This window comes from Acinonyx jubatus, chromosome C1 (assembly GCF_027475565.1).
Source record: "Acinonyx jubatus isolate Ajub_Pintada_27869175 chromosome C1, VMU_Ajub_asm_v1.0, whole genome shotgun sequence".
NCBI classification, from domain to species: domain Eukaryota; kingdom Metazoa; phylum Chordata; class Mammalia; order Carnivora; family Felidae; genus Acinonyx; species Acinonyx jubatus.
Genome location: NC_069381.1, coordinates 30,787,139 through 30,891,348, shown reverse-complemented (window position 1 = coordinate 30,891,348; position 104,210 = coordinate 30,787,139). Strand labels below are relative to the sequence as shown.

At 44.9% G+C, this 104,210-nt stretch overlaps 3 protein-coding genes, 1 long non-coding RNA gene and 1 pseudogene across 8 annotated transcripts; 1 reads left to right on the top strand and 4 right to left on the bottom strand.

Annotated features, from left to right (window-relative positions):
* Nucleotides 1-22,917: 22,917 nt before the first annotated feature.
* LOC113599410 (uncharacterized) lies at nt 22,918-42,808 on the bottom strand. Its single transcript, XR_003420253.2, has 4 exons — nt 42,383-42,808; nt 42,179-42,283; nt 38,802-38,937; nt 22,918-23,655 (listed from the first exon to the last, which is right to left on the bottom strand). It is a non-coding gene; the product is annotated as an uncharacterized LOC113599410 (long non-coding RNA).
* COL9A2 (collagen type IX alpha 2 chain) lies at nt 30,478-46,014 on the top strand. Its single transcript, XM_027059548.2, has 32 exons — nt 30,478-30,676; nt 31,875-31,949; nt 33,191-33,226; nt 33,313-33,375; nt 34,441-34,494; nt 34,607-34,642; nt 34,745-34,768; nt 35,091-35,144; nt 35,495-35,548; nt 35,655-35,702; nt 35,888-35,944; nt 36,027-36,080; nt 36,384-36,437; nt 36,780-36,833; nt 36,927-36,980; nt 37,100-37,153; nt 38,729-38,782; nt 39,196-39,249; nt 39,483-39,536; nt 40,503-40,547; nt 40,906-40,959; nt 41,574-41,627; nt 41,940-41,993; nt 42,083-42,154; nt 42,410-42,445; nt 42,557-42,601; nt 42,691-42,723; nt 42,939-43,085; nt 43,319-43,373; nt 43,697-43,885; nt 44,688-44,765; nt 45,218-46,014. Exons 1-32 carry the CDS (start codon nt 30,605-30,607, stop codon nt 45,415-45,417), a joined length of 2,067 nt encoding a protein of 688 aa, XP_026915349.2. The 5' UTR covers nt 30,478-30,604; the 3' UTR covers nt 45,418-46,014.
* Nucleotides 46,015-50,198: 4,184 nt separating this feature from the next.
* Nucleotides 50,199-90,840, bottom strand: ZMPSTE24 (zinc metallopeptidase STE24). Of its 5 annotated transcripts, none has more exons than XM_027059551.2 (10): nt 90,510-90,836; nt 87,953-88,099; nt 81,557-81,643; nt 79,799-79,915; nt 78,832-78,984; nt 77,160-77,301; nt 70,940-71,124; nt 59,577-59,681; nt 56,557-56,700; nt 50,199-51,064 (listed from the first exon to the last, which is right to left on the bottom strand). In XM_027059551.2, the coding sequence occupies exons 1-10, from the start codon at nt 90,630-90,632 to the stop codon at nt 51,023-51,025; spliced, it is 1,245 nt and encodes a 414-aa protein (XP_026915352.1). In that variant the 5' UTR covers nt 90,633-90,836; the 3' UTR covers nt 50,199-51,022. The 5 variants fall into 5 exon arrangements, with proteins under 5 accessions (XP_026915352.1, XP_014942347.2, XP_026915351.1 ...); XM_015086861.3 differs by lacking the exon at nt 50,199-51,064 and adding an exon at nt 51,117-52,854 and having other exon boundaries at nt 90,510-90,834; XM_027059550.2 differs by lacking the exons at nt 50,199-51,064; nt 87,953-88,099 and adding an exon at nt 51,117-52,854 and having other exon boundaries at nt 90,510-90,838.
* Nucleotides 75,185-77,153, bottom strand: LOC113599411 (60S ribosomal protein L30-like; annotated as a pseudogene).
* A 6,463-nt stretch (nt 90,841-97,303) lies between the features above and the next one.
* TMCO2 (transmembrane and coiled-coil domains 2) lies at nt 97,304-101,247 on the bottom strand. The gene is made up of 2 exons (XM_015086845.3): nt 100,464-101,247; nt 97,304-97,660 (listed from the first exon to the last, which is right to left on the bottom strand). The coding sequence occupies exons 1-2, from the start codon at nt 100,704-100,706 to the stop codon at nt 97,346-97,348; spliced, it is 558 nt and encodes a 185-aa protein (XP_014942331.1). The 5' UTR covers nt 100,707-101,247; the 3' UTR covers nt 97,304-97,345.
* Between the last annotated feature and the right edge of the window lie 2,963 nt (nt 101,248-104,210).

Sequence of the window (104,210 nt, the reverse complement as noted above, 5' to 3'; positions counted from 1 at the left end):
AAGTGTTTTCATTCATTCATTCACTCAGCAAATTGTTACTGAGAAACTTCTAAGTATCAGGCACTGGACTAAGGGAAAGGGAACAACAAGATCCAATTAGTAGTTTTAAAAGATCACTCTGGCTGCCGTGGGAAGAATGGACTGGAGAAGCTGGTAAGACCAGATTCTCATAGTTCTCTCTAGTGAAACCCTCTCCTCCATCTCTTTACTTTCTCCCAAGCCCAGGCTTCCCTCAAAACTTTCATCTCATCAGTAGAAAACTAACACTTTCTATTTATTGATCAAAACTATTTACTTGTCAGGTGCCTGGATGGCTCAGTTGGTTAAGCATCCAACTTGAGCTCAGGTCATGATCTCACAGTTCATGAGTTCAAGCCCCACATGGGACTCTGCACTGACTGCTCAGGGCCTGGAGCCTGCTTCAGATTCTGGGTCTCCCTCTCTCTCTGCCCCTCCCCTGTTTGTGCTCTTTTTCTCAAAAATAAATGAACATTTAAAAAAAACTCCACAAAAACATTTACTTCTCTGTCTAATCCTCTTCTCTTCTATTTGTGCTTAGGAGACTTGACTTTCATAAACACATACATTTTTCCTAAACAAAATCTCAGTTCTTTCTCTGGAAGGAATTCTGCCTTTCTCCTAAGCTAATTAAGCTAATTTTCTCAACCTGAATGAGCTTGTAATGATTTTTCAACTTATTTAACTTTTCTGACATTAACATGTGGTTTTTTAATGTTATTGATTTTTGAGAGTGAGAGGGAGACAGAGGGCGAGTAGGAGAGGGGCAAAAGAGCGGCGGAGACACAGAATCCAAAATGGGCTCCAGGCTCTGAGCTGTCAGCACAGAGCCTGATGCGGGGTTTGAACTTACCAGAGGTGAGGTCACATCTGAGCAAAGTCAGATGCTTAACTGACTGAGCCACCCAGGCACCCCAACACGTGTTTGTTTTTTTATCTGTGTTTATTGGGGCCCCTAGGTGGCTCAGTCGGTTCAGCATTGGATTTCAGCTCAGATCATGATCTCCTGGTTCATGGGTTAGAGCCCTGCATCAGGCTCTGTGCTGACGTCTCAGAGCCTGAAGCCTACTTTGGATTCTGTGTCTCCCTTGCTCTATCTCCCACCCCGCTCGCACTCTGTCTCTCCAAAGTAAACAAACATTTAAAGAAAAAAATTTTTAAGTTGTATTTATTTATCATGAGTAGGACAGAGAGAGAGAGCATGAGCAGGGGAGGGGTGGAGAGAGGATCCCAAGCAGGCTTCACAGTGTCAGCACAGAGCCCAACACAGGGCTCAGACTCACAAACCACGAGATCAGGACTCCAACCGAAATCAAGAGTAGATGCTTAACCGACTGAGCCACCCAGGTGCCCCTAACATGTGTTTTATAAACGAGCAAACTGAGGCTTAGAATAATGAACTCTCTCATCCAGTGAGTAGTATAGCTGGGATTTTTAATGTAGATCTCTGTAATTCCAGATAGTAGTGCCAGGTTTTGCTTATGTTATTTTTTATAATCCTCAGAAAAACCCATTAAGGTAGGTATTACCGTAATCATGTTCAAGAAATGATGAAACAGAGGCGCAAGTTGATGAAACAGAAGCTCAAGATTATCCCGTTAATTGTTGTAAATGTATCTTAGCTCAATCCCTCCTCATCTCCATCCCTTCACTATGCACATAGCCGTCCTGCCTTAGTCTAACCCTATAGTTTCAATTTCAATGAGAGCTTTCTCAATAGCAAATCTGATTGAGTCACACCCTCTTGCTTAAAAATCCTTTAGTGGCTCTCCATCATCTATGACAGCACTTCTCAAAATTTCCCATCTAGTGAGAGACTACATAGTCTGGTGGTTAAGCTCACAGGCCACAGGACCAGAATGGGTAGGTTTAAATCTTCAGCTTCACCATTTACTGTCTGTGTGACTTTGATCAGGTTACTTAGCCTGTCTGTACCTCAGTTATTTCATCTATTAAATGGGAATGATAATAATATTAATAGGACCTATTTCGCAGAATTGTTATGAGGCTTAACTAACACCTGCAATATATATTTTTTAATGTTTTATTTATTTATTTTTGAGAGAGAGCACAAGCGGGGGAGGGACAGAGAGGGAGAGAGAGAGAGGGACACAGAATCTGAAGCAGGCTCCAGGCCCTGAGCTGTCAGCTCAGAGCCCGATGCGGGGATCAAATCCTGAGATCATGACCTGAGCCAAAGTCCAACGCCTAACTGACTGAGCCACCCAGGCACCCCGTGCCTGCAATATATTTGGAACGGCTCTTGCCACAAAGTGAGTGATAGACAATTAATTCTCTTCACTAAATATTTCTGGCTTTCTGCCTTCTGGGCTCATGGTAGGATTTTCTTTCTTGGCTCTCTTATGGTTGGTTGTGGCCAACGAGTTTGAGCAAAAAGGATATGTGTCACTTCATGTCCAAATCATTTATTTGCTGCTTTGAGACTCCTCTGATTCTCTTTCCCCCTGGCATGGTGACCATCAGCCTTCATGATGGTGGTTGTCTCAGTTCAGAATGCCATAATGGAATATCATAGATCGGGTGGCTTATAAACAACATAAATATATTTCTCACAGTTCTGGAGACTGGGAAGTCCAAGATCAACATACCAACAGATTTCATGTCTGCTGAAAGGCCACTTCCTGATTCATAGACAGTGACTTCTTGTTGTATCCTCATGTGGCAAAAGCTGCGAGTGCTCTCTGGGATCTCTTTTATTTATTTATTTAACAAAATTTTTTCAACATTTTTATTTATTTTCAAGAGACAGAGAGAGCCAGAGCGAGCGTGGGGGATGGACAGAGAGAGAGGGAGACACAGAATCCGAAGCAGGCTCCAGGCTCTGAGCTGTCAGCACAGAGCCTGACGCAGGGCTCAAACTCGTGGACCGCGAGATCATGACCTGCCAGAGTTGGTCGCTTAATCAACTGAGCCACCCAGGCACCCCTCTGGGATCTCTTTTGTAAGGGCACTGATCACATTTATGAGGGCTCCATCCTCGTGACCTAATCACCTCCCAAAAGCCTCACTTCCTAATACCATCACATTGGGATCTCAACGTATGAATCTGAGGAAGTAAACATTCAGTCCTGAATTCCAGAGGGGCTAATAAGCAAGAGCACTCTGTCAACACACAAAGGAAGGTAGGTAGCATGAGCAAGAAATGAGTCTTCTTTCTGTCAAACCACTGAATTTTGTTTGTTTACCATGGCATAACCTACCTATCTTTTTTTTTTTTTTAATCCTTATTTATTTTTGAGAGAGAGACAGAGCATGAGCAGGGGAGGAACAGAGAGAGGAGGAGACAGAATCTGAGGCAGGCTCCAGGCTGCAAGCTGTCAGCACAGAGCCTGACGCGGGGCTCAAACCCACAAACTGTGAGATCGTGACCTGAGCTAAGTCGGACGCTTAACCGACTGAGCCACCCAGGCACCCCATAATCTATCTATCTTAACAGATACATCAAGTATTTGCTATTATTATTATTATTATTATTATTATTATTATTATTATTAATAGAGGAAAGTGAATGCATATCCCAGGGTCTGAGGATATGGCTAAAGCAAATTTCTTCTCTTCCCAAGTACAGATTTTGTTCTTGAAGTCTTGAATTTTACCTTGACAATTCTTACAAAACAGTTCCCTTTATTGCATAATATGATTGTGTTATTTTATCATAAAAGTGATTCACATTAGTTACCGCCAGAGAGAAGAGCCTCCTATCTGTCTCAGTGGCTGCTGAACCAAGTTTGGTCACCTTGTATCTGTGGATTTCAAAAAACTGGGATGAATTGGAGAAACCTAACACCACCTATCATGCTTGACTTCCAGATGGTTTCTCTCCTTGGTCTTTATATCTGAGTATTTTGAAAACCCAACTCTTAGAAATAAGAGGACTAAACAGAAACTTTTTAAAACTGTTATATTACAGTAACCACTGTGACAAAATGCCCAGAATACTACCAAAAAGGTGGTATGGTGAATATTTTGGGACTACTGCTATTGGAAATTTTCATTAGTGTATCATCATCTTGTTAAGAGGTCAAATCTTGAGTCATATATTGAACTAAACCAGCTTCTTTATTTATTTTTTTTTAACGCTTATTTATTTTTGAGACAGAGAGAGATAGAGCATGAACGGGGGAGGGTCAGAGAGAGAGGGAGACACAGAATCAGAAACAGGCTCCAGGCTCTGAGCTGTCAGCACAGAGCCCGACGTGGGGCTCGAACTCACGGACCGTGGGATCATGACCCGAGCTGAAGTCGGCCGCTTAACCGACTGAGCCACCCAGGTGCCTCAGAACTAAACCAGCTTCTAATCGACTGGTCAGTCACTTTACCTGAATAGGGTACTACTCATAAAATGACTTTCATTAAGAAAGTTGGATAATTATGTTCCCCCACTTTACTGCTATCTCTGTTCTATTTGTCACATGTAAATAAATGAACTAAGGGTCTCAAATAAACTCATAGTCCTTCCAATCAACTGTCTTCAACCAACCCTCAAACTTTTTTCTTAGTGTAGAGAATTTGTGACATTTGAAAGCCTCCCCTGCCTTGCAGTGGATTGAGTGTTCAGCCTTGAATACATATGTCTGCTGCACAAGCCAACTCTTTGAGCCCTGGGGTTGAGCTACATGACCCTCCTCTCCTCTTCTAGTTCCTATGTGTCAATTTCCACAGCCTGACACTCTTGGAAGAGCGTCAGTTTTCCACAGCTAATGGAGCCCACTGTGAGAAGGCTGGTGTCCCTGTCAACTTCTTGATACTCACAGCACCAAGACTTCTCCGGATTCTAGGCAATCCCTTGCAAAGACAGAGAGAGTGGCTTCTCCCTACCTCTGGGTCACACATTGTCATTTAGGCCCCAGATTACTTGTGTGCAGTCTCATAGTCTTTGTTAAAGACAGCTTGGCTGGCTTTTGAACCTCTCCCTCTAACCTGGGGGCTCAGGCCCATCACCAGAGACCCGAGGACCCTGGTGGGCCCATTGTTCATGCCATACTAACCTACCACTTTCTTCAAAACAATTTGTGCCCCTTACTTCTACTGAACGTCTCCCTCTTCCCTCCTCGCCCCTAGTTTCACAATATAACTGCCCATTACTATCAACCAGCACAGATTCCAGGAGAGGAGACAGAGCTGTCTGTATTAGCAGTGTCTGAATCCCAGCCTAACTCACCACCATTGCAATCTTGCTTCATTGTCCACAGATGCATAATAATGGCCAAACATCACACATGAGCCGTTGCGCTGCACCTGTGTAATGATGTAGGAGAGTGGGCACCTGTATCCATATTTCTTACATTTTCAGGGCTGAGGAAAGACAGAGCAAGTATACCTGGCCTGGGACTACTTTGGGGCCCTGTTGTATAATGATAGGAACTCACCCCTCACCCCATAGCAGAACACTGGGGGGAAAGACAGGATCTTAAGCTTCCAGGAAGGAAAAACACAAGTCACATAAAAAGCATCAGGAATCAGAATGGCACAGAGTTCTCGACAGCAATTCTGGAAGCCAGGAGACAACGGAACATTGCCTCCAAAATTCTGAGACAAAAGAGTTGCCAACCCAGAATTCCATACCAGCCACAGTGTTACTCTAGAGGCAGTTTTGAACAGAGAGACTCTCAGATACACTAGATTTCAAACTTTTACCTCCAGTGCTGGCTGTGCTCTGTTGGCCCTTCCACGTCCACTTTACTCTTAGCCCTGCTGTGTGCCCCCCAGGTGCAGCGTAAGGCATCAGTGCAACTCGAGGGCAGGCTGGCTTCAGCCAATGGGAGGCATTCTGAGGAAAATCAGAGGGCAGCGGTGGAGGGAGGTTGAATAATTTTCTCTACTCCCTCCCTGCTGGCTGAGCCAACACACCCTAAATGACAGCGAGAGTCTTGTGAGGGTGACCCTCTCCTACAGCTGTGGCCTTTCTGAGAATACCCTCTCCTCTTGCCCTTTTAGGCTTTCTGCTGTTGCTCGCCCCAAGGTACATCATGCTCCTTATTGGTGTTTTTAACCCTGCCCATGCTTCTTTAAACTGTCTTCAATTGCCTCTTTTGCATCAGCCATATGCTTCCTCTTGGAACCCAAACCAGTTCTCCTCCTGTGCACACTTTGTCAAAAATGACAGAGTAAACCTAGGAAAATGGAAAACACCAAATCCTGAAAGCAAAGCATTTAGCACAGGAAAAAGATAAAGGTCATTCCCAGTGTGCTGATGAAGGGAAATTCCAGGGTGACAGTTATGCAGAATGCCTACTCCTGATTAGAGGCGTAAGATGAACTTTAGAACAGAAAGTGCCAAGAAAAATGAAATTTATAGATGAGCTGATGTGTTGGAACTAAGAGGAAGTTCTCTTCTGTCAGAGGATGAGCGGACGAATTAATCACAGATTCACAGGAAATTTTAAAAAAATTTAAATGGGGCAATTATGGACTCCAAGGGAAAAGAAGTTTAACCAGAAAAGAAGTGTAAGCAAGGTTCATCTATCAATACTGTTTAGCCATGCTATCACAGACATCGAGCATTAATTTAACAAAATTTTGTTATTTAACTATATGGGGAAAAGGTGGGAGAGGAAGTTTATGGCATGGAAAGGGGGGCAGAAATACGAAAAGAAATCTAAATTCTTATCTTCCATAGCAGGAAGTGAATAAACAAAGACAAAAAGGTATATAATACTAGCATAAGCATGTCATTTAGGTAAATTTGTAAATTCCGGAAGAAACACTACAAGAGTTGAGAATGTGGAGCACCTGGGTGACTCAATCGGTTGAGCGTCTGACTCTTGTTTTCGGCTCAGGTCATGGTCTCACAGTTTCCTAGGTTCAAGCCCCGTGTCAGACTCTACGCTGACCATTCACGGAGCCTGCTTGGCACTCTCCCTCTCTCTCTCTGTGTGTCTCTCTCCTGCTCGTGCTCTCTCTGTCTCTAAATAAATAAATAAATAAATAAATGGGTTGAAAATGCTTGCTTGGGAGGAGTGGGCATCAGGGTGGGTAAGGGCAGGGCAGGACACTATCATGTGTCATTAAGTTCTACTTTGATTTTAAAATTTTTAATTAACTTAATATTTTAAAACTCCCACAATCTTACTATTGTCAACAGTCATTGACACTAAGAGATGTTTCAAAATATTTCCTGTTTGGGTGCCTGGGTGGCTCAGTCAGTTAAGTGGCCAACTTTTGATTTCGGCTCAGGTCCTGATCTCACAGTTCATGAGATCCAGCCCTGCATCGCAGGCTCGGCACCCATAGTGTGGAGCCTGCTTGAGGTTCTCCCTGCCTCTCCCCTGCTCGTGCTCTCTCTCTCTCAAAATAAAGAAATAAACTTAAAAAAAAATATTTGCTGTTGTGGCCATTTTTACTTCATGCTAAGTTAGCCTTGGATGAGCATCCCTCTGGATTTTTCTCTCTGGCCCGCTCCACAGTGTCCAGCTCTCTAAGTTCAGAATGCTTTTGAATGTAGATCATGAGAAACCCAACTAACCAAAGCTTCAACAAATAGTGGTTTTCCGACAGAACGAGAATTCCAGACACGGGAGTTATTTACATGTATTCAGCTACCTGACAAGACCATCAGCATCCAGACTCTACCATTCTGTTTTGCTATCAGTAGCCTATGGAATTTCTATTCTCATGTTCAGTGGGTCTCAGAGTGTGTTCCCAGCCCAACAGCATCAGCATCACTTGGAAATTTGTTAGAAATGCAAATTCCCAGGCCTACTCCAGACCTGGGAATCAGAAACTCTGGGGGTAAATAACAGCAGTCTATATATTAAGAAGCCTTCTGGGCGATTCTGATGCACATTCAGATTTGAGAACCATGGTGCCTGCGAATCATCTCGTGGTCACAAAATAGTTGTCAAAGCTCCAAACATCACAACATCGTTGAAGGTAGGAAGAGGAGAAAAGGAGTGTCTCCAATCTGACTGTTCCTTTTTTTTTTTTTTTTTAATCAGGAAAGAAAACATTTTCTTGGAAACTCCCAATAGATTTTCCCTCACGACTCCTGGGCCAGAACTAGACTTCATAGCTCAACACCTAACTACAAAGGCAGTCAAAAAAGCGTGTATCTGGCTCTCCAGCCCCTATAGGGGGAGGCAGCAAGAGAGAAAGGGCTGGGAATGGCTGTGGTCAGCTAGAAGACAATGTCTCCCACAGGGTCTATGGTGGTCAGGGCCACAGATAACGTCATTCCTGATTCCGATCTGGAAAAGAAGCAGAAGATCTTAAAACTCATCTGCGAAAGTAGGCTTCTTACTTCCAAATTCCTCAGATGGAAGAATCTGAGACATAGAAATCTTATTCTTATTGATGTTATCTGCCTCTCACGGAACAGTCGTTCTGATCATAATTCATTATGTTAAAATAATCCTTTTCCATCAGAAATGGCTAGGGGAAAGAAGAAGGGGGAAGAGAGACTAGAAACCCTGTCCTGCCACACTGGCCTAAAGGAAACTTTTTATATTTTAACATAGAGATTTGACATTGTGGTTACTTTGACACCATCAACCAAACAGCCCATCAAAATGCCCTATTTAGGTTCACATCACACACAAAAAAGAAGTGCTTAACTCCGCCTTAATAGAATTAATCACAGTTTCCAGGTAATCAAGGAGAACATTCCAGGCAGAAAGATAAGCATGCATTGGTGACAAAGGACAACTGCAAGTTGTTGGACAGGATGCATGTGACCAGCATCAGGAGAAGCCAGAGAAGGAGCAGAGGTCAGATCACAAAGGGTATTGTGGGTTGTGCTGACGAGGTTGGACTTCACACTTTTAATAATATCATTAAAGCATGGAAAGCATCTTTCCTAATATCACTAAAGCATGGAAAGCATGGTACACAAATGGACTTTGGCTCTTTGCAATGCCCTGCAATTATATGACGAATTTCATGGCTGTGTGGGTATGTGTACTTTTCTGAGGAGTGGGTGCTAGATTTGCAAAGACGTGTATAACCTAGATTAATTTAGGAATTACTTCTTTGAGGATTCAAGGAATTAGTCATTAAATCTTTTTATCACTAGAATTAATTCAGACTCTAGATTCTAGATCCAGGTTAACTAGAAAGGGACAGAGCCCAGACTAGAACCAGGATTCCATTTTTCCATCCAGCGCCCTTTCCTGGGCAATTTCCACAGCAGACCATCTCCAACAAGTGCCAAGAGAGGGACAGGTTCTCCTCCAGTATTTGTCAGGTCACAAAGTTCCTCCTCGCTCCAAAACCTCTCAGTCTTGTCTCTGACACCATTCTCAAACAATGAGAAAGGAAGGGATGAGACATCTGCAAAGAGAGATCCACCAGCTTTCCATCAAAGCTGGGGCACTCCAGAATGGCACCCCAGGAAGACACCGGAAAGTGGAACAGGAGGGGATTTTTCCAAGGGAGTGGGATGAGTGTATGGGCATTTGTCTGTGATTTGCCCCTGTGACTCCTGGTAAAGAATAGGGTCATTGGGCTCCGCTCCCAACCTTGAGTCTTCAGAAGCCTCAACTCTGGAAGCTTGCAATCATTAATTGTAACAAGTGGGCAAGCACGGTGGGGCAGAAGATTATCACCTATTTTTCTTAACTCAAAAAGAAATTGCTTTACAAATATCACAAGGAACAACAGAACTTTAAAAACATTTGTTTAAAAATTTTGTAATGTTTATTTTTGAGAGAGACAGAGACAGACAGACAGAGCGCAAGCAGGGGAGGGGCAGAGAGAGAGGAGGAGACAGAATCCGAAGCAGGTTCCAGGCTGTGAGCTGTCAGCACAGGGACCAACGTAGGGCTCAAACTCATGAACCATGAGATCATGACTTGAGCCAAAATCAGGAGTTGGATGCTTAATCAACTGAGCCACCCGGCCCCCTTAAAAACATTTGTTTTAGAAGAAGACACAGAAATGTCCTTCACATGACTAAACCTGCTCACCAATGGTGTTATTTTGGTTCTTTTTGATTAATTCCTGAGTAGAAGGATCCTTTTAGGTTCTTAGCCCTTTATGTACCACACACCAGAAATATTCATCCAAGCAGACTCAACAGGCCTCCAAGTAACTTCCTTAGTGCCCTTGATTAGGGGGGATGTCCCTTGACCCAGCTAGTTGGGGCCCTGCTTATGCAAACATATGATACAACTAGTGCCTGAACAGGAAGTGGCGCAGATTTGCAAACCACCACACAAATTCAGCTTTGCACCAATAATACAGTCTTCCTTTTGGTTTTGTCTCTTACCAGGAAACAAACATGTCACCCATTCTTGCTTGCCCACTTTCCTCTATTCCTGAAGGCCTCATTGATTCCTGGACCTCTTCTGGCCAAGTTCTTACAGTGTCATGGGGTAGGGACCTCAAGTTTGTACACTGCCCTTCGTATCCTTTGCTGATCTCCAACACAGTGTGATGAGTCTGATCTGAGTCTTATGTATTTGGTGCTAATGCACCCCAAGATACAGCTGGTTCTGCTCAGGTACACTGCTGATCCCTGCTGAAGGTCATGACTGGGGAAACCAGTGATTTCTCTGCTGGCTTGCCTGTTCTGGCCTCTGGTACTGATGATGTACACTATTGGCTTCATCATGTGGCTCATTCAGTGAATTCAGAGCACCTAACCAGGCTACCATTCCATGACTTTTTGAGACAGGGATCCCCTGGCCATATACCCACTGATCCTCACTAGAGGGAAATTCACCCCTTAGCTTCTTATAGGGCTGGAGAGTCCACCCCACCAACCTTGTCTCGGTGGAAAGGTTTGAGACAATGCTTCTCTTCTGACTCAACAGCCCTCTGCCATTCCAACAACTGCCTACAAGCTACCATGTTGGGAAAGGTACTCCTGTAAGTAACCTTAGAAAGGAGGGGGAAAGGGTACTTGGACTGCAGAGAAAATAACATGAGGATTAGAAATAATAAAAGAACTGTCCATTTATTTTCTGTGTGACCCCAGGCAAGATACTTAACCTCTATGTGCCTCAGTGTCCTCATCTTTAACATGGGATTAAAAGAATGGCTATGGGGCACCTGAGTGGCTCAGTTGGTTGAACGTCCAACTCTTGATTTCAGCCTAGGGCATGATCCCAGGGTTGTGGGATCAAGCACCACATTGGGTTCTGTGCTGAGCATGAAGCCTCCTTAGGATTCTCTCTCTCCCTCTGCCCCTCTCTTCTGCTCACTCTCTCTCTCTCTCACGTAAAAATTTTTAAAATTTTATTAAAAAAAGAAGGGCTATGGAAGTTAGAAACAATGTATGAGAAGATTCTGGGATATTGTAGGTGTTTAACAAGTGGGGCTTATCCTTATTATTAACTATGAACAGTAGATCTATTTTTGACCTCTACTTTATCACTGAAGTATGTGCATTAAATAACATAGCAACAGCATCAACAGCAAAAAGCAAAAATAGCAATCTCAGAAAAATTCACAGTAATGCAATTGTGAGAGAACTTAATAAATTAAAAGTCCCAGTAGGAAAATACAGTAGGTGATAGGAGCAGGAACTTTGATTAAAGACAAACAAAATGATCAATAAACATGAAAAGATTTCACTCTCACTAGAAACTACAAATTAATGGAATAATAAAATTGGTTTCATCTGTCATGTTGGCAAAGGTTTTAAAATTATAATACCCTCATTTGGCCTGGGAGACAGAAAACCAGTAATCAGACCATATTTTTCCCATTTCATAATCTTTCCTCCTTTGTCAAAGATTAATCGACCATATAATCGTGGGTTTATTTCTGGGCCTTTTATTCTGTTCTATTGATCTATTCATCTATTTTTTGTGCCAGCACCATTCTGTTTTGATTACTACAGCTTTGTAGTATGTCTTGAAATCCAGGACAGTGATATCTCCAGTTTTGTTATTTTTCAAGATCGCTTTGGCTACTTGGAGTCTTCTGTCATTCCATACAAATGTTACAATTATTTGTTCTAGCTCTGTGAAAAATGTTGTTGGTATTCTGATAGGGATTGTGCTACATGTGTAGTTTGCTTTGGATAGTGTGGACATTATAACAATACTCGTTCTCCCGATCCATGAGCATGGGATACCTCTCCATTTGTTTGTGTCATGTTCAATTTCTTTCATCCGTGTTTTATCATTTTCAGAGTCCAGACCTTTCACCTCTTTGATTAAATTTATCCAGAAAGCTGATTTCTAAACCTCCCTCTGCTGCTTGTGGTGCAGCTCTAGGCAACTCATTGGACACTAGATGTGTTGAAGTCATGAGGTCTATAAAGCCTTAGTGTGATTCTGATTAAAACATCTATATTCATAAACACAGGGTGAAAATATCAGCTAGATCAAAACGGTGCGATCAAAATGCCTTGCACAACCTCCCTGATAACGAAAGGAAAAGAAATTCCTTGGCTCTTGCATGTTTTTCCTATCATAGTAGCAAACTCATCAACGATAAATAAAGACTAGTGTTAGTGAGGGTGTAGAGAAATGGCCAGGTTCATAAACTGTAGCAGGAGTAGAAATTGGTTCCAAGCTTTTTGGCAAGTAGTTTGAAACACTTTTGGAGTGGTATTTCAATGCACACACTGCGGGACAAGTGACTCCTCTTGTGGGGATTGATCCTCCAGAAACAATAACAGGGGCGCCAGAATATGCATCTCCAGTGGCATTCGCTGTAGCATTGCTTGTGTAATCCTAACACTTCCTGGGACTCCAGGTAGCCCACTCTCTACACGGAGTCACATTTGAAGATGTTCAGTCATCAAAAGTAAGCGCCAGTAGAGAGGAATTGCAGTCTTGTGTCTCTCAGAGTGATAAGCTTTTTCATAAGCTGCGGCCACTCTTCTCCCTAACTTCCAGGGAGACCAGTCCTCTCCCTGGCCACACCACCAAACGCAAAGCTCTAACTTTCTGTTCCCTTCCTCCTTTCCTCCTGCCTCTCCTGCCCCATCTCTCTACCTGTTCCTGATCCTGAAGCACAAAGCCCGGAAAAGACAGAACTTTGAGTAGGAGGCAAGATAGTGGCAGGGTGAGGGGAGAAGCTAAGCAAAAATGAACTTGAATTTGGTTGCGGAGGGAGTGTTGCTAAGGTTTAGATCAGAGACAGCGCGTTAGTAACTGCAAAAAAAAAAAAAAAAAAAAAAAATGGAAGCAGTATCAGTGTCCTTCATTAGTGGGAGGTGGCTTTACTATGATGTTGTTATACACAATAGATGCAGGTATTTTAAAAGGAGGGAAATTTTTATGTGCTGATTAGGAAAGAAATCCATGATACGTTGATACGTTGAAGAAAAGTAAATTGTGTGTGTGTGCGTGCATGCGTGTGTGTGTGTGCTTGTGTGCTTATAGAAAGCACTTGAGAGGAGGGGGGGCATTTTTAAGAGGTGGGAGTCTGAATGCTATTTACTGTTTTGTTTTTCACAGAGACAATAAAAATTAAAGTGAATAAATGTCAACCTTTCAAGCTGCGGAGTCTCTTTTCCATCAATGGAAAGGAAACTCCTTGACTAGTCTGGAGCGTGACAGTAGTAGCTGGTTGTGTTGCCTCCTGAGCTGGGAAACAGCTGAAACCAGCAGTCGTTAGTGGTCTGGCCCTGTGCTCAGCCCTCTCGCTTCTGCTGCTCCCATTCACAGCTCAGATGGCTCCCTCTAGCATGATGATGGCCTTGGACACCTCTGCCAAAATCCTCAAGCAAGTCTTGCAATGACAGCTCACAGAACAGAAGGCGTGAGCTGGAAGGAACTGTGACCATTACTTCTCAGAGCAAACAGTCATGACGGGCCCATTGCATAGTGGACCCTGGCTGGGCAATGAGGACACAACAAAGAGGCAGACACAGTCCCTGCCCTCGGGCATTTAGAGTCTACCAGAGGAGGCTGAGAAGTCCACGGTCATGCCAGGGCCATACGATACACCCTGATGGGGGAAGCACTGGAGCATGTTGTGGGGAGGAGGGGGAGACACATAACCCAGGAAAGGCTTCTGGAAGGGGATGATGCCTAACCTAGACCCAAGGTACGGTAAGAGTGAGCTAGCTGAACAGTGACCTTGATGTGATCATGGAAGCTGTGAGGCTGCCAGCAGGCAGTGTGGCTGTAATGCAGGGTGCTTGAGGCAGGAGGGAGGGGAAGGTGAGAGGTGGTGTTTAACAGCAAGAACAACCACATCACAAAGCTGTTCTCCACCAGCAGAGGTAGGAATTTGGTCTGTATCCTGAAGTCTGCCAGGAGCCATTTAAGAGTTTTAAGCAGGAGAGGAACATGACTGAGTTTGTTCAGAGAGACCACCCTGGCTAACTTCTGGAGGGTGTGGAGACAGAAGAATCAATCCCCCCTCCAGATGTCCACATCCTGATCCCTGGAACCTGTGATTATGTTACATTACATGACAAAAGGGGTTCTGAAGGTGTGATTAAATTAAGGCTCTTTAGAAGAGGAGACTCTCCTATAATCGCGAGCATCTGTGCAAGTGGAAGAGGGAGGAAGAAGAGAGAAGCAGAGGAGATTTTGTGATGGAAGAATCTCCAGAAAGATACATTATTGCTGGCTTTAGAGACGGAAGAAGGGGGCCACAAGCCAAGGGATGTGGGAAGCCTTTAGAAGGGAGAAGAAGAGGGGCTCCTGGGTAGCTCCGTCAGTTAAGCTTCTGATTTCAGCTCGGGTCATGACACCATTCACAGGTTCGAGCCCCACATTGGGCTCTGTGTTGACAGCCAAGAGCCTGGAGCCTGCTTTGGATTCTGTGTCTCCCTCTCTCTCTCTCTCTCTCTCTCTGCTCCTCCCCCGCTTGTGCACTGTCTCTCAAAAATAAATAAAGGTTAAAAAAAAGAAAAGAAGGTAGAAAAAGAAAGCAAATAGACTCCCGCAGTCTTCAGAAAGGAAAGCAGAGCTGCTCACATTTTTATTTCATCCCAGTGTCCAACTACTGACCTGTAGAACTCTTAGACACCACATCTGTATTGCGTTAAGCCTCTCAGTCCGTGGTTATTTGTTACAGCAGCCGTAGAAAACAAATACAGATTTTGGTGGTGCTGGACCAAGCATCTCAACACGTGGAAGAGGCAGTGGAACTGGACAGTAGGGAGAGGACGGTAGGGAGGAGGGACAGTAGGGAGCATCATAGAAAAAGCTTAGATGACCTTGAACAGACTCGGTGGCAACAAGGGAGCTAACGACGACTCTGCCGCTGAGGACTCAGAAGTGAGGGGCATGGAGGAGAAAACATAAACCAACTTTGAGCAGGCCTACGTCATCGTGCACAGACTTGGTAGAAATATGGCTGTTACAGGTGCTGCCCATAAGAGCTAAGAAGGAAATGAGGAACGCCTTACTGGAAACTCGTTCCTCGGTGGCAAGAGGCCTCGAATCACACGCCCTGCAGTCGTGTGGAAAGCAGAACTTACAAACGATGAACTTGGACGTTTCGCCGAGATTTCCAAGCAAAGCGTTGAAAGGTGTGGCCTCCCGGCTTCTTGCCCCTTGCCATAACCAACTGGGAGGGGACACAGACACACGGAGGAAAGAACTATCAAACAAAAACAAACCGGGGCTTGATGACCTGGGGGAATTCTCAGCTTATCTAGATTGCAAATGATATTAAAATGGAGAGATTCACTGTCAGGGAAAGTGCACTTGAGAAAAAGCCGATGGTGCGCCTGGACAACCTTTTGTTAACATCCCTGAAAGATCCAAAGGTCCAAGTATTTGGTCACGTGAAGGGATTTTTGAAGAGAGTGTGTGACTCATAGATCACATCAGCTGTCTCAACAAAGCCAAAACCAGAAATGGAATTATCCAGGGAACATCTGTGAAGGAGCCTCTGGTGTAATGGAGTGAATCTCTGAGACATACATGAGAGGCCCACAAGGTTCTTGAGTCTTATATCTCAGGAGAAACAGTGGAACCTGGACTGGAAGGGACAGAGAGGGTCAGAAATGAAAGAAGGCTACAAGCAGGAAGCAGGCTGATACAATGGCCCAGCTGGAAACAGGTGCTGTCTCTCATGAAAAAGAACAAACAACTCAGAGGGCTAAGCCTTGAGCTACGGAGGATTATCCTTAGGCCTTGAAGCCTAATAAAGCTTGTCCAACTTAATTTTGAAATTACCTGGGACCTGTGGCTCCTTTATTTCTTCCATCTTCTCTCTGTTTGCACAGGAATGCCTTTAACTGTTAGCATATGCCAGTCCTGGCATTCTATTCTGGGAGCAGAGAACTTGTTTTCTAGATTTCCAGGACCACAGATGGGGAGGAGCTCCACCCCAGGAGAGATGACACGGAGTCTCATCTGATACCTAATAGAGATGATATTGATGATGAGATTTAGATTTTGGACTTTGAATTGATACTTCAATGGGCTGAGACTTTGGGGCACTTTGGGGAATCATTTGGAACGAGGTAAATGTATTTTGCATGTAGGACAGACATGAATATTTTGGGATCAGAGAGAGGACTGTGGCGGGCAGAATAAGAGCCCTCCAAAGATGTCCGTGTCTTAATCCCCAGAACCCGTGAATCTGTTATACTATATGGCAAGAGGGTCTTTGCAGATATAATAAAGGATCTTGCAATAGAGATTATCCTAGATTATCTGAGTGGGTTCGATGCAACCACGAGGGTCCTTAAAAATGGAAGAGGAAAACGGAAGAAAGAAGAAAGAACCCTTCCATCTGACTATGGAAGAACAGTCCAGATGTCCGAGAGGTGTGATGTTTCTGCCTTTGAAGACGGAGGGAGGGTGTCCAAAATCAAGGAATGTGGGAAGCCTCTAGAAGGTAGAAAATGTTAGGAAATGGACTTTCCCCTACAGCCTCCAGAAGGGAACACTAGAAGCAAAGATGGGTAAAACTGAGGCAAAGAGTCCAATTCAGAGGCGGTTGTAATAATCCAAGCAAAAGAGGATGGTGTCCAGGGTGAGGCAGTTGCACTAGGAATAGAGAGAGGTGGAAGGACTAGATAAACATATATGAGCTATAGCAGCTGGAACGTGGTGATAAAACTGGGGGAGGGGTGAGGGGAGAGTCAAGGCTGACACTCATATCTTTGGCTTAAGCAATAGGGCAGAGGGTGAAACTCTTGGCTGACTGCATAAGCCACACAGGAAGAGAGCAGGTTTGGGGGGTCTGCAGATACTTTCATTTTGGACTTATCAACTGCCTGTGGAACATCCAAGAGGCAGTTGGATAAGCAGGTCTGAGGCTCTGTGGAAAACATTCAGGTGATAGTTAAAGTCAGAGGAGGGGGTAAGATGGTCCAGGAAGAACACGGGGAGTAAGAAGAGAAGGACAGGACAGAACCCTGTGGAGTGGTAAGTAAAGGCGTGCAGAGAAAAGAAACCCACAAGAAGCCTCAGAAGGAACTGCTAGAGAGGTAGGAGGGAAACCAGGAGAAAACAGCTCAATGAAAGCCAGCACCATAGTTGCAATGTTATCAGTGTTGCACCAGCACTGGGAAAGAATCAGCTGGAAGAAATAGGGGGTCAGATGAAAGCAGGAGCAGGACTGGGCAGCTCAGAGGAGAAGGAAGTGCAGTGGTTGGCATTTTCTGCCCAGGCATTTGAGGGCAGCCAGAGTCCAGGTAAGCAAACCTGCTTGGGACTGGAGCTCAGCCTGGAACAGGCAGCTGGTTCTCTTCCAGGAAGGGGTTCTAGCAGAGAAGGGGATCATGTCGCCTCTTCTGTGTTCCGAGAAACTAGCCCTGTGCCCTGCCTTTGCTGACAAAGTTCCTTCTGCCTAAAATAAATATCCAAAGCTTGCTTAGCACTGTGATAAGCACTTCCTGGACACCAAGAGGCACTGGTGTTTTCCCCATGTTACAAATGAAGGAACCAAAGCTCTAAGAGGTGAAGTGACTTGCCCGTCATCACACAACTAATATGCAGTAGAATCTGGACCCAAGTCTAGCTGAATACAGGCGCTAAGCTCAAACTCCCCCCAAAGCCATGATCTCTCTCTCATTGGGTTCCCACCATCTTTTATCTTCTTCTCTCCGCATTTCATCTCCAGAAGGATTTTCCTCCCCGAGAAAAGGGCTTTTATTCAACTTGTCAAGTTGTAGGCATTCTGCGCTGCGGCAGAGAACCACTAGGTGGCGCCAAAGCCCCAGACAGCCTGATTTCCTGCGGACCAGGAGTTGGACCCCCTGAAGAACAGAACAGATGGGTGAGGGCGGGGGGAGGGGGGAGGGGGGGGACAAGGGAGGCTGGACTTTTCTTCCTACCTTCCACGCCCACCCCTCCTCCCCATCAGAGCTGAGGAGAAAAGAGCAGGAGATTGGAAGGTTAGAGATTAGAGGTCTGAGGATTGTAAACTGCAGTGCCCCAGACCTCCAGTCAAACAAAAGATTCTAAGTCTCTAAGAAGGGCAAAGACCAGCAAAATAAAAGCTTGTGGCAAGCTGGTGGCTGAGAGGCTGGATTTCAGCCCCAATCTCCTCGCTATCATCCTTGTTTGTGCAGAATCCCAGCTGCACAACCATATGCTGTGATCTTTGTGGAAAAGGGAGGAAATGCACGTTATTGGTACTTACCATGAGCCGGAAACGGTGGGAATACTGCTGCGTGCCCTTGGGAAAACCACTTACTCCTCTAAGCCTCAGTCTTTACCGAGGCTTACATAAAATGGGGATAATCACAGGACCTACTTCACTGAGAGGTTGTGAGGACTTAACCACAAAATGCACAGAACAGACCAGTTCAGTGTCTGTCATATAGCCAGTGCTCAAGAAGTATGATTATAAGTAAATGATAATTATAATAATATAAATATGTAAATGATAAATTTAAATATTAATATTTCGTAGTCCCTAGGGGCACCTGGCTGGCTCAGTTAGTGGAGCGTGTGACTCTTAATCTCTGTTCAGGCCATGAACTCACGCTCAGGTCATGATCTCACAGTTCCGTGAGATTGAGCCCCGCGGGCTGTGCACTAATAGCATGGAGGCCGCTTGGGATTCTCTCTCTCTCATTCTCTCTCTCTCTGCCCCTCCCCTACACGCTCCCTCTCTCTCTCAAAATGAGCAAATAAATATTTTTCTAAATAAAATAAAATCTTTACAATAATTAGTAATTCCTAGCTACCCTTTCTCTGATGATGTCAATTATTTAATTCTTTCCTCACACTACAGTCCTGATAAATAGCCGGTCCTGGGGAAATATTAGTGGGATAAATCATTGAAAAAATGAATTTCAGCCATGTTCTGTGGGTTGATCCAGCTTATAGAGTCTGGAAAGACCTTCTGGAGGTGGAGTCTTTAAGGACCAAATAAGGATAACCACACCCTCTTGGGTTACAGTGCCTGGGGACAGAGAAAATGCTCACTAAATACTTCAGAAAGAAGAGAGGGAATGAGGAAGGAAGGAAGGAAGGAAGGAAGGAAGGAAGGAAGGAAGGAAATGGGGGAGGAAGAGAGAAAGGAAGGAAAGGAAGGAAAGAAAAGTTGAAGGAGGTGTTTTAGTTGAGCTAAGGATCTCTGAGAAGGGACCGCAAACAGGATCCCCAGCAAAACGCTTAGTAGAGAGTTGATAGCAATATATGCTGGGTCCCCACAGTCCCCCAAATTTCCCCTAATACAGCCCTCAGCACACGTCTTTCCTATTTGAGCCCCTATCCCCCCAGTGTGAGCTCTGTGAAGACAGGAACTGTGTCTGTATTATTCAGAGGTACACAGCAGATGTTCACTAAACAGTTGTTTCATTGCTACATTGGGCTGAGTTCCAGTTCTGGGAATGGTGCAGCAAATTGCCAAAATAAGTCACAAAATTGAATTATGGCACGGTAAAGTAACCAAAAGCAGGCACAAACTGGAGGAGGATTCAGCATTTAAATGAAGAGAACCACACGAGACATGGTCCACATTTATATGGATTTTCTACCAAGGGGACCCCTTAGTCTCCATAGCAAAGATAAGCTAAAATTCAAGTAAAAATCCAGAATCCTCTGGGTTTGGTGAATCAGAAGACGGAGTTCAGGGCTGCCGCTGGCTAAAAATTTGAGGGAAAACCACAAAAACAAAAGAGCCGCAAGGAGGGATGGCCAAAAATCTGTATGTCAACTCCCTTCAAATTCGTGGCTAACCTCCTAACTGCACGTGCACAAACAAGACTCCAAATAACCCATGTGAAAATTAGTGGCTGTAAGGATGAAATTGAGCAAAGATTTCAGCTGCTGCCCACTGCAAGAAGACAGTGTGGAGCTTAAATTATGCCAAGTTAGAAGTGCTTGGTTAACACCTGGGACATTCTATTAAAGTCCCAGAAGGGTCTCACCTTAGGAGAAATTCTTATATCATGTAACTAAGAGGTATACCCTAGGATTAGGAGCAAAGCCAGAAGTAGAATTACCCTAACAATGAATAAAACTAAGCATACACAAGTTCAAGATCCAAATGGCTGAAAAAACAGTTGACACTCTCCAAAGGAATATAACACAATTCAGAGTCTTTATAACACATCATTCATGCCCCATATACAATAAAAACTAATAGACATGCAAAACAACAACAACAACAACAAACAACAAACAAAAAAAACAGGAAAATGTGATCCATATTCAAATAGAAAAGTAAGTCAATAGAAACAGAGCCACAGACAACCCAGATATTGGAATTCGCAGCCAGGGACTTAAAAATAACTGTGAAAAATATGTTTCAGAATCTCTCAGATAGCTCCCACCATAGAATGTAGAAGGAGAGTAAAATCCAAAGCAAGAAGAATGAAGTAATTAACAAAGATAACAAGAGAAATAAAATTGAAACAGAAAACAATAGAGAAAATCAATAAAATAAAGAACTCGTTCTTCGAAAAGACCAATAATATTGACAAACGAGGTTTGTGAGTTCAAGGCCTGCCACGGACTGTGCTGACAGCTCGGAGCCTGGAGCCTGCTTCGGATTCTGTGTCTCCCTCTCTCTCTCTTCCCCTTGCTTGTTCACACTCTGTCTGTCTCTCTCTCTCTAAAATAAATAAACATTAAAAAAAAATTTTTTTTAAGATTTTATTTCTAAGTAATCTCTACACCCAATGTGGGGCTCCCGCTTATAACCTTGAGATGAAGAGTTGCATGTTCTCACCAACTGAGCCAGCCAGGCACCCCTCCAGGCTCAGATGGTTTCATTGGAGAATTCTATCAAATCTTTAAATAGGAGTTAACACCAATTTTATATGATCTGTTCCAGAAAATAGAAGAGGAGAGAATACATTTCAATTCATTTTATGAGGCTAGAATTATTCTGATATCAAAACTAAAGACGACACAAAAATTAAAAAACTATAGACCAATTTCCTCATGACTACAGATGCAAAATCTTTAACAAAATGTTCGCAAATAAAATACACCAATATATTTACAAATTCTATGTCATGACCAAGTGGGATTTATTCCAAGGATGCAAGGGTGGTTCAATATTCAAAAATCAGTCAATGTAGGGGTGCTTGGGGGGCTCAGTTGGTTAGCCATCCAACTTCAGCTCAGGCCATGATCTTATGGTTTGTGGGTTTGAGCCCCCACGTTGGGCTCTCTGCTGTCAGAGCAGAGCCTGCTTCGGATCCTTTGTCCTGCTTTCTCTCTGCCCCTCCCCTGCTCTCTCTCTCTCTCTCTCTCTCTCTCTGCAACAGAGGCCAAATTTCTTCCTCTTCAGGGAGCCCTCAGTTCTGCCTTTCAAATGATTGAAGCAGGCCCATCCAGATTACCTAGGATAATCTCCTTTACTTAAAACCAACTAATAATGGACTTGAATCATATCTACAAATTATTCTCACAGGGGCACCTGGCTGGCTCAGTCGGTAGAGCATGAGACTCTTGATCTTAGGGCTGGACGTTCGAGCCCCACATTAGATGTAGAGATTACTTAGAAATAAAATCTAAAAAAAAAAATTTTTTTTTTTCACAGCAACAGCTAGATTAGTGTTTCAATAACAGAGGACTATAGCCTGGCCAAGTTGACACAAAACTGTCTATCACACCTCTTAAGACCAGAAACAAGGCAAATATGTCTACCTACCTCCACGACTCTCTTTTTTTTTTTTTTTTTGAAATTTTTATTTATTTATGAGAGACAGAGCACAAGCAGGGGAGGGACAGAGAGAAAGGGAGACACAGAATCCAAAGCAGGCTCCAGGCTCTGAGCTGTTAGCACAGAGTGCTGTGCGGGGCTCAAACTCACAAACTGTGAGATCATGACCTGAGCCGAAGCTGGGTGCCTAACCGACTGAGCCACCCAGGCACCCCAATCACCTCCACCACTCTTGTTCAACATAGTATTGCAAGTTCTGACGAGTGCAATAAGGTAAGAAATGAGAATGAAAGACATATGGATAGGAAAGAAAATATAAAACTGTCTCTATTTGCAGATGGCTGTTCACATGGAAAAATGTTTAAATCTACCCCCAAACAAAACCTGCTAGAATTGAGTTCAACAAGGTATTGGGATATAAATATACAAAGATCAATTGTATTTACATATGATAGCAGTGAACACGTGGAGGAGAAATTTAAAATACAATAAGAGGGTGCCTGGGTGGCTCAGTTGGTTAGGCATCAGACTTCATCTCAGGTCATAGTCCCGCAGTTTGTGGGTTCAAGCCCTGCATCAGGCTCCCCACTGATGGTGGGGAGCCTCCTTGGGATTCTCTCTCTCTCTCTGCTCCACCCCCACTTGCATGTGTGCTCTCTCTCTCTCTCTCTCACTCAAAATAAATAATAAACTTTAAAAATAAAATACCATTCACAATCACTTAGAAATTATATATTTATAACATATAACTAACAAAACTACTACCAAAACCCATCCAGTACATGTTTGCTGAAAATTACAATGTGCTTGAATTATACTGCAAATTTCCTGGTTTTGTTATTGTTCTATAGCTATGTAAGACACTATGATTGAGATAAATTGGATACAGGGAACATGGGACTTTTCTATACTATTTTTGAAGCTCCTTGTGAATTTATGATTATTTCAAAATTAAAAAAAGATTTTAAAATCTTTTTTAAAAAACTCACAGCTGTAATTGAGGCTTAGCTGGGCAATTCTTCTGTTCCATGTGGAGTTTCCTCAGGCCCTCAGTGGCATTTAGCAGGTGATCAGGCAGGTCTGGAAGGTTCAAAATGCCTGGTGCTTTGGTGTGGACAGCTGGAAGGCTGGGCTCAGCTGGGCATCTCTCTCCGTGTAGTCTCCCCAGCAGGATGGTCAGACTTCCTGCACGGTGGCTCAGGGATCCCAGGGTTGATTGGTTTTAATATTTCAGAGCTGAGGCACTCTGAATGAAGCCAACGCCCCAGGTATGGCCTTGAGAATATGGCTGAAGTGGAGTTGAGGAGATGATCACTAGAAATGAGGTGGTTAAGGCAATGGGATCTGGGATGTTGAAAGGGTCATCCAAGAAGATGGTGAGGCGCCCCAGATGGCAGGACCCTGAGAGGAGGGGAAGATGTGACCCAGGTACCCAAATCATTAGTGAGTGAGGGAAAGGACCCAGAGAAAAGAGGAGGGGGTGATAGAACCAGTTGGCACCTGAGGGAGTAGAGTCTTCTACAAGCACATTTCTGGAGAAGCACTCAAAGAAATAATGTGGATGCTGATCCCACATTCTGACCCTGAGGGATGTGATGCCTCCATCTGTGAGAGCTGCAGGACAGCAGGTTGTCAGGGAGCATCATGTGGAGGTCCAGGCTTGGAGGTGGACAATGTGCCCTGAGAAATTGAGAACAGTCAGATAATTTGCTAATCATTGAACCAATGTTCCAGAAGACGCAGTGGTTGGGATGGGAGATTGGCTGAGAACTTGATGTGGGGTTGGGGGAGGGGAAACGGAGAACCAAGGAGGTAAGTATTTCGGAAAATGACTGAAGAAACAAAGTGGGTTTGGTCAGATGTAAGAGAATTTAGTCATTTACTCCAAATTGAGTCCTGAGAACCTGCCCCTGAGAGAGAAGGGCATGGTTAGGGAAGGTTCTGAGGAAAACTTCAGTCCATGGATCCAACTTGGGGGTGATTCAGTGATCAGTCACTTTCTCCAAAAATCTGTGGACACCTGCAGCTTGATAACAGAGGATGAATCAGACTCAGTCTCTGATCAAATATAAAATATCTCTATGATTAAAACAAAATTTTATTGAAAAAAGGAAAAGAAATCTTGAGCTCCTTCAGATGAAAAGGCACTCTTTGGGAGAGATGAGGTTGATGTGGGGGCTGGGGTGTCAATGCTCCCTCTGGTCCAGGACCTGGGATTCTTGGGCTCCTATTTTCAGGTTTGTTCATGCAGAGTAAATTACTATGGTAGGTGGGAAGACAAAAACAGAGTTTCTTTTTTTTTTTTCCCCTCATCTTTGAGATGATCTTAAACTTTTCTTCTTTAATCTAATAATGTGGTAAATTAGATTAGTAGAGTTTCTATTTAAAAACAATTTTTGAGAGCAAGAAAGAGCATGAGCGGGGGAGGGGCAGAAACAGAGGGAGACACAGAATCGGAAACAGGTTTGTGGCTCCAAGTTGTCAGCACACAACCCAATGCCAGGCTCGAACCCACAGACCAGGAGATCACGACCTGAGCCGAAGTCGGATACCCAAACGACTGAGCCACCCAGGTGCCCTGAGATTTTCTTTTCTTTTCTTTTTTTTAAATTACACTTATTTATTTTTGAGAGACAAAGTGAGACAGAGCACGACCGGGAGGGGCAGAGAGAGAGGGAGACACAGAATCTGAAGCAGGCTCCAGGTTCCGAGCTGTCAGCACAGAGCCCGACACGGGGCTCGAACCCACGAACTGTGAGATCATGACCTGAGCCGAAGTTGGACACTTAACTGACTGAGCCACCCAGGCGCCCCATAAATTTTCTATTTTTTAAAAAAAAGTTTATATATTTTGAGAGAGAGAGTGTGTGTGAGTGAGCAAGGGGGGGAGGGGCAGAGAGAGAGGGAGAGAGAGACCCCCGAGTGGGCTCCATGCTGACTTTGTGGACAGCATCTACTACATTAGTCACCCTGTTTCCACTTTTTTCTTAATTTTCTTTTTTTATATATATTTATTTTTAGAGAGAGACAGAGCACAAGCAGGGGAGAGGCAGAGAGAGAGAGAGGGAGACACAGAATCCAAAGCAGGCTCCAGGCTCCGAGCTGTCAGCACACATCCCAATGCAGGACTCAAACTCACAAACTGTGAGATCATGACCCGAGCTGAAATCAAGAGTTGGATGCTTAGCTGACTGAGCCACCCAGGCACCTCAAGATTTTCTAACTTTAAATAATCCTTATTTTCCTGCTATGAAACCAACTTGGTCATGATGTATCATTCAATAGTTCACTATATTCAATCTGCTAATACTTTAAACAGGATTTTTCCATCTGTGTTCATAAGACAGATCGGCTGCTAATATTCCTTTCTCGTACTGCCCATCACTGGTTTGAAACTCAAAGTTATTATTAACCCCACAAAATGAGTTTCAGTGTTCTTTGTTTTTCTATCCTCTAAAAGCTTGTAGGAGATTCAAATGAGATATTCCATTAAATGTTTGATAGAGCTTGACTTATTGATCTGTAAGACCTCTTTGTGTGTTATCCATATTAGTTCTTTGTCTGTTAATATATATTATAAATATTTTTCTGTCTTTCAACTTTCTCCATACGTTTTTATTGTAAAGACATGTTAAAGTGTTATGAAGTCAAACTTGGGCATCTTTCCATGGTTTTGTGTATTGCTCAGAAAAGTTTTCCCCACCACAAAATTATTTTTATGTAAAAAAAATTTTTTTATCACAAAATTATTTTTAAAAGAAACACTTTCCAGGGGCAACTGGGTGGCTCAGTCTGTTAAGCATCTGGCTCTTGGTTTCAGCTCAGGTCATGATCTCGTAGTTTGTGGGTTCAAGCCCCGCATCGGGCTCCGTGCTGACAGTGAGGAGCCTGCTTGGGATTCTCTCTCTCTCTCTCTCTCTCTCTCTCTCTCTCTCTCTCTCCTTCCCTCTCTCTCTGCCCCTTCCTTGCTTTCTTGCTCTCTCTCTCTCAAAATAAATAAACTAAAAAATTTTTTTTGTAGGGACACCTGGGTGGCTCAGTCCGTTAAGCGCCTGACTCTTGATTTTGGCTCAGGACATGGTCTCACGGTCGTGAGTGCGAGCCCTGAATCAGGCTTTGCGCTCACAGCATGGACCCTGCTTCTGATCCTCTGTCTCTCTCTTTCTGCCCCTACCCCACTCACGCTCTCTCTTTCCCTCTCTTTCAAAAATAAATAAATGTTAAAAAAGGTTTTTTTTTAATTTTTTTAAAGAAACATTTTCCATTTTCCTTTAGGTTTTAATAGTTTGTTGTTATTATTATATTTAGGTCCTTAATTAATTAATCCAGGAAAATATTTTTGTATACTAATATAGAAATCTAACTTGAATTTTTCTCTAAATTTGTATCCAGTTGCCTCAATATGTATTGACTAGGCTACTCTTTCCTCAATGACTTTAAATTTAACTTTTATCATAAACTAAATATAAAGACCTTTCCCATAAATTAAACAGATGTGATAAATGTGTGTGTGTGTGTGTGTGTGTGTGTGTGTGTGTGTGTCTTTTGTCTTTCTCTTTTCATAAAAATCTATTCTTGGGCTAATAGAACACTATTTGAACAACTCCCTTACAGTATGTTTTGATCTGTGGTGGGGAAAGACCTTTCTCATTTGCTTTTTCAAATTTTCTTGGCTATTTTCATGTAATTTCTCTAGTAGAATATCTTTAGAATCAGTTTGTCAACTTTCATGAAACCTACATTCCGATTTTGCCTGAGATTGCATGGAATTCATAAATCAATTTTTAAGATTTATTTTATTTTATTTTTAGAAGTTAGTACTTTTTCTAAAAGTTTATTTATTGGGGCGCCTGGGTGGCTCAGTCGGTTAAGCGGCCGACTTTGGCTCAGGTCACGATCTCGCGGTCCGTGAGCTCGAGCCCCGCGTCGGGCTCTGTGCTGACAGTTCAGAGCCTGGAGCCTGTTTCAGATTCTGTGTCTCCCTCTCTCTGACCCTCCCCTGTTCATGCTCTGTCTCTCTCTGTCTCAAAAATAAATAAACGTTAAAAAAATTTTTTTAACGTTTATTTATTTATTTATCTTGAGAAAGAGAGAGAGAGAGAACCAGTAGGGGCAAGGCAGAGAGAGAGGTAGTCAGAGGATCTGAAGCAGGCTCTGTGCTGACAGCAGAAAGCCCAATGTGGGGCTCGAACTCACAAACTGTGAGATCATGACCTGAGCCAAAGTCGGACACTTAACTGACTGAGCCACCCAGGTGCCCCTAAGATTTTATTTTTAAAATAAAAATTTTTAAATCTCTACACCCAACATGGGGCTTGAACTCACAACCCCAAGATCAAGAGTCATGTGCTCCACTGACTGAGTCAGCCAGGTACCCCTAAATTAATTTGACATCTCTGCAACAATGAGTCTTCCTATCCAGGAATGTGGATATACAACTCTCCACTTATTCAGAGTTTCCCTGCTCCTTAAGATTTGTATGTGACTGGCCTGAACCTCTAGTCCATGTCTTGTGGGACAATTTCTCTTGCTCAGCGCCTGCTTTGAGCTTCAGTTTCCACTGAATTGGTTCAGGTTATAAGCCCAAGTATGGTAGGTTGCATTTTCCAAAGATGGCCACACCCATATAGGTTCCACACCCCCCACACACATACGCTCCATGCTCTTCTTAAAATGTTCGTTCATCAGGAGGTGGAGTCTCTGTTCCCTCCCCTGAAACTGGGAAAACCTTTGAAATTGCCTGGACCAAGAGACTGCAGTGACATTGATGCTGTATGACTTCTGAGGCTAGATCCTGAGAGGCAATTCTGCTTCGGTCTGGTGTTTTCCCTCTCTCTTTGAGCTGCTATGTTTGAAGTTCGGCTACCTTGAAGCTGCTGTGCTGGAGAGACCCTGTGGAAAGCCCACAAATAGATCAAGGAGAGAGCTTCCTGAGAAATTCCAGCTTGTTCCCGCCCCAGCTCTCGGAGGCTTCCTAGTACAGACACCAGATGCATTGAGTAAAGAAGCGTTCTAGATGAGCCGAGCCCAGGCACATCTGACTGTAACCTCATGACAGACCCGGAGTCAGAGCCAACCAACAGAGCCACTCCTGATCCAAGAAATTGTTGCTTTAAACCATCACATTTTTAGGTGACTTGCTATACAGCAAAAGACAACTAATACACTAGTATGTGCTATCCAGATGTGAAGCACATCCCCTTTCTGTAATTTCTACCCACAAAAGAAAACTTACACGAGGCCCATGTGTATTTAGCTCACAAAGAGATGAAGAAATGAGCAACGTAAAAACCAACAGCTTTGGGGGCGCCTGGCTGGCTCAGTCAGAAGAACATGTGACTCTCGATCTCAGGGTCATGAGTTCGAGCCTCACGTTGGGTGGAGAGATTACTTAAATAGCAAAAAACCATGGTGGCTCATCGGTTGAGCATCTGACTCTTGATTTCATCTCAAGTTATGATCTCACAGTTCGTGGGATCTACCATGACAGTGTGGAGCCTTCCTGGGATTCTCTCTCTCCCCCTCTCTCTCTCTCTGCCCCTCCCCTTCTTGCTTTCTTTCAAAAATAAATAAACAAATATTAAGAATATCAACAACAGGGGCACCTGGGTGGCTTAGTCGGTTAAGCATCCGACTTCGGCTCAGGTCATGATCTTGCGGTCTGTGGGTTCGAGCCCCGCGTCCGGCTCTGTACTCTCGGCTCAGAGCCTGGAGCCTGTTTCAGATTCTGTCTCCCTCTCTCTCTGCCCCTCCCCTGTTCACACTCTGTCTCTGTCTCAAAAATAAATAAACATTTTAAAAAATTTAAAAAAATATATCCACAACAGGGGCAACTGGGTGGCTCAGTCACTTGAGGGTCCTACTTCAGCTCAGGTCATGATCTTGAGGTTTGTGAGTTCCAAAGAGCCTTGCATGGGGCTTGCATCCTGTGTCCCCCACCCCTGCCCCCACCCCACCCCTCCCTCACTCGTCTTCTCTTCAAAAAAAAATTTTTTTTTTTTTTAATTAAACAACAACAACTTTGGCCATCCCATTTCTGAGATGTCTGTTACAAATATTACCCTCCTACCCTGGGCAATGCCATCATCCTTCCCTCACTTCCTCCTCCTCTCTTCTTACCTCCTCTAAACTCCAAATTCCTTCCCACTCTGTTAGGCAGATCAGTTAAATTCTCTCAAGCCTGCTCTCCCAAACTAAGCTCCAGGAACACGTCTCAAAGCTCAGGGCCCATTGCCCACGTGCCCCATGGGGTTGGACTTTCCTAAGTTCCAGAGAGTTGACTATTTTAGCTTATCTTGTGGTCCTCTCCCTCATACTGGGTACAGGATGGTAAAGAAAGTGTCCTCCATAAATCACAATAAAAGCGAAAACGTATCAAGCACCTAGTATGCGTGTCTGCTAGGTTAAGTACCTCATATACATCATCTCATCCAATCTTCACAAAAACCCTGTAAGGCAGGGACTATCATCATCCCCTTTTACAGATGAGGCAACTAAGACATCATATAGTGTCAGGTGCCTGTGGTCATGGTTAGTGACAGTCTGATTCCAAATCACCCTACCAATATTACTTAAATGAATGGAAAGGAAGCTGAGACTGGAAGAGAGGTGATGCTGGGTAAGTAGGCTTTGGAAACTGGTAAATAAGGTGGTGGCTGTTTCCATGAAGGTGGAGGAGATCACCCCGAATGAGAAAGAAGGCCCAGAGCTAGAGACTGTGGTGCTTAAAGATAAAGCTGCAGTGAAGAAAAGGCAATAGAAGAAGGCAATAGAAGAAGGAGGGCTGGACGGTGGAAGCTTCAAGGAGAGAATGGCCAAGGGCAGCTCTGGGAGCCAACAGCCTCCTGGGCGGTGGGGGGTGGGGGGGAGCAGAGAGAGGGTTACTAAAGAGGGGCTGGGCCCCACTGGTGACCTCCAAGAGACGTATCTCCCTGCTGGGGTGGAAGCAGGGAGATGAGAGAGAAATGAAGGAGTTTGGAGGTGATGCACAGTCAACTCCATTATAGAGTTGGGGGAGGGGGGAGGGAAGCAAGAAGGAAAAGGTGGACAGGGGTATTCACGGGATGGCTGATCCAGGAAGGGCTTCAGTAGGTTCTCATAGAGAAGAGGCCTGACTGTGTGTGAAGTTGAACAAAGTGGTGCCTATGTTACAGACAGGGTCTGCAGAACCTAAAACTCACTCTGGGCCCGGGCCCTGGAGGAGAGAGGAAGGACCCAGGCCAGGGCTCGCAGGCAGAAGTGGCTGACCACCCGGCCAGCGATGGGGCGCGGGCTGCGGGTCCGGGGGAAGGTGCTGGGCCTTGAAGGTCAGGCTGGAGGGGGACCTCGGACGGCCTCCCGGAGAAATGGGACGACGGTCTCAGTCCTGCACCCCGGCCGCTCCTCGGAGGGCAGAGCGTGGGCACTGGCTGCCGGACGGAGCGGGGCGGAGCTGGGCGCAGGGCGCCGGCCTCCCTCCCCCGGCCCTCTCAGGTGACAGACCCCGCGGGTCCCCGCCCCGCCCCGCCGCATATCCAGGCGGCCCGGCCCGGCCCGTCCGAGAGCAGCCAGCGCCGCCGCGCCCGGAGCCTCTGCGGGCCGGTGCGAGCGTGGACCCGGACACCCGTCCTCCGCGACCCCGCCGCCCGCCATGGCCGCCGCGGCCGCCCCCCGCAGCCTCCTGGTGCTCCTCCAGGTGCTCGTGCTCGCCCTGGCGCAGATCGTAAGTCCCGCGGCCGCCGCCACGCCGGGGCCAGGGTGCGGGGTGGGGGGGTCCGGGGTGCGGGACCCAGGAGGCTGGTGAAGGGCCCGGCCTGTCTGCCCGCTACCCTGGCGCCCCCCTGACGCCCCCCCTCGGGTTCGTACGGCCCCGTGGCGCGCATCCCCTCGGTGGGTGCGCACGGGGGCGCGTCCAGACGCCGCGAAGGGAGGCGGACGAGCCGGGGAGCCAGAGGGACCCTGTCGGGGGACGCTCGGCCCAGCCTGGGACCGGCAGCGTGGCCAGGAGCTGGCGCCCGGTCCTGGCAGCCCCGAGAGCCCAGGTGGCGGGGGAGACAATGGTGCCCATTCACAGGGCTCCGGAGCCTCCGCCCCGCCTCCTCCCCGGGGGCCCCGGCTCCAGCCAGACGCCGCTCGGGCCGGCCGCTGCCCCTCGGCCCGGCTCCCACTCCCGCGCCCCCGTCGCGCTGCGGAGGGCCGCCGGGGGTGGGGGTGCTGGGGGCCTAACGGGACAGGGGCGCGATGGGGCCGGGCCCGGGCACCAGCCTGGCACTTCTCGGCCAGGGGAGGGCGCGGGCACCAGGCAGGCGCGCGACCCCTGCCTGGGTCGGGGCTTGCCCCCAAACGAGGGCAACCCGAGGGAGGAACGGCGCTGGGAGAGGGTTGCTCTGAGGGGAAGGGAGAACGGGCCTCCCTTCCCTACGCCCCCTCTCCTTGCGCCTCCCCCACTTTCCTTTCGAGCGAGAGGGAGGGGTACCTACTCACCATGTATACCTGTTGTTCATCTAAAAAGAATAATACGAGCAACCGTTCACTGGAGCCAGCAGTCTGCTGGGCACCGCCTCGCCTACCATCTGTGATTCACTTGCGCCGTCGGCATCTCCATCTCTTCCCTACCGCGACAGCCCAAGGGCAGCGCGGTCCGGTGGAAGGAGACCGGCGGCCCCAGCTCCACCACTTACTCTCTGTGATCATTCATAATCCTTCTGAGCCTGCTTCCTCAACTGCAAACTGGGGCTCGTAATAGTATCCGCCTGACAGTTCTGAGCGTTCCAAAAGACGGTACATGTAGTGGTACACAGTGCGGTGCACACTAGGTTCTCAATAAACGCAAGGGCGCTTGCGTTTCCCGGGGAGGCTCGCCGCTGGGACGCCCGGCTCCCTGCACAGTCTGAGGGCTGCACGCCTCTGTGTGTTTTCAGAGAGGTCCGCCCGGAGAACCTGGGCCCCCGGGCCCCCCAGGGCCGCCGGGAGTGCCTGGATCTGACGGCATCGACGTAAGTCTCCAACCTGGGCGGCGGGGGGGGGGGGGCGCGGAGTGGGGGGGAGGCCGCGGACAAAGGCGAACTTTGTGAGCGGCGGCGGCGGCGGTGGGGTGGGTGCCTGGAGATGCAGCGCCCCCTGTTGTCAGTAAGCGGCGCCGGCCTGCGCCACAAGGAGCCCGTTTGTCCTGGGAAACCTCAAAACTAGCGCTGAGATGCAAAGCCCGTTATAGCCGCCGGCGGACAAGGAGCTGCTGTTCCGTCTGCCGGCCGCAGCTCAAAGCGATTCCTTATCCCCCACCCCTACTCTCCCTTTTTTTTTGGGGGGGGGTGGGAGACGCCTTGCCCTGCCCCCTGGCACGTCTGCATTCTTCTTCAGGGTGGCTTGGGAGCCTTGGTCAGACCGCTGACCAGCTGAACCAGACTCCTGTCTCTTCCTTTGCATTTTCCTCCCCGATTTAGAACCAGCAGGGCTTGTTCCCTGCTCTCCCTAGCATGGTGAGGGTTAAATGCCTCATTCAGGAGGCTCCCCCAGGAGGTCAGCTCCATGTTTACCCATCTGGACAGACTTCTATTCAACCTGGCGCCCCCACCCTCCAAACACTGGGCGCTGGGTCCCTGCCAGACTCTCTGGCAGCTGCAGGCCCTGAACTGCCTGAAGTCCTCTCGGCCTGCATATAACTCCACAGGCCCTGGCTGTCCTCCACCATGGGTCCTTTGTCACCGGGGAAGGAGATCCTTTCTGCCTTAGGAACAGATTGAATCGACCCTCTTCATAGGCCGTCTTGGTCCTTGCTCTTGCCCCAGTCTCTTCTTTTCCTGACCCCAATCCAGAAAAGAGCTGCTCCCCACCCAGTTCACCTCCCTTTCATGTTTTTCTGAAAGTCCCAGTTTCTCCCACACTTGCCCAAATCCAAGAGACACCCACTCTCTGAGGTAACTTGGAGCCCACAACCTTATCTGTGGGTCTTCTAACTGGCACCTTACCAACATCTATGTGTCCATAACCCGCTTGCACGTTAACAGCACCTCTCCAACCTGGCTGGGGTTGGTCTCAATCCATCTATGTTTTTTTTTTTTTTTTTTGAGGGAAAGGGAGCTATTTTCAAAAAGAAAAAAAAAAAAAGCAAGGCTGAGGGGATGCAGGACAGAAGAGAAGAAAGTGAGGAGAGGGGCTGTGGGGCCAGCCAGCCAGGGCTGCCCATTTGGGGTAGCATGAGCCACAGGGTGCTGTCTAACCAACTCCTATCTTACAGGGTGACAAGGGGCCCCCTGGGAAAGCTGGGCCTCCGGTGAGTGCTTTTTTTCCTCTTTGACCTTTGACCTTTCTAGTTCTTGCCCTCCTCTGGCTAATATTTGCCCCGCCTCTGTTGTTAAGGGACCTAAGGGAGAACCTGGCAAAGCGGGGCCAGATGGGCCGGACGGGAAGCCTGGGATTGATGTGAGTACCTGAGTGTCTGGTAAAGCCAGTTGGGGCTCCACTCACTGACTTCCAGAGTCCAATTCTGGCATCTTCTCTCTCTTCTGTTCAGAGCATGGCAGCAAGGTGGAGACTATAGCTATGAGTTCCCTTCACCTCCATATGACTTGTGACCCCACAGCCACCCCAGGAGCATGAATCACAGGCACATGGGGGTCCAAACAGGGGTTCTGTTCATCTGTAGCAGCCAGGATTTAGTCTCACATTTCCAGCCTCCAAGTAGCAGATTGAACACTGTGCATGGAGCTGTCCTTTCCTTCCCTATTCCTTCCCTACTACCCCCTCGCGGCCCCAGGAGCAATGCAGGAGAGGAACATTATTCGTCGATACCACAGAATTCCCAGGAGCCCCAAGGTCACAGGCTCCTGGACACAGCTAGAACCACTGAGACAGTCATCTGATTGAGGAATATACCTGGGTCAGTCACTAAAAGATGGGAGGAGAAAGAGGTCCCATGAGTTGCCTTTGCCCTGTTGGCTCAAGAGGGTCATCATGGCTATGAACAGCCACCAGGACCCCTCCAAATTTTCCACAACCTGCAAAGATTAAGAAGCACACTGCCTTCCACTGGCATATTGGTTCTCACATCCATCCAGAGAGGTAAACATGATTAACCCATTTTGGAGATGTGAACACTAAGGCTTGGAAAAAGTTGCCAAGGGCAGACAGACATCAAGAAAATGGCCGTGCAGACCAAATCTTGGGGCCTTGGTTTCTCATCTTTCATAAAAGAGTAATCCTTCTGCCTTCCTGTCCCCCAGGGTTGGGGCCTTGGTTTCTGTGCAGACAAATCTTGGGGCCTTGGTTTCTCATCTTTCATAAAAGAGTAATCCTTCTGCCTTCCTGTCTCCCAGGGTTGCTGTGAGCACTGGGGGAGGGGAAAGCAGTGTTGCAGTCACTTGACCTTCATGGAGTGGGGTGGGAAGCAGCTGGGTCCTGCCCAAGAGAGACTTCAGGCCCTGCCCTCTCCTGTGGTTCAGGGAACAAGTTTGCCCTTCACTGATCTACCTTCTGTTTCTTCCCCAGGGTCTAACTGGAGCCAAGGGGGAGCCTGGCCCCATGGGGATCCCTGGAGTCAAGGTAAGTGGCCTGCTGGGGACTCAGCTTGGGCCATCCAAGGAAGGGGCTATGGTAGAGAGGAGCAGGGACCTAGGAGACCCCAGCCTCTGAACCTCTCCCATTGCTCTTGCAGGGCCAGCCCGGCCTCCCAGGTCCCCCTGGCCTGCCAGTGAGTATAATAACCTGCAAGGGCTTCAAGGGACCCTTTGTGGGTAGAGGGGGGGACTTGCAGAAGGAGCCATGAACCCAATTTCCTTTCCTTCTGTTCCAGGGCCCTGGCTTTGCTGGACCTCCTGTAAGTCCTTCTGGATGGGACAGGGTCCCTGGGACTCTTGGGGAAGGAGGATACAGAAGGACGGGCCATCAAGGGGAGGGGCCAGCATCCTGTGATGGTGTCCAGAACAGGCAGACTTCCCGGAGAACTCTGGGCCAGCTCACTCTGGGCCTACCTGCTGCCTCTGGGATTCTATGGCCCTTAAAGCCCTAAGTTGTCAGTCTCTCTGGGCTTGGTTCCAAAGTAAAAGTGGAGAAGGGGCTTCTAGGTGCCTATCCCTACCTTGGTATCAGGGTGGGCTAAACCTCCAAGGCATCCTAGCCAGTGACAGCTTTCCTCCTAGGGACCACCTGGACCTGTTGGCCTCCCTGGTGAGATTGGAATCACAGGCCCCAAGGTGAGCCCCAACCACCCCTCTGCTCACTCTGCCTCCTGCCCTCTAACCTCCAAGCTGGCAAGCTGGAGTCTCTCCAGCAGCTCTTGGGCCTGCTTCTGGCCAGCAGGGAGCTCCTTCAGGTCTGGGGCAGAAGCCTCTCCCACTGAGCCCACCTTGCTGTAGGTGGTTCAGGAAAGCCAAGGGCTGGGGCCACTCCCTGCAATTAGGCCTCTTATCTCCCCAAGATCTCAGATCTCAGAAGGTTACCTGGAGGACAGGGTGGACAGGACAGTATCGGGGACTGGAGGAGGGGGCAGAGTGACCCTGGAAGAGCTGGACAGGAGTATGATCTTGGCCCATCTTGTTTCCAGGGGGATCCTGGACCAGAGGGGCCACCAGGGCCCCCGGGGCCACCTGGCAAACCGGTAAGTGTCCCCAGACTTCCCGCATGGGGAAGGATGAGGGTCTTTGGCACAAGCCTGAGGTGGGAAAGGCTGAGGTCAGGCTTCATCTCCATATATCTGCTCTCAGGGCCGCCCAGGAACCATCCAGGGTCTGGAAGGCAGTGCGGATTTCTTGGTGAGAGGAGGCCCTGGGGCGGGTCTAATATGGGGAAGGGGTGGGTCGGCTTTGGAGGTAGAGTCAGTGGGATGGCGAGGGGCTGCCCCATGGAGGTTCAGCCAAGTGGGGTGAGAGGAGGGTCTGGGAGTTGGCAAGACAGGGCAGGCCGGTGACCACAGAACCTGGCGGGATTTTCTTTCCAGTGTCCAACCAACTGTCCGGCGGGTGTGAAAGGCCCCCCAGGGCTGCAGGGAGTGAAGGTGAGCTACTGGCCCAAGTCCTTGGAGGGCAGAGCAGGTGGTTGGGAGGCGACCTCACACTGAGTTCCCTCCTTCCCTTCAGGGGCATCCTGGCAAACGCGGGGTTCTGGGAGATTCTGGCCGCCAGGGGAGGCCCGTGAGTATGAGGAACAGAGGGCTACAGAGGTGTGTGTGAAGAGGGTCTTACAGGGACCGCCCCTTCTTCATCCCTTCTCCTTCCCCTGTGGGTCTCTGGGCACTGAGCTGAGAAGCAAGAGGCCTATATTCCAGGTCAGCGTGTCTCTGGACAAGTACCTTCTCTTTGCTGGGCCTCCCTTTTCCCACGGGTTCTAGGGTCCTTCCTGTCTGCTTTTTCTGGGAAAGGGACGGTATCTTTGGATGTCTGTATGTTTTTCTCTCGATCTGCCTGCCTGTCTGATCACTCATTCCTGCCCCACAGGGTCCCAAGGGAGACGTGGGTGCCTCTGGAGAGCAAGGCATCCCTGGACCACCGGTAAGGAATGCTCCTCCCGGGACCCCCCTCTCCTCATCCTAAGGGATCTTAGTGGTGCCATTCCCTTGCTCTGGCCTTTAACCTGTAAAAGAAACACCTGTGTCCAGTTGGCACATCTCTGGGTGGAGAGAGGGAGGCTGTCAGAAATTGAGGGACAGGAACCATAGCTGTCAGCCAGAAGACTCAGCTGAGGCCCAAGTTTTGCCTCTGTCCCCTTGAGTGACCCTGGTGAGTCCCTCCCCATCTCTGAGCTTCAGTGTCCCCTCTCTGAGATAGGGACTATGCTGCCCGCCTCAGAGGAGCCTTGAAATCGCCATTGCTGTCATTCTTGTGTCTTGACAGGGTCCCCAGGGCATCAGGGGCTACCCAGGCATGGAGGGACCCAAAGGAGAGACGGTAAGTCGGGGGTGTCCTGCAATAGCTGTCATGAACAGCCCCCTGGCCTCTGGGGTCCAGCCAGAACTGACTGTACCTCTTTTCTCTCCCCAGGGTCCTCGTGGGTACAAAGGCATGGTGGGCTCCATTGGTGCTGCTGGGTCACCAGTAAGTGTCCTCTTGCTCCTGCACACATACCTCCTCCAGGCTGGAGCTCCTGGAGCTGCAAAGGGAGTGGGGCCCCCTGAGCCCATGTGATCTGGATGCCTGTTTGTCCTTCTTGCCAGGGTGAGGAAGGTCCACGGGGGCCGCCAGGCCGAGCCGGGGAGAAGGGCGATGTGGTGAGTCCTCAGCCACCCTTTGTCCAGCCAGGGTCCCTGGAGAGTACTGGGGGGGCCACCCAAGGCTCGTGTGCAAGTGTGTGTGTGTGTGTGTGTGTGTGTGTGTGTGTGCATTACTCTGGAGTCTATACGAGTGTGTGTGTGTTACTCTTTCCATGCGGATGCATGGTTGTGTGTGCGTGCGTCACTCTGTGTTTGTATGGGTGCACACGAATGTGTTGCTTTGTGTGTGTCTTTGCAGGTGCGCGTGTGTGTGTTACTCTGAGTGTCTATGCGAATGCATGGGGGTGTGTGCGTGAGTTACTCTGCGTCTGTACTTTGTGTGTCTGCAAGTGCGTGCATGTGTGTGTGCGTTACCCTGTGTGTCTGTGCAGGTGAGTGATCCGTGCGGGGCAGGAGCCTCTGTGCTGGGAGCCCAGGCACCCCACCAGCCCCCACTCCTGCAAGCCCAGCCTGTGCTGATCACATTCAATTTGGGAGAAGGCATAGGATCCAGTCCCACGCTCGCTGTGGCCAGACAATGAAATTCCAGCAAATCAGCCATGGGGCTAATGGGATTTGGTCTATATCCCAGTTCTCTTAACTTTTTAAAAAAATTAATAGACTTTCTTTTGAGCAGTTCTGAGTTTATAGAAAAACTGAGCAGTAACTAAACTTTCTTAAAAGGTTTTTATGTTAAGTTTTTAAACACATATAAAAGTAGAGAGAATTATATGCTGAATTTCTATATACCTGTCTCCCCAAATTGACACTTTGCCCTATTCAATCCACCACTTTGTTGCTGATATTTTATATTCTTCCTTTTTTAAAAAAAAATATTATTTACTTTGAGGGGGGGGAGAGAGATAGCTCTAGTGGGGGAGGGGCAGAGAGAGGCGGAGAGAGAGAGAATCCCAAGCAGGCTTCATGCTCAGAGCAGAGCCTGACACGGGGCTCGATCCCATGAACTGTGAGATCATGACCTGAGCCAAAACCAAGAACCGGGCACCCAACTGACTGAGCCACCCAGGTGCCCCTGTTGTTGATATTTTCAAGCAAATCTTTGCCTCAACATCATGTCATTTCACTCCTAAATACTTCTGTCTGTATATCTTGAAAATAAGGGCTTTTTCTCACATATCATTCACTTTCATACCAACAAGATTATCAATTATTCCTTAATATCAGCAAATATCAGTTATTCCTTAATATCAGTCTATGTTCAGTGTCTCCCAATTGTCTCAAAAATGTCTCTTCAGGGTTCTTGTTCAAATCAAGACCCAAAGTCCACACATTGTATTTGGTTGTGTTCCTTCATATAAGTGGAGCTCAGAGCCCAGGTGAGGTCTCAGTGAGTGCTGGTTCCTATCCCTGCACTTGCCCAGCCCAGCCCAGCCCAGTCCCATCAGCTTGGCACTGACCTCTACTCCCTCCCCTCTGGGCCTCAGGCCCCTCTTCTCCAGCCCCTGCACAATGTGGCCTGTGGCAAGAGGGACCCTGAGAGCTGGAGGTCCCTGTTCTCAGTGCTCCCCTCTCTGATCAGCCCGGCAGGGGTTCAGCATCTCGAAGGTGACCTCATTTCTATCTACTTTGCAGGGCAGCCAAGGTGTTCGAGGACCCCAGGGAATAACAGGCCCGAAGGGAGCAACCGTAAGTGGCCCAGGCTTACCCAGACAGAGAGCGGGGTCAACTCTGTCCAAGCTTCAGAGGACGAGGAGCCTGAGATTCTGGATTGAGCTCTGTTGCTGGCGGGTTGGCTCTGCGACCTTGGGAGAGGCCCTCTTTCTGTGCCTTAGTTCTTTCACCTGTAAATGGGGTGGTGATGTAGCAGAGGTTTGGGGAAGCTTGCAGCAATCTGGGACACTTGTCATCCACTGAGGAAGGACTGTGGCCCATCACCCCAAATCCTCTTCCCATTTCTGCCCCCCCCCCACTCAGTTGGCTGGTGGGGGTTCCTGAGATAACCAGACCCACTTCCTACCTACACACTGACTGCAGCTGTCACAGAGGGACATGGGTGGGTGGCCTGACCCCAGGCATCTCCCCACTTTCCTTCTGAGCAGGGCCCCCCAGGCATCGACGGCAAGGATGGGACCCCAGGCACACCTGGCATGAAGGTATGAGTGGGGATTGCCGGTAGAGTTGGGGAGTGGTCAGGGTTCCTCCCAGCTCAGGCCCTGAGTCTCATCACACTGATCCTGGAGGCGTAGGAGCCTGGGATCCTCAAGTGCGCCACTGATGCATCCCTGCTTGCCTCTGGGCCTCAGTTTCCTTACTTGCACGGGGGCAGAAGCCATGGACCCTCTAGCTGGAGCTTTCACTTGTGCCTCTGGTTCTCTGTCTCTCCCAGGGCAGTGCAGGACAGGCGGGGCGGCCAGGAAACCAAGGCCACCAGGGCCTAGCGGTGAGTACGGGGTGGAGTCCCAGGGGCAAATTGCTTCTCCTGCTCAGTGTTGCCCACTTCCCCATGGTGGCATGAGTGGTTGATGAGGTGGAAATCCACACACCCAGGGATCTTGCTCTAGTCCTTGTCCCCACCCAGCCCAGACCTCATCACCACCTCTGGGGCTCCTGGCCTGGCTTAGGCCTCATCATTTGGACAGTTGCTCTAGCCTTCTCTTTGATCATTCCAATTCTCCATGTTGGTTATTTCCCACTAAGGCACTTTTCATGGCCCTCACTGCCTCCAGGAAAGTCATTCCATCCAGTCATTCAAGACATGGTTACTGAGTCCCCAGGGTGCACTGAGAGGCAGAGAAAATTGTGAACAGGACAGCTGCAAGGCTTGTCCTCACAGCTCATTTTAGCATTCAAGGCCACCATAATCTGACCCCACCATACCCTTCCATCCTCACCAGCCACGGCCCCTCCGTGTCCTCTCCTTTCTCAGGGAACCCTGCCTTGCCTCTTCTACCCCTACACCTTCAGGCCTTTGCAGGTGCTTCTGCTTGGAATGCCCTTCCCTACCTCTCTGTGCCTTCTCACCATTCAGGGCCACCTCCATCGCACACCTTCTGGAAGCCCAGTCCATGGGACGCCCCCTGCCTCCCTGCTGGAGGTGCTGAGGCCAAAGCCTGATAACATGCCTGTGTGCAGATTGTGTTCCTGTAGTCATTTACATGTGCCTGTGAACACAGGGTGCTTCTCTTCTCCCCATAGACTATAGGCCCCTCTGTACCCCCGTCCTCTCCCACCAGGGCTCAGGGTACAGTCAACTCTGTGATGCCATGGCTGGGCCTTCTGTTGTTCAGCTCCCACAAGCCAGGGCTGAGGAAGGGAGGGGATCTGAAATGGGGATAGGAGGTAAAGCAGGAGGTGCCTGGGGCTCCCCAGTGCCAGGATAGAAACTGATGTCATCTTCTTTCTCCAGGGTGTGCCGGGCCAGCCTGGGACAAAAGGAGGCCCTGGAGACAAGGTAAGGTGACCTCAAGCTGAGGACAGGATTGGCTTCATCTGAGCAAGGGAGCCTGGGGGGCAGGGTCCAGGGGCATGGCTAAAAGACCCTAAGGCCCAGGCCTCAACCCCGGCTCAACAACAGTGCCTAAGCACCTCCTTCCTGCCGCTCCCCTCAGCCCTCTGTGGACACAGGATGGCATGGCTCCCAACCAGAGGAGAAACAAACAGGAAAATAAATGGACTCCAAAAGACCTGACCAAGAACACCTTTTCCCCAACTCATTTGGTTCTAGATTCTGTTTAGGGTTCATCAGGCTTCTGCAAGATCAAGAGCTTGACTAGACCCCCCAGACTGACCTGAAAACTGTTTTCCTGCAGGGGGAGCCAGGCCAGCAGGGCCTCCCTGGATACTCTGGTCCTCCTGGGAAGGAGGTAAGTGTCCCTTCCCTGACACAGGGCTCTTGCATTAGTCCCCCTCCCAGGTCTGAAGACCCTGCACTCAGCATATGCAGCCTGGGTGAGAGTGTGGGGTGAAGCCCTAGTTTAGGGGGGCCTGAATGGCAGTCTGGGCTATGCCACTGACTCACTGACCCAGGGAGACACCCCTTTTCCACTCTGGGTCCTTGTTTCTCTATGTACAGTGTGGTGATGGTGGGATTGGTTCTGTTCTATATGGGTATGACATCCTCAGATGGCCAAGTTGACTGGGGCTAAGAATCCAGCAGAGTCATTCATTCATTCATTCATTCATTCATTCATTCATTCCATAAACATTCACCAAATACCTGCAACTGTGTTAGATGCTGAGATAGTCTCATACTCGGAGTTTACAGTTTAGTGGGAAAGGCAGATATTAAATAAATGATCACATGATGACTGACTACAACTATGTGGGGTCCTACTGAAGGAAAAGGACAGGGACCCAAAGAACAGGGGATAAATGATGAAGTGAATTAGCTGAGACCCAGGGAGGGTAGGGGTTAGCCAGCCGTGGAAGGGAGGGATGCACCAGGCCCATTGCCTCACTCCCAGTTTCTGTCCCCCAGGGAGAGCCAGGACCTCAAGGAGAAATCGGACCCCGAGGCATCATGGGGCAGAAGGTAAGTGCCTGGCACAGTGGTCCCTCCCTGGGGGCCTTTGCAGCAGCTGGCACCACTGGACCCAGGATCTGGGTCCTATCCACGGCTCCAGCACCTGCCTAGTCCTGCCCAGCCTTGTGAGGCCTTCCCGGCAAGGGCCCCAGTTTGCTGGTCTGTAAAGTGGAGCAAAGGACTCAGTGCTGGTGTGGAGGAATGGAGGGCATCCTGACCAGCAGGGCCTGGGGTCTGGAGGGGGTGACCGAGGAGGGGGTGTGTGTCATCCTCTAGCCTGTGTGTCATTGGCCTGTGTGTCATCCTCTCTTTCCATTTCAGGGTGACCAGGGTGAGAGGGGGCCGGTGGGGCAGCCAGGCCCTCAAGGACGTCAGGTTAGTGGAGGCGGCCAGCTGTGATGGGCAGTGGGGAGCATGTCTGGACACCTCATTTGATACACTACTCTGGGTTCTTTTCTCCTCAGGGACCCAAGGGGGAACAGGGGCCTCCCGGAATTCCAGGGCCCCAAGGCTTGCCAGGCATCAAGGGAGACAAGGTACCAAATGGGGCTGGAAAATACCTGGGCAAGAGGCTTCAGGACCTGGGGGGGCTGGAGCTCAGTTAGGTCCTTCCTCAGCCCTCCAGATCTTCGCGGAAAAATATGTCCGGCGGGTCCCAGGCGGCCCTGGGGGACAGGGAGGAGCTGCAGAGGGGTGTGGCCAGGACCGGGGGTTGCGGGGGCGGGGGGGGGGGCACCCAGACGTCCCGGGAGAGGGGAACTCACCAAGTCCTGACTGCCCGCTTGCTGCAGGGCTCCCCAGGGAAGACCGGACCCCGCGGCGGCGTGGTGAGTACCAGCGTCTCCCCTCCCCCCGCGTTCCGGGCGGCGGCGGCGGCGGCGGCGGCGGCGGCGGGTGGGGGTCCGTCGCCGCTCTGACTCGCTGTGCTCAATTTGCAGGGCGACCGGGGGGTGGCCGGTCTCCCGGGAGAGAAAGGCGAGAAGGTGAGCTGGCCGCGCGGGGGCGGCCGGGGCGGGTGGGGGGCGGGCTCTGGGGCTTCAGCGCCCGTGACCCGGCTTCCCTGTGCCTGCAGGGCGAGTCTGGCGAGCCGGGGCCCAAGGGACAGGTGAGTCCAGCCCCCGCGATGCCGCGCCCCGCTGCCCGGCGACGGCTGCAGTCCCGGCCTCCTCCCTCTCCTCCCGCACCTTCCCCTCCCCTTCTCCTCCCTGTCCACCCCCTCCTCCTCCCACCCCCCACTCTCCCCTCCCCTCCCCCTCTCCCTCCCCGGCGCGTGCGAACTCTCACCGCCGCTCCGCACCACCCCCACCCCCGCCCCGGCAGCAAGGAGTCCGCGGAGAACCCGGCTACCCGGGCCCCAGCGGGAATGCGGGCGCCCCGGGGGTGCAGGGCTACCCCGGGCCCCCCGGCCCTCGAGGACTAGCTGGAGACCGAGGCGTGCCGGGACTGCCGGGGAGACAGGGCGTGGCGGTGAGTCGGCCCCCAGGAGCGGGGAGTCTCCCGGTAGGAAATCCCTTTGCGGGCGCGGCTGACCCCTCAAAGGCTGGGAGTCCCCGGAGCCAGCTGGCTTCCTTGAGGCCCCACCTCGGACGGCTTGGGGGTGGGTGCGGCGGGGGGGATTTCTGTCCGATGCCGCACAGACTTCCGTGGGAGAATGGGAGCCGGCCAGGGGCTTCTTCCTGGAAGGCCTTCTCTGCTCGCAGGGCCGAGATGCCAGTGACCAGCACATCGTGGCGGTGATGATGAAGATGATGCAAGGTGAGGGCGGGGGCAGCACCCCCTCCTCCTCCCAGTCCAAGCCGGCACGGCGCCACCCCTCAGGAGCTGCTCCACTTGGCCCTGCCCGAGGGTCTGCAGGCCTGGGTGCTCTTTCCAGCTCTGCTTCCAAGAGGCCGGGGACCTATGTACATCTGTCCACGCTGGATCTCTGACTTCCGCAAACCGGGGGGAATGGGACATTAAACACGGGGCTTTCTCCTCTGCACACCTAGGGGCCCGGCTCGTGGGGGACGCTCTGCCTTCCCATTTCACCGAGCCCACCCCCATCTCACAGACCTCTCCTCTCCCTCCCTCCCTTCCAGAGCAACTGGCAGAGGTCGCTGTGAGTGCCAAGAGGGAGGCCCTGGGTGCGGTCGGGATGATGGGTCCCCCAGGACCCCCTGGGCCTCCTGGGTACCCAGGCAAGCAGGGACCCCACGGGCACCCTGGCCCTCGGGGTGTCCCTGGCATCGTGGGAGCCGTGGGTCAGATTGGCAATACAGGGCCCAAGGGTGAGTGCTGTTCTATGGTGGGGGTGGGGACTGGGCAGGTATGGACTTGGCCAAGGCCAGACCCCAATTGGGTTATGGGTTGTGTGGTCTGATGGCTCAGCCTCCTGTTTTCTCTTTCATCATTCCCCCTCTCCGGATGAGGTACACTTTCCCCCACTCCCTCAGCAAAGTTTTCCAGAAGTCATATGTGACTCCTGGGCTTGCTTTCTCAGTAGAAAATTGATGGAGATGAATGTACTATTTTATAACTTGGGTATTTGGGGAGGGGGGTGTTGTTATAAATTTGCTTAGTGGTACTCCATAAACATACTTCCATGTCTCTAGAAGCGGGGAGGTAAGTTAGCAAAGTAGTAAAGCATGGAAGCTTGAGAGTCACAAGACAGGTGTCTGTCCAGACTCTGCCACTTTCTCCTTATAGACCTTGGACAAGTTACCTGATAATCTCCCTGGGCCTTAGATTTATCATCTGTAAAATGGGAGATGTTAATAACAACCACCTCATAGCATTGTCCTGAGGATTACATGTGGAGGTAATTTACGTAGAGTTGGCACATAGTAAATATTAGCTATCATTATTATTATTAGATGCTTTCCTGTAATGAACTTGATTGGCTGTAGCCTTCCATCCTGTCTGGACCTTCCCTTACTTAACCAGTTCTGCAGACATTTCCAACTTTCCCCTATTATAAACTAGCATAAAACAGGAATAATTGCTGTGTGTGAAATAGAAATGAAATAGCAACCAAAGTAGAAAAAACATCCTCCAATTGTGAAAAGTGAAGGCTTCTTTCTTTCTCCGCAGGAAAACGCGGCGAGAAGGGTGACCAGGGAGAGATGGGACGTGGGCATCCTGGGATGCCTGGGCCCCCGGGGATCCCAGGTAAGACCTTGGCCCTGCCGAGCGGCAGTTCTGTCCCTCAGCTCTGGGATTCAGGACCTGCAGACACTTGGGTCTCTGCCCTGGCGGCCTCTTGCTCAGCCAGCTCATTCTCCTACATCCAGCTTTTGCATCCCTTTGGAGCACCCGGGAGCTGCTGGGTGGGGTCTGGCTGGGAACCAGACAGCTGAGATTCTGAGGACATCCTGGCTTGTACCAAAATCTGCTTCATGTAGGAAAATGAAAAGGCATTTGCTCCCAAGATTCACTAATTGGGAGGTGGGAGTAATGGATAATGCGACTCTCTCAGAACCCGTCTGGGGCAGTCCCTTTTTCCTGGCCTCATCCTTGACCTCATCCCACCCCCACCACTTCCCTGAAAAACGGGACTGAGAATCCTACAGCCAGCCGAGACAGGAGGCGGCCCTGATGTCCCGGTCTTCTCCCTTTCACAGGACTCCCTGGCCGGCCCGGCCAAGCAATCAACGGCAAAGATGGAGCTCGGGGATCCCCAGGGGCCCCGGGAGAAGCAGGCCGACCAGGCCTGCCAGGCCCCATGGGGCTGCCAGGCTTCTGTGAGCCTGCGGCCTGCCTTGGAGCCTCGGCCTATGCCTCTGCACGCCTCACAGAACCTGGATCCATCAAAGGGCCATGAGCATGAGGCTGGGACAGAGCCCGGTGGGCACCCTGGGGGGAAAGGACTGGGTTCCCTCTGGATGGACACATACCCCATCCCTCAGCCCAGGAAGCCAGTTTTCCCAGGACCTTCCATCTGGGACCCAGGAGTCCTGAGAAAAAGGAAATTCTAAAATATGGGGGAAGGAAAGGGAGGGCATTGGAATGAAAAGTTGAGACCGACAGGGCGAGTGTCACCCAAAAGTCCCAGCTCCAAAGCAGATGGGTGGCTTTCCTTCCTGGAGCATGACTCGGAAGTTGCCAAAACAAATGTCTCCTTAATCTGTGCCATCTTCCAGGGGCCATCTTCTTTGGGGCAGGTGGACTGAGGTCTCTGCCCGTCCCTGATCCCATCTTCCTCCCCTGTACTTGCTGGGTGATGGCTGGTGGGTGACTCCCCAGAGGTGGCCATCCTTAAGCCAGCCCCACTATTTCCTCCCTGCCTCCCTCCCATCTGAGTATTTAAACACCCATCTCCCCTCTCTTCCTGGCATTATCCCCTCCCATCCTCACCCCTTCCCGGAGATCCATCCAGGCCTTCCTGTAAATAAAAGCCCCCGACTTGGATACGAACTAGGATGGGAGTTTCCCTGCTGCCACTGTCGGGGCAGGGTGGGCAGGGGCTCCTGAAGGGGAGGCACATTTGAGGAACATCTGTGGGAAGACCTGGATGGTGGCCTGCTGTGTAACTTTGGGCAGATCCCTTCAGCCATGTCCCAGCTGGGGACACCCAGCGTCTTGCCAAGGCCCAGAGCACAGAAGGTCCTCTGTGAGACCTGCTACCCACGGTGGGCTGGCCTGGGACAGGAACTGATAATGAAAGATTGAAAGACTTGGTTCTTGCCTTCAGGGGTTCCCAGGTCTGTGGGACCTGGATCACTAGAGCAGAAGTGACATTCACTCATGCCACTTTCACTCGGGATGTCTAGGGGAGACTGGCTCAGATCTGATCTGATCTGAGTACCCCTGGGCACTCCCAGCCTCACAGCTTTGTAGGCCAGCAAGGCCACCCAAGAAGCAGGAAGGGGCATGGCTGGTACCTCGGACCCGTGCAAGGATGGGAGCCTTTGATTTTCAGGGAGTGACCGATCCCAGTGCTCCATTATTGATTTGGGTATTTGTTCCCCCAAATGAAGCATTCTACTGGCCTCAGCCCCTCCTGAAGGTACAGGACTCCAGCCTGAGGTCCAAGCATTTGCTGAAGCCTGGACCCTCCTACACCTCACTCTAAACTTGGCACTAGGTCCCCACACAAGCTGGGGCACCCTTTTCCTCCGAAGAGCAGGGCAGAGAACTCCTCTCACTAGTCCACCCCCGGTCCTCCCTCCCCTGCCTCAACACACACACACACACACACACACACACACACACACACACACACACACCAGTGACATCTCAGCCCCCTTATCCCAAATGACAAACAGGACAGACAAGGTGAGGTAGCCCCAAGGACCACAGGGGTGACCTCGCCCTCAATACTTTAGCAAATCCTGTATCCCAGCCTCCCAGCTCCCCTGTCCCTCCCCCAGGAGCCCCCACTGCTGCTGTGGCTGCTGGAACAGGCTCAGGGGGTGAGGGGAAGAGAGTGGGAGTAGGAGGGGGTGCCCCCTTCCCTAAGCCAAGTCACTGTACTTGTCCTAGTGCCTGAAGCCTTGGGCTTAGCCAGTGTATGCCTCCTGGAGGTTTCCTCATGAGCCGGCTGGGGCTCCTTCCATGTCCCTCTCTGCAACTTTCCAGAGACCGGGTCCACTGGAGGATTTCAAATCTTATGCAAGTGTTACACCTCCTTCCTTAGGACTCAGGCATCTGAAGGGGCTGAAAGGGGGGCTGATTCCTAGGCACCAGCCTGGAGGGTGAATTTCACTAAGGAAAAACCCATGTTCTTATGATCCATATGACTCTCCTAAGCCTCTCTGACCTCACGTTGACGCTGGGACCCCAGTATATTCCACTCCAGTCATGCCAGCCCCCACGCTGCTCCTTGAACATGCTGTGTCACACAAGTGTTGTGCCCCCTGCTCTTCCCCAAAAGATTGCGTTTTCCCAAAATACCATCACAACCAGTGCCCTTGTTTCTAGTCTTTACTCAAAATGACCCTCTCACCGCCCCATCAATATTCCAGATACCCCTTTATTATCTCTCCTTTGCATTTATTGCTATTCAACAACATCATATAAGCTCCATAGGGCAGCAGCTTTGGTCTCTCACTTGCTGCTCCATTCCCCAGCGCATAAAACAGTGCCGGGTGTGAGCATCTAGTAACATGGTGACTACAGCTGATAACACTGCCCTATATAATTAAAACTAAGAATAGAACTTAAATGTTCTCTCTCTCTCTCTCTCTCTCTCTCACACACACACACACACACACACCCCATTTGAAAAGAAAAAAGTTTGAAAAACAAAACCAAAAACCAAACAAGAAACATTCCTGGCACATGGTAAGTACTCGATAAATAGTTATTAAATAAATGACTAGTATGTTCAGGATGCTGAAAGGAAGGCGCCACCAATCATCAAGCCAGGAAGGACTTGGTCTCAGCTTGTGTGTGATTGAGGCACGTTCCCAGATGGCCCAGAGCATCCAGGTTCCTCCCTTCCCGTCAAGAATGAACCTCCAGGTACGCCTGGGTGGCTCAGCCCGTTGAACATCTGACTCTTGTTTTCAGCTCAGGTCACGATCTCGATCTCACCATTTTCTGAGTTTGAGCCTCACATTGGGCTCCGCACTGATGGCAGGGAGCCTGCTTGGGATTCCCTGTCTCCTCTCTCTCTGCCCCTCCTCCACTCGTGCTGTCTCTCTCAAAACAAATAAACTTTAAAAAACAAAAAAAAGAATGAATAGCCACTACTGGACCTTGAGAGACAAAAGTCTAGTGCAACAAAAACGCAGTAGGAACTCAACCTCCACCCCTCCCCGTTTGCAGTCAGGAAAAGGGGGATTCAGGAAGCCCGAACTGCATCAAGCCAGTATTGCATCAAGAGAGCCCAGCTCCTTGTCAGAGGCCGAGCAGTCTCTCCTCCATAGCCTGCGAAGACTCAGGTCCCAAACCTGCCCCTGGCAGAACTCCAGGAGTCTGGATGATGGGATTTTTGTTTCAAGTAATTTAGTAAGTCACTAATCTTTCAACCCAGATGGCCAGTGTCCAACCCACACTGCTAAAATCAACAGTGACAAGGGCTTTCAGCCAGAGCTCTGGTGTTTTACCGACAAACAGGGTCTCCAGTTGTCTGCTGGCTACTCTGGCACTTTCCAAAGGGGGTGTTGAGACCGGGGCACTGGGCGGGCTTAGAAGCTGATGAGGCCCTCTGCCAGGTAAGCATGCACAGGAACGGTGTAGCAGCAGCCCAGAGGCTGCTCTAAAAGATCGGGTAGGAGCAGAAATATTCCCAGGATAAATGGTGGGCTTGTTTCTTAGCCACAGAACAAGGCTTCTGTTGGTGATAGGACCCACAGCCAGTTGCCTTAGTTACTGGGCCTGCGTCATGCTGCTCACGAGGTCACCTTGAACCAAAGCTAGTGGATCTAGCTCCAGGTGGATGAGGAGAAATGTGTCCTCTGCCCCTTCGCCTACCCTATGTGATAAGCACCTCAAACTCAACCTGTCCAAAACTGAAGTCATTCCCCTCCCCCAAACTGCTTCTTCAGCGTACCCTACCTCAGTGACTAGTTCTACCATCTACCAGGTGCCCAGGCCTGAAACCCACATCATCTTTAACTCCTGCCTTCACCTCCAACGCTAATTCATTTCCAACCCTGTCGATCTCTCCTTTTCACTCATTCAGCAAATATTCATTCATTCCATAAACACCGTTGTCTCCCCAGTTAGAATGTAAGCTCTATGAAGGCAGTTTTTTTTGTTGTTGCTGTTCTCTTCACTGCTGTATTCTCAGCCTCCAACAATATACAGTATTTAACAGGAACTTTATATTAGCTAAATGAGTATTATTTGGGATAATATCCATAAGCTTCATTATGGCACACAAGCCCCTTGGGCCTGGCCCATCTTCCTCTTCAGGCTCATTTCTCACTCCTAACTTCTTGCAGTTCCTAAAATGCCCCAGTTCTCTTGTTTTTATACCTGCTGTTCCCTGGAATACCACCCCCACCCTTCTTCAGCTGATTCCTACTCCTATTTCAAAACTTGCTCAGGTCCTCTAGCAATCCTCTCCTCTCCAACTGCCAACTGCAAGCTTCATCCTGCTTACTGGGTGTGGGCAGTCCTGGTTTCACAGATTTTTAGAAAATATGTATCTTCCTATCTGTCTCTGGTCAAACTGGGAAATCCTCCTCTCTGGAACCCATCCTGGATAAGAAGACCCAGAGGCTTTCCTATCTGTGTTGTCTGAACAGGATGGTACCGTTCCACTACGGGCCGTACCTGCCTTCCCACCAAACTATATATAGCCTGCTACACAAGTTACTTGCTCACATCATTGTGGTCTTGAAATGTACGTTTTGAGATAGAAGTTCCTTGTAATTTTCTTTGTATAGCACCTAGGACAGAACTTAAAAACCCTCATGTAGTACTCATTAAGCTTTCTGCTAATAATGATAAAATACTCAAAACAGTCAAAGCTACATAAAACATATGTGCAGAAGAATCCAAAGGATTGATGAAGACCAAATGGAAGAAGGCTTCCTCAGGGAGGAGAATGCTACCTACAGGATTAAGGATGATGGGGAGAACATAAAGGCCACAGGCAAGCTGCCACCGTCACTGGAACTAACATTATTGAATTAATCCTAGGAATTCTGCTCCCATCCTCAACAGAGGGAAAATTTACTAGTAGCTCTCAGACTTCTGCAAAGGGCCAAGTTTGATACAAAGACAATATATACTTGGGGAGCCTGAGTGGCTCAGTTGGTTAAGCATCTGACTTCAGCTCAGGTCGTGATCTCGTGTCGCAGTTCGTGGGTTTGAGCCCCACATCGGGCTCTGCGCTGAAGCTCGAGCCTGGAGCCTGCTTCAGATTCTGTATATCCCTCACTCTCTCTGCCCCTCTCCCGCTCACACACTCTCTCTCTCAGAAATAAACATTAAAAAATAAAAAAATTAAAAAGACAGTATATATTCTACCTCAGCAGACTCTACCTTATTCAGAGATCAACACTGCCGAGGCCCTGCCATTTTACCTGAGGCCTTAATCTGCTTTATCCTGTCCCCTGTATATTAGGGGGAGAATTAGGGTACAGAGTGCCACCTCCTTCCTTAGCTGGCCTCTCTACTCTTGCCCCTGACAGGTCAGAATCCAGGGAACCCATCAGTACTAGCCAGCCATCCCTATGCCTCTGCCATCCATAAACTGGAGGTGACTAGGTCAAACAATCACATATCAAAAAGCTAGCTATTGCTGTCACAGGTAAGGGAGCCCAAAGAGGCAGCTGGAGCAGACCAGACAGACCGAAGACAACCTGAGCTGATGGAAGTGGAGCAGTGGTTCCGAAGGAAGCTTCTGAGGAAACCTCAAGAAGCGGTGGCCCTCCGGAGGGGAGCAGGAGGAAGGCACAGAGACGGCTGTGCGCATCAGGCACAGGGTGGCAGTGGCGTCACTCAGCAGTAGGGCCGCTTCTTCCCACTCGTCACGACCAGCCCTCGGTCCCTCTGGGATAACAAACATACGTCTAGGTAACAAATGACACACAATTTTGTCAAATTAAGGACAAAGTCCATCAATCCGCATTGGCAATTTTTAATGTTTCACTTGTGCAGAACTGAAATTTGTATTCAAAGGCACAGAAGGAAGGAAAGGCAGTTATCACAGCATGAATTCACAGATAAAGGGTGCTGGATAAAATCATCAGACTGCTCCTCTTTAGCCTTAGGAAAATAAATAATGCAGTACTAAACTAGCTTTATTTTTATTATATTTCCATGTAAAGGCAGTACCCAAATATCAGCTGAGTAAAAGACTTTCTGGCCAGATACCAAAGGTGCACAGCTGATCCGCTTTGGGATGAATGCCCAGAAAGGAAACATTACCAGAGGGTGTGAGCTCCAGGCACAAAGTAAGCTCTCATTCAGAAAATGGACAGAGATTCGAAGCAGTCAAACACACAGCTTTGAAAACTGGAAAAGTAATTTTCGTGACATTTGTTTTGAAAATAAAAATTAGCTGCACATCAAGAACTGTAATTTTCAAAAATGGAATCAGGCCTGATTAGTACTTATGACTTCCCGATAAAAATTACAAAAATAAAAACTGAAACTCTTCTGTTCTTGAAAGAGATATAAAACTATATTTTTTTCCTGAAATACCATAAGAGAACCATCAGTATTTCACCCTATGTCTCTTAAAATGTCCTTTTGTTCTTCTTTCCACATTCTGCCACTTTAAAAATAGCAAAACCTTTTCAATATGGCGATTGCTGCTAAGTGAAAGGATGTACTGTTTATTGAATCAGAGTATAAATGAGGAAAAAGCTGAAATGTTCTGAAAAATACTAGTTTACGCCGTAATGAGATCATATCCACCAGGTAGAAAGAAAGATAAAGACGGAGATTTTCCTAAAAACAAAAACAAAACCCAGTGATTTAAAACCTTCTAAACATAATTTCTAATTTCAAAGCACTATTTAGAAGCTCCTGATCGGTGTGATGCAAGAGAGGGAACAGAGACATTTGGTAGAACAGAACATATTTCTAATTGGTTTCATTTAAATCACATCAGCCTTACTAATTATTACCTTTCTTCCTTATGTAAAACACTGATTCACCAGGTTAGATCACAAGAACATGGAAGTAAAAACAAATCTCAACTCAGGTCCGAGCACAGTGATTTGGGACCACTGTCTCACTCCCTCACAGACAAAACTCTGGGTGGTGTTCCTCTTTTAAACACAGGCCCCCAAACACCTTACATGCAGGTTCCATATAAGTGTGTAAATAAAACAAGTTCTGTATTTTCTCAAATAATTTTAAAAGTTGATGGTAAAATTAGATGCTAGAGATAAAACCATGCTTTTAAAAACATTAAGCCTCAAAATTTCATCCAGTGTTTTAAGAAATGGATTATTAAAATCATTTTTGAAATGAGATATTAAATGTATTTAAATCTGGGTTTTTCTGTACTTAATAATTTTTCTTAAAAAAAAAAAGAAAAAAAAAAGGTTTAAAAACATCAAGAGCTGGAACATGCTGCCAGGACAGAAATAATCAGAAATGTCTTCAGTTGCAGACCCTGGGCACCTCAGTCTTGTTTTGAACTTTCCAAAGCTTGAAGCCTCTCCAGTAGTGGAGGGTGAGAATAATGCCACATTGAAAACAGCCAGTCCGAAACAGGGAATCCCAAGTTATCTTTGTTTAGTTTGATTAAAGCAGAATATAAGTCTTTAGCTTTTCCAAGTTTCTTGGCAAACGCATCGGCTTGAAACTCAAATCTGCGGCTTAGGACTGTTAGGCAGAAAGAAAGAACCTGAAAAAGTAAACAGAAGGGGTTTGAACACTGCCCAACTCTGCGGCCACTGGCGGGCGCATGAGCAAGGCGTGCGGGCAAAGTCCAGCTCAGGATAAGAGAAACAACAGGTCCAAAGGAAGATCACTAGTATTTAGGGAACTAAGGTGGGGAATTGTTATAAATTGAGACTTTTCCCCCAAGCAAACAGACCAGAAACAGATATATACCCAAATCAATGTTCTTCTTACCAAAAAAATACTAATTTTTAAGCATCTGCCAGGTGCCAGCCACTGCTGTAGGCACTTTATGTATTCCCGAACAATCCTACATGGTCATTAGTCTTACTGTTGTTTCACAGATGAGGAAGGTCATGTTCAGAGAGGTGAAATAACTTGGTGAAAGTCACACAGCTAGAAGGTTGTGGCACTGAGATTCTTGGTACCTCCATAGCCCACACACACCACCTTCCTCTGGGTCAGAGTTAAGTCGTGCTGATTTCTATTCAGACCCTTTCTTTCTCTATTAAAATATATTCTTGGAGCACCAGGGTGGCTCAGTCAGTTGAGCGTCCAACTTTGGCTCAGGTCATGATCTCATGGCTCGTGAGTTCGAGCCCCACGTAGGGCTCTGTGCTAACAGCTCGGAGCCTGGAGGCTGCTTCGGATTCTGTGCCTCCCTCTCTCTCTGCCCCAACCCACTCGCATTCTGTCTCTGTCTCTCACAAAAATAAATAAACATTAAAATAAATAAATAAATGAATGAATGAATGAATGAATGAATGTGTGTGTGTGCGTGTGTGTGTGCGTGTGTGTGTGTATTCATTCTTGGGAGGCACCTGGGTGGCTCAGTCGGTTAAAGTGTCCAACTTCAGCTCAGGTCATGATCTCACAGTTTGTGAGTTTGAGCCCCACGTCCAGTTCTGTGCTGACAGCTCAGAGCCTGGAGCCTGCTTCAGATTCTGTGTCTCCTTCTCTCTCTGCCCCTCCTCCACTCGTGCTCTGTCTCTCTCTCTCTCTCTTTCTCTCTCTGTCTCTCTCAAAAATTAAAAAATATATATATATATTCTTGGGGCACCTGGGTGGCTCAGTCGGCTAAGTGTCCAACTTCAGCTCAGGTCATGATCTCACAGTTTGCGAGTTTGAGCCCCACTATCGGGCTGCCCGCTGTCAGCACAGAGCCCGCTTCAGATCCTCTCTCTCTCTCTGTCTCTCTCAAAAGTAAATAAACATTTTAAAAAACTGAAAAAAAATTCTTGCTCACTAATTCCATATAAGAGGCTATAGTCTACAACCTCAAAACAGAATTTTCTAAAATGTTCTGAGCTATGACAACATTGCCAGAATAAATATCCAGTCTCTGAACGGACCATTACAACGGGGACAAACTTCATTTGAAAATACACATTTCTGAGGGAAAAATAATTTATTTGTATACTGGAGTACTTCAGGTTGAATGACATGAGTTCTAGTTCTTACCTTAAAATACTTCAGCATTAAGACAAAAAATAAGTTTAAAAAAGTCTCTCATTTGTACCTCTCACTGCTACTAGCAAATAGAGAGTTTCAAAATGAAGTCTGGGAGTTCCTAATCCCTTCTTAGACATATTCAAAGCTAATATCTGAATTCTGCCTGAAATTTCTCTCCAAATCTTGAATAGACTTTTTGGGACAGAATCATTAAGTGGTCCTCGTCGAGCTATCGATGGATCAATTTTTCTCCTGATTGTAAGTGTCCCAAGCAAAGCATTCTTTACTAACCTGCACCTGCTGGCTCTGCCGTACACTGCCAAACTTTTCTTAATATTAAGGGCAATTTCCCCATCTTTCCCAGGAAAATAGCTCTTTCTTATCATGCCCTCTTTTTAAATTTTATTAAAAAAATTTTTTTAATGTTTATTTATCTTTGAGAGAAAGAGACAGAGCACAAGTGGGGGAGGGGGAGGGGCAGAGAGAGAGAGAGGGAGACACAGAATCTAAAGCAGGCTCCAGGTTGTGAGCTGTCAGCACAGAGCCCGATGTGGGGCTTGAACCCACGAACTGTGAGATCATGACCTGAGCCAAAGTCGGACGCTTAACGACTAAGCCACCCAGGCAGGCGCCCCATCCTATCATGCCCTCTTAAACGCTGACAATTAAACATAAGTCTTTTTGTTCAAATACCTAGTTCTTTTGAAACAAATCTCGTGGGCTCTTCAAGATTTTTTAAACAGTTGCTAATATCTCTGTGGATTAATCACGTTTCAAATTACTCTAATACCCCACATTTATTTGGGTGGTTTTTGACATGAACTCAACCACTCAATATAAGAGAGCAAACAAGCAAAACAAAAATCTCTGAGCAGTCAAATTAGCTGCGGCAAAGAATAACCACTAACACTGTGCATGCCTGTACTTAGAATAGGACCCTTCGAATCAGTCAATCTAGTAACCGCGACCCAATCAGTTTGATGATCTGATTTTCTCGTCTAGGGTAGGTTAAGGATACCAACTAGAAAGGGATAATGACATACAAGAAAGTCACACTGACAGGATCATCAGCCTGACAGTGAAGGAAGAAACAAAAAAATTTGTTAAATAAATAGCACAACTGCTTCAAAAGCAGAGCAGCGGGAGTCACTCAGTATACATAGCTCAGTGTCCTTAAGGCACTCCTGTACTGTGAAGTTCTCTAGAGGTGCCTGGCTGGCTCAGTCAGTGGAGCATGGGACTCTTGATCTCGGAGTTGTTAGTTCAAGCCCCACACTGGGTGTGGAGATTACTTAAAATCTTAAAAAAAAAAAGTCTTCTTTAACCTCTTTAAGCAGTAACAAACTACATAAGGAATTTTATAAATATTCTCAGTTAAAATAAAAAAGAATTTAAAGGTAATATATCTCAGTGTTCTGGAAAACTTTGTTAGTTTATGTGGACAATGCTATGCAAATATGATCTATTCCTATTTCTCTTCCAAACCTCCTCCCCCTTTTTAATGGAGAAATAGGATTCATTTAGTTTATCTAAAAATCTTAACTCTACAACCTGTCTCAAAGAGAATTTTTGTCAATGGAGATCACTCAAGATCCCCAATATTATTTCCTGGCTTAATTTATCAAATATCATGACATGCTGCCATCATCAGATTTGTTAATATACAGTCTCATTAATCCATGCCGTATCACCTGTATGCAGTCTCCCTACTGGGCAATCCGAGCGGTGATTCTTAAGCCTCACTTACCATAACACCCCGCCCAGTTCTGACTTAGAGGGCCTGTGGTGGGACCCTAAGGCCATTCTGAAGGGGATGGGCGGAGGACACGATCAGGCGAACACTGTCACACTGCCTCCCTTATCCAGCCATACAGGCACTCAACTATCATTGTTTCGTCCCCTCACACACAGAAGATTTTCAGCCAAACACTGGTGAATATGTCATCTAGGACTTAGCATTCTCCTAGTTAATCTCCACTTACCATGCCTCTGAGGTACGTTAGGATCTAAGTTTTCACCACCAAAGTCTAGTCCTCGACTATTCCCCCATTAACAGCATGCAAGCATTTGTTCATTTGGGCTTGGGTTTTTCTGCTACTTTCTTCTACTGGCCAGTAAATCAAGGGACTAAAAGGTTTTGTTTCATCTACTTGTTAAAACTACAGTTTTGTTTATTTCTTTTTTCACTATCCTAAAGGTTCTAGATTTGAAATACAAGGGCATATGTAAGATAATTATAAAGATTATACATTACCTCATTGTAAGGTGAAAAAATAAATTGGAAGATGATCAATAATCCAATTAGAGTGGGTTGGCTGTTATAGAAACCAAATGCAGAAAAAAGCTCCTTTCGACCAATTAATACAGCAAACAAGAAGAAACACAGGAAGGAATTCATCTGGAAAGAAAGATACAAAATCTAAGTTATTACTAAGGTGATTTATTTCACTGTGGAATCAGAAATATCAAAAAAAACTAGAATCAGACATCACGGTGCGATTTTAACAACAGTGTTAGTGTAATCAGAGAAACAAGTTATTTAGGTAATTTTATAGTTTTATTCTAGAAAGAAAAATAAAATTTCCCCAAATGTATAAGCTGTACAGTTTTTTAGAAGGACAGGCTTAAACGGAGGCTCTAATAACTGAGGGTTTGAAGTGGCCAACAGCAGGGGCACCTGGGTGGCTCGGTCGGTTGGGCTTCTGACTTCAGCTCAGGTCATGATCTTGTGGTTCACGGTTTGAGCCCCACGTCAGGCTCTGTGCTGACAGCTCGGAGCCTGGAGCCTGCTTAGGATTCAGTGTCTCCCTCTCTCCCTGCCCCTCCCCTGCTCGCGCTCAGTCTCACTCTCTCTCTCTCTCTCAAAAAAATAAAAACATTTAAAAAAATAATGATAATAATAAAGTGGCCAACAGCAATGAGATATTTTCTTTCTGTAAAAAGTTAAATGGCTAGAATGGATTCTGGCTTTGTTTGCATGAAATCATAATCAGATACAAGGCCTTCCACCTGACTTTGATGTGGAAGCTCCAAGAAACAAGCTTCCCTTGAATACTTTTTAGGACCACTGGAGCTGTACTGAGCAGTTAGGTCCAAGAGAAAAATGGTGTATCTTTAACAATAAATGAGAGAAAAAGAGTCAAAAGTCTGTACCAAAATATGAGTAAAAGAGTACTGGAGTAAGGTAGAGAACAAATACCATTCTTTCCCTCGGCAGGTCAGGATCTTGGGAGACCATAGGTACCATATTTGAGGGTGCTGCTCCAAACCATTTGCCAGAGAACTCAAACACTACCAGCCTAGAGTGGGGCTCAGCATAAGGTTCGCCAGCCCCAGGATGAAGTGCAAGCAGCTCGCCATTCAGCCCTTGTAACCCCGTGGATCCACATGACAAGCTCCTAGAATTATGAAGGTCCTAGAATTATGAGCTATGCATATCATTTTTGTCAAGTAACTACTGTCTTTCTGAAAAACAACTCTGGGTTTGCTACTGTGCCCTACTAGAGACTGATTCCTGGCTGGGACGGCAGGACCCTACAAACCGAGCTGCCTCTCCTACACTGGATGCTATGCTGGCTCACCTAGCCAGGAAACTGGAATGTCCTGAAGCACCCCAACATCACGCCTAAGTGGCATATATGCGAGCGGGAATGAAGGATGTCATGAAGGCAGAAGTTAAAAGAGCAGGTAGCTCATACACCTAGTATGCCAACTCCTGACCCTCTGCCATCCCTCAACCAACCCTATTCATGGGGAGCTCCCTATAATCATTTGATTGAAGAGGAAAAGTCCGAGCCCATTTTACAAATAACTTAATACAATTTGCTGGCACCAGCTGAAATGAACTGCTATGGCATTACAGAACCACTCAGGGCTGTTCCTGGCAAACAGTGGTGAAGGAAATACTCTCAGTGAAGGAAACTTTAGTAGTATACCTCATTGCCCACTCAGTCTGGAAGAAGAGAAGGCCTGAGCTGAGGATAAAATCATTGGCAGTGGTAAATATTGGTTTGGCTGGATGATCAGGGCCTCGGAACAAACTCAAGGATGGCTAACAAGAAGATCTGGAAAAGAGGTATGTGGAAAAACTTCCAAAATTAGCCCACAGTACGATGATATATTGGCCCAATGTGAATGTTCACCAAAGGAGTCCATGGTAAAGGAGGCTGTCGATAAGGTGGAGAAGATACCTGCTCTGTGGATGTCAGTTAGCCTCTTTCCCTAGACACTCTAGGACTTGGTCAAGGGACTCTTGAACAAAGTGGTCAAGGTGCCAGAAATGGAGTCAGTGCACTGGTCAACAACCCAGACATTCCCCCCACTGGCTTTTGATGAGTGCCCAATCTATTAGAAGGGGCAGTCAACCCCACCCACATCAGGTACGACACCTCAGGGACCAGCCGACCACCTCAGGGTAGCCTAATTCCATTGGACCCCTTTCTTCATGAAGGCGGCTGAGACTTTCCTCTTTAGACTGAATACTCTGAACTTGGATTTGGACTTATCTTCTTATCTACTGCCATGTATCCATACAACTAGCTTCAAGCCAAGGAACTCATTTTCTGCTGAAAGATGCAAGGCAACAGGAAGGGCCCATGGGGGCTTACAAATCCTCACACACACCGTCCTCCAGAACCAGCGGCCCTTTAGAAAGGTACAAAGACCTACTTTAGACTCAGTGAAGGCCACACCTGCTCCAAACCAGTCAACAAAGTATAGTGCTATTTCACCTGGAGCCTGACAACTATGGTAACAGTTGGTTTAGAGAGGTGATTTAGGTCCCAGAGGAGGAATGTTATAGGAATAGTTATTTTCTTCTTTATCTTTACTACATTTTTCCAACTTCTTTTCAATAGATGTACAATGACTTATAAAGGAGAAAAAAGTTTACCAAAAAATCCAGCTTATCAAGCCTCATGCTTCTTGATCTTCACAGCTAAGTGACTCTGCAGGCAGTGATGGTGGTGGTAACAATCAACACTGACACAGTCCTAACCACATTCCACGTACTACTCCACAGTCTTTACATGTATTAACTCAGTGAATTCTTACATCAATCCTAGGAAGTATTATCATTCAATAACGGATGGAGGCAGAGAGAGGTTAAGGAACTTGCCTGAGGGCACAGGGATGAAGTCAAGGAGCTGTGATATGAAGCCAGGTATCCTGGCTACAGAGTCCGTCTTAACCTCTCTACTAGACCACCTCTCCTGCCTGCCATACTTCTCCTCTGACTACCTTGCCATAAAAAGGGAACTGTCACTCCCAACTTACCTGGCTGATAATGATATTTTTGACTGTGTGTCCCAACTTCCAGTGTCCCAGTTCATGGCCCAGTACAGCAAGCACTTCCTCATTTTTACATCCTTGTTTCTTATTCTAAATCAAAGAACACGTTGCAAATAAATTATTAACAACCTTCACAAAGTTTATACCTTTTAACCCAGTAAGAGCCCTTCTTAGATTCTAACTTAAAAAAAAACAATCAGACTTTTATGCAAAACTGTTCATTCATTTAACAAAACATTCTCTGAATCACTCCATGGTAGACATTGGGTTAACCACTGGAGAGAGAATCATGAACAAGATAGACGTTCCCTGACTTCATGAAACTTATAGTCTAACTTGGATTTGAAAAAAAAAAACAAAAACAAATGTTAAAAATATAAATCTTGAGGGTGGGTGATGGGTATTGAGGAGGGCACCTTTTGGGATGAGCATTGGGTGTTGTATGGAAACCATGTTGACAATAAATTTCATATACTGAAAAAAAACAAAACAAACAAAAAATATAAATCTTTATCAGTAGGACAACATTTAAATAAATCATGACAAATTTATATGACAGCTATATTATAAACCCATTAGAAATGTTTCAAAAATTATGTTCTGACATGGGAAAACAGTTTACTAGGTGAAGAAAGCAGGATACAAAGCTAAAAATAGTGATCCCAATGATGAAAAAATGTGAATGTGCACATAAAAATGAACAACACAGAAACAAATGATGTACATCAAATGTCAACAGTAGTTTTTTCTATGTGATAGAAATTATAGTGATGTGTAACTACCTTATATCTTTCCTATTTTCCAAATTATCCACAAATAAGCACATATCACTTATGATCACAAATACACCATGAATAGCCATTTAAAAAATCAAAACTTCCAAGTCAAGGTAGCAGAAAGAACAAAACCCCCCATAAAACTACGACCAAGAGATTTTTAAGATGTTAAACCCACAAGGAAGGGGAAAACAGGAGAGGTGACAACAGCAACATTTTAGAAGCAGGAAAGCAGATGGACAAGTGATATGGACTTAGCAGACTAAAGAAAGCTGACTCACAAGCCAGCAGTGCAGCAAGCAGAAGCAGCCTGATTTATCCCACACAGTCTTCACAGGGCTTGGGCACTAATAGCACTAGGTACTTCTGGAACTGGGGGAAGGGGGAAGGCAGCTAAAATAAGAATTGAGTGAGAGTGGTTTCAGCAGTGGTTAAAGCTATAGATTCCTTCTCCAACTCTACACAAAAAAGCAACTGCCCCTGTCCCTGGAAGGAGCCTAAACATTCATTCTCTCTGGGTAAAAGAAGAGGACCTTTCAACTAGCAAGTGGGCCTAGTGGAGGGCCAGGGCACACGAGCATGGTCTGCGTACACAGACTATGCGTCTGTGTTAGGTTAGCTATTGTAAGGGTATGCTGAACACTGAGGACTCTCCCCCCACCAAGCCCTCTCCCCACACTGGGCTCCCAGAACACTACCCCCCAGGCAGAGGATCAGATGAGTACTCCCTGGGAACTCTGACCACTCTACCAGGAAACACCTGAGGATACTAACACCCAGGTGTTCTCCAGCAAGAAGCCCACCCAGGTCACCCTACAGTGCAGCTCAAAGTGGACAAGGCTTAGCTACAGGCTCAGAGATTCCAATCAAGTTTTTAGCCCCCATTCTCTTACTAAGGAGTAGACAACCAAGAATTACCAGATATATGAAGGAAGCTGTTAAGATAGAACACTAGAACCTGAAAAAAAGCAGTATGGATGGCATAGAAATTATATAAGGAAAATATTTGAATTTTTTTCCCTTCAACACATACGAAGACCGGGCCGGGAAAGATTAAATAACTACAAAAATTGCTAGCATTTATTTAACAGTGACTACATACATAGGCCCTCTGTGCTAAATACTTAATTATCTCATTTATACATCAAAATCATCATGACAAAAGTATTCTTACCATACCACTTTATAGATGAGAAAATTTAGGCACAGAGAGGTTAACTAATTTTCCTCTAACCACAAAGCCAAAGTCTGGAATTTGAAGCCAAGTGGTCTGATGCCAGAGACCTGTACTTTCAACTTTTACAAACTATGAATGTAAAAGTATTCAATATTCATTAATCAAATAAGATAAATAACTTTAGCTGACACATATGTAATCATTTGCTTATTATTACAATATTACAAAATTAAACATAAATGGCAGGTGGTCATATGGATGATGATATATAATGTTTACTAAGCCAAATAAAATTCTGTTCATAAATTTCCCAGATTCAATGTAAATAGTGCCAAGACACAATGAACAATTTAATCTTATACACACTCACACATGTACACACACATATTCACTCACGAACACACACACACACACACACACACACACACACACACACACACACACACACACACCCCTAGACACCTGAGTCTGGCAATGTTACTAACTAGATAGTCTGAAAAACCCTCAGACATCTAAAAATACTTACTAAGTTATAAATATCCTTTTAGATATATAGTTTATTTCGTACATCAGAAAAAAAAGGAAAAGCCAAAGGTGAGGAGGTGAAATTGAGATCCCTCGCACAAATCCACGAAGGGCTACACTCTGAGTCAAAGAGTGAGCTAGGAAAAACTACAGTGGCAAAATAACCCAAATTTGTCAAGTCTCACATAAAGTGGAAAAAAAATATTTCTTACTAAAATTCAAAATCATTATCTGTATAATATGGTCCAGAAAAATCCCAAGCTGACCGATTAAAACACTTCTGGTTTGGTGGCACTGGGGACAGATGACCCAAGCAAATGCAAATCCTCTATTGAGGATTGTACCCTAAACCCAGACCCCTCAGGATTCCTAAAGATTAAAATCAGTGATGCATTATGAGGTCACAATAAAAATTACCAAAGACTTCAGAAGACAATGGAACAATGAGTAAGTTAGCAGAAACAATAAAGAGCATCATTAGCTCCATAAGACTTCAGATAATGGAACTATTAGCTACAAAAAAAAACAAAAAACAAAAAACAAAAAAAACCAGCATGCTTTACACAAAGAAGAGATCTAAAAACACTGAGGAAGGAACTAGAGAATTCCAGAAACAACCAACTGGTTTGAAAAAGAAACAAACAGAGCTTTAAAACTGAAACACAACAGGCTGGCTAAAGAATAAATAGATTAAATATACCTAGAGAAAAGAATAAAGAGAGGGAAAATATGAAATAGTGGTTACCACTTGTGGAAGACAGAATGAGATAGTGTGACATTCATCTAACTGGAATTCCAGAAAGGCAGACTGGAGAGAATGGGAGAGAAGCAACACTCACAGATACAACTGGCCAAGAATTTTCAAAACTTCAGGAAAGATCTAAGTTGTTAGATTTAGGAATCACAATATATCCCAAGTAGGACTGAGATAAAGAAGTCCATACCTGCAGAACATGAAAATCAAAGAGAAATCTTAAGAACCACCGAAGAGAACTATAAAGAAATGACAAAAGCTCAGAGTAGACTTTTTCAACAGGAACAAAAGCCACAACACAATGGAATGGCATCTTTAAAGTGCTAATATAAATAGCTCAATGAGACAGTCAGTCCTGGGTCGCCTGGCTGGCTCAGTGGGTTGAGCATCCAACTCTTGATTTTGGCTGCGGTCATGATCTCATGGGTTGCTTAGGATTCTCTCTCTCTCCCTCTCTCTCTGCCCCTCCCCTGCTTATGTTTTCTCTGTTTCTCTCAAAAAAAAAAAAAAAAAAAAAAAAAAAGATAGTCTTAAATTGACATCTAAGCATGAGAATGAAATAAAAACAAAATCCAAAAATTTCTTAAGAAGTTGCTAAGACATATACTTCTGGAAAAAGGAAAGTTATTTCTGAAAGGAAGGTATAAGATGAATAAGGAATGGTAAGCAAAGAAACAGGTAAGCATATGAGTAAATCTAAAAAATGACTGTATGAAATAATAATTATAATGCTAATTTGGGAGATAAAAATAAAATAAAATAAAAATAAAACACAAGATGAAAGGAGGAATTGGATCAAAGTGTATATGGTCCCTGGATTGTTCAGGAAGCAGTGAAGATACTATATATTTTAAGATTTTAAGTTATATGGGCAATCCTAATTTTTTTTTAATGTTTATTTATTTGTGAGCGACAGAGAGACAGACAGAGTGTGAGAGGGGCAGAAAGAGAAGGAGACACAGAATCTGAAGCAGGCTCCAGGCTCTGAGTTGTCAGCACAGAGCCCAACGTGGGGCTCGAACTCACAGACTGTGAGATCATGACCCGAGCTGAAGTCAGACGCTTAACCGACTGAGCCACCCAGGCGCCCCTGGGCAATCCTAATTTTTAACAGCAGTCACTGAAAGCACAATCATACAAGAACCTTCCAACCTGAATTACAACTCAAATAGAATTTTTTAAAACCCTCAGTCATGAAGGCATGAAGATGTACATGTGTATGTTCAGGGGTGGGGTGGGGATATGGGAAGGACAGAAGAAAAAGGCATAAAGTAATATGGCAGAAACAATTCCAAGTATCAGTAATCACAACATATATAAATAAACTAAGCTGGTCAAAAAAAAAAAAATAGTGACTCTCAATCATAAATCTACCTACATGCTATGTATAAGGCATCTAAGACAGGATGGTAAGTTGAGAAGTAAAAGGATGATTGAGATAGTGGTGGCTCACTGCACAACGTGATAAAAATAAATAAAAACCACTGAATTATACACTCAAAAATGGTAGAAATGGTGAATTTTAGCTCAAGAAATTTTTAAACAAATGGATGACATCTAGCAAACATTAACCAAAAGAAAACTGGTGTAGCTGTATTAACATCAGACAAAATCAACTTAAACGGCAACTTAATGGGCGCCCAGATGGCTCAATAGGTGGAACATAGGACTCTTGACTTCAGAACGGTGAGTTCGAGACCCAACCCATGTTGGGTGTAGAGATTACTTAAAAATTAAAAAAAAAAAAAAAAAAAAGAAAAGAAAAGAAAAGAAACTTAAAGGCATTACTAAAGAAGGTCACCACAGAATTCGCCAAAGGTTCAATTTACCTTTGGATGCATTAATTCTAAATTTACATGTATCTAATACTATTTCCTCAGAATACATTTATTCTGACAAATCTATCATAATAGAGGATGTTAACATACTTCTCTCAATAACTGAAACGCCAAGCAAATAAAATATCAAAAAGATATAAAGATGTGAGCCAAATAGTAAATAAGCTTGACCTACTGACACACACAATATCCTGCAACAATTAGAGAACTTATATCCTAGAAAGTAAAGGCCAAGAAAGTTTTGAAATATACTCCAGATACTTAAAAGGGTGAGGTACAAAAAAACCCAGATGAATTGTGGAATTGATTTTGTTTTATGCAGTTTAGAAAAATGCAACCTAATGGGAACACAAGCAGTAAGATTTATTGGAATCTAGATATTCTACCACCTTTCCCCTCCTTCCCCAATTCCTCCTTTTTAAGGAGATGTCCATTTAAAGTGAGGCTGGGTAGATACATGAGAAAGAGGATAAAGAGATCTGCAAGATAGTATTGACATTTATTATCTCTTTTCCTTTCAAGTATTAGAATTTAGGCCAGAGCAAGAACCGATAAGAAAACTGGCCTAGTTCTTTAAAAGACAGAGAGACATTCGTGCACCTGCACCTTCAGGGCCATTAAGAAAGAATCACAATTTAAAGCACCAATTAGTAGACATCTGTTCTAAGGGGGAAATTAAGACTGAAGATCCACATATGAAGATATTTACTGCAAGAATATTTTTAACAACAAAACACTGGCAATAATCCATATATCCAATAGGAGGAGAAAGATGGAAAAAATGAGTTTATAAAGACTAGAAATACATATAGTAAAATGTTTATGGTCAGGCGGATTAGTCATGTTTTCTAAGTTTTCTATTGCTTTCATAAGCAAAAATATGGCTGTTTTGTTTAATAATAAAAATAATAGCTCCCACCCATTAATGGCCTATGTGTAGATCAGACATTTTACATGCAGCTCATTAATCTCCACTGCTAGAAGGCAGCTATCATTTGCCTCATTTTATATAAAGTAACTTGGTCCTCAGGCTTCTGTTTTCACTAGTTCCCAGCTTCCCAGTATGAACTATGAATTCTTTCATTAAACAACCAGCTCTCTACTAGATGGCGCAGGTTCCTGTGTCTAGGTTTAGGAAGATATATATCTATATCTATATATATATATAGATATATATCTATATCTATATCTATATATACACACACACACACACACACATATGTATATATGTGTGTGTGTGTGTGTATATATATAGATATAGATATATATATATATATTTTTTAAGTTTATTCATTTGAGAGAGACAGAGACAGCGCAAGTGCCAGAGGGACAGCAAGGGAGGGAGACAGGGAATCCCAAGCAGGCCCCTCCACTGCCAGCATGGAGCCCAACAGAGGGCTCGAACTCACGTAAAGTGAGATCATGACCTGAGCCGAAATCAAGAGTAGGACGCTTAACCAGCCGAGTCACTCACGTACTACTAGGAAGCTACTTAGAAGTGCACAGAGTCACATTCAAAGATACAGAATGAAAAGAGCTTAAACAGGGTCCACTAACGGACTCTTGTTTTTTTGTGACAGATTCTTAGACAAAACTGAATTTTCTTTTCTTCCCACACTAATTTCACAGAACAGAACAGAAAGAAGCACCACTTTCTATAGCACTTGCTTTTTCACAGGATTCATACACTGACTTGTTTGATCCCAACACCACCAAACTGGGCAGGAGAGGAATATTATCTTCATTTTAGAGATAAAGAAGAGGTAGCTGAGAAATTAAAAATGTCTTAAGATCAGGGTGCCTGGGTGGCTCAGTCGGTTGAACATCTGACTTCGGCTCAGAGCCTGGAGCCTGCTGTGGATTCTGTGTCTCCCTCTCTTTTGGCCCCTCCCCTACTCATGCTCTATCTCTCTCTGCGTCCAAAGTAAACATTAAAAAAAAAAAAATATTTTTTTTTAATGTCTTAAGACCATCTCGCTAGTATGTCGTGGGTAAAACCCGAACCCATATCTCTATAGCCTGTGCACTTTCCATTTACTCTTACTAACTGGGAAGACTGAACATAACCCTACCCTTGCTGGGAAATACTTTCTTCTACAAAGGGGCAGCTTTTCTATAGTTTTACTTTTCCTTTTAAACTACTTTTGAGACAGGTTGTTCCAAATATTCTCTTTGTCTCCTGAAGGGTAAAATCCTAGAGTCAAGTTTCCTAGACATCTTTTTAAATGTTAATAACCAGTATGGAAATATTCATCAAAATGTACTAGCTCTCCCTGAGAGGAGGGATTTCAGATAACTTAGTTTTCTCCTTTAAACTTCTGTTGAAAATGAAATGCTTCATTTTCTCCACCTCATCCAGATTGAACGCGCCCCCCCCATGTGTTGTACATAGTAGGTGTTCAGTAGCAGGTCCTGACTAAACCACTGTTTCCTAAACTTCTGCTACATCTGTGTACTCTCTATGTGATTATTTACTCAATAGCTTTCTCTAAACCAATTCACTTTTTAAAACTTAGCCTTGTCCTAAATGACAATATTTATGAAATCACTATATGCTAGTTTTATCATTGTCCTAATATACATTAATAAAGACACAGCTATTCAAATTTAAAATACTAATATACTCCCTAAAATAGTATGGCACATACACTGGAAAGCACTGCAGTTAATGAGTGTTGAGTCAATCTTTGTTTTTTTCTTTACTGAGTTTTTTATTTTAATTCCAGTATAGTTAACACAGAGTGTTGTATTAGTTGCAGGTGCACGATACGGTGATTCAACAATTCTATACACTACTCAGTGCTCATCATGATGAGTGTGCTCTTAATTCCCTTAACCTATTTCTCCCATCCCCACGCCACCTCCCCTCTGGGAACCATCAGTTTGTTCTCTATACTTAAGAGTCTGTTTGTCCGTCTCTTTTTTTCCCCTTTGCTTGTTTGTTTTGTTTGTTAAATTCCACATATGAGTGAAATCATAAGGTATTTGTCTTTCTCTGTGTTGAGTCAATCTTTGACTTCCTTCACTCCCCACAAGCACAATCACCAGGTACTTTAAATCCATCTTTTGTTGTGACTCTTGAACTTATTCTGACCTCTCACTCTATGCAGACTCTCTTTATTTCATGCTTACGTTGATGCACTAGGCCCCAGAAGTCTCTCTGCCTCCAATCTGTTCTATCCTATATGCTGCCACCAAATTGTAATCTTCCTAAAGCAAGCTTTGGCTTCTACCCAAATCAACCTTCCTGGCCATTGGAGACAACCACTCAACATCTTCAGGAAGAATTTTACAAACCGGTCCCAGTGTACCTTTCCATCCCCATCTATAAGAATACATTTAATCATTAGTCTTAGGAGAGCCAGTGTGTAGTTTTTATGTCTGTATCATTTTATTCATTTCATAACTTTGACCTGAAAAGCCCCATTCCCAAGTCAAAATTCTGCTTAGTTCAAATATCTTCTCGGTTAAGAAAACGGTCTACTAGGGGGCGCCTGGGTGGCTCAGTTGGTTGAGCGTCTGACTTTGGCTCAGGTCATGATCTCATGGTTCCTGAGTTCAAGCCTCACGTCAGGCTCTGTGCTGACAGCTCAAAGCCTGAGCCGGCTTCAGATTCTGTGTCTCTCTCTCTCTCTGCCCATCCCCACTAATGTTCTTTCTTTCTCAAAAATAACTAAACGTTAAAAAATTTTTTTAAAAAAAGAAGAAAACTATCTATTAGAATCCTCATTAACCTCTTAATTTCTAAAAGCCACACTATTCCAGCCATTCATGATGTTTACCACACTCTGCTTTAATTTATGGGCTATTTGTGTACAGGGCTAGTCTCTTCCACTAAAGGTTCTTCAGGACTATGTCTAAAGTATTTTAATCATGTAACTTATACACATATGCTAAAATATGTGTAGTTATCAATGAAATAAAGCAAAAAAAGCCAGCAAAATAACTCAGAGACTCCACTCAACACATTTCAAAAGACTATCTAATCTTTTTTAAGATTTACTGAAAGAATCTGTTCTCCTAGAAACAGGAGAAATACTAGAAAGAGGAGAAAGAAAGAATACTGTTCTCCTAGATACTAAAGATCAGTAATTTCATCACACTGTTTGAAATCAGTGGGCCACTATCTAACATCATGGTTTGGCTATAATGTTACCCCTGTTCCTCATCCCTGGATGTGGGTACCTCTTAAGCAGAGTGACCTGCTGACCTTGCATGATTCTCTCGTGCTGTCCCCGAGTTACCCTTTCTGGACTTCAGTGTTCCTACTGATGACATAACCTTAAGATCTCTTCTTAGCTTAAAATCCTGACTCTTGGTCAAACCAAAGTGACTTTTATTCCAACATCCTAACCGGCAGGATAACCCTACTTCAAAAATAAGCTAAATTACAGGAGTTAACCCTCTCCCAATGCTATTAATCCCTTCACAGAATCTTGCCCCGTGTACATATTTATAACAGGCAAGGCCACTTTATTAGACTGTCTTTTTAGGATCAAAATGTATGTTCAAATGATAATATTTCCTAGTAGTTAGAATGTATAATATGGAGTACAAAGTATCTCACCTATATCATTTCATTTAATCCTCAGAGCCCTAAAGGCAGGCAGCTTCAGCCCAGTGTTTCCCAACTAGTTTCCTAGTTCTGCTAGGAACTAGTTTCCCAACTAGTTTCCTAGTTCTTGCCCCCCAAGCCCTGCCCCCAATGGCTATCTGGCAATGTCTGGAGAGATTTTCAGTTGTAACAGGTGTTGGTGGTAGGGAAGGTTGATACTGGCATGTAGTGGGGAAAGGCCAGGGATGCTGCTAAATATCCTATGATGCACAAGATACCCTCCCACAATAAAAATCACCTGGCCCAAAATGTCAATAGTGCCAAGGTGAGAAACCCTGTAGCAGCATCTTTTAATTAAGAAATCAATGATTCAGGGATGCCTGGGTGGCTCAGTCGATTAAGCATCTGACTCTTGATCTCAGCTCAGTTTAAGAATTCACAGTTCATGAGTTCAAACCCCGCACCAGGCTCTGTACTGATGGCTCAGAGCCTGCTTGGGATTGTTTCTCCTTCTCTCTGCCCCTCACCGTCTTGTGCACATGACACACGTGCATGCTCACTCTCTCAAAATATATCAACTTTAAAAAAAAGAAATTAATGATCTAGGGTCGCCTGCATGGTTCAGTTGGTTAAGGGTCCAACTCTTGATTTTGGTTCAGGTCATGATCTCATGGTTTGTGAGTTTGAACCCCATGTCAGAGCCTGCTGGAGATTCTCTCCCTCTCTCTCTGCCCCTCCTCCCAACTCTTTCTCTCAAAATAAATAAATAAACTTAATAAAAAAAAAAAGAGAGAGACAGATCAATGATCAATGATTTAGAGAACTTAACATATTGCCTAGAGTTATACAGAACCAAAATCATCTCTGAATGACACCAAGGCCAATAGCATATTCCAATACATATAGAAATACTGCTGGCTGTTCCTGATTAAAACTGTGCTGTTTCTTATCATTGTCCCTTCTTCCCCCAGTTAGTCTTGGTACTTTAGATCAAGAGTCATATGCTCTACTGACTGAGCCAGTCAGGAGCCCCCTGAAAAAGCTTTCTGAGACTCAAGTCAGATTTAAGACATGTCTTCTCCTGTGCTCCCCCTGCATTCAGTATACATAGCTTCACTGTTAAAATTATATTTCTCCCCTTCAGATCACAAGCTTCTTGAGATCTTCCCTCTTTATGTTTGCATTTCTAGTGCCAGGCAAAGTATCTCAGCACAGAATACAGGTTTCATAAATATTTGTCAAACAAACAAAAGAAAGCCAACCACATTATATAGTGTACCCAAGGACACACAGCTACTAAATGACAGAACCAGGATTCAAATCCAAGTCTCTCCATTGCCAAGCCTATCATTTCTGCATCTCAATGAGGTAAAAATCAAATGTTTATCTCCTCTTTGGCCTACTTGTGGGAAGTCTTTGATCATAAACATATCAAGAATATATATGAAGTCCTGTTTTAAAGACAGCTTATAATCATAAGAATTTTCCTGTCTTACACTTCCGATTTCCATGTGTACATTCTATAAAAGCTTGAGAGGTAGTTAGCATGTAATAATAGTGATAGTCTCTCCCAAATACCAGAATTATAAAGGTGCCACGGTGTTCTTATTTGGTAGTCTCCTTTAATTCACCACACTGCACAGAAACTGATATTATTCTGAGCTGTCATAGTAACTGTTTATAAAAACTGAGCCCAGGGCCTCTTAGGAAAAGAAAAACTCACTTTAACGTTAGCTTTTATTTCTTCACTGTCCCCTTCTCCATCTTTGCGGGCTTCCATGCCAGACTCCTCCAGGATGGCTTTGTTTAGTACAGAATACTCTTCTAGTAGAGTGTCAAACAAAACTATGCGCTTGTTCTTGAAGAAGCCATAAAAATAAGCATTGCTGTGGGAAGAGCGTTTAGATCCTAAGGAAAAGACAGTTCAAAGCATGGAAAAGAATTAAAAAGTCTGGGGTCCTCTGGTGAGACTCCTAGAAATTGCATTACTGCAAAGGACATTAACATTTTCAAACTGTTTAATACCTGAAGAAAAATGTATCAACATAAATCACCACCAGCAGTGGAGACTGTCTGTTTTCCTGCCATATTGCCAACAAATATTTGTGCTCAGCACAGCTTTACAGCAATAGGGAAAGTCTAAATATCCAACAGTAGTGGAATGACTGAATTACGGTAAAACTGCGAAATGGAATTTAAACAGCCAGAAAAAAGCAATACTTTTGAAAGAATCTTAACAAGATGGAAAAAAAGTTCACCAATATACTGTGAAGGATACAAAACTTCATGTATATAAGGTTCCATTATTGTCATGAAAAAAAAAATACATGTAAATAGAAAAGCATAAACACAAGCCTATGAAGACATATATCAATATATTGAAGTGTTTACCATTGGCTGCTAGAACTATAGACTTTTGTTCCATCCTTTATACTTTTCAAGGCTTTTTAAAATAAGTATACTTACTTCTAGAATCAGAAGAAAATTAAAGCTATTTTTAAAAAGACTGGAAAAAAAAAAAAGAACATACTTAACAGTATGTGGCTAACAGGAGCCGAACTATGGTTGATTTTTTTATTTGATTCTTTATATTTTTCTTTATTTTCTAAATGTTCTACACTGTATAGAGACATTAGTGGTTAAAAGCAGACTTTGGGTTCAAATCTTGGCTCTGCCATGTACTAGTTGTATAAATGTAAGAAACTTCCTTAATCTCTTTAAGCTTCATTTACCTGTTCATGGTAAAGGCTAATCTCTAGCTCATTGAACTGGATTAAAGATTACATGAGAAATTCTAAGTAAATCAATTGTATACCACCTGATCCATAAACTACTACTATTACTTATATACATTTCTTAAAAAGAAGAAATGATAAAACATTTGTTTCTCCTGAGAATTTGAGATGTCTCACAGAAAATGTGTATTTTGTATCTATTCACACTTCTAGTGTAAAATATGCTTAACAATATATATATATGTTTATTTATTTATATTTTTATTTTTTTGAATGTTTATTTTTGAGAGAGACAGAGACAGAGTGTGAGTGGGGCAGGGGCAGAGAGAAAGGGAGACAGAATCTGGAGCAGGCTCCAGGCTCTGAGCAAGCTGTCAGCACAGAGCCTGACACAGGCTCAAACTCACAAACGGTGAGATCATGACCTGAGCTGGAGTTGGATGCTTAACCAACTGAGCCACCCAGGCGCCCCAACAATATATTTAGAATACAGTATATTTACATATATAGAAGTATATATGTTTAGAATATAGTAAGACTTTGATAAATATTAACCTATTTATGTGTTTATTTTTTCATCTTTTGGTTTTGTTGCCTAGAAATTAAGAGTCAAACATGTGGTCCAATTTTGTCAGTAGTTCAGGACCTCAGCATCTGGAAAGTTATGTGTAATTCAGAGGTCTTACACTTCTATCTCATTTATGTCTCCTTTGATTCTAATTTTTAAATTAAAAATTATAAGCTGCCTTATTTATGGAAGTAAGCAAATTGTACGCTTATAAATAAAATAAAATTAATATCTTAAAGTGTAGCTCAAGGAATACCTATACCAAAATCACCTAGGGGAGCTTGTTAAAAGTAGATACTAAAACACCTGGGAATGGAGCCCAAGAATCTGTCTTTTAGCAAAACTTCCAGAATATTCTTATAGTCACTAAAGTTTAAGAGTCCCTGCTCTAGACCATAAGCTTTTTGTATCACTGTAGTGGCATGTAGTATATTCAATAATGCTTGTTTACTGAATGGGTTAATGATACCACTTGAGATATGAAGTAATATACTTGAGAATTCTGAAAAACCAATGTAAGGCACTGCCATTTGTGTCTTCATGTCTTATGATGTCTTACCTTCACCTACCAGCAGCATTTTTTGTTTATCTATTTATGTAATCTCCACACCCCATGGGAGCTCAAATTCACAGCCCCGAGATCAATGGTCACTTACTCTTCCAACTCAGCCAGCCAGGCACCCCCTCAGCAGCATTTGACACAGCTGACCACTCCTTCCCTGAAAGACTTTCTTCTCCTGTCTTAAAAGAAACACCACTTTCTCCTGGCTTTATTGCTACCTCAATGGTCTCTCCTCCTCAGCCTCCATTGCTGGCTCTTCCTCTCCTACTGACTTCAACCTGAGCCCCTTTCTCTTGTCTAAGTGCCCTCTTCATGGCATTAAACACCATCTATGTGCCAGATACTTCCCTATCAATATTCTGGCCCTGACCTCTCCCTGGAACTCCAGACTCATATATCCAGCTGCCTATCTGACATCTGTATATCTCCACAAGGAGGTCTTTAATGCAGATTTGTTATTTATATTTGTGTGTGTGTGTGTGTGTGTGTGTGTGTGTGTGTGTGTGTGTGTGTGTGTGTTTTCCTGCTCCATGTTGAATTCTCCTTTCAGAGTTTAGGAAATTTCTCACCATGTAAGTCTTGTAGGAGACTGCTTCTCATTTGAGAAATCTAAAAGGCCAGATATTCGCATCCCCAGCACTTCTGGCAGTCAGCCCGTGCCCTGGTTCAATCAGATGCACCTACTGGGGACTCTCGAGATTTAGCTAATTATGCAAAGAACCAGGGCAGTGAGGAATTAATGCTATGGATACAAGTGGTAGGGATGATATAAGGGAGCAAACTACTGAATTCAACAGCAGGAGGCAAGAGCAGGGTCCACACCAGACTGGTTCTACAATGTGATTCTAACCTCCTCATCTCCCTGGGAACAGTCCATTTTCCAAGCTTGTAAACTTAACTTTCCCGGTGACTTTGTGAGTTATCAAACATTGATTCAATAAGGAATTTTCCTGCTTCAGTTAGCCACAGTTGGTTCTACTGCTCACTCAGAGCTAATCACTGCTTGAGGAACTCTAATACAGTGTTCAATAGATACCTCAAAATGTAGAACTTAATCCAGTAGAACTTAATCCCCCACAAACCTGCTCTTTGCTCAGTTTTCCCATCTCAGTAAACTATCATTTTTCAGCTGCTCAGGCCAAAAATCTAGGTCATTACCCTAAGTGTCTCCCTTTCCCCAATTCCTTCACAGGTAATCTCGGAAAAAATTCCATCAACTCTACCTCTGAAACACATCTCCAATGCATCCACTTCACTCTAGAAATTACTGTCCTAGTCTAAGCTGCCCTACCTCCTCGCTGACCCCTACCACAGTCTCCTAACTGCTCGTCCTGCTGCTACTCTTGCCCTCCCACTACAACCTTTTCTCCACACAGCAACCCACAATATTTAAAAAGTACAAACCAGACCATGTCACTAAAACCTCTAATGGATTTCCCCCCCTCGAACTTAACATAAAACCCAAGGTCCTACCGTGATTTACAAAGGCCTGTGTGGACTGACTCCTGTGTATATCTCACACTGTTCATGTCATAACACCCTTCTGCTGTGCTGAGTCACACTGGACTTTCTTCTGTTTCTTGAAGACACAAAGCTCTAGAAGGTTTTCCTACTAATCTCAGCATGGATGGCTCCTTCCTTCAGGTGTCAGCTAACACTCATCTGCTCAGAGAGGTCCTGCCTGATGACCCAATCTAAAGTATCTACTCAGTCATCCTGCATCACATCACACTAGATTCTCTGCCCAGCACCTGCTATCTGGTACTTTCTGAGAACAGAATGTTGTGGACTTTTCACTACAATATCCCTGTCAATTTACAAATCCATAATGTGTATTGTTATTAGTAGTAACAACACTTAGTCATTCAAAGTATTTCTGAGGACTGTGATCATTATTAAGAACAAAAACATACATTACAGATCAGTAAACTTCCATTTAGCAAAGGTAAGTCGCCAAAGTCACACAGGTAATTTGTGATAAAAACAGGATTCAGGGGGGATGGGCTAAATGGGGAAGGGGCATTAAGGAATCTACTCCTGAAATCATTGTTTCACTATATGCTAACTGACCTGGATGTAAATTAAAAAATAAACTATAAAAAACAGAACAAAACAGGATTCAAACCCAAGCCTATTGATATCACAACCTGACCTCTCATATGCTACCCTCCACCTACTCAAATCTTTTTTTTTTTTTTTAAACACGCTCTGGCCAGTTATATTAAAAAAAAAGTTGCATGATTTACTTTTCATTGGTCTGTTCTGGAATGCTTTGATTATATCAGAATCACCTGGATCAATGACAGCCAGTGTGCATACTCCACAGTATTTTCCACGTTCTATGCTCAATTCAATACTATTGCCACCGTAGGGACAGACACCAGTTTTGGCCAGGATGGCATAATACCCTAGTTCAGATTTCCTCAAGGCTAGGCAGTTGTTGGCCAGGATGACCATTTTCAGAGTCTGCCTGTATCCCAGCACATACTTTCCACTTTTCATATTGATTTGCAGCCCTGAGTTAATCAACTCCAGTGGCTTTTTCATCTTTGCAGCCACCGTCTTCCTGCCTTAGGTGTGGGCTGGCCCCACAAGATGGCCAGGGAGTGAGAAAAAAAAAAAAAAAAAGGCCAAATCCTTATTTTCCATAAAGTCCCAGCTCATGTTGTAATTCTCCATAAAGCCATCCTTATTTCATCTAAAACCATATGGCACTGACAGTATGTATTTACACATCAATTACCTCTATTCTGATATCATTAGCTGTCATTTCATATTCTCTGATTATAACTTAAGTGATAAGCAACTCAGGCCGCCCCCTTCAGTAAAAACCCCTCAGAGACCATGCTTCTGCACTGATTACTGCACTTCCAGTTTACTATTCACTAAAAGAGTAGTGATCCCAGAGGCTAAAGAAGTAGTGTGAATTGTCACTCTTCTACCATTTCCCCCATGGAAATGTCCCAATTGTGCAGTCAGCCAGGCTGTATAACCTCAGAAGCCACTACAAGTCTGAGATGTCTATGCTCTTCTAGTTGCTGTTAATTCATTCTTTCCCATCGCAGTCATCTCTTCTCCCTGGCCCTGCAGTTACTTCTCAGGTTCTAGTCCTTCATTCAGTACAGCTGTTTCTCACTGATTTTTTTTTTTCCTTTTTTTATTTAAAGGAGTGATGGGCAAAGTATGGTTTGCAGGACAAATTTAATTTCCCACCTGGTTTTATAAATAAAATTTTATTAGAACATAGCCATGCTCATTTGCTTATGCATTATCTGTGACTGCGTCTGTACTAATTAATGGCAGGGTTCAAGAGCTGCAACAGAGACCATGTGGCCCACAAAGCCTCAAATATTTATTGACTAGCCCTTTACAGAAAACGTTTGCCAAACTATGGTTTAGAGAAGCAAAAGCGAAACCGAGAGGCGTGAAGGGATTCGTCCAAGATCCCACTGGCAGAGGCAGAACCAGTGCCTCACACATTTACATGGCTTTTAATTAGAGATTCTGAAAGTCATGGTATCATACAACAGTTTTACTCTACGTCTTTTTGGGCTTGAGACTTTAGTAGTCTTATGTAAGCTAATACATAGCTTAACTCTCAAAAGCAATCATCAAAAAAGCAGAGAACAACTAATCTGAAGTATCCAATGGTACTATAGTTTCTGGTGTATGTGCAAGTGAAATTGGACTCCTCCAGAACACTGGAAGTTTTGTTGGATGAGACAAAGCCAGCATCGCTGGTTTTATTTTATAAGCCCCCAACTAGAGCTAAGTGGAACTGGACTATGTGAAAGTCCAACTCCATTCCCTGAGGGAGCCAGGAAGGTAACAGAAGTATCTAAACCAGTGTCATATACATGATACAACTAGCAGTGAAAAAGGCCTTGGCCAAAACTTAAAACCAACACAGTAAAGCCAACCCAACACAGCTGCAGGTAAGAGCAGGCTTGGTATCAGGCTACCAGTTTCTATCCCTGGACTCTGCCACCAAGTCCTAGAAATCTTCAGAAGCCAAATTGTAAAATCCTAACAAATCAAAACACTTGAGTAAAACCTCCTTACCCCCGGATAGCCTTACCTTCAACAACATACACCTTAGTCAAAGGAAAGTCAATACTCTTTGCCATTACTTCAATTTCTTGTTTAAGCTTTCCCTCAGGCAGAGGTGTGAACTTGTCAAATAAAGGGGCAATATAATCAGCATAGATTGTGACAAGCACCTGAAAAATAAATGTCAGAACAACCTATGAGTATGCTTTTTTTTTTTTTTTTAGAAATCTGACTTTCCATCATTTTTTTAAATGTTTATTTATTTCTGAGAGAGAGAGACAGAGAGAAAGAGAATGCACAGAGGAGGATGGAGAGAGAGACAAAGAGAGAAGGGGAGACAGAGAATCCTAAGCAGGCTCCGAGCTGTCAGCAGAGCCCCACCGGGGTAAGCCACCTAGGCGGCCCTATGAATACGTTCTTAAAGAAACACTGCCATTTATACAGATTCAATCATATTAAAACAACTACATGATCTAGCCTTGAGAACATGGATCTTTTCATTTGTTCTGGTATTCCCAACCCCAAATACTACCAGATAATAAGTGCTCAGTATCTGTTAAATTAAATCAAAGTGAGTAGTCTCTATGTGGTAATAATTGAAAAGTCAAATGGTCCACTCAAAAACTATCTTGGGACTTTCTGCTACTTCATAAGCCCATCATAACTTGGAATTCTGCCTTTCAGAGTAATCACGAGAGACCTGCATTCTTTGCTAAAAATTAATTACTAGAGCTTGATTGTGTGCTATTATTTGGGTAGTCTACTAAAATTAATTACCTGTAGTGTACAAAATTAATTACCCACAGTGTACACTGAGGTTGAAATGGCACTTCCTTAAGCATTTCTGGAACATTCCGTCTGCTCTTTCCTCTCACTTCATTGGCCATACACAGATATGTGCAAATCCAACTAGCACCTGTTCTTGGAGCTCGATCCCACCAGGGAAAGTGAAGCAGTGAGCACCATGGCAATTCAGACTAAAATACACCTCATCATCACAGGAGTTGAAGAGCTGATAGATGCTATTTTCTGGGAGCTGTGAACAGACTGTTTTCATTGTGTTGTAGTGTATGCGTTGTGAAGTGGTTTAGAATATGGTAGAGAGAAGAAGCAAAGATGTGAGGAAGGGAAGATGTGCGGTGAGAGGGAAGGGAGGGAGAAGGAAGAGAGGGGAGGGGAGAAAAGGGAGAAGAGAAGTGAGGAGCAAGGGGGAAGGGAACAGAGAAGAAGGGATAAAAAAACACGAATGGAGGAGGGAAAAAGCAGGGGAAAGAGGGCAGAAAAAAATCAGGCAGGTTCAGGGTTTCTTTTTCTTATCCCTCTTAAATCTAGTCTCCCTTCAAAACATCCATGATGTTTAGGCACTGGAGCTCAGTAAAGAGGGACTGAATGATCAAACCTAGTCATCCATTCTGGTGACAACTCACAAATGCACAACCTAAAACTGCCTGACAACTATTAACGGTAACTAATAACCAGCTTCTAGGATCCGAGTCAGCATAAGGAGAAAAAAATCTACGGTCAGGGTCAGTTCTCCTATTTCTATACCCAAAAGCAGAAACCAAGGGGGAAATTTAGATGACCACTTATTTATATTTCATTTGCTTCTCAAGAACTGTTTACATGCTAATGAAGATTAAATCATAGTTATCTTGCCAAGAAAATTTTGTAAAAGAAAATGAAACAAAGATTTTACTCACCAGAGAAACAACTAACGTGAACAGCCAGGCATATATAAAAAAATAGTCTCCCCCAATTTTAATAATATAAAGTAGAAGTGAAGACACAGGCAATAAAATGCACTGAGTCACGATAAATTTCTTGACTGCATCTTTCATGAAGAAGCCCAAAGTCTGAAAAAAGAAAAGATCATCACAAGAAAATGAGAAACTGCTTTTAAAGTAAATAATAAGTGAATATAAAGGATACATAATTTTATTTTTAATTTTTTTTAATGTTTATTTATTTCTGAGAAAGAGAGAGTGAGACAGAGCACAAGTCGGGGAGGGGCAGGGAGAGGGAGACACAGAACCTGAAGCAGGCTCCAGGCTCTGAGCTGTCAGTACAGAGCCCAACACGGGGCTCGAACTCACGAGCCATGAGATCATGACCTGAGCCGAAGTCGGATGCTTAACCAACTGAGCCACCCAGGCATCCCTATTGAAGAAATTTTAACAGTTAAAAGGCAGTGAGTCTATATTATATGACACTAGGTAGTCTAAGACAACAAGTAAATGTCTGGCATTTTACAGTTCAAAATCAACCCATTTAAATGTTAGCAAAAGGATACTAGACTAGAAGAGTTTATGGCAAGACTTTAACCTATGATCTGCAGTTCCTTTTCCTTCACTGAATTCATGCTCTAAAATAGCAAATTATGCTTCAATTATTACCAACAGAGGGGAAAAAAAGCACAAAGAAGTCTTTATATTTACAGGAGAATATTTGAGGGGCGCCTGGGTGGCTCAGTCAGTTGGTCGTCCAACTTCGGCTCAGGTCATGTGTCTCCTTTCTCTCTCCTTTCCCTTTCTCTCCCTTTCTCTCCCTTTCTCTCCTCCCCTCCCCTGCTCTCACTCTCTCTCCCTCTCTCTCAAAAATAAATAAACATTAAAAACAATTTTTAATAAAAAAATAAATAAAAGAGAATATTTGCATTCTCTAGTTTACCTGTTGATTGAAACCATGCTTTTCTTCTATCACAAAAGTATTATAAAGACTCCATGGCAAACCAGTCAATGCACTGAAAAGCGTAGCCAACAGGAGAAACACCAAGGACTGAGTGATCTAAACACAAGAAGAAAACAGCGGCGGTTTTTATAGTGTAATATTAATTCCTTCTTCAAATGAATGATTAGTGAACAAATCAATAGGTAGTTGCTGAGTACTTACAGGATTTCAAGCAATGTGCTTGATTCTATGGGTTACAAAGTCTGAAACAACATCTGTATCTCAGAGTTTACTTGCCAGAGGAGGCAATAAAACAATGTTTCTTTTATTACATAGGCACTATGTGAAAGTCACCTGAAGCCATATAGACAAAATGGTTAAAAGAACCAAAAAATGAGAGACAGCTACATATGCTGGTAAATTCAAGCAAGGCTTGCAAGGCTTACAAGGCTGAGGAGACTCAGGATGCCACTCTGAAGAGGTAAACTAAAGGGACAGGAGAGACAAGGAAAGGAAGAATTCCTTGCGATTTACAAAAGCACGGAGAGAGAAAAGAGCACCCTGTAAGTGGAAGAGGACAAGATGGCAAGCCCGGTTGGGACAAGGCAGAGAAACTTATACTAGATCATGTCTTTAAAGAGTTTGGCTGAGGGGCGCCTGGGTGGCTCAGTCGGTTGAGCGTCCGACTTCGGCTCAGGTCATGATCTCACAGTTTCTGAGTTTGAGTCCGCGTCGGGCTCTGTGTTGACAGCTCAGAGCCTGGAGCCTGCTTCGGATTCTGTGTCTCCCTCTCTCTGCCCCTTCCCCGCTCATGCTGTCTCTCTCTGTCATCTCAAAGATGAATAAATGTCAAAAAAAAAAAAAAATTAAAGAGTTTGGCTGATTTAGAAAAAGGTATACAGAAAAGGAACATAGGATGAGCTGAATTAAAACCCAAGGTACCTATACATGTAGAAGAGAGCCATCATTTCAAATAAACAATCAGGAAAGAGGAAAGAGAGTTGGCAATTTCCAACAAGAAGTCAGGAGGCAGTGTCCTAGCATCCACCACAGGTCAGGGAGTCTCAGACTTAGGGATTTGCCCAGGGAATGGAACTTCTGTAAGAATGGGTAGTCGACTCAAGGAGCTCCAAGGAGACTCTCAAAGATATATTCCCTGTCCTTGTTTGAAGTATGTGCTAACTGCGTATGGTACAGAGCGTCTGTTGAGTGGGTTCAACGAAATTCTTGTTTCCCCTTTCACTGGAAGGAAGGGGTTGTCCCTGAGAAATAGCTTGCCTAACTGGAGCGCACATTCCCCCGTTCCCTTACATCTGAGACTAAATGACTGGTTCACCAGCAAGATGTGAATGCAAAGGATACTACAGAGCCAAGGGAATTAAGAAGAGGATGTACTTTCTCCACCCCCTCATTCCACCTGCCTGTTGGACGCAGAGAACTCTGGGGCACTCAGGAGACGGCACAGCCATAAGATGAAAAGAGACTGGGTCCCTGGCTCCCCATGTGGAAGAATGTCACCTGTTGGCCAAAAATACTCACGCGAGGCTATTCTGTGATTGAGAAATAAAGTATTGTGATAAGCTATTGAAATTCTGGAGTGTACTACAATAACTAGCATTATCCTAACATAGCATGTGTGGACAAGGATTGTACAAACGGAGAAGCAAGCCTAAGACAGAGCCAAAAAATTAACTTCCATGTATAGCTAGCCAAGCAAAAAGTAAGACTCTAAAATATATATGCTAATGAATCACATACCTCATATTCTGGTCCAAAGCCAGCATAGCCACAGAACCGTCCAGAAAGTCTCCAGAGATAAGGAATTCCTCCAAAAAGAAGAATAAGCTATAAAACAAGACATACTTTGGTTAAATTTGAAGACTAGAAATTATCAGATGAGAACATTTCATAAAGAAAAAGGGACAGGGGGCGCCTGGGTAGTTCAGTTGATCATCCCGCTTCGGCTCAGGTCATGATCTTGTGGTCCGTGACTTCAAGCCCTGCATTCTCTGTTGTCAGCCTATCAGTGCAGAACCTGCTTCAGATCCTCTGTCCCTCTCTCTTTCTGCCCCTCCCCCACTCGTACTCTCTCAAAATATAAATAAAACATAAAAAAGAAAAGAAAAAAGGACAAAATAATTATCTCTGAAGAAAAAAGAGACCTATCTTATTTAGGCTAAAATATGCATTTACGTGGATACAAACCAATTCAGATACTAAGTTTAGCCTGGTAAAGTATTTATGCCTGTACATTTTATACGGATAAATTAGGATGGTATGGGAATTATGTCTCTATAAAGTGAAGCTGTAAAATAAATGAATGAATGAATGAATGAATAAATAAATAAATAAATTTGCCAAAAGACCACAACAAAAGTTTTATGGATCAGGGACTAAACTTAGAAAAGGTAAGCAATTTTTCCAGAATCTCACGGCTAATGAGTCACATAAATGGGATCTGACCAAGGCTATGTGGCTCCCTAAGTGGCTTTCGCCTAAAAGGAAACAGCCCCCATCCGTCAGGACAAAGTATCAGTATCAGTGTAAGTGGAGAGTTAGGTCCACTTACCAAACTGAGGGACAGAATGGGATATCTGTGCTTTCCCCAGGTAAGGAAAAGGTGAATCTTGAGGTAGGAGTCAGGGTTTCATAGGAGGAGGCCCCCTTCTCAGCACCACCCTTTGTCTTGGGCAGATACAGTGAACAAAGATATTCACCAAATCACCATGACATTCGAATGAGCAAGCTGCTCTTAAAATCTGAAAAGAATGCATGCTTACAAAACACAACCTGCCACAACAGATACTAAGTTTATGGAACTAAAGAGGAATCGGTTTAGTTTTCCTTTCCCTGGAGTCTCAGGAACACAACGATCAATCACACTCCTTGGTTAGAAGCACAATATTCTCATTGGTTCACACACGGTTCATTGTGGTTTTGACAGGTTTTGGCACTATCGTGTATTTCATGGGAAGCCTTCCAATCTACTTTCCATTTTTATATATGTATCCATAAATAATATAGTGATTTATATATGCTTTTTGAGACTTTATGTAAATAACATCATATTGTACTTATTCTACAACTTGCTTTTTACACTCTACATATTTTTAGATCCATCCACAATGATTGGTAAATGTATTTGGTACTATGATCAGCTTGTTCTCTGCAGTGTTTACGCCAAATTACACCCTCATCGGCAGTACTGGAGGGCTCCTGTTCCCTACAATCTCACCCACACTTGGTGCCATCCATCTTTTAGATGTTTCCCTGTATGCTGGGTTGGTTTAACACCATGGACCTCAAATATAGTTTCTGTACAGCAGCAGCAGCAGCAGCATCACCTGGGAATGTGTTAGAAATGCAAATACTCAGGCTCCACCCCAGAACCACTGAATCAGGAACTGGAAGTGGAGCCTGGCAGTCTCCAGGCACAGTCACCAAAGTCTGAAAATCTTGGGTTTAATAAATTGTTGTCTTAAAGGCTCCCTTAACTCTTCGTCCAGCTATCTCACCTAACCCAGTCTTGGATGTAAACCCCGTCTTCCCAAAAGATATGCTTTGGCACCACTGTCTGGTATATGCACCGCCTGTTGAACTAATCGACTTGAGACAGCACTTCTTTCACCCTGTTCTTAATCCTAATAAATAATGCAAAATTAAGGATTTATAAGCCTTCTGGTGAAACGTTAAAACACCTATTATTAAAAGTCCAGCTTTTAAGTACGTATCAAGGGTAGTTTTAATATGAACTTCAAATGCATCTTGGAATGCTTTTAGAAACTGCTGTCACAAACCTTGTTTAGTATACTTTGGGAAATGAAATATAAAACACAGTGAACAGTAAAGTTTCCTTCTACTGATAATCTCACTGAGCAGGCTGCTGGGTTGTCTTATAACAAGAACTAATGAGCCCAACAAAAACTCCAGCACTTTTTTTTTATAATATTATTTTAACGTTTATTTATTTTTGAAACAGAGAGAGACAGAGCATGAACGGGGGAGGGTCAGAGAGAGAGGGAGACACAGAATCGGAAACAGGCTCCAGGCTCTGAGCTGTCAGCACAGAGCCTGATGCGGGCTTGAACTCACGGACCATGAGATCATGACCTGAGCCGAAGTCGGACGCTTAACAGACTGAGCCACCCAGGCGCCCCACAACTCCATCACTCTTAAACATAAGATCCCACTAGACTCTTGCAAAGCAGGCAAGACATATAGCCATTACCACATTATAGATGAGACACCTGAAAATCAGAGGTTAAAGTTACTTGCCCAAAGAAACCCAGTGACAAAGTGACTGCTATGTATTGAGCAGTATACTAATGGCTTCATCGACATTATCTCACTCATTCAGTCCTTGCCACAAACCATGTGAGATATGGTTGAATATGTATCGGCTTCTCATCACAAAGAGGGGAAAAAAACGAGGCTCAAGAAGGCCAAGGTGCTCACTCAGAAACCCACAGAAATTGGAAAAGCAACAATTTCAATGTTGCTACACTGCCCTCCTCAACTGTCCAGCCCTTCCACTTCCTGATCAGGCTCTTCACTGACATTTGTGAGACACCAGGAAAGTCTGTCTCAGATAGGCTGGACACCTTCTCTCTGGGTGCTCTGTCACATTTGTGTGAACAGTGGCACCTGTAATTGGTCACACAAGGCCTCTGCTTATGTTCCTTCGGATAGAAAAAAGGAGGCAACAAAAAGTTTCAATCAATCTTTGCACTTGTTCTTTGTGACCAAAATATAAAAACTTATTGATTTTAATCAACACAAAATAGGAATTAATGAACCTGTCTTCAAACAGAACAGGATTTCAAAGTAACACAAAATGCTTCCCATCAAACGGTAAATAGAGCTAATTCCCCAAGGATAAATTCAGCACATTTATGATGTGGTCCCTAGAGTTTTAAGAATGGTTTCTTCAATGCAATTTTAAAGACTCAGAAGAGCAGAGCTTGAAACCCACTTCTCCCACTTATTATCGTCACTTGGCCGTTAAATGGACAAGCCATTTAATTTCTCTGAGCCTCCACCTTCTCATCTACAAAAAGGGAATAACAATGCCTACCCTTTCTACCTCAAAGCACTGTTGTAAACATCAAACAGGCACATTACAAAGCTCTCTTTCTATATGTGTTTTCCCTGTCTCTGTCATCTCCTGGAACAAACTAGACCACCCCCATGCTCACCAACTGTAACAACCAAGCTACTGCCCATCTTTCCTGGAACTGTTTACTAGTGACAACGAAAGAGACTGAAAATGTTTTGCCTGTCTTTTTATAATGGCCCTGTGAGGAGTAAGCCAAAGAACTTCACAGAATCAAACATCAGTGAGGAAAGAGAACGGTGTCTAAATTCACCACCTCTGCTTCCATCTCTCCCTCTGAAGGATGATTTCACAGTTGGACCTTAACAAAAGAAATGCTTCAGATAAACTAATCAAAGCCAAATATAAACCACAATAAAGCCTGGCTTGGTTGGAGAGCATCAAGTTTCGATACTAATCTTCAATATCTCTGTAACTAAACCAGGCTTGGACTTGTAAAAAATATAATTTAAAAAATCAACATTGAGAAGACTAATTACTAATAATTGCAACATATCCTAAAAGCCAAATGAATTTTGTTTTTCAGATAAGATTTAATTCTTCTCCTTAACTTTTCGCTACTTTACATCATCCTGAGGAAATAGGAAAGACTTGTAATAATTTGGTTCTAATCACACTAGTCCGTAACTGTCAAGGAAAATTTTGTGACCAGCTGGAAATGTTTTCATCATTTAACAAAGCTCTGAACAGCTGGTTTCTTCTCTTAAACTGAAGAAACAATTATGGTAGCTGACCTCACTTATTTTCAATTTAGGAATCTTTCTCTTAGTGGTACTGGAGATTTAAAAGAGGTCTAGAGGAATAGTGATGATAATCACGATCATGATGATAAAAATAATAATGGCCAACACTTACAGAGCACTGATAATGGATCAGGAACTTTTCGAATCTTCTCACACATATTAACTCATTTAATCCTCTCAACAACACTACAAATGAGGAAATATCACCACACAATTTTAACAGACGAGAAAACTGAGGCACAGAAGTGGTGGCTTGCTTGAGGCCCCAGAGCTGGTATGGTAGAACTGAGATTCAGACTCAAGCCACCTGGGTTCTTAACCTCCGCACCATGTACCTTCAATTGTTCTTGGAGGTGGAAAACCAACAACTGGTGTTTGGGAATGAAAAGAAACCTTACTCATTTTGTTTATAAAGCACAGGTATACATACATTCAGTACAGAAACAGATATACAGTATATCTGTGGTATTAAAATTTCATGGAGGGGTGATTAAGAGAAAAATGTCTAGGGGCACCTGGGTGGCTCAGTCGGTGAAGCATCCAACTTTGGCTCAGGTCATGATCTCATGGCCCATGAGTTCGAGCTCCACGTTGGGCTCTGTGCTGACAGCCGAGAGCCTGGAGCCTGCTTCCGATTCTGTGTCTCCCTCTCTCTCTGCCCCTCCCCCACTCATGCGCTCTCTCTCTCTCTCTCTCTCTCTCTCTCTCGCTCTCTCTCTCTCTCAAAAATAGATACCTTTAAAAAAATTTTTTTTTAATAAAAGAAAAAAATGTCTAAAAAGATACAGGGCCAGGGGTGATCATGAAGAAAAGACTGAGAAACACTGCTCTACACTATACAGCCTCTCTTCTTTTAGCATGGGGGGAAGACTGGGTCTGTTTTACTAAGTAAAAATGACCCATCACTTGTTTCATTTAAGAAATATGGATTATATGCTTATTTTATGCCAGTCACTAGATGCCAAATGATTACAAGACCTTAAAGTATCCTTTCTTTAAGGAATTATCAGTCTGGAGTGCCTGGGTGGCTCAGTTGGTTGAGCATCTGACTCTTGGTTTCAGCTCAGGTCATGATCTCACAGTTTGTGAGTTTAAGCCCCATGTCAGGCTCCATGCTCCTGATGCGGGGCCTGCTTGGGATCCTCTCCCTTCCTCTCTCTCTCTCAAGATAAAGAAATAAACTTTAAAAAAATAAATAAATAAAGAACTATCAGTCTCACCATGTGATAAGTACTGACAGGAATAATGAAAGAATGCTGCCTTAACCAGTCTCGAGGGACAGGGGAAGATTCAAATGGTTTCTTTTCTTTTTTTAAATAATTTTTCTAAATGTTTATTTTTGAGAGAGAGAGAGCACGTTGCACACACGTGAGCTGGGGAGGGGCAGAGAGAGAGAGGATCCAAAGTGGGCTCCGTGCTGATAGCAGAGAGCCTGATTTGGGGCTCAAACTCATGAAACGTGAGATCATGACATGAGTGAAGTCAGAGGCTTAACTGACTAAGCCACCCAGGCGCCCCTCAAACTGTTTCTTAGAAGAGATGATGTCTCAGCTGGAACCTAATGGAAGAGTGGGGATTAATCAGCCTCCAGCAAGAGAGTGGACTTGTAGAGGTGAGCACCCCTGATAGATACTAGCATGTGAAAAAACTCAAAGTTACAAGAAACCAAGCTGGACAAAAAAGGAGAAAGAATTTGGGGGAACGAATAAAAAGAAGAAGCTGAAGTAAGCAACGGCCAGGTCAAAAGTACCCCCAAAACTCATGCCAAAAAATCTGGACTGCACCCAGAAGGAAACAGTGAGCCAGGGATAGGTTTTATGTAGGAGAACAGCATGATCAGAATTATCCTTCAGCGTTCCTTTGGTTGCAGTGTGAAGGGCAGTAGAAAAGTTAAGACGGAGGCAGGAAGGCCTGTAAAGACTGCTGAATATCTCAGAGGGGCGCCTGGGTGCTTCAGTTGGTTTAACATCCAACTTTTGAATTTTGGCTCAGGTCACGATCTCATGGTTTCGTGGGTTCGAGCCCTGTGTCAGGCCCTGCCTTAATATCTTATAATAGAAGGTTCTTTTTCACACCTGACCTACGATAGTTATCATATGCCACAGTTTTCAACTCACTAACAATTATGTATGAGCCTCTTTTGCTCCACACCCATTATTACTGGTAACATTAAAAAAGCATTCTAGGATATGTAGATATGGTACCCTCTTTTGTGTCACAAGAATACAAAATGAAAACCAACATTACAGAGTACTAAACATTTCGATAAGTTGTCTCTCCAGAAAGTAATTTACTCACAGTGCCTTCAATCTCTGAATAGAGTCCTGACCAGAAGCTGAAAGTACTTTTATCCAGCTGATACAGTCGGGATTTCTCAAAGGTTTCTGAATCCATGATCTGTCCTAACTCCAGTGGTACATGAGTTGTTGTTTTATATATCCGTCTCTGAAATATTTTGAAGAAAACACTTTGAGACAGTCAAGCCAACGCCTTATTTATTACAATAGTCATTTATGATCAAACACTGAGTGGTTACAGCCTTAACCTGTCAGTTAAGCCTACTGAATTTGCTTTACATATACACAAATATTACGTTTGATCAAGTGCATTGACCGCGAAGACAACTGACGCAGCAAAGTAAAAGCAGAACAAGAGACTCGGAGGCTAGCTGACAAGGGAAAATTAAAATCAGGGCTGTCATCACACTTCAGTGTGCACATGTAAACCAAAACTGTACATCACAAATGGTGATGTACAAAGGGTGATGTACCACTCACTCCAAGAAAAACATACATCCTATATAATATAGAAAACAAACTCATGGAAAGGAGAAGGAAGCCATGCTAGCCATAAGTATTAACAGATATTGTAGCTAATTACTAAACTTGGTCCTGGAAACTAAATTCAGAGAAATCTGAGGAATGACAAATGGAAACAGATCAGGTCTTCAAGAGAGACAGACTTGGGGCACTTGGGTGGCTCAGTCAGTTGAACATCCAACTCTAGATTTTGGCTCAGATCATGATTCCAGGGTAGTGGGATCGAGCCCAGGGTGGAGCTCGGCACTGAGCATGGAGCCTGCTTAAGGTTCTCTACCTCTCCCCTTTACCCCTCCCCCCTGCTCACACACTCTTATCTCTAAAATTAAAAAAATAAAAGACAAACTTTATCATTATGCCAAATTCGAAATGGTAAATTTCAGACCACGGGACATAATACAGGGCACAGAAACTAAGCAATATAATGGACAGTATCTCCTACAATGGTTTTATGACACATGGCTTCCCTATATGTTGTTGGGCACCTTACCAAACCCTCAATAAAAGGCATTACATTAAAGCACAACTGAGGAGGTGCCTGGATGGCTCAGTCGGTTAAGTATCTGACTTCGGTTCAGATCATGATCTCACAGTTTGGGATCAAGCCCCACATCAGGCTCTGTGCTGACAGTTAAGAGCCTGGGGCCTCTCTCTGCCCCACCCCCAGTCATTCTCTGTCGCTCTCTCAAAAATAAATAAAAAACATTAAAAAAATTAAAGCATAATTGAGTAAAGGAGACATTCTCAAAAAGCAGTTACTGTAACTGGGCTTATCGTTAAAGTAAGACAGATAGATGTTCAATAAGCCCCTCAATTTAGACACTATATACTGTGTTTACCTTATCCAAAGGATCTTCTTTAGGACCTCAAGATTCTGTACTAATAAAGTTATCCAAAGATATCTATGTCAGAGAACTTAGTGCTATACAGCTTAACACCTCTTTAAAGATCCTGAACTAAGGTGCACCCAGCTGGCTCAGTTGGTAGAGCACTCAGTTGGTGACTCTTGATCCTGGGGTCATGAGTTTGAGCCCCACATTGGGCATAGAGATTACTTTTTAAAAAGACAAAAAAAAAAAAAAAAAAAAAAGAAGAAGACTCAAAAGACTAAAAAATAAGTAAATAAAAAAAGATCCTGGGCTAAAAGAAGAGATCAAGACACAACTCAGCCACTGATGAAAAACTAAAAATTCCAATTTAAAGATTCATGCAGAAAGTAACCCGAGAGAAGAAATGTGTACTGTAGAGGAAGGTAATGCTCAAGAAAGAGTTCTGGCAGTTAAAAAAAAGGTTCTCATAGCCATCAGGTTGACACAATGACAACATAGAAGAATGTAGATAAAACAAATCAGCAATCAGAGACAATAAAGCAGACGAACTTAAGATCTATCTCATTTAAAAGTTCGCATCTCCAACAGCAGGCCGTTCATTATGATTACCTCCAGGAAACTGTTATTAAGTAACTTTCAGTTTCTATTTTACAGCTCTAATTGTTTAAACAAAAGAACATATTGTTCTTTGGGCAAAACAACATACTGTATACATGTTTGTTTGTTTGTTTGTTTTTTAAGGGAAAAAAAGTTCAGGTCCTTAGAAGGATTTGTTAAGTCTTTATTTTCAGAAAATGGTGTCCTAATCCCATGGTTGAGCATCACCGGGAAGTTGTGATTGGTAAAAATGTTGCATCTTCCTTTTAAAGGCTCATGGGTCTCTGCCAAAGGTAAAGGAGGTAAGTCTGGGCCTGAGGATCCTAAGAAAGCTGTGGGCCAGGCACGACTCAAGTCAACCCTGACTTCCCTTTCACCAGGCCCTAACCGGCCTGGGTCCCAGGATCACGTCGCGGAAAACCTCCCAGAGGCACCAAATACCCTCAAGGCCAAGCCCGTCACAGGGCCAATTTAGGAGGCCTAGTAGGGACCCATAGGGTCGAGGCTGATGCTGGAGCCGCAGCAATCATCCAGGGACTTGCGGGTCGAGACCGACGCTGGCCCGGGCAGGTCAGGTGTCGGGGTCAGGTGGGCCCCGTCTAGGCTCACCTGTCGCTGCGCTAGGAAGGTCTCCCAAAGATACACTGTCCAGGAGAAGAGCAGCACGGCCCCGAAAATACGCTTCTCGGCCGGCATCTCCCACATCGCGTCCAGCGACGCCCACATCCCCATGGCCACCCGGTTCCGCCAGCTCCTTCAGCGTGCACCGGTGCCACACCGACACCAGTCCCCTCAGAGCGTCCCCGCAGTGCCACAGCGATATCCGTCCCTTCCGAGCGCCCCTACACCGACACCCGCCTCCATCCTACCCCTCGGCGCAGCCGGCAGTGTTACACCAACACTCTTCCCCACGGCGACGCCCCCGCTTCCCCCTACTTTCTGCCGGAAAAGGACAATCCCGCCTTCCCCACTTCCGGCCCAAGGCGGGCCGAAGTCCACACGCCGAGTTCCGGCCTGCGTCCGCTGCGGTTCGGCCGCCCGGTCAGATCGCTCGGAGCTGCGTTGCATCAACATTCTTCCCCCTCCCTCCCTCCCACGCCGGCCTCTCGCCGAGGGTTCCGGCCTCCCTCCTCGGCCCGGCAACGCAGCAGAGCTGTCGCTTTCCCCCGAGGGGGAGGTGGCGTCGTTCGGTGCCTGGCTTGCCCTGGCAGGGCTGCGACCTGCGCGGGACCTTCCCGGCCAGCGCAAGCCCACTGGTGGTCGGGACTGAGCTGGGGCTGACGCAGAGGGGGCCGCCCCTCCCGCCGTGAGGAAGCGGGAAAGAGCCGCAGAGGGGCCGACTTCGCCGGCTCTGGAAACCGTGCTTCTGACCTGGCGCAGATCAAACTGAGGCTTGGCGTACCCGGGACACCTTAGGGCTGAAAGGGAGAGCGGAAAGCGAGACTAGGCATTCTTAGTGCGGGATTTGGGCCCATATTGGGGTGTTCCGAGTGCAGGCCTGTTAGACAGTGGGCGATAGTGATGAGATTTGCGTTTAAAGATGTCGCCTCTGCCACCCCACGTGAAGGCGGGGTGGCATCTTGCCTAAGAGTGTACTGGAACAAAGCAAGGAAGGCGTGGGTTAAAAACACCTGAACTGAAAGAGCCTTACTTTCCTTAGGGACCAACCCCTGTCAAAGCTCAGTGCCATGTTTATCTTGGGATTGAGAAGTGACATGTGGTCACGGGGGCGCCTGTTAACACATTTATTTGACTTGAAAAGGGAAATTTTTTTCTCCCCAAAGAGAAGCCTAATTTGGTTAGTTGGTTTGTCAAAGAGACTGGCGTTGCTAATTTGCATAATTATTATTTACAATAAGTTGAGCTAAATCTGCAGCTGCAACTAAAATATATTTAAATTACAGTAATATTGTAATGCTAAAGATGTGTTGAAATTAACAATATCTCGAATTTCCCAACTCTTCCTAAATGCTTCGAAGAGAAAAGTAATCAGTATAATTAAAAATCACTTGAGAAAGTGAAGGACTCTAATGACTGGATAACAAGTTCTTTTGTTAGATTGTTTCCGGGTTTTTGCTTGGTTCGCTTTGCTTTTAACAGAATTAGTAGTAGGTCTATTTGAACTGCCCACTGAGGAAGGAGCATTCTTTGACTTTTGGCGTTTCACTCAGAAGGAAACCAAAGAATTGATCGACAATTCTGTAACAGAATTACCAGCATTCCCTCGTGAGTCATATTTCTTGGCACTGTATCTATGAAAACAAAAAAGAAAATTGAAGCAAAAACCCTGTTAATCTAGCAGTAAGAAACAGTCATTTAGATACATGAATTAATTTCTGGGGAATCCCCATCTATCTCAGTGAGAGATGTGTTTCCAGTAGAATTTTACCTTTTATATTTATGTACTATCAAAATTTATAATCATGTCATTTTGAGCAGCTGTGTATTAAAGACAATTGTAATATTACTCAGCTCAGAATAACTCAAATACATAAAGCCATACAATTACAGGGAAAAATGTTTTTAATTTCCCTTGATACATATTTTTATCACGAATAAGTGATCAGTAAAAGGTTTTTGAAACGTAAAAATTATTGTCTTTGGATAACATTTTATGGAGTAAATATAATTTAGAGATGAAAGAACAATATAGAATTACCAAATATTAAAGAGCTCATGTGTAATTTTAAATGGATGATGGTGGTCACTAAATTGTAACATAGAGTCTGTTGGATACATTATAAAAAGTGATTTGACAGTGCTATCTTAAATTGTCATTATTTACAGTTTGCCAGAGTTTACATTCATTGCAACTATTTAAATTTGTGATCGGGGGTCCCTGGGTGGCTCAGTCGGTTGGGCATCCCTTCGGCTCAGGTCATGATCTCGTGGTCTGTGAGTTCAAGCCCCATGTCAAGGCTCTGCGCTGACAGCTCAGAGCCTGGAGCCTACTTCACGTTCTGTCTCCCTCTCTCTCTACCCCTCCCCCACTCACACTCTGTCTCTCTCTCAAAAATAAAATAAAAACATTAAAAAAATTAATACATTTGTGATGAAAACTTTAGCTATCAACTTAAAAATATGAGGGGATAAACACTTTTTCAAAATTCCCTATCCCTTGGGCTATGATTGCCACGCCCTCTTTGTTTTTCTTGCCTTCACCTGTCTGGGTTCATCTAGCTCCATCCTGCTGCAGTTTGTCCAAAAGCCTCACGGAAACTCCCACCAACCAAATGCTGTGACTAAAGCGAGCACAGGTTTAGAATCAGGCTGCTTGATTGCCAGCCACGGTTGCACCACATATTAGCAAGTTACTTAACCCCTCTGTGCATTGGTTGCTCATCAGTGAAATGAGAATAATAGTACTTACCGCCTCTTATTGTGAAGATCAAATGAGAAAAATCATGTAAAGCTTTCAGCAATGTATACGGCTCTGAACAAGTGCCTTATAAAGACTAGCTACTCGGGCACCTGGGTTCCTGGGTCGTTCCGTCAGTTATGTGTCTGACTCTTGATCCCAGCTCGGGTCTTGATCTCAGGATCATGAGTTCAAGCCCCACGTTGGGCTCTGCACTGGCGTGAAACCTACTTTCAAAACAAAAAACAAAGCAGGGGCACCTGGATGGCTCAGTCAGTTAAGCGTCCAACTCTTGATTTTGGCCCAGGTCGTGATCTCACGGTTTGTGGGATCAAGTCCTGCGTCTGGCTCCGTGCTGACAGTATGGAGCCTGCTTTGGATTCTTTCTCTCTCCCTCCCTCTCTCTGCCCCTCCCCAACTTGTTCCCTCTCTCTCAAAACAAAACAAACAAAAAAGACTAGCTACAGGCTCCCCCAGCTCGAGAGAACTGCATCACAGTGTTATCTGTCACCATGTATCGGAAGAAATGGAGGAACAGGAAGCTGCTAAGAGGTTGCTAAAAGTCAAGACTGGAATTCGCTCATTCATTCAATGAATATTGAATATCTGCTAAGTATTAGGCATTGTTTTGAGTGCCTGGGATATAACAGTGAACTAGACAAAACCTCTTTCTCTCCTGAAGCTTACGTTCTTAGTAGGCTGGGGTAGATAGAGGGGAAGACAGATTATAAGCAAATGCATGACAGTAGAAGTGGAGGAGGTGATAGGTACTGTGAAGAAAAAGCAGGAAAAGGGGGCTATACTATGTTGGCATGAGGGGCACCTTCTTTACATAAAATAAGCAAGGAAGACCTCTCAGATTGACAGTTGAGCATATACCCAAAGAAAGTAAGAGAAGGAGCCACATAGGTATCTGGGGAAAGTGCAGAGACCCTAAGGTCAGATAATGCTTAGTATGTGAGGAATAAGAGGGTGTGGAAAGAGGAGAGAGTAAGAAGGAGGGTGAGGCAGATCATGTCATCAAGCACAGTCCTTTAGACAAGAATTTGACTTCTTCTACTCAGGGTGAACTAAGAAGCCATTGGAAGGTTTTAAGCAGAGGAGTAATGTATCTTTGCCCTCTGTGTGGAGAATAAATTGAATGGGGACACAGATGGAAGCAGGGAGTCCAGTTGGAAGGCCATTTTGAGAATCCAGGTGAGAAATGATGGGGGCTTTGACTAGGGTGGTAGCAGTAAAGGGAGAAGTGAATTATGGAAAGTGAATTCTTTCCTACCCTGTGCTGAGAGATAGTGTTTGTAAATACAAGGGTTGGTGTGTGTGAAGACTGAAACGGGAGCCTCCCAACAGGCTGTCGTCAGGGTTTTCCCAAAGGAGGCAGACTGAATGTGGAGGGGAAGGATTCTCCTCCCTATGGAGTGGTGGAGGATAGTTGGTCTAGCCCAACTGACCTGAACGACAAAGTAGCTCTCAAGCCCTTTCCCCATTTTGCCTTGATTTTCTGCTCGCCACACATCCAAGTTTCCTTAATTGATGCCCTGGACATAAGTACTCTGGTCTCAAGAATGACCCACTCCCCACACTGGGAACGAACACTTGGTATCAGTCTCTTGTGACTGTGGTGTGACCCACACACCCTTTCTGGAGAGCTGAGAGCCAGAAACAAGGTGACTCCATCAGTTTCTACCACACCGTGCATCCTCATACAAGCAGCCAGCCTGTTTTATCTTTTACATCTAGATCATTCTATTCTGTCTCCCATACGGACTACCAAATCTATGTCACTCTCCTGTCTAAGAACCTACAATGACCCATTTCCAACAATATGGTATGACCTTTAAGGCCCTTCATTACATGACATCAGTCTACTCTTCTGGGCCCTTCTTCTGACACTTTCTTTGAAATACCCCAGAAAAGTAACTGAAACAAGATGACTAGAACTATGTAGGAAGACACTTAAATGTGGACTGTGCAAAAATGGAGATAATGCCTTCAATTAAAAAACAAAAATTTTTTTGAAGCAGTCTCCTATCCAACATGGGGCTCAAACTCAGGACCCCGATATCAAGAGTCACATTCTCCACTGACAGAGTCAGCCAGGTGCCTTGAGACTTTGACTTTATTTAAAAGATTGCATGGAACTCTTTAAGCAGCATAGTGAACAAACTCCTCACCTGCACTAACAGATAATGCATACTTGGTAACTTCCGTCTGTTCTGTTCACCACATCATGAATTTTTTTTTAATGTTTATTTATTTTTGAGACCGAGCATGAACGGGGGAGGGTCAGAGAGAGAGGGAGACACAGAATCTGAAACAGGCTCCAGGCTCTGAGCTGTCAGCACAGAGCCCAACGCGGGGCTTGAACTCATGGACCACGAGATCATGACCTGAGCCGAAGTCGGACGCCCAACTGACTGAGCCACCCGGGCGCCCCCACCACATCATGAGTTAAAAAAAAAAATGTAATGTTTACTTATTTTGAGAGAGAGAGAGAGAGAGAGGGAGACAGAGAGAGACAGTGTATGAGCAGGGGAGGGGCAGGAAGAGAGGGAGACACAGGATCTGAAGCAAGCTCCAGGCTCTGAGCTGTCAGCATGCACTGACATGAACTCACGAACCATGAGATCATGACCTGAGCCGAAGTTGGATGATTCACCGATTGAGCCACCCAGGTGCCCCACCACATCATCAATTAAAGCTGATCTGAGGATGAAGTTAGTGTGTCTTACCCTGAAGCCCAAATCCTTCATTGTAGCTTAGAAAATAGCCAGTGCTTTAGCCATCCTGAAACTCTCCTTCTCCAGCCAAGCCACCCTCTTTTTTATGTGGCTCTGTGGTGATTCACCAGCAGAAATACCTTCCATTTCATTGTCTGCCTATGTAACCCTTTATGGGACTACTCAGACGTCACTTCTTCTGCAAAGCCTTTCCTGGCCCTACCTTGTATTTACTAACCTGTTTTTACACTGAGTACACTATGCCATGAGGCCTCATCTTACAGAGGTTGCATTTCAATGCCAGTGCACTGGAAAAAACTTATGATCAAAATTATCCTTGGAAATCCCTTAGGAAGATGCCAGCTTGGGAGATTGTTACATCGTATCCTGTTGAACAGCACAGCCAGTTTTTCTCCAGGATGGCCATAAATCACTGCTGCTTTCTTTGCCCAAGTATTTCATTTGGGTGGCAGAGAGTTGCAAAGTATTTCAATGACTGTAATCACATTTATTGTGGCAAAAATACACACACTATAAGGCTTGGGGAATCTGAGTCCCACCCACTGAGGGGATGATTTACTACCATCCCTCTCTCCGTGGGCCCTCCTTCCTATGGGGGGGGGGGCACACCCATCAAGTGAAATGGCAGGTAGGTGCCTCCTTCCCTCCCTGCCTAGCTGGGATTCACATAGGAGAATTCAGCTAAGTTCAAATTGGTATAACCCCACTGTATCACATATAACTCCTTGTTCTGAAATTAACTGCCCAACCAGCCAAACTGGGTGCTCCTGAAGCACTCAGGACAGATTCCCAAGGGTTATAATGCTTAGCCCAGATTAAGTATCAATAAAAGTTGGATAAAATTATAGTGTCCTTTATGTCCACCCCACCCTTGTCCACCTCTGAGTAATTAATGAACACAGATTCCCAGGCCACATTATTTACCTTTAGACCAAAGACCAGCACAAGAGCCAGCCTACCTCTACAGGACAGTCCACACCATTGCCCTTCAACAGCACTTTCTTGCTGTTTTTATAGTATCCAATCCAACCTCTTCAGCGTGGAACCCAAGGTTGCATCCCTGACCCACTTTCCCTTCTTTTCCCATCCCACATATTCCGGTTTGGTCATCCTTGTCGCAATATGCCTGTTTATGGTCTCCAGCCTACCAAGTGACATCAGTATCTCAGAGACATTTTTAACGACGACTATACCCCACATTACCCCACCGCGCACGTCAGAAGAAGCTGGGCCCTAGTGAATAGAGAGCCCGTCCTTGCAGGGTAATTTCAACATAGTTCTCTATTGATACACCACCACACACATGAGGGAAAAAACAGTGCTTTTCTGGAAGAGATTGGAGTCCGTCACATTTCAGATGTGGAAGTAAATCCTGATGAGGGCAAGGGACTCTGGCAGTCAGAGCAACTGCAGTAGGGCTCAGAGGAGCAATCCCTCTTCGTGGCAGGTTTGTGGGAAATGATCATCCCCTCCAGGTCCTTCACTTTGTTTTCCACCGTCTGAAGTTTTTTCAAAATTCTCTCTTGCAGACCCAAGGACAGGAAGAAGTTATTGTCTTGACCCGGGAGAGCGTTCCCTTCTGGGTTGACCAGCAAAGCCTGAAAAAAATCTGCGCTCTTCTTGTAAAGTTTGTAGAGTGTGATGATAAACAACAATATTTTCTAAAATAAAACAACAGAACTTGAACGTTACTTGTTTATTCGCACGGATGCCTCAGTTTACTAACAGAGTCAAAACAAAAACCTAACAGTAACAATAATTCCTCATCCCTACGCCAAGGCTTCTGTTTAACAAAACACCTTCACATCTTTTTTGTCTTTTGATCTTTACCACAAAACACAGTGATACGCAGGTCAGGGATTATTATTTGCATTTAATTAGTGAAGATGATAATAATAGATATCATTTACTAAAAATTTGTCACAGGCAGGGATCTGTGCTAGGAGGGCGTTTTGCCTATGCATGACCTGTTTATGTAGGAAAAAACCAGAACTGGGTAGCCATTTAAATACCTTCCAGTTTGGACCCTGCCATTGTCCAAGGTCGTATACTTGGGAATGGTAGAGCCAGGACTGAAACCCAGGAATTCTGACTTCCGTGTAGGTTCCCTCAGGACACAGTGGTCTGAAAAACTAGGTTTCCTGGTCCTGGGGGAAAATTTTTTTTTTTTTTCAATTTAGCCTACCTTACCTTTTTTTTTTTTTTTAATTTTTTTTTAACGTTTTTTATTTTTGAGACAGAGAGAGACAGAGCATGAATGGGGGAGGGTCAGAGAGAGGGAGACACAGAATCTGAAACAGGCTCCAGGCTCTGAGCTGTCAGCACAGAGCCCGACGCGGGGCTCGAACTCACGAACTGCAAGATCATGACCTGAACTGGAGTCGGCCGCTTAACTGGCTGAGCCACCCAGGCGCCCCTGGGGGAAAATTTTTAATGATCTAGGATAGATTCCTGTCAGGATAAAAAAAAACCAAACAACCAATCATCTTTCTTCCTTGTTATGATAACTGGCCCTGTTTATTGAGTACTTAGTGCGTGCTGAGCTTTACATACACAATATCTCCTTTAACCCTCACTACAACTCTAAGAGAGGCACTGTTAGCAAACCCATCCTACAGATAAAGGAAAGTGGGGTTTTGGAGGCTGGTTGCTGTCAGTCAACACAGCAAGCGACGGAACCAAGGTTTGAGCCCCCGCAGTCCGACTCCAAAGCCCTTGCTGTTAACCACTTGTTATACTACCTCTTTTTCTTGGCTGAGGTGTCCGGAGGGCTGAGGGTTCATCTAATTGAGCTGAACATTAACCAGACAAGAGCAGAACCCAGAATTATAGAAAACAGTTTGGGTTTTTGGCCTTATATTCTTCTATTAGCTAACTGAAGTGCATGTATACACACATATCCCTGTTGGGGATTTACGTTAGTTAGATTACATTAAATGAGATTTTGGAGATTTGAATTTGGCATCCTAAACGTTGGGTTCAAATCTCAGATTTGCCAGTTTTTACAGTCTATGTCAACTTGGTTCAGTGATAACCAAGTTCGCTTGCCTACAAAATGGAGGTGATAATGAAAATGAAACCTCTATATGAAAACAACCTCTATCCACTTCATGTTATTGTTGGGATTCTAAAAACATTTTGACTAGGGGCTTCTGGGTGGCTCAGTCAGTTAAGTGTCTGACTCTTGGCTGTGGCTCAAGTCATGATCTCACCGTTCGTGGGTTCTGCTTGGGATCCTCTCTCCTTCTCTCTGCCCCTCCCCCGAGCACACTTTCACACACACATTCTCTCTCTCATATAAACTTAAAAAAAACTGGGGGGATCCTGGCTGGCTCAGTTGGTTAAGTGTCAGACTCCTGATTTCAGTTCAGGTCATGATCTCATGGTTTATGGGTTAGAGTCCCCCATTGGGCTCTGCTGACAGGCAGAGTCTGCTTAGGATTCTCTCTCTCCCTCTCTCTCTGCCCCTCCCCTGCTCTCTCTCTCAGAAACAAATAAACATTAAAAAAAAAAAGCATTTTGACTACCTTGTAAATATAGCTATTATTGCTGGTGATAAAACTATGAAATTATTATTATTGGTGATTAGAAGTATGTAAAATCCTCAATGTTTCTTACAATCCCAGCCAATTATGCTCCTATTCCCCAGAAGAATCCCTGTTTATTGAGTCTGATATTGTTGGGTTTTTTTTTCAATGTTTTATTTATTTATTTATTTACTTACTTATTTATTTATTTATGTGTGTGTGTGTGTGTGTGTGTGTGTGTGTGTGTGTGAGAGAGAGAGAGAGAGAGAGAGAGAGAGAGAGAGCATGAGCAGGCGGGGGTGGGGGGCAGAGAGACAGGGAGACAGGATCTGAAGCAGGCTCTGTGCTCTCAGCGGAGAGCCTGACGTGAGGCTCAGACTCATGAACAGCAAGATCATGACCCGAGCTGATGTCAGATGCTTAACTGACTGAGCCAGCCAGGTGCCCAAGCCTGATATTGTGAAAACAAAGAAATAATGAAAATATCGGTGCCTAATGAATATACATGCCTTGACATCAGGTACAGAGCAATGTCACAGTAAGAACGCAAAGCCAAACCCAAGATCCCAATTATCCTTGCAATGCCTATTCTATGAAAAGGTGCCCCTAATGGTGTCAGGCACATAGTAAAAACTCAAAGATGAATATGTGATCAAATAAGTTTGAGGTTAAGCTGCCTTCTCAGTTTATAAGCTTGTTTCATCTGTTTTATTCTAAAACAGGCCAAAAACCACTGTGAGAGAGAGCGTTTTAGGCTCGAAACCTAACTGGCAAAAGTTTTTAAGGATAACCTAGTTTCAACCAATTTCAGAGATTAGGGTTCATCCTTTCCTCATCTGCATGGTCTTAAAATACGGGTATAGCAGCAATGCGGGAGAGAACTAACCAAGTTTCAATTTCTAACTATTTAAATTCCTCTGGAACAAAAGAGTATGACCTGAATTGACCGAACACTTCGTTTCCATAAGATATATACTCCTACTCCCAACAAAAGCAAAAAAGAAATCCCCAGGATAACTTGCATAATTGGAGCAAGGGTATCTAGTACTCCAAAATTTGTTTGCTGAGGTGGACTAGTCTCTCCCAGAAGAGTTGCTTGTAGCCACTTCCATATTGAGCTCAGAGAGAGATATTCTACGAGGTTGTCCCAGACAGAAGATGAGGACAAAGATGTTGACATTTTAGTAAGACAGCAGCTCCTGGAACTACATGTGCAGAGGCTTCAGGAACCTAGATATGGGCTAGGGAGCGTGGCCTTGGAGCTGAAGTGTTCGGGAGCCATTGTGAACTGTACATTGTGATGTCACTGTTTCAAAGGTCAGCTTGCTTCCCACTTACCCGGTGAACTTTCTCACTCAGAACAAACCAGCTACTGGCCTGGATTTTCGGTTCAGTCATACTGCTTTCTCTGATCTTTGGCAAGTTCTAGCTCTAGCCCAGCACTGTCCAATTGAACTTTCTGCAATGATGGGAATATTCTGTATCTGCTCTGTCTGATGTGAATAGTGTGGCCAAGGAATTGGATTTTACATTTTATTTAATTATAACTAGATAAATTTAATTATTTAGCCAATGTGGCTAGCGGTCACTTTCTTGGGGAGTGTAGATATAAAACGCTTCCAACAATACACTGAAGAGACAGCAATTATTAACTGAGGTTAAGTGGAGATTTGAGGATTTAAAGAAAGTTTTCCTGAAGAGTGAATAGTTTGCTCTTTAGGGATTAGGTAAATGTGGAGGGGGGATATTACTAGATCATTTTGTAGCATTCCCTTTTTTCACATGTCACTATTGTTTAGAAATTGTGATCTTTGGGAAGACTTTAAACATATTTGAGCCTCATTTTGCTCATCTCTTTACAGATGGGAATGCCACATCTTTTGCAAGGTTTATGTTAGAAACAAATGATATCATTTTCTAAACACTTGGTAAACAGTAGCGTGCTGTACAACAACTTAAATCACATGTTATCAAAACAATTATTTATTGGCTGCTACCTATGTATTTTCATCAAGGAGGTATGAAAATACAAAATGTATGGTCTGTACCTAAAAAACTTACGTGAAAAGAGTTCACACACAAGCGTATGAACTGTGAGATCAATTGTGAAGACAGCCAAGAATCCAAAAGTGGGTTTGCACCAAGAAGAGGGAGAGGCAGAAAAAGGAAGAAAAGGGGTCAGTTATGACAATTTTTGGAAAAATATTGTGTGATGCTATTCCAATCTGCTCATTCTGGTTGAAAGGACAGCAAGAGGGAGGCCTGGTAGAGGCAAGAACTGTTTTGTTCTTGCAAGAAGGGGGGGTAAGGCAAGTTGCTTGAGGTGCCAGAGACACATCCAGAAGACAGAGTCCAGAGTGCCGTTGGAAATGTACTTGCATCAGGATGAAATGATCTACTGGTTCAGGAGTGATTGCTATTGATGTTAAACCCACAGTCTCCTAGTGACTGAACGCAAAATCTTTTCTAGCAAGGAATAAAAGGGACTCAGATAAGACTTTGGATTTGGCTATTAAAGGTTAAAATAGGTCAGAAACTATTAAAGAATGCCAATCAGAAACTTTTTGGAGAAAGATAGGGCTGTGACAACTAAATCATTGCTTGAGAATCTCTATACTAGATTAGACCCCCTGTTACATGGCACCTCTCACTTTACTTTCAAAGCACTTAACACAATTATAGTTATTTGTGAAATTTTTGGTTTCACATCTGTCTTTCCTATTATCAACTTGAAGACAGGGACCATGTCCCTTTTATTGACTACTGTATCCCTAGGGCTTGGCACATAGGAGAAGTCTAAATATTAAGTGAGGGGTGCCTGGGTGGCTCAGTCTGTTAAGTGTCCAACTTCAGCTCAGGTCATGATCGCATGGTTCATGAGTTCAAGCCCCGCATTGGGCTCTGTGCTGACAGCTCAGAGCCTAGAGCCTGCTTCAGATTCTTTCTCTCCTTCTCTCTCTGCCCTTCCCTTGCTCACACTCTTTCTTTCTCAAAAATAAACATTAAAAACTTTTTAAAATAAAATATTAGAAAGTGGGGGAGGGGCAGAGGGAGAGGAAGAGAGAGAGAATCCCAAGCAGGCTCCACACTGTTAGCTTACATCCTGCTGCAGGGCTGGAACTCACAAACCACAGATAATGACCTGAGTCGAACTTGAGTTGGATGCTTAACTGACTGAGCCACCCAGGTGCCCCTGGATAGAATCTTTATAGAGTAACTATTAAGAGGATAGGCCTTTGGGAATACAATGGATCTGGGTTAAAACTTTTGGCTCTCCTATTCACTAACCTTGTTACCTTGAGCAAATTACTTAACTCAAGCCTTAATACCTTGTGACGTGGGGTAACTTTTACCTTGTAGGCCTAGAGTGAGAAGTTGAAAATTTGTGTAAAAGAATAAGCTACCCATAGAGGTAAGTGCAACTATTATTTGTAGTGACATTTACAAATGCAAGGTATTGTAAATCTCCATAGTATAACATACCTTAAAAGAACCTAGTCCAGGGGCACCTGGGTGGCTCAGTCGGTTGAGCGTCCGACTCCGGTTCAGGTCATGATCTCGCAGTTCGTGAGTTCAAGCCCCGCGTCGGGCTCTGTGCTGACAGCTCGGAGCCTGGAGCCTGCTTCGGATTCTGTCTCCTTCTCTCTCTGCCCCTTCCCCGCTCATGCTCTGTCTCTGTCTCTCAAAAATGAATAATACATGTTAAAAAAAATTAAAAAGAACCTAGTCCAAAAACCCATTTATAGTTTGACTCCCTTCTTAGACACCTGAACATATCCAAAGATGAATTATCACTATGCAAGACATCTCAGCCCACATTTTTAATTTTTTTTAATTTAAAAAAAAATTTTTTTTAAATGTTTATTTATTTTTGAGACAGAGAGAGACAGAGCATGAATGGGGGAGGGTCAGAGAGAGGGAGACACAGAATCTGAAACAGGCTCCAGGCTCTGAGCTGTCAGCACAGAGCCTGACGCGGGGCTCGAACTCACGGACCGAGAGATCATGACCTGAGCCGAAGTCGGCCGCTTAACCGACTGAGCCACCCAGGCGCCCCCCACATTTAATTTTTTAATTTTAAATATTTACTTTTGAGAGACAGAGGGACAGAGCATGCCAGCTGAGCTGTTAGCACAGAGTCCGACGCGGGGCTTGAAGTCACCAGCCATGAGATCATGACCTGAGCTGAAGTCAGACACTCAACCGACTGATCCACCAGGCACCCCTCAGCCCACCTTTAGATAGCGTCATCCATCCATCTATCTACTGGGCCAGCCATCAGTCACTTCCACATCAGACTGTATTAAGACTTTTTGACTTACATGCTGCAATTTATGAATCACGCAGTGCCTACTTTTAAACCTTCAAAAGGTTCTTCATTGACTTTCAAACAAAATCTGAAATCTAGAAGCTAGTTACTTGGCACTAAAATATGGTTGCTGCTTACCTATCTATCCAACCTTCTCTCTTTTCCCTTTCCCATTTTTTCTCTCAGCATGAGCTATACCAGACTTGTCAAGGTCATGAACACACCACAAAGCCTTTCCACACAACAGGATTATCCTCTCTGGATAATTCCTATTGATTCTTCAGGTTTCAGTTCAAACATGGCTTCCTCAAGGAAGCTCTTCCTGGCCTTTTTGTTTTTTGGCGGGGGGCGGGGGGCGGGGGGCTATCGCAGCCA

Coding starts and splice junctions, on each gene's coding strand:
- ZMPSTE24 (XM_015086861.3), bottom strand. CDS start 90,632: ATGGGGATGTGGGCGTCGCTGGACGCGATGTGGGAGATGCCGGCCGAG. Junction 77,302..78,831: donor TCACGTTAGTTGTTTCTCTG/GTGAGTAAAATC, acceptor TTTATTTTTCAG/GTGCTTGTCACAATCTATGC. Junction 71,125..77,159: donor TAAGGTGTATGTTGTTGAAG/GTAAGGCTATCC, acceptor TCTTTTCCTTAG/GATCTAAACGCTCTTCCCAC.
- COL9A2 (XM_027059548.2), top strand. CDS start 30,605: ATGGCCGCCGCGGCCGCCCCCCGCAGCCTCCTGGTGCTCCTCCAGGTG. Junction 33,227..33,312: donor CTGGGAAAGCTGGGCCTCCG/GTGAGTGCTTTT, acceptor TCTGTTGTTAAG/GGACCTAAGGGAGAACCTGG. Junction 43,374..43,696: donor GATGATGAAGATGATGCAAG/GTGAGGGCGGGG, acceptor CCTCCCTTCCAG/AGCAACTGGCAGAGGTCGCT.
- TMCO2 (XM_015086845.3), bottom strand. CDS start 100,706: ATGTCAACATCTTTGTCCTCATCTTCTGTCTGGGACAACCTCGTAGAA. Junction 97,661..100,463: donor GAAGTGTTCGGTCAATTCAG/GTCATACTCTTT, acceptor GTTTTATTTTAG/AAAATATTGTTGTTTATCAT.